The sequence below is a fragment of the Leuciscus leuciscus genome, assembly GCF_965113295.1.
Source record: "Leuciscus leuciscus genome assembly, chromosome: 10".
NCBI lineage: Eukaryota > Metazoa > Chordata > Actinopteri > Cypriniformes > Leuciscidae > Leuciscus > Leuciscus leuciscus.
The window spans coordinates 15,623,937-15,768,115 of record NC_138734.1 but is presented as its reverse complement, the minus strand read 5'-3'; the positions used below and the strand labels follow the sequence as shown (position 1 = coordinate 15,768,115).

Genomic DNA, 144,179 nt, shown 5'->3' with positions numbered 1-144,179 from the left:
CTACACAGTAAAATCCTCCTCAAAAAAGTTACCAACTAATCCCATGGAGAACATTGTAGTGGTGTGATGCACAGAATTTTCATTTGTGAACAAAAGTTCCTATTGATATTATCTACAACTGTGCCTCATGTAACCCTGGTACAAAACACAGAAAAACTTTACTTTGATGTTTAAACATTTTCTTTCACAGTATTTCATAAATCATGTTGTGCTTCATGTTGTCTTTTCATTTATAATTTTTTTTTTAGAATAAGAGTATTGCCCTATTCATTAATGAATCATTCTTTTTGAGCTGAGGTGACCTCACCCCAGCTAACAGAGAACGTTCTCAGAACTTTGACTAACATTCTGGCAAGGTTCTGTCAAGGTTATAAACAAACATTCTTCCAGTATTGTTAATAGAATGTTTGTACAAAGTTATCTGGTCTTTAATAATGTTCTCAAAAGGTTAGCTTAAATTTTTTATTTATACATTGTTTGTAGAACTTTTTTTCTGGAATACATTTTTTAGTTGGACGTTCATCTAAAGTTTTTTAAATGTTACTAATTGGTTGTTTGATCATTAACCTTAATCATTTGAAGTTGTCATTCATTCATTATGGGGCTGTTTACACAACACAGTTTTGAACTAAAAACGGAAAACGTCTCCGGTTACTATGGTAACCTCGGTTCCCTGAGAGGCGGGAACGAGACATTACGTCAACTGTGACGTATATGGGAACTCCTCCCTTCTCCATTTTGCTGAAATCTTATGGGCTAACGCCAGCTGGGGACAGCTGGCCAATTGACGCGAAGCATGCAAATACTGACAGGCTGCGGGCAGTATAAATGCATGGGTTCGTGGCAATAACGTCAGAATCACGACTGAACGCTGGCACAGCTGATCAAACAGCGACACGGCGGTTAACGTAATGTCTCGTTCCCGCCTCTCAGGGAACCGAGGTTACCATAGTAACCGGAGACGTTCCCTTTCAAGGCGGTAACTTCGACATTACGTCAACTGTGACGTATATGGGAACTGTATAAAATCACGCCGTGAGAGCAGAGAAGATAAGCCCAGACGGGGAACCCCTTGTCACATAAGCGTATACAACAGTTCCTAGCCAATAGCCGCACCGCTTAGGAATACACACATCTGATAGGCCGAGGTAGGCCAATGAGACGGCAGCTTCAACCCTATCAAAATTTGCATATCCCAAGAATTTTAACGTGAGGTCTGCACTGACAGTGACAGGGCAGGCACAACACATTAAGCACTCAAAGCATGAGAGAAAACACAGTGTCGACGGCTTCGCAGTGACAACTTGTATGAACCTAATAACCATAACAGGTTAGCTAAAGGTAGCTACTGCACTGGATCACAGTTTCACGGTACATGAGTAAACTCAACTTACCGAAAGCACTTGAGACGCTACGGACCGTACATCCAGCTTGTAAAACCTGGCGAATGTGTTCTGAGAAGACCAGCCAGCAGCAAGACATAAATCCTGGATAGACATCCCTTTAGACCAGGCCCACGAGGAGGCAACCGCCCTCGTAGAATGAGCTCTGATGTTAAGGGGACAATCCTTCCCCTGGCATTTATAAGCCAAAGCAATTGCGTCCACAATCCAGTGAGAAAGCCTCTGTTTTGAAACAGCATGTCCCTTATTACATCCACCAAAGCACACGAATAGCTGGTCCGACTGACGAAAGGCGGCCGAGCGATCCATATACATCCGCAAAGCCCTGACCGGGCACACAGCGGTCTTAGCGTCAGCGTCATCCGAGGCTGACGGTTCAGCAGATAAGGCGGGCAGGGAAACAACTTGTGCCCTGAACGGTGTATTGAGTGACTTCGGAACGTATCCCGGTCTCGGCCGGAGAGTGACGCTGCAATCGCCCGGTCCGAAACAGATGCAGTCGTCGTTCACCGAGAACGCGTGCAAGTCCCCGATGCGCTTCGCTGAGGCAAGAGCCAGGAGTAATGCCGTCTTTAAAGAGAGCTCCTTGACCGCAATCGAAGCTAGGGGCTCGAACGGTGGTAGAGATAGGGCTCTCAAAACTAGAGCTAGGTCCCACGGCGGCACAGAGGGCGGCTGTGATGGACACAATCTCCTCGCTCCCCTGAGAAACCTGGTCACCATAGCGTGCTTACCAATCGATTGCCCGTCGACCGGGGAACGAAAAGCAGCAATAGCAGCTACATACACCTTCAGTGTTGATGGCAAACTGCCGCTATCCATTCTGTGCTGCAGAAAGCGCAAAACATCCGACACTGAACTAGTCACCGGGTCAATTTCGATGTCCTGGCACCACTTAGTAAAAACTCCCCATTTCAGAGCGTAGAGGCGTCTGGTTGAAGGCGCGCGCGCCTCCGCGAGTGTGCTCAGCACTCGAGAATGCAGAGTGTTTCGCTCCACTAAAGTCCCCGCAGCGGCCACACATGAAGGTTCCACAGCTCGGGGCTGGGGTGCCATATCGTGCCATTCGCCTGAGACAGCAGGTCCTTCCTGAGGGGGATTCGCCATGGGGGAGCCACCATTAACTCTCTCAGGTCCGCAAACCAGGGCTGATTCGGCCAGTTCGGGGCCACGAGGGTCACTGACGCTCTCTCCTCTCTGATTTTGCACAACACCATAGGCAGAATCTTCACTGGAGGAAACGCGTAAAGCCTGGCTTCCGGCCAGCGCGATGTCAGAGCATCTCCCAACAGTGGGGAGTGAGATAGCGAGAAGAACGTCCGACAGTGCGTGTTCTCGCTTGTGGCAAACAGATCCACGTCCGCCCTCCCGAATCGATCCCAAATCATTTGGGCTGACCCAGGGTGAAGCCTCCACTCTCCTTGAGGAATCCCGTTCCTCGACAGCATATCTGCTCCACGGTTCAGGAGACCGGGGATGTGCGCCGCTCTTATGGAGAGGAGGTGACGGTCCGCCCACAACAGGAGACTCTCTGCCTGTTTGAACAGAGCTCTGGAGCGCACGCCGCCCTGACGATTTATGTACGAGACCACGGACGTGTTGTCGGTTCGAATCAGTACATGTTGCTGCTCCAATTTTGACCGAAATGCTTCCAGGGCTAAGGACACCGCCTCCAACTCCAAACGGTTTATGTGCCACTCTCTCTGTGACTCCGACCACAGGCCTGAGGCAGGCACGCCTAAGCACACTGCTCCCCAGCCCGAGGTTGATGCATCCGTCGAGACCACGGTGCGTTGTGTCACTATACCCAAAGGAACTCCTGGGCTGAATATGTCCGGGTTGCTCCACGGTCTCAGAGTGTTGACACAACTGTGAGTGACCGTAATGCGCTTGTGGCCTGAAGACCACGCCCTCGGCGGAACTCGGGTTCTCAGCCAGAACTGCAGCGGCCGCATATGCAGCAGACCCAGGTGGCACACTGAAGAAGCCGCCGCCATCAGTCCCAGGAGCCTCTGAAATTCTCTCAATGAAACAGACCTGCCCGGTCTGAAACGGCGCAGGGTCGAAGAGATTGTCTCTATGCGCTCTTGAGAGAGGTGGGCTCGCATCGCCACCGAGTCCAAACATACTCCCAGATAAGTTATAGTCTGACTCGGAATAAACACGCTTTTCTGCATATTCACACGCAGTCCCAGCGTATCCAGGTGGCGAAGCAGCGTTTCCACGTGACTGATTAGCACATCTCTTGAGTGGGCTAATATCAGCCAATCGTCCAGATAATTCAGGATACGCATCCCGCTCGATCTGAGGGGGGAGAGCGCTGTGTCCACACACTTTGAAAATGTTCGGGGAGCCAGGGCTAGTCCGAACGGTAGCACCGAATACTGATAAGCCGTCCCTTCGAAAGCAAACCTCAGGAAGCGCCTGTGGCGCGTCGCTATTTGAATATGAAAGTAGGCGTCCTTTAAGTCCACTGAAGCGAACCAGTCCCCGGGACGAATTTGTGCCAGGATCTGTTTCAGTGTTGTCATTCTGAACGCGCGCTTGTGAAGTGCTCGGTTGATGGGTCTCAGGTCCAGTATCGGACGGAGTCCTCCATCCTTTTTTGGCACCACGAAATAACGGCTGTAGAACCCGCTCTCTTGCTCGCTCGGAAGGACCCGCTCTATCGCTCCTTTCTCGAGCAGACTGAGAACTTCCTGTCTCAGAACGGGAACGTTTTGGGGCGAGGTCAGTGACGGGACCACGCCGTTGAAGCGGGGTGGCCTGCGTCTGAACTGGAGAGAATATCCGTGCCGAATTATTCCCAGTACCCACGGTGAAACGCCCGGAATAGCCTCCCACGCGTCCGTGAAGTGACACAGCGGACGCGTTAGCTTTATTGCCGCCGTAGCTAGTGACGATGTGTTTTGACTGGAGCCCCGCCCCCGCGAGTCTAAAAACACTGGCGGGAGGGCGGCTCGCGATGGGCTTGGTGTAATGTTGACACTCTCGTGCCCTCGAGAGGCCATTATAGTTATGGACTGTGACTCTGCGCTGCTCTGGGGCAGGGCGAGTGACACAGTGTTTGGTGTAAGAGGAAGAAAAAGCTCTTTTTGTGCAGGGGTACATGTTTTTATTGTGGAACTCACACAAACAGAAACAACATTTGCACACACAATGCACTTGTCGCCCGGGGTAACATGGGGGACATGGTGCTTTAGAACACGGCGTTTGGGGGAGGGCCCCCCCGCACGCTCTCTCTTCCTCTTGACCGCTCTGTCAGGTGGATGGCTTGGTAGCCGAGGATGGCGCGCTGGTTCTCTCACGGCGCGGGCTCCTCCTCTGACTCTGACCCTGGCGTTTTTTCCCAGGTCCCGTCCACTGCTTGTTCCGGCCGCGGGCGAAACGGGCGTCCGGTTCGGGGCGGGGCACCACGGCGGGCTGTCTAGCCTGTCCTTGAGCCTGGCGAGGAGCCGAAGACGAGCGGGATCTCGCCGATGGCTGGAGTGAGCGACGGGGCATCACGTGGCTCATCGCCTTCGCGCGTTTTTGCGTCTCAGAAAAACGCTCCGTGACTGACTCCACGGCGTCACCAAAGAGGCCGGAGGGAGTGATTGGAGCGTTCAGGAGCGTCTTGCGGTCAGTGTCCTTCAGGTCAGCTAGGGTTAGCCATAGGTGCCTGTTGAGGACGACCATGAAACCCATGGAGCGGCCGATGGCTTGAGCAGATCGCTTGGTAGCCATCAGCGCGAGGTCCGTTGCCGCGCGCAGATCCCTGATGACGTCACCGTCCACTGTGCCGTCGTCTAGGGATTGAAGTAGCTTCGCCTGGAACACCTGTAGTATCGCCATGGCGTGTAGAGCTGAAGCTGCTTCCCCCGCAGATGCGTAGGCCTTATCCGCCTGGTGGGCGGTGAACCTGCACGGCTTGGATGGCAGGCTGCGGTCCGACCCCAGTGCAGATGAAGACGGGCACAGGTGCGCGGCAACGGTCTCCTCGACGGGGGGCATGCGCACATATCCGTGGGCTTCCGCCCCGTCCACGTGCGCGAACATGGCCTGCGTGTTCGAGTGGGTGCGCGCCGATTGGGGTGCAGCCCACGCCCTCACCACGTGCTCGTGAACGTCTGGGAAGAACGGGGTACTTCTCCTCGATGCAGTCTGACGACGGCTCGACTGGAGAAACCAAGTGTCCAACTTGCTCTTGGCTGGCTCGTCCGGAGCGCTCCACTTGAGGTCCAGCTCAGAGACGGCCTTGCCGAGGACCCTGACGAGCTCATCCTGGAGGTCTGCAGGGCCCTCTTGGTCGGGGCGTTCGGATTGAGACGCCCAATCCTTTTCCGACGCCGAGAGTGACATGGAGTCGTCTTCCCCACCAGCCCCAAAGGAGACGAAGCTCGCGACGGCGTGGGGGGGGCGAAAGCTCGCGTCCGCGAAGCTGACGGCATCGAAGACCTCGTCGTCGGATGGGGGAGGGCCCACCAGCGGCTCGCTGGCGGCAGTGGGCCTTATCCCCGCTGCTGATCGAGCCACTTCCCTTCTGGCTCTGAGGGCGCGCACTGGCAGCTCGGCGCAGTGGGCGCACGTGTCGTCCGTTAGTGCCGCTTCAGCGTGGGCGAGGCCCAGGCAAGCGACACAGAACAGGTGAGTGTCGGGCGGGTCTAAGGGGCCCGCACATAACTGGCATGTAGTAGCCATCGGATGCGTCGAAGAAAAATGACTATTAGTCCTCTAATGCAACTTCACGATGACGAATGATTTCTTAGCGTGAAAAGAGAGATTCTGACGTTATTGCCACGAACCCATGCATTTATACTGCCCGCAGCCTGTCAGTATTTGCATGCTTCGCGTCAATTGGCCAGCTGTCCCCAGCTGGCGTTAGCCCATAAGATTTCAGCAAAATGGAGAAGGGAGGAGTTCCCATATACGTCACAGTTGACGTAATGTCGAAGTTACCGCCTTGAAAGGGAACTTTTTATGCGTTTTGGCCGTTTGGTGTTTTGGCCGTTTGGCGTTATTTACACAACCAACAGTGTTTTGGGGGCCTGAAAACGCAAACTTTTGAAAACAGATTTCAAAGTCCAAGTTTTTGAAAAATTATACTGTTATTGTCTCTGTGTAATTTGTGAAAAAGTTTAACTCATGCACATGCGTATTACGTGTTTAGTCTATAGGCACATAGTTTATCTTTACAAAGTGACATCGCCAACTACAGGCCTGTACGGTGGCTCAGTAGTTCACAACACAACAAACATAAATTCACAACACAACAAACATAAGTTCACAACACAACGAAATCAAGCCACAACACAAAGAAAATGCTCCCAACCACTAGGGGTCTCTTAGAGCATGGTAAAGTTAGTTTTCCTTGCCACTGTTCTATAGAGTATAACAAAGATATTAATACCACAATTAGTTTTAACAGTATGTAACCATTGTATATCGACATGAAATGTTGTGCATTATAGCTGCATATTTATACTCGAGAATGCTCTGACGCACTACCCCGGTCTGCCAATTCCATTAGGGTGTTAAAACGTATAATTTGTATTAATTAAAATGACTTTTTTACATTTAAAAACAGATATGTTCACATTCCAAAGCTTTATTGTATTGGTAAGACTGACTTACTACAGGTGACATTTTGCCAATACCTCCCTTTGTGTATTTACAGTAAACAATTATTTACAGAAAAAAATTACTGTAATACACCAAAAGGGTTTTTTCATGTTCCAAAGGTTGTAGTACGTTCCTAGGGACCAGACTGACTTAGTACAGATGAAATTGTGCCAATACCTGCCTTAATGTATGTACAGTAAACAATTATTTTAAGGAAAATATTACTGTAATTCACCAAAAGGGTTTTTTCATGTTTCAAATCTTGTGGTAGGTTTCTATTGGTCATTTTGCCAATACCTCCCATCATGTATGTACAGTAAATCATTATTTTTTAGAAAAAAATATTGTAATTCACCTAAAGGTTTTTTTTTCTATTTAATTACAATTCAGAGAGTAACGATTCGATTAAAAAACGATAGTTGATGCACCACGATGCATCTTTTCCTCTAATTCGTTTATTAAAAATAATTACTATATTAATCATCACAATATAGTTATTTTTGTTATTTTATTTTTGTTATTAAGAATAAGAACAAATATGCAAATAACAAATAGTACAACAAATACAATATAAGAAGGAAGCAAATTAAATGAACAGTGCTTTACATTTTTACACTTATTTACCAGAAGCATTCAGGTAAGAAATAATTAGTGATGCTCCGATCAGCATTTTTGGGGCCGATCACCGATTACCGATCACCAAAATCATGATCTGCCGATTGCCGATCACTGCCGATCACAGAATGGAAATATGATAGAGTCAAGAAAATCTTGAAGAACCACCAATATTTATTTAATTGTAGTTAGAAAACAAGATAACATAAGGCTACTGTAGGCCACCTTTTCCAAATAAGGCACAGTATAATTTTTCAAAACAAAGAGGGGTCAGGCAGACTACAATGGATGTAGTTGAGGAACTAACTACATCAGATCCAAAAAATAAAATAATGACAATGACATTTGAGGTTATTAAAACAGTAAGTCCCGCCCCTCGACTGCCAAAAATAAAAGTGTTCGAGCGAGCAAAATCAGCAGGCGAGAGGAGATCAAGCGCGAGAGTGTGGGGAATGATCATGCGAGCGCGCGAGGGCAGAGATGTCATGCGCCCGCGCAGGGTTTGAATGAGCTCGCGAGTTCCCGTTTCCTCGCGCGTAGATCTGTTATCCTCTCGCGAATGTCATTTACCGCGCGCGCCAGCATCAGTTGTGCGCTCGTTTATAATTGCCATTGAATTGCCGTCATAGGAGAACTCATTTTGCCACTGTTAAGCAAGCTCTGCTCTGCTGTTGTGTTGCCGCGCATGCGGAAAAGTTGCGCGAGTTATTTACGTCACGTGATCGGCTTTTTTGATCGGCGCTTTTGGGGGTTGCCGATCAAGCTATTTTTTGCCAATATCGGCCGATCATGATCGGCGGCCGATCAATCGGAGCATCACTAGAAATAATACAGAAACTGAATAATAAAATGTAAAAATAATCACTGCATAGTGTATTAATTACAAATAAATTGATTATTATGAAAGCTACAAAAGTTATTTAGTCAAGAGCAGTGAGTGATTCCCTCTTTTCTGTTTGATTAATATTAATGGAAGAGAGCAGAAGGTTTATTATATTAAGACCTAATGCACAGATCTAATACAGCCGTAATATTACACATCAGATTCCAAGTAAGACATAACCAACAATGTTTATGTGAATATTCGCCAAGACAGATATTTTGAAATAATTATGTGTATCTGACTGCTCAAGCGCTATACGCCGCTAAAGAGAACTGAATTTGGGATAGCACGTCTGCGAGATTAATATTTATTAATATATAATATGTTGCCTACTTTATTCACAATAAAACAGACTTTAATATGCATCTAATAACATTTTTAAAAATAAATATTCTTTAGCTTTTAAGCATTGATGCAGAATTGTTCACATCAGCAAATATAAAAAACAAATATATTCCACAACTCAACTGAAAACTGATAAAAAAACAAAAACATTTTGTGCATAAAGTTAACTATGGCGTAACGATCAGCATATGAAACTCTACAATGGTGGTGTGTTTCATGCTGCAATGCATGCTGGGTGTTAGCATAGTCCAAAACTCATTCATGACTCAAAGCATGCATTGCCGCATGAATACATTTTGCTACTAAATTGTCTTACAATTTTCTACTTTCATTTTGAGTCCGCTTTTTACTTCTATTGTCACCATTGTTGAGGTTTGTATGATGAGTGTTGATGTCTTAAGTGTGTCTCATTTTTTACACAAAAGATAGTAGCAGTTTTGAAAGCTCTTCATCTTTCCACAGTGTTACAGGGATCTTTCTATCACAACAGCTTTTTTATTCATTAATGCCACAACTTCCCTATTGTTTGCTTTAAATCAGACTTCAAGAAAAAAACAGTGGCTTAAACCAATTTATCATAGTCATCTGACTGCCATAAAACCAAACATCTTAACCGTATCTGCTTTTCATCAATCTCTTTCTTTAGCAATACACAACATTTATCTGAAACTTACTTAAATGAACAAAGGTCAAGGAACAATCCCCATAATGGTGACTTCAAATGAAAGTTATTTTCAAGAAATCATCAAAATTACCTAGCAAACACCTCAGTTAATTCGTAATAAGAACTTTTGCAAACATATGAAAGAAACAAAGGCAAACTGGTTTGTAGTAAGTGACTATGGTAATGCTTTTTGTTTTAAAATGTTATTTTATTTGCAGCTGACTTTTTTCTGCTCTTGTTGTTCCTAAGTGATTCTGCTTGTTTACAGCAGGGGTCCAGTAGTGTTCATTTAACACTGAGGATTTTGCTGTGTATCAAGTTCCTACAATGTTCACCATGGGATTAATTAGTAACTTTTTTTTAAAGAGGATTTTACTGAATAGTTCAGCAACACCATACTAAGCTTTAAATGATGTTCTATTAACATTTGTGAAACTGGACATTTTTATGTTTTTGGATTTTTTTTAAAAATGTGTTCAAATTGTAAAGGATGTGGCACTTCTCATCCAGTGTGCTACCCTCTTTACCCTTTGTTTTGCTAATGTTGGAAGCTCCTGGTTGGAGGATTTAATTTATGAACCGCCGAATTAACAAGTGAGTTGATATACGTGTTCCTGCTACAGTTGATTTTCACCTGCATTTATTCAGAAAGTCCCGTTTCGGCTATCTACAGAAGTGCATGTATTGTGTGTGCATTCTCCATGGGTACACCAAAAATCAATAAATTAAACAAAAGAAAATTCAAAAACCAACACAGATTTCTCTTATTAGACATTTCCTTGTTCATTTAACCAGTGGTTTGATTCGTGGTTTAGTTTTCTCGTGCTTAATACAAACTTATACAATAATTTTAACACTTAAGTTCTTCTTTTTCTGTATAATCCTTCACAGAGTATCTCTTTCAAATAACAAAAAAAAAAGTTAAATAACAAACAAAAAATGCTTTGCATTATACTTAAAAGATGTTGCACACACTTTACCTCATATGACTTCCACATACAGAGCTATTTGCTATCCATGACTAGCCCCTTCATTCAACTTCCAGAGAACAGCTTTCCCTATATCAGGAAACACCAGAATATAATATATAATGGGAAGTGCAACAGGAACCAGGAGCAGGGTAAACGAAAGCAAAACATGCTAATCTTTCATGCTAAAAGTAGCAGCCTAGTAGGCCTCCAGAATGTGACTAGATTAGCAACCTTTGTTGTGCCTACATTTTGTTAGCAGTAACTCTGGTACCTTTATAAAAGTTGGTCAACTCTGTATGATTAAGCTATGTGCCATTTCTGTAGCATTGAGAAACATTAAGTTAAACCAAACGCTCAAAAAATTGAAACAAAACTGCACTACCTGTTTGAACCATGCAGTGCAGACTATTTACCAGCTCAGCAGTTTAAACTAACTTAAAACCAGATGAAACAGACTCAACCTTCTCAAACGCAAAGAAAGTAGGTGAAATCATGTACAAGTTACAAGACTTTTCAATCCACAAATCACCATCCTTGATCCATTACTCTAGTGAGCTGTATTAAACGTACAGTATCGAATTTTTCGCCACTAGGGGTCGCTAACCTATTTACAATAACAAAGGCGTAGTTTGATGACGCAACATTTGCTAAAAATTATGGATCTTGTTGTCAACGTCAAGCCGACCGATCTAATCTATGGATCTAATAATGTTTATGGATGACTGAATACATCGATGCTTTTATCATGACTGTGATATGAAGCAGTTCGGGATTGCTAATAGACAGCTATCAGCTATCATATAAGGAATATGGACATTTCATTCTACCGAACTAACGTTACACGCGAGTGCAGAATTAACGTTACTACTCACAGTCACAGGTCAGTTTATTAGACAAATTAAACTTGTGAGGTAACGCAGCGCTGTTTCACTTGTCTAACATTACACTATCACACTAAACTGCATTTGAATGTATGTGTTAGTTTGTCTGTATGAGACTAGCAGTAAGCTAGATCAACATTAGAATAACATACAGATCATATTCTAACATTTCATCATGTCGAGCTATATAACATTGATTAGTTTTATGTAAATGTGCTCACCTGTTTAATAAAGTACATGTAGAAGCGGTCGAAGTCTCGGACGTGGAGCTCTCGTTTATATACTGTCTATGGGAGCTCTAGGCATCTCGAAAACACCGCGCTGATATTGATTCTCGTTTTAGTTCTCCTTTTGTATCCAAAGTCTGCTTGCCATGGTCCATAATGTTTGAACGAAACAACAACAGCGTGCAAATAGACATTGCGAACTACCGTCAGTCGCTTTGGTTACTATCAGAGGGCTCTGGTTCATAGCTCTGGTTGCCATGGCAGTACGAGCGGAAACCAGGGACAACGCGGATATGACGCCATTGACGGCGACAAAACGGAAATAAAGAAACGGGACGTTTCTCGAATTAAATTACAAATTTCTCCTGGTTTGAAAGTTGTTGGAAACAGTCGGGATAATGTAAGTACACAACTAAAAAAAATATATAACATAGATATAGCCTAGTGATTTTTGCTATTTTTAAAGCAAAAAAGTTACATATTGTGGCTTTAACCATGACATTTTGGCAGAAATGTGGTATAATTATTTTGAATATTACTGCTATTAATAGTGTCATATTTGTTGTATTGAATAGATAAGGGAAGTAAATGAACACAATTAAATTTTTATTATTAAAGTATGGCTGTTTATAATTTTTTCATATTATTAATTTTTCATAATAAATAATATAATATATAGAGCTTTTTAGTTATAGCCATAATTTCCATAATTACCATGACCATGGCAGTGAGGAGCCATGCATTTTTTTTTTTTTTTTTTTTTACTGTAGTTACCATGGTCTAACCTTTTAAAAGTATGGACTGTCGAAGAAGAGCAAACCCTAAGTAGAATTAAAATCAGTGTTTCAAATGTGCATTTCAGTGAGACAAAATATGTAATGTTATGGCTGACTTTAATTTGTGTCCTTTATTGGTCCCCCTATCCCACTGGTGCAAGCAAATAAAGTGCTGGTGCCACCATATGTAAAACTTGTTTGCACCACTCTCATATGCTAGTCCTGCAGTAAAGAAAGATTACCATACATTATTCTATTAGAATACAGGTGGCTTCACACACACAATCGATCAATCAATCAATCAATCAATAATAATAAGATACACATTTTTGTTCAAAACATAAAACAAACATCTGCCTTGATATTAAGATCTATAGACAATATGTGAATCTGCCAATTACAGCTTAAAAACCCTCTCACAAAATTGCCACATATAACGTGTCTCATTATATAGGTGGTTTTGTTTGTAACATCCTCAAAAGAGTCTGTTCTGTCTCTCTGAAACACACTTACACACAAGAAATACATGCTCACACCTGGAGACCAACAAAAGCTTGAGTTGGCCTCTGTGAAGAATGTTTTTAAACAGAGCTTACAACTACTAGACTGTCTGCAAAATGTTTATTTCTTTAATGCGGCAGGCTCCATACTTTATCTACCCCCCGCTTGCTGTGGTCGCCCCACTCACTAGAAAGAACAGCAGTCTGCCATAAAACTTTAGTTTCAACACTTGGCTCACTCACTCATCAGTGCATCAGATGAACTTTTGCATGCTGGCCCAGAAACAGCTCCAGCCAAGCTGCCTAATAAACTGTGCTAACTGAAGCCCCAGAAGACTCTGAAAGACCATCTAGTGGTTGCTAGAAAAACAAAGTCATCTGAGGTTCTAATGATTTTTTTTAAACATGTAAAACGGTTTGTAACCAGTTGGACTATGAAAGAGTCTAAAGATTATGATGGAAAGCAATCTGGCCTACAACAGCCTTACCTTGTGTTGAGCAATTCCACCGACCGGCTTCATGTTCTGTCCAGCCAGAACCATGGACTTACAATCCACACAGGAGCCAATTGTTAACTGCTTGCCATTGTCAATTACCAGGGTCTGGCTGACCCTTGGAGCATAGAGGAACACAGGCAAGCGGTCAACGCACACCGCTTTCAGCCCAAGATGTCTCTTCTTCTCTTTCCTACAGAAGAAGCAGATGAATGTGTTGCAGTTATACTGGCGTGCCCAGGGGCTGCTGGATGGGCCTGATCCTGAGCCCTGACTCTCATGTTGGGTCCACTGGCCCAGAAGGTCATGGTAGCACAGTGCACAGGCAGAAACAAGGCCTGTGGCATCAGCAGGGCGGGCACGGGGAGCGGGAGGGTGGACAGTTAGAAAAGGAAAAAAGGGTTCTCGCTCTCCACAACGCCCCGGAGGGTTAACATGAAGCTGATACTCTGTTCCTCCAGAGAGCTCCTCTCCACACAAGTAACAGATGGAGGTGTGGCTTGTGGTTGTTATGACAGTCTGAGAAAGGGTCGACAGAGGTCCTCTGGGGGGGGATACCAAGACTCCTCCCCTTCCCATGGCCAGGTGGTATCTCTCACGGAACATGCTGAGGGAAGTAATGAGCTCCTCACTTAGACAGAGACAGTACTCTGCCCAGACCCCCTCCAAGATGCTGTGACATGCGACACAGCAGTGTACCTGTCCATTACGCACACTCTGAGCATTTGGAGGGCATTGTAGCTGCTTTATGAATGGGAAATACATTGCACTGCGGGATTTACTTGCACCAGCATGGGTAAATGCCGTCCTGATCTCTCGACCGCAGTCCTTCCCACATAGGTAGCAGGCCTCCCTGTGATTCTGTGGCATGGAGGGGAGTGGGTGGATTTTTGGTAATCCATCCACACATTCAGGAGGAGAAAGAGGGGTTGCAGCGCCAGCGTTGAGGGGCACTACATAGAGTCGCTGGAGAACAGGCACATCTGCTAGCTCGAACCCTCGCCACTGTTGCATCAGGGAAGAGTGGCAAGTGGTACAAACCAGAGTATATCCACCCAGGTTGAGTGGCACAGCACCAGGTGGAGGGGTGTGGAGCCACAGAAAAGGAAAGAATGGTTCGCTGGACGCTCTCTCCTGCTTCTGCACAAACACTCTGAAGCGGCCCCCTGCTGAAAGCTTGATTCCACAAATATAACAGACGCATTCATCAGCAGAAAGACTGGAGTGACATTTAGCAGCTTGACTGCGCTCTATATCAAAGTCTCTCTCATCATCACTGGTGATGTTAATCTCGCAGCTGTCAGTCACGTCCAAATCACCGGTGGACGCATGTATCCACTGCTTATTACACGTAATGATGCCGTTATCCTGCAGGGGTGTGCGCACAGACTGACTGTCATACTGCTGGACAGCCATGGACACAGATGAGTGCGATATGTGATTGATCATTTTAGTCGCACGCCGATCTGATTTGGGTACGTCCTGAGCTGTGTAAACTCTGGTCGGATATCGCGCTGACTCAGGGCTGCTTTTAACACTCATTGCGCTCTTTCTGCCGCCTTCTCTTGAGGCTTTATTAGACGCACGGAAACCTGTGGCATTACTGCTATTCATGCACGCTGACAGGTCCAAGTCCTGCTCGGACAAGTCATTATCAGAGAAGGAGGACATGTCCGACTCATTGGCGTCATAATTACTAACGCTCATTCTCCGCTCAAGATCGTAGGAAATGTTCCGTAAATCGCACTGGTATGGTCTCTTAAGCCAGTACATGCGCTTTTCTATGGGCGTCCTGTTGCGCTCGAATGAGTTCCACTGTTCGCGCAGGAAGCAGTGGCACACGGCGCACACCAGAGCGTCCCCATCCGGACCGATCTCCGGCGCGCCTGGAGCCGGGTCCTGGCCTTGCAGGAATGGGAAAAACGCGCTATCCTTTTCTCGTTGGTATTTTACCTGTAAGCTCAGCTCTTTTCCCGGGGTCACTCCGCTCCCACAGATGAAGCAGTGGATGAAGAAAATCCCGTTGCGCTCGGGGATGCACACGCTGCCGGACAGAGCGCTCTCCTCCCCGTGCAAAGACGAAGCCATTCGCTGTAGCGCCTTGGAGGTCGGCGTGAGCTCCGGATCGTTCATAGTTTCATGCGCAAAAGTACTTCAGTATCACAAGCAGCGTGATTTTAAAGCCAGTTAGCATTCTTTGTGCGTTTTCTCACATATGTAGCGCCATTGATCCCGCGGGGGGGAAAACTCGTTCACTCCGCAAACTCACTCGCTCCGCCGATTTCTGATTTGTGTTTCAGTGTAACAATCCAGAAACGCACATTTGGACCGTCGTCTGGAGTCACATCCTTATGAGGCGGCGTAATCCGTGTGCTGTTAGAGAGTAGAAAATCTTAATAAAGTTGCCTGGCGAAGTTTCCTCACACCAGTTTGTGGCTGTGAGACGACTGAACTGAACACAGCGCCATCTCTCTCACTCACTCAGTGTCACACACACACACACACACACACACACACACGTTTGTTTCACTAGCCTATAGTTACGACATCTCATAGACTTCCGTTGTTTTTATATTAGATTCATATTTTCGCCTGAAACGAAAGTGTGCAAAACAATGATTTGGCCCGTTAGACCCAAGTCTTTTTTAACTAGTGAAGTCTGGCACACTAGTTGGTGTTCAACAAGTTTAACTATTAATGGGGGCATTTTTTTAATAGTGATGATGACTGACATCTCATTGACTTCTATAGTTTTTTTATATCATGTGAATGATACTATTCTTCTCTAGCCTAACCACCCTACCCCTAAATATCACAGAAACCTGAGTAACGCACTATATTTAAATATAAACACGATTTGGCCACAGGTTTTACAATCACTTCTTATGCAATCATGCTAGTCAGATGTAAAACATTTCAAAAATGATTTTGGTCAAGCTCTGGTTATAAAATGTTAGCATTTATGAAACAAAATTTAACAAAATAGTGTTAAATAGTGTTAACATGTACATTAAAGTTTTATATATATATATATATAACAGTATAAATGTGTTGTCAAAGTCTGTGGGAAAAGACCCATTGTTGGTGACATAATCATCACATCTGGATTCACTGCTCTCATTCAGAATCCAGTCTCTGCTTGTAAGGATGTAGTAGCCTACTCATTTAATATTATTAATAACAGTTATCGACAAAGCTTACAGCATGAGATTCAGTGTTGTGACATCCATAGTCTTACGGAATTGAAAAACATATTGTGCACAAACTGTTTTGCTCAAAATGTTTAAACAACTGTGTAATTTATACAGCTGATTTGTCGTATTATTTTATTTGATGTGACCTCTTAATAGCTTGTTTTGTGATGTTCAGAGATGATCTGTTAAATCGGAATATTATGCTGATTGTCACCATTGTTGAGATATACTGTAGGCTGATTGTTGATGCCTGTGTGGCAAATCCCAAATGGCACACTTCATATGCGCTTATGGCTTTGAGGATTTACGATGTCCCTGTGTGCAAAGCTGAAGTCCACGTTCATAGAGTGGCCTATTTGTGATTTTAGAAGGGTGCTCAACAAGAATATCTCATTGTCACAACACTACTGTTCTTACACTGTCAAGTCAAAGAATCATGTCATGTCATTTTGCCAACATCGCTTGGCGGCGGTTGGCTGCATGGATGAGAAAGTAATGACCAGGGTCTTCTGTCTTGTATGGCCAGCTCCTGACAAACCGTAAAGTCACAGAGTTGATGTATAATTACACAAAACACTTTTGATCAGGCAACTTTGTAATGATATCATCATCAATAAGTAATCAACCTCACCTGATCTCATTTAATTTGTCTTCTTACAACACATAAAGTGTTCTTTAAACTGTTTTAAACGCCAGATGTAAAATTAACATGAAAAGTCAAGGATCAATTGTCGGATACATTGGCTGATTCAGAAAGACGGAGAGTAGGATCCAAATGCAGTTCTAGAAGTTTATTAACAAAATAACAAAAGTGAATCCAGGCAAAGGCAAAAACAGAGTACATCCAAACACAGCGAAAAAGGGCAGGCAGAAACAGAACTGAAAACAATGCACACTGTACATCCACAAAGGACAACACCAGAGGCCTGTTGCATGAAGCTAGTTAAACATTCTCAGAGTTTTAGAGTAGGTTTAAGTTAATTGAGAAATAAAATCTATTTATGAGATAATTTTTTTAAGCATCTTCACTTTACAGCATTTTTACACAAGTGCCTAAAACTTTTCACAGTAGATTTGCAGGTAGGTTTCCTCAAGCCTTGGAGACGTTGCCGCAGTTTTTCTGGATTTAGTTTGTATCAGTTTTTTCTGTTTCTTCATGGAACCCCATAAGATATAACATCAATTAAATTGGAAGATCAGACCACAAATGCCCAGTATAAGTTGTCTTTTTTTATACTGTTACAGCGAATGTCGAATGTTGAGTTTATGGGCCCCATTGACTACCATAGTATGATTTTTTTTTACTGTGGAAGTCAATGAGGCCCATCAAATGTTTGGTTACCGACATTCTTCAAAATATCTTCTTTTGTGTTCAGCAGAAGAAAGAAATTCACACAGGTTTGGAACAACTTGAGGCCGAGACAATGATGACAGAATTTTCATCAGAATTTTCAGCTTCAGAACCCTGTGAATAGAAAAGAGGGGGATGATAACCAAGGCAACACATAAACAGAAGAAGCCCAGTCAAAGACACACGCAAGGAGTTGTGAGAGTATTCAGCCTACATCAGCTACTGACTCCATGTAGTGCGGTTAAGGGAAGCCAAATATTGGAGCATCTGCTCAAAATCCTGGTTTGCCTGCTCTGCCTGGCTATTGGATTGTGGAACCTCAACGACACACTGGCGGTGGCCCAATCTGCTTGCAGAATTCCTCTAAGAAATGTCTAAAACCACATCATCTGGAAGACCATATAGCTCGCCTCAAGAACAAAGAGCAGACTTCCATTAGGGCTCGCCTGAGGTGAGGTATAATCAGGATGGGGGCAGAAGAAAAGGTAAACTAAACAGATAAAATGCATGCAGATAAAAAAATAAAAAAAATGTCTGGGTGTCTGTTTCTTTCAGCTTTCTGTCTTGTTGCAGGATTTTGTTGCAGCTTCTCGTTCAAGGCTTGTGGTCACGTGTTGCAGACCAGGATCGGTTTCTGATAGTAATGCAATGTCTTCTGCAAATTCAAGGTCTGTACGCTGGTATTTGTTCTTCCACAGGATACTAATGTGTGGGCATGTCATTCTCATCATTATACTGATTGGCTTCATCACTGTCTCCTCTCCACCAGTAAGCTGGTGTGTGGTGGGCGTTCTGGCGCAATATGGCTGCCGTCGCATCATCCAGGTGGATGCTGCACATTGGTGGTGGTTGAGGAGATCCCCCTTCTATGTAAAGCGCTTTGAGTGCTGAGAAAAGCGCTATATAAATGTAATGAATTATTATTATTATTATTATCATGACAATGTCCATGGCTAGCAGGAACAGAAATGGAGATAGGACGCAGCCTTCCTGCACACTGGTGACGATGTTAAAATCTATGAACCCGTTTTCTATCTTGACGCAGCAGCTGGAATTTTAGGTACAGGTTCCGGAAGATACTGATGTTCTGCAGGGAGTCTCCATAGGATCTCGTGATTTCCCTGAGAGAGTCCCTATGGAAACTATTGAAGGCCTTCTAAAAGTCTGTAAAGATGATGACCAGTGGCGCCAAATGAAAATTTGGTCACTGCAAGATTGTCCCATATGGAACCCAACTTGCACTTTGCAGACGTTGCAGTAGGATGATGCTGCAGACCGTCTAAGACTGAGAGCATCATTATGCCTCGCCAATTTTTGCAATCAGCCAATTTATTACTCTCTTTGGTAGTTTAACAATCAAACCTTTTCTTCTGTCCCTGGGGACACATTAAGCTTGTCAGCGCTCATTGAACAGTTTACTTAGCATGGCCACTCGCTGTCGCTGCCTTGCATCAGCAGTTTGGCATCCAGCCCTTGAGCCTTGCTGCTCTTCAAGGCTTGTATCACTTTCCTTACTTCATTGGCCAGGATGTTAATCAAATCTATGAACCTGTATTCTCCATTGCATACACAGCATGTTCATTAGATCAGTCTTTCGCAATTCTGTTCCTAGAAGTATACCAAGAGTACATATTTTGGATGTCACCCTAATTTGATCCATCCATTTCAGTTCTCAGGTATGTTTGAATAAAAAGAGTTTATCAACAGTACAAAAATATGTACTGTCGGTGTGCCTCTAGGAACAGAGTTGGGAAACACTGCATTAGATCACACTGCCCCACATGCATCTACATGCTCTGGAGACACAGTCCTTCTCTTCCCGTGAAGTAGCCCAGATAGGTTGCCATGGCCCCATGAATTCCCAGGGTCAGATGCAACAAGAGGAATGTGAGGACTCAAATGCAAAGTTCAAATAACCTCTTTATTTGAGGCAAAAAAAAGGCACAACCCTGATTAAGGAAAGTATCCACAATGAACATTAAAAAATGAACACACAGGGTGCTTCTCAATACTCAAATTGATTCTTCCTCATTTCCTTGCTCCTCCGTCCACCAGAATGTGACCCAGAAACCGATCAAAGTAAACCATCTTGAAGGACATCTCAATTCTCTAATTGCACCATTAGGAGACGAGGAACGAGGAGTGAGGAAGCTTCCAGAAGAGACTATGGGTGCTTCTCATTTCTTATTTGTGCATCCTTGTGTCCTTTCCTCGCTTCCTTTCCTCGTGTCTCAGCTCCACCCCCTGTAGGGTGCAAGGGAAGGCTGCAAGGGAAAAAAAAGGACAGAGGAGTCGAAAGAAAGCTTATTTGTATATTGGAATATTCTTGATCACTCGAGCGTCACTTTAAAGCGTCATCAGCTGCGCTCAAAGGATCTGCCCTTATGTTGTTAAATGTAGTTTTTTTAAGAAATTAATAAATAATAAAGATAAAGCAAGATTCCCTATTGATATATGTGTGTGATATATTGTTTATTTAAACTGCAAAGGTTTCAAATTATTGTGACAGAGAATTTATATGTGCGTCAGGTTTCTCGACAAGAAAGACTTGTCATACACCTGACCAAACACCACATATAATACACCTGTGCATCCTCACTCATAGTTCCTCTGGAAGCTTCCTCACTCCTCGTTCCTCGCCGGTGCAATTAGAGAATTGAGATGTCCTTCAAGATGGCTGAATTCGATCGGTTTTCATGTCAAAGGCTGGAGGAGAGATGAACGAGGAAAGGAGGAAGCATCAATTTGAGTATTGAGTTCTATGCTGAAGTGTTTTTTGTCAAAAGACCTAACACATATATAGATTATCCTCCCTTTTCACATCTGTCAAAATCATTCTAATTTATGTTTTACCTTTGCAGTTTAAACCATACATCTCAAATATTTCAAGGGGGCATCTTGCTTTATTTTTATTTATACAGACCCACCCGAAGGGCGAAGGGATGGTGAGAAGGGTAGGTGAATGATGGTGAGAAGAGACGGCAAAAAGATGTTAAAAGCAGGCAGATGGGACCCTGGAGGCGTAGATGGTGGAGCTGAATGGAGTTGCCTGGGGGTCGAGACCCAGAGCACAGCATGGATGCCTACAGTGGAGTTGCAGGAGGGAGGAGCCATGATGTTACAGTGGCCGACGACATCCGGGCGATGACTTGTTCGGGCGAGGCTGGGGGTTGCATAACCTAAGGCTTCACATCACAGCAAGGTGTTCCCGGGGAAGATGATGGGCTGCAGACATCCAGCAGAGGCGGGGCTGAAGGACTGGCTGAGATTTGCGGTGAAGGTAACAAAGGTAAGCTTGCTCACACCCCTGGTCAAACTCACTCTGGGGTTCCGGCTCTGGAGCGATGGTCGGTACAGTCCTTTCCTCTTCGGGCTCTGGCTCACTCATCGTGGTGGGCAGTCGTTATCCGTCTGTGCTGGGCTCTAGCGAAATCTCCGCTGTCGAGGGTGGTAGTTGGCTGGGCTCTGGGTCTAGCTGTGTCCTGTATCAGTGAGAGACGTTCTCTAGACACCTGATGATGGCCTCCCTCTAGTCAAGTCCTGAGGTGTCTGGGAAGTCTACAGGTTGAGGTAGTTGGCCCCGATCCAGAACAACGGTTTGAGGGTCTCGTCATCATCATAGGGGAAGGTGACGGCAAGATGGCAGAATTGTTCCGGTCTTCTGTTACACAGTATTCCACAGACAGAAGAAGTTTGATAAAAAATAATACAAATAATACAAGAGCGGTAGCAAACACTTCAGCGTAAGTGTGACCGGACAAATGAGAACACAGCAACTTAAATGTAGACCAAAGAGGCTAAATAATGACACATAGCTGAACTAAGATAACTAATCATATCAGTAACCATGACAAAAAAAGAGAAGCAGGAAAATCAAAGGAACATAGAAACTAGAGAATACAAACTAAAGTCCATTATAACAACACTGACTGAACATAATTGTGACACTGCACTTGCCATTATTTTTAATCGAAGAAGACCAAGTGTTTTATCCAAGCACCAATGGCAAGGAAAGCCCCTTATACTTGGGAGTGGCCACGTATGAGATCTTTCTGGGTGTTGAAAATTTATGGAAATTCTTTGTTGTTTAGAATCCAGTTTTCCTATAATTCTTTTGTCTTTTATGATTGTAATAAAGAACTCTGTCTCGTCTTCTGTCCAAACATACCGCGCTATCATTAAAGAATGATCGACTTTTACGTAGGCCAGGTAACCAGTAGGCCAAATGCGAAAAAACTGTTTCCATTGCAGTTTTGCGAAATATTCCTTTTTCGAATTGCCTGAAAAACCAGCTCTTGTGAGCGTACATTTTTGTGATATATGGGATTTTTGCGAAATTGACGTGTTTCCATTGAGCGTATTTTAAATTCGCAGTTTCACTTTGCGCAATTTGGAGGGTAATGGAAATGCACCTACTGTTCATTCCCACCTTGGAAATTAGTATAAATTCATGATATTTTTAATAACAATCTCTTAATCCTTAACAGAGGGTTATGTTCTGTTTTCTTTCTTTTTTTTTTTTGTTGCATGTTTCCTTTATTCTAGTTTTCCCGCTTGTCTGATTCCCATGTTTGTTGCCTTTTTTTACTGATTTAATTACACCTGATCTGAGTTGCATTAATCATCCCTGTGTATTTATAGCCTTGATTTGGATTCATTCATGGTTTGTTCTCATCTATGTATGCTTGGTTGTTCTGTTCCTGTGGTTTCATGGGTGATATTCCTGAGTGTTTTGGTTCCTTTGAGTTTTGTAATAAAGAAGTACTGCTGCATTTAAATCCAACCTTCTTATTTTAGTTTTTTTTGCAACCAATTGTGACAGAAGTAAAAAAAAATGTTTTTCTTAATTTTCTCATAATACACATTGTTCAATGATTCTCAAACGAGTTGTTGGATGAATCAGTCTCTCTAAATCCCTCTAAAAAAGGCTTTCCCAGAGCCTCCTCTGCTCTGATTGGCCAGATGGCCCAGTCTGTTTTGATAGGTCTTCTGAGTACTGCGCCTGTCGGAAGCTACACACCCATTACTATAACTGAACGTCAGCTCTGTCCTGATGCTATTGATTGAACTGTAAAGACATTAACGAAGACGTTTTACCATGTCTGGTTTACCATGTCCATGTTTACCATTTTACCATATCAATCCGAGTGCGAACTAGTTATTCAACCCAAACCTCCATCGCAAGGACAACTTAAGCAGGACGTATGCATATGTTCGCCCAGCACTAACGTGAATGACTGATGTAACAAACATTTGTAAAACAAATCTTGCTCCATCCTTTATCTTTACTCAAAGTAGTAAGAACGATATTAGATATGCATAAGAATGCATAATAGACACAGTTTTAGTTAATAGTGCACAGCAGCTTAGCAGAAGTATTTCAGTAAGACAGTAATAACGTCCGTTATAGCCGGAAAAACTTTCACAATATAAAAGACAAAACTAAGTATTTTGAACACCTGGTATAAAATATATAGCCTGACTACGTCAGACTTCGTACTTCCGCTCAATTTCAGTTCGCTTCTGTACTCAGTCTGAGATAGCGACCTATCTCCCAGTTTTCCTCCGGCCTCAAAACAGCTGGCCAATCAACGAACAGAGGGCGGGCTGAGAGCCGTGACGTAGACGCTGATTGTACCGTGGATGCGTAGATTTACTTCACATAATCTGCAAAAGTCGTTCACAGCCATGTTCACTCCGATTTTTCTCTCGATGGTTTTGTTTTCACATCATACATGTGTTTACAGTGGAAGTTCGATGCGGCTGAGCCGGCGCATAACACACGTCATAACCAAACGTTATGTGATTGGCTTACGGGTAACCAATGATTTTAAACTTCAGACAATTATGGTTATGGTTTCGAAAAACCATAATAGGGGCAACAAACACAGCATACTGCCAAGACTATACTATTTCCACCACCTTTCTGCATTGTCCTGAGTTCACCATGCACCCCTGGATATGTAAACAGAGCACATAACTGCTGAGTGTAGGTGACAGGTATAACTCTTAGTAATATTTCTTATTTTGAAGTGATGTGATGTATTCAAAATTTAGCAGTAGGCTACCATGTTTTCCGAATAGTCAAGCCAAGTCACCTTTATTTATATAGCGCTTTTTTACAATACAGATTGTTTCAAAGCAGCTTTACAGAGATAACAGGAAAATAATGCTACAAAGAACGAACAAATATGATTATGATTCAGGCAGCATTATAGGTCAGAAGTCAGATTGGATTGGAACAGTCAGAATATTATCCAGTTTCAGTGTCAGATCAGTGCCGATGGCTGTTGTGTCGATGAGTCTAGTTTACACAATCTCTGCTGACACTTCCGGGATGCGTTGTGGTCGTGTCTAGGCGCAGGTCCTCCATCTGATCTGGATACGGCCCTGATCCGGCTGACTACATCACACATTAAAATACACACAATAAATGTGTACACAAAAGAATACACACAATAAAATTAATACATTACCCTTAATTTAATTGTAGAAAGTTTTTACACATTGAGGCTACATTTAGGCTATTTCTTTTCAATTGAATCAGTTTAGTTTAGTTTAGATAATTAAATTAAATTAATTTACTGTAGTATGTTTAACATTTGTTTTTAAATTAATTTACTGAAGTTTAATTAATTCAAAGACTGGTATCAGTCACTGAGTGAAGCAACTAGACTCTGGCGACCAGGCACAATGTACAGTAGGCGGCGGTAATGCTCTAAAGCAGTGAGCGGCCATTAAACATCAAGAAGAAGAACTTGAGCATTAGCAAGAGCAGCAAGAGATGACTTGATTAACCAATACAAAATTAAGTTGCTGGATCGCCGCTTTTAAACACAAAACGTATATATATTTGCCATCTTAATACATGTACGAGTGAACATATTGTCATGTACTGGTTTCGAAATGTGAGGCGATATAATTCCATGTTATTGGGAGGCAGGTAAGATTAGGTAAATAGAGTGTAACTGACATTTCATTAATTCCATTTTTAAATATTCATAGTTGCTGCAAGTCACGGTTTAAATTGTATGCGCTTAGTATCAGATTTCTGCCAACATTATGAGGTGTTTGAAGATGTGCGAATTGTTCCGTTGATGTTGTTGTTATTTTTGTCTTGTCTTTTTTTCTATCGCTTTAGTATGTTGGGATTGTTGATAATGGTTAGCATTGTTTGTTTAGATATTAATTTATGATGTTCATCCACTGACTGAACACAAAAAGCTTCAATTAGATGACATTGATATATAATGCACCTGTATAACGCTCTCTGGGATTATAATACTTATTTTATATAACTTCATAAACGTGATTAATTTATTTATTTGCATATAAACATGTCATTAATATAATATATCTATATATTTATGCATATTAATTATTTTATTTTAATACAGGGCAGTGGAACTCCAGGACTGGATTTGAAGAACCCTCCAGTAGGATGACTAAAATGAGTTTTGTGTAGAATTTGCTTTCATTTATTTCAAACCTGTCCTAGGCCATAGGTTGTGTAAACAATGCTGAAGTGGTTTTCGGCAGATGAGTCCGGCTCTGCTCATGGAGTGAGTATTAAACATGCTTTTGATAAAATATCTTATAATGCAGATTATTTTTCTTGTCTCTTCCTGGGAGTGTTTAATGTTGGAATGTCTAGGAGTGAACTGCATCTTTTATTCAGAAATAATTATAAATGTGTCATGTCAACGTATTTATTTACTTGGTGAGATGCCGCATAATAATCTAGTCATCCGATTATTATCACAAAATAAACCCCTTCAGGGTAACGCAAGACCCCCAAAACACACCTTCCACAGTGGGATCCTGATCACCCTGGGTGATTTATGATAATAACCTTCTGAGTGTATATTATCCGTTATGTTCATGGTCATTAATATATCCTTTGCTTGTCTCAGGCTCCTGGCTCCCCGTCGGTGGACACAGGCACCGATATTAGATTTTCTGAGATCACTGAGCAGCTGACGCAAATGCAGGAACTTGTGGCTCATCTAAAAGAGTTGATCAGGGAGAAGGATGCAGCACTCGGCAATAAAGATGAACAAGTCAAGGTAACTTTTCAATTCTGAAAAATATGTTCAGTGGCCTGATGCCCACTGTTTTTATTTAGTTTAATTCAAAAATGCATTAAGATGCTGTTCAAACATACAAATACTTGAAACATGTTTTTAAGAAGAGCTCTGTCCTGCTCATATTGCCCATCCCCCTCGAAGTGCAGAGCAGGATATATGACAAAACATCTTTGGGAGGAAATAAAGTTAAACTTGGCTTAGTTCCAAAATGTTGTGTAATTTCTAATGCTTTCCGTGTTCTTGGACTTTTAATGTTTAACTTGTATAACACTTTTACAATTTATAAATGGTAAAATCCTAAATTGCACAAGAATTATAGCCCCAAGGAGCAAAAAAAAAAAGACTAAAACTAAAAAGCCTTCTGTCAGCATCTCCATTATTTTCAATGGCTTCTGCTCGGCTAGCGCGATTACCCTGAAAGTCTGTCATCTGGATGCTGACAATATTGCTCATTGCACTTTGTTCAGGGAGCAGGTGTCACATGACACATGATGTGGCACATAAAAATGTCTTCTCAGTCTCAGCGTACACACAGAACCACATCAATTAAATATAAAACAACATACCAATGCAGTTTTACTCTAGATCCTTGTGTGCATGGCGTGCGGTTAAAAGCGGCATACAACTAATAATAATGATAATAATAATATGTTTATTTTTTATAGCGCCTTTCAAGAACCCAAGGTCGCTTCACAAAATAATACAAACAGTTGACAGACAAAGAGACAAGCAATCTGCTTATTATAACAATCAGACAAGCAGAAAAGCAGATGGAGACAACCAATAACTACAAATAATTAACATGTGAAGTTGTATAATCAAAGAAAACATAAATGTCGATAAAGTAAGCATGTAACATAAAAAATGAAAAAGTGGAAGACATAGAAATAGAGAGGAAAATAACAGGCATGACAGGCTTTATAAACTAAACTAATGTTAAAAGTTTAAACTGGATGTGATTGACCAAAGGAAGCCAGTGAAGTTGGTAAAGGATTGGAGTGATGCGTGCAGATTTTTTATTATATGTAAGTCAAGTCAAGTCACCTTCATTTATATAGCGCTTTTAACAATATAGATTGTTCCAAAGCGGCTTTACAGTGATAATTGGAAATTAAAGTAACAGAGATTGTTTTGGCTTTATAGCAGCTCTAGAATAAAGTTATTGTCCAGCTAAAGTTAGTTTTGATTGAATCACTTCCGTCGCAACGATCATTAGTTATTAACTTAGAGGCCGCTAACACGACACCGTTCTAACAGAAAACTCTTAAGTTCTCTCTGCGCAAACTTTAAAAAACGCGAACCTGTGAGAACGCTGATGTCGTGCACATGCGTATTACGAGTTCAGTCTATAGGTATGCATGTTTGAATATACAGTATGTGCGCAGGCGTGTAGTCCTTCCCTACAAACCAACCCTCAACAAACTACTTGTCTGGCCTTAAAATTTATAATACAGAATTTTATCGCTTCCGCATAGCCACGCAAACCGGAATTATCATACATCACATACACATACACATTATCACATACATCTCACATACATCTCACTGGATTATTACAATTAATGGCAAAAGGAATGTTTGGAAATGTAAACAGATTTTTCCTATTGACACACTATAGCAAAATATATAATAAAACAATGGCTTAAAGCAATTATTTTTTTTTTTTGGGTGAAAATACTAACTTGCTTAAGACTTTTGCATAGTACTGTGTGTGTGTGTGTGTGTGTGTGTGTGTGTGTATACTGTACATATGCTGTACTTATTCAAGCAACCAGTTCTTTATTTGCTGTTGTGTTGCAAATGAGCAGAGACAGTCCAAAACAGGTGTGACACTTCATTCAAGTAAAAATTAATAAATGACAAGATATGGACATTAGGTTTCCAACCGACAGCAATGTTTTGTAAATACAATAAGGATTAGTTTATATTTAAGTTATACAGTGAAGAGTGCAGCATTACTTAACATTTAATTATTTTATTCAGTTTCTGTACCTGAATACTATTGTTATACCTGCCTGTTTTTATTTATTTATTTGTATCTTTGTTCTATTGTATTTATTTGTGGCTATTGCTTGTAATTTGATTATTTGTCTTATTTTATTACTGACTTTAATTTTCTTCAACCTCCTATATGTGTAAACATCAATGACATTTTCCATTACATGACCCCTACAAAAAAAAAAAAAAAAAAAAAAAATTCATTCCAGATTGAATTATCACATATTACAAATTGATTCACAATATGTTTTTATCACTCTATAATTGCTGCTATATTTAATATATTAATGTTTAAATAAGAAGTTCTCTAGCTCTGCTTGATCTATTCCAGAGGCTTGTGCATGAGTTGTGATGTCTTTAACTCAAGAGTAAATTTCACGCTTTTAGGAGCTTCTAAAAATCAGTCTCTGGAATAAGATGAACTAGAATGAATTGAAATTTAATGCGATTTTCAATTTTTTTATTAAAATTCATGTCTGTATTTAAAGGGGATAGTTCACCTAAATTCTGTCATAATTTACTCACCTATGAATTTTATGTATGAATTTTTCTTCAGTTGAAGTTAAAGGAGGAAATTTAGAATATGGGTAACCAAACAGTTAATGGACCATTGAGACTTCCATAGTATGAAAAAAAAAAAAATATATACTCATTGGTGCCCCACAACTGTTTGGTTACCAACATTCTTCAAAATATCTTCTGTTATGTTCAGCAGAAGAAAGAAATTCATACAGGTTTGGAACAACTCAAGGGTGAGTAAATGATGAAAGAATTTTCTTTCTATCCCGATAAAGGGTTAGTTGACCCATAAATGAAAATTCTGTCATTAAGTACTCACCCTCATGTCGTTCCAAACCCATAAGACCTGGTCAGTATTGGCTGGCGCCTGCGTCAGCAACACACGCATAGTGCTCACGTGAACAGTGTCAGAGACTCACACAGAAGAGAAGAAATTGTTTAATAAAGTTTTTTTTCTTTTTTTTTTTCGAACAATAAGTATTCTCGTTGCTTCGTAAAATTAAGGTTGAACCACTGTAGTCACATGGACTATTTGAACTATGTCTTTACTACCTTCCTGGGCCTTGAAAGTGGGGATTACTTTGCAGTCTGTGTCGGGTCAGAAAGCTCTCGGATTTCATCAAATATATCTTAATTTGTGTTCTGAGGATGAACACAAGACGAAGCGGGTTTGGAATTTGTTGTGTGAACTATCCCTTTAATGGGTGTCTGGTCTGTTAGGACTGCAGCAGTATGTGTGGTAGCAGGAGTATGATGTGAATATAATGTTATTATAATGTGTAACTTCCTCAATGATCAGTGTCTGTTTGTATGTTTTGTGCACACATAAGGACATTAAATAGTCAGTCCTCTACACTTTTAAGTCTGTGGTGCTCACGTATATCTTATTCGATTTGTTATGTGACTTGTATGTGTTTTTTTTTTTATTTGGTAGGAGCTGATAGAACAAATGCAACTCTTGCGGAGCGAGAGAGAAAACTTTCAGTCAAAGCTGGAGGCAGAGCGTCACATTACTCGGGCTCGGGTCAGAGATCTAATGGAGAAACATGAGGCTGAGCTCCTCAGGGCTGCTAATAAACACGAGGCTGAGATGTCAGAGAAGGAGCAGGCCTTACGCAGACAGCTTGAGACTCTTCAGCGCTCTATATCACTACCTGCAGACGCCTCAGCAAACCAATCCACCTGCATCACAGCTCAGAGAGTCACAGATCTGCAAGGTAGTCAACTATGCCACATACTTACTGAATGTCATCTGCAGTTTGACCTTTGTTTCTCAAATGACCTTAAACCCCTGTCCCATCCCAATGACTTTTCTGGTTTAGACACCAATAAACATGTTCTTAGTAGTTCCACCGATATTTTCTGTGATTTTGTCAATAATAACACTAATTTGACAATATTTTGTGTGTTTTTATTCTGGTATCTTGGCTGTTTTCGGCCTTTTGAAGACAGCTGACTCCCAAAACCTTTTATATTCTGTGCTGTAGTCCGTTAGCTGCAGTGACAGAAATTAACTTTTCCACTATGAGGCATTATTTGCCCCCATAACTGATTTCCAGGGGATTTTTTTGCCTTTAGTAGGGCAGTTCTTTTTTCAAACCTTATTAGATGAATCAGAATCAGATAAATGCCCATTTATTTTGTGGGCCAATTTTAGGATTTCTTTGTCCTGTCACTGCATTGTTGAATCTCTCAGTGGCTTGGTTTTTATATTTCTTTCTGTTCTCTTCTGTCCAATTTAGCTAAAGTGAAACTGAAAGATTCCGAAGTCAGTAAAGCAGAGGCAAAGTTCTTAAAGATGAAAGCATGGTCCAAGTCTCGGATTAGGCAGCTCGAGCAGGAACTCAAAAAAGTTCAGGTGAGAAAGTATTTTGCATTTTTTGTCAGATTTGCATGTAAACACTCAGCTAAATTTAATTATCTTCTTTCTGTTTTTGACTTCAGTCTGGAGTATATCTTGATATGTCCCCTGACATCACGTCCCTACATGGTCGCATTACTGAATTGCAAGAGGAGAGAGAGGAAATGCTCAGCAAACTGGAGCTTTACGAAGATATGAAGGCAACAAATGGTATAAATAAGTGGAACCAGTGTTTCAGTGTTTGAGCGAGGGCTAGTATTATAGACCAACAATTAAAATATCAGGTATATTATAATTATATGCACTGTTTTTAATTATTGGGATATATGCATGAAAGTGATGCTCCTTTTTGACACATATATTTGTAGAATTTTTAATTTCATAAAAAAGTCACTTAATGCATCAACCAATTTATATACTATGAACAAACTTCATGAAAGCAGCCCCAGTGCTGGAAGAAGTTTCTATAAAATCTCAAACCGATGGGACCAGATTGTTTATACCCATTGCAGAATAGGCCATTCCAGGATGACGCACAAGTTTTTAATACTAGGAGAAGATCCACCAAAATGTTCTTTCTGTCAAAACTCTTTATCATTGAAGCATGTTTTATTAAATTATTCTGGTTTTAACCCTGTGAGAAACCTTTTTTATTCAGTTAACTCTTTTGAAGAAGTTTTTAACAAAGTTAACCCAAATATAGTTTGTTTTTTTACAAAAATAAATGGTAACCTGATATAGTTTTACCATAATTTTTTCTTGCCATGAAAATAGCCACAAACAAACAAAATGCATCAACCATTCGATTGGACTAATCACTTCCAAGTTCTCGAGAATGTGGGTACTTGTGTCTATCCCTAATTTGCATGTTGTCTTATGGTAAGATTTTGTTGTATTGACAGATGAACTGCAGAAACAGCTTATGGAATATAAGGAACAGCAGAGGAAGATGCAGGTTGACCTTGAGCAGGTGACCAAGAGAGCAGCATCACAGGCAATGATTTATTTATTTGACTTTTTTACTTGTATGACTTTATTATAAAAGCAATGATTAAACCACTGTAAGGGACAGCCATTTCCAGTTTTATTTAGCATTTGTCACTAGAGTGTTCAATTGGCACTTTTAAAAGTTAACAATAGTATTTAACTAGCCTCACTAGTCATGTGAAGTGGGTTGAATTGTGTATACAGTATATGTATATTTCTGATAACAGGGGAGTGAGACCTGCAGCATGGATGATGTGCAGGTGATGGAGTGGCAAGAAATGGTTACCATGGTGACGGAGGCAGAGAGGGTTCAAGATCAGGGTCACGAGAAGAACGTCATGTCCTTCAGAATAAGCCACATCGAGGAGGAGAGAGAGGGTGAGGATGCATATGCTATACATTCATAGATTCTACCTAAAAAGTAATGACAGCTGTTAGGTAGATAAAGCAGAAAGCATGATCAATTGTGACATAATCTACATGTGCATGTCTACACGGTCAAGTGCTGCAGTGTATACCAGTGACATTTTATTAGCTATATTAAAATCACAGTGCTTTTTAGGTAGTAAGACTGAAATAGTATTTTCTTGTAAAACAGCCCTTAGTTGCTTTGACAGCCCTTTATTGTGTGTTTTAAGCGAGCCATACTTCGAGCACCTCAGTGGCTATGATACCTCTCTTGTCTGTTGTTCAGTTCAGTGAACCACTTTGAGACATCTGAAACAAGAATGAAAACCCACCAAGGGTCCAACTTCTTGACAATTTTTGTAAGAAACACAAGCACATTAACATGCTGTACTTACAGTCCTGTACTGTACTGTACTGTACTTGTGCGTCTAGTGTCCTTGCTTCTATGGTGAGCAGCATGAGACCACACGTTTAAAAGATGCGTTTCTATATTGTGTTGTTTATTATTTTGCTATTGCCAACATAACTTAGATTTAAATGAACGTTTTGGTGGAGCAGTCTTCATAAACTTGAAACTGTAATTCATAAGTTTTCATCATTGATTTCATATCAATTTGACACCTGATTGCTTTTGCTCTGGTTTGTCTGTTTTGTTGGCACATCCCACCTCTCCCGGAAGGTCCGGGAGTCTCCCGCATATTAATAGCGGCTTCCTGAAGGCCACATATTATATGCAATATCCCAGAAATCGAGAAAGCCTGTTTCCACCTGGTATTAAGATGCTAAGTGGTCAGCCAAGATGCATTACCATTACTCCTGGTAGTATCTTGTGTTTCTAATGCATTTTCTCTGACCTCTTGAGTTCAGATTTTGCGGGGGTTTGTGCCATCTCCTGGAAATTAGTTTTTACAGGGTGGGATGTCTGCACAAGTGCTTGAAATTTGCTTACCATTTGTTTATTTATCCATTTGTTAACAGGTTCTGTTGTCCTTACTTACTATGAATTGTGAAACAAAAATGTCTGAGATATTTGGGTTTCTTACACCTGTTTTCACACTGGAAGCGTGAGCAGAATGCAAAGCCGAAGCAGCTTGTGCCCATTGTGCTTTCAGACTGGCATCATTTCTAGCGTGCAACCGAACTTTAGCTGATGCTTTAGTCCTCCAATCATTGTCAGCCTATCACATTCTTTTGTTTACGATAGCAGCATTCGCTGCTGTGATGTGACAATGTTCCCTCCCCCTACGTACTTATGCCCTAAAATCATATAACATGTTAAACTAAATTATTTTATACAAATGTATTGTATAAACTGTGTGTAGTTTAAAATGATACATTTGTTTTAGCATGTTTTTTAATCTATAATTTAAATTGGTTGAACATGCTGAAAGTCATATTGGGACTACGTGAAACACATTAGACTTCACTTATATACTTTTATGTAAAAAGTATTATTTTTTCATGTCAATCATGAATAATACAGTGTTGCTTTAACTGAGCGTGAGCTGAGCAGCAAAAATCGATTCTGCACGGCACTGCCGCTTCTACTCTGCTCCTCCTACACGCATCTAGTGTGAAATGAGCCTTACTGACATGGTGGCATGCTTAATGAGTTTCAAAATGTTTTTTTTATTACATTTGTTTTGTAACACTTCTCTCCCACCTATTGGCCCTGAGACCCTCCTCCTCCCCATCTCTGCCTCTGTTCCTGCTCTGCATGATGGGTGCAGCCACTGAGAACAGTTTCCCATCAGTTTTGTGCATGCAGGTTTCATTGCCTCCATTGTTTGCCCCTGTCTGTACTACCAGTAGTTTTCTGCAACTTTTCCTCCTCTAAGGAAACTCTGGCAGTACAGACGAGGCTGGCTCATGAGGTCCTGTCTTTCATCTGTCATTTTGTGTTCCTTTTTTTTTCTCTTTTTCCAATTACCTGACTTTAATCTCTGCACAAGTCTGTGCTATAAAATGAACCGTTAGGAACTGTTTATGTGATGTTGTAAAGTTCAGGCTTTCAGCCTTTTAAATTCTGTAATCATTTACTCACCCTCATGTCATTCGGAACCCGTATGACTTTCTTTGTGGATCACATGAAAAAATAAGATTTTTAGAAAAATGTCTTAAGCCCAATTTATACTTCTGCATCGAAACTCACGCCGGTAGCTATGTCGTGTGTAGCACGCGCACCCGCCGGCGTACCCTGACGTGCGCCTCTCCAAAAATCTAACTACGCGTCAATTCTACTCGGACGCAAGTGCTGTGATTGGTCTGCTAGAACCCCTCCCTCGGGTTTCACATGCTCTTTCACATGCTCCCTCCCTGTGTGTAATTGCACATCAACATGGACAACGAAGCAGAAGTGTAAATGAAAACCAACGCATAGACTACAGCGTAGAGGGTCCGGCGTAGGTCCGATGCATAAGTATAAATCAGCCTTTAGGCCTCACTGGATTTTGTCTCACTGTATGCATGTGTGTGTGTATGTGTGTGTGTATGTGTGTATGTATGTATGTATGTATGTGTTTATTTATTTTGTTCATACAGTTACACTTGGTAGGGTCTTTTTTTATGGAAAAAATATCATACAAGTTTGGAACAACATGGAGGTGAGGAAAATGATGATAGTTTCTTTTTTCCTCCAGACAATTCAGTGGGGTCCAGTTTTGTTGTTTATATTTATTTGTTGTGCCCTCTTATTGTCTGTTGGTTTAAAACCTGGTGCTCACTGAGACGTATTTTCCACTAACTGAAACAGACTCCTCAAATTCTTTATAATTCATAATTTTGGAAATATTTTGGGGAAAATTGCAACTTGAGGTTTCCGTAGAAAAATCATATGATGTCATCAAACAACACACTGCATTTTGCCAGATGTTACTGTTGCATTCAGTGTGAACCAACCTGTAGTCAGACTAGACCAAAATACAGCATTTTCGACAAAAGAACCAGAAATGGGTTAGGCGTATACAGTAAAGTCATGCAGAAAAGTATAGTGTTTTCTCTCAGAATTGCTCATAGGCTTCTAAAGATGGATGTTTTAAGTAGCTAAAGACTTCAAGTGTTGGGCTGCCATCCTCAGGGAATGAGAACAGCAGCACAGCCAGCTCCTCTAGAAAGTTTCCCAGCTGACATGGAGGGAGATAAATGTGGATACAATATGGAGTTTTACAGGAATTGTGACAGTAACAGTATGAAACTCAAAATAATGATTGTTGTATAGAGAAGAGAAAGTTGAGTATTTCTATCTGTTGGAAATAAAAAGACCCAGTACCCCCAACCTGACGGGGAGTGTGAGAGAAAGAGAAGTATCACTTCAGGTGATGTTATCCACATATTGCTGTGACTGAGACGAATTGTCATAACTTCTTAAAAATATCTTCAAAAACATGTTTATCATGTTTAATTAATATGATGGCTTTGTGTGAACTTCTGTTCCATAGTCATGCCTTGAAAACCGAATTTGCAATGCGTGCTCCTTCCTGCTGCTTTCCGTCCCTTTACCACTCTCTGATCTGCACTAGAATTACCTGGCTGTCTCTCCTCAACCCTGATTTTGTACTCTGCCCTTAAATATATTTGATCCATTACCTTTGTCTTGTGGCACAAAACTGATTGAGGATGACTGGTTGTTTCCTGGCTGCTCCGATCCAGCATTAGCCAATCGGCAACAGGAAGTGGAGGAGGAGTTGGCCCAGGCCCATGGACTGAAAAGCAGGAAGCCTAAATATTTCACCCCACGCAGCCTGCAGGTATGAACTAAAGTTACTACATAAATTACATACAGATGAGTGACAAATTAAAGGAATATGTGTCTTAGTCAGGTTTTAGGCCACCACGTGCCGCCAGATTGACTCCGTCACTTTGGTATTGATTCCAAAAGTACCTGGATCCCTCCTACTGGAGGGATTGAACACCATTCTTCCAAAAGATTTGAACGAGTGATTGGTGATAGTGCTTTCTGCCAGTCCAAAATCTCCCATAGGTGTTTAGTTGGGTTGAGATCCTGGTGACTGCAAAGGCATAGCATATGTTTTGCATCATTTTTATACTCAAGTCATTCAGTGAATGCTTGTGTCCTGTGGAGGGGGGCATTGTCATCATGGATGAGACCACTCCCATCAGGATAGAAATGTTTCATCATTGGATAAAGCTGAGCACTCCCTTGCCATTTTTATATATTTTTCTAGTTACGCCAAGCTCTAAAGCATTTTATTCGGTTGAAATTTGAGTAAATTTTTTTTTTAAATAAATAATAATATATATATAAATCCTTCTCCACTATAAAGGTCATGTACATTCAATGGGGGTAGGCTTTCTAATTTTGTTTTGGACAATGAGGAGCCTTTGAGTCAAAAAGGTGGAGAACCACTCGGGGACAAGTGGACCCAAAACATGCCCCACCCCCCACACACACAAACTCAGATTTAACTTTAATTTGTCACCCATCTGTATTTAGTCCCTTTACATTTTTGCTGTGTTGTAAAGTTGTAGTTTAGCAAAAAATTTAATTTAAACCATTCACTTGCCCTTGTCATTTCAAACTTGTATGACTTTTTCCCAATGAACAGAAAGTAGATGATTTGAAGAATATTAATGCTGCTTTCTTCCATATACAGTAATATAATCATACAGTTACCAGGCCAAAAAAAAAAAAAAAAAAGGACTATACAAGTAGTCCATATTGACGTGTGTGAAATAAGTATCTTCTGACACCATATGATTTAAGACTTTGTTCACTGAAACCCTTTCCCTTTCTCAAGTGTCATTCATGTGTTACATTCAAACAAAGATGTGCTGTCAGGGTTGTCAGTGTAGCCAAACGTTATTACTAGGGGTGTGCATTGGAGACAACATCTGTATTTATAACAAATGCAAAATCCTTTTTATCTGTGTTTGTATTCGGTTAAAACCAGAAGTGGGCAGGGCTTTAACCAGAAGAATTACACTAGAATCCTCTTTTAAATATAATTATATTCCCTTCATTGTTGTCATTTAACAAATATACCTTGTATAACTCATAAAATAAATATTTTTTTTATTCTAATTTGACTTCTAATCGTTGGAGCTGATTGCCTCGTAGACAGTGCTCTGACATTTAACACCGTTGCACTTCGGGTGACCCGAGTCCAAGTCCCAGCTCAGTAGCCTTTCCCGATAAATATTTAAATATCTTATAATTAAAACAGTAATACTAAATGTTAAAATATATTACAGTTATTCAATGGCCATGTCTCTTTTCAAATATGAGTATTTTAAGTGTCTTTGAATTGATGTTTTATTCTATGTACAATAGACAATAATATTGTCTCTTCATTTTAAATGAATGGCAATACTTTCAGTCTTGTCTGGCAACTTGATAAATAAGTTTTGTGCGAATTGAACAGCTTCGAGGATTAAGATGAAACAACACTGTTGCAGAGTTATTAGCTACAGTTTTCAACTTCATAGATCATACAGTTCCAGAGGTAAAATGTTGTAGCGCCCCCTATTGGCACAATTTTACAAAATTGGTGTGCATCCTCAGAAAGGCCTCGTGTATAAAACTTTCCATAGTTTTCATCCTAAAAGTGTGCGTAAGAACAAAAGCTGGAATTTGCTTAATACGCCAGAACCTGCATGAAATTCCCTTTATAAAACCCAGTCAGCGGAAGATTGTGCGTACATGTGTCTCCACCCCGTCTCCTCCCCGTAATAACCATATATGGAGCTTTCAACAACTCGTTTTACTATGCATAAGGTCATCTGCGTATCATTTCCATGCATATTCCATCCACGTGATACCATATTCAATGGTGTAAGGCATTAAGAAAATATGAGATACAGACTATGTGCCGGCACATTACATTACTAAAATCGTTCCGTATTCTTGCCTTGTTTTAGAATAAATAAATCAAAAGTGTATAACATTTCAGAGAACGTTTTCAGAGAAGTGTTATTCTCAATCTTTTCCACTGGCCAAATAATATTTAATTAGTATTTCATTACTAATTAATTCAAATCAAATTTATGCAATTTTGCCCACAAGCTAAACATATATTTTAGGATGTTTATATATTTTTTATGTAAACAGATAGGCCTTATTTTGCAGTGTAAATAATTGTAAGACCCAGCACGTCACTGATAAAACATTTTCCTTACTGTTTCCTACTGTCTGTCTGTGCACGACAGGACACCAACAGCATAGCTGCGTTCAGCAAAGTTTGTACAGTACTGTGTTATCGGACTTATTCAAACGAGCCAATGGACTATTTGAACACCGGGCAAGTCCTTCGGTGTCTGTTGTCATTATAGTGTCTATGTTGCTAAGCCATCTGCTTAGATGGAGTCAAGTGCGTTTCATTGATTATTTCTTGCGCGAAAATATTTTCTCTATTTAAATGAATAAATAAAAAATTGTAACTTGGATAATAATTTTTACTTAACTCCATTAATGAGAATGGCATATTTAATCTAAATGTGTCAGATGTAAAACAGAGTTTAAAATTGTTCTGTTTACTTCATTACTTCCCTCACTCCAGTAAAAGAGTGCAAACACGGCAGTGTCCGTACATATTTACGCCTAGTTTGTTTTTTATAAATCCTGATATGTGCATGGAAAATTGCATATGCACATTTCAGTGCCTTTTTTTATATATATATATATATACGCAATGTTTATACATCAGGCCCCTGGGATCTATGCGTTTCAATTTTCGTCAAGATTTTGGGCTTATAGGTCAACTCATAAAAATTGCCGTGGCCTGACCAATTAATTACCTTGTATCTTTACAATACTTTGATGAATCAAAATTCTTGTGACAAATTTTTGGTCAAGAGAGTATGGGGATCATGCTTAACCCATGAATTATCATTTCTTAAAATAATCTTTAAAAACCTGTTTATCAAGGTAATTTGCACTCTAGTTATCATGATGGCTTTGTGTGAACTTCTGGTCCATGTCATGCCTTGAAAACCAAATTTGCAATGCATGCTCCTTCCTGCTGCTTTCAGCCCCTTTACCATTTTATGATCTACACTACAATAACTTGGATGTTTCAACCCTGATCACTGGGAGAGAGAGAGCCAGAGAAACATGTCATGTATCAAATTGTACAAGGTATAAAGGACATATCAAGTAGTATAAAATGTGTATGATTCAGTACCCTTAGATGATATTACTCTTGACAAAGCTCTGATTTCTACAGGGACGGCAACACGGCTATTTGGTGTGTGACCGTGCTGGTTAACACTCATTCACACACTCATTGTGTAGTGATTTTAGGTTTATGTATAATTTCGTGCTATCCCCTAGCTCACCTGTTATCCAGTAAATTTGTCTGCCGAATATTTTTCCTATTAGTCAGTACAATTCGTTTTAAAGCCATTATCCGTGCCTTTACGAATAAGGTATTTGGCATCGGGCACATCCTTAGTTATTTTTTTAAATGTCTTTTAACCGATCTTGAATCTCAAAGTTTGAAGATGTGGAAGAATGAAAGAAAGCCATACAGGTTTGGAAGGACTTGAGGGTGAGTATAAATGATGACACAAATAACTCTCCTGTTAAATTTGTAGCTTTTTCCCCCACTCACGTAGAATTATTTGTTCATTTTAAAGAAGTGGCCGTTTTTTATTTTTCTTTCTTTCTACAGGAAGACTTGGAATTTCATAATAGGCAAGACCCGATAGGTCCCAGTGATTGCGATGTGAATGGAGAGAATATGGGTGGATGGTGGCCACAGCACAGTTCTACAGATACAGGTGTGAAACTCACTAGACACTGTCCGTGTTCTAAATGTTTGATCTGTGCAGTTTTTGGTCTTGTTTTGGTCACAGACCAGTATGATGACCTTCCTCTTTTTACCTCAGGGCACCAGCTAATGCATTTCACATTGACATTATAAGAATGATTGTCCAAGTAGATCATATTAAATTTACATATTAGATTATATGTACATTTGTAGGGATTTACCTTCTTTCATTAACCATTTTTTTCATTCCAAACAAAAGGTAACACTTTACAATAAGGTTCACTTGTTAACATTAGTTAATGTATTAACTTAACCATGAGCAATATATTTATTGCTGTATTTGTTCATCTTTAACGTTAGTTACTAAAAATACAGTAGTTCATGTTGGTTCACAGTGCATTGACTAATGTTAACTAATGCAACTCTTGATTTTAATTATGTATTAGTACATGTTGAAATTAACATTAACAAAGATTAATAAATGCTGTAGAAGTGCAGTTCATTAATAGTTCAAGTTAACTAATGAACCTTATTGTAAAGTGTTACCCAAACAAATAACTTATTTATTAACTCACATTAGCTATACAATGTCTAATGCAAATTAGAAAATACACATTTAGCAGATTCTTTTATCTGTGTGTTTTTTACACCAATTCAAATCAGTGGTTCTGAACCTTTTTTACTCAAAGGCTCCCAATATTTAATCTGGTATTTCTGCTGTAATTATATCAACATCATTAATGTTTTTATTAACAGGAACTAACAACTATTAATTGATAGAACTAGTGACGACAAAAGCCTACTGTGTTGTCGTCTCACATCTCTTGCGTCTGGACCACAAAGTTGCGCTTTAACACATTGCAAAGTCTACAGCCAGCGGCCAACTAACACATACTTTCTGTGCCTACATGAGAGGAAATAACTGTTTATACCAGCAGCTGGCAGTAGTCTTTCAAAAACTGAAGCTGCAAATGTACAAACCGTAAACAAAGCAGCGCTTGCTTACCATTTTGAATATGAATCAGGTTGAACAGTTAGTCCTTACTTTCTTCATTCCAGATGGCCATGTCATTATGATAATATTTGCGGAATTGGACTGCTAAATTAAGATTATCCAAAATAAGAAGAGCCTTTTGTGTGTTCTGTCTTGACTGTCATTTACTTTTTCATCAGTTTTGTTTTCTTTTCAGAGTGATATCTCTCTATCTTTTCATTCTGCTTTATTTTTTGGTTGAGCATCCACTTTGCTGGTGATGTGCGTCTTTGTTTTTGTGTTTGTTAAATATTTTGCTCAACACAAAATAAAGTATGATTGGTGAAAGAGAACTAATGTAAAACATATAAATCAATACATTCACTTTATTTGTCATTATTCATGTGGATGAACTATTAGTTTTTTGTTTGTTTTTTCACTTGTTTAGATGGTTTGAGGTCTGTTGTTGAAGAGCTTGAACTGGAGAGAAACCAACTACAGGAGCAGATTTTGGTCCTCGAGAAACAATGTGGAGATCTAGAGGACCGTCTGCAACTTCAGGCTCGCATTGAATTACTACAGGTACACAGAAACTGTTTGGTCTGTACGTATTAAGGTGTCAGCAATTACACTGCTTGCCAACTGACCTTTTGCTAAGCCCGCTTTCTCGGTTACTGCTGCTGTAAATCATGCAGAGAGAAATTACTGGATTGAAATGCCTTAAAAATAATTAAATAAAGTGGAAATGAATCATGCCTAGTCACTTTAGTTAACTTTCTATAATCCGCGCAGAAACGATACGTCCCATCCGATTTAATGAAAGACAAGTGTAATCATGATAATTGATTCCAAAAATCAGTACCAAAGTTGTCCAAACGAAGATGTGTGCTCTCTGTTGATATACAATAGTTTTGTTTGAGGTATAATTTAGAACAGTGGTTCCCTAACTTTTTATTGGCGTATCCCCTGAGGCATTTAACATTCTTCTGCGTACCCCCTCTCTTCCACTTAGACTGCAGTCACAGCTTTTCCATTAAGGCAGTGGTTCTCAAACTGGGGTACGTGAGGTGACGGGGTACGTGAACAAAATGCTGAGTTTTGGCCTAACCCACCTTAATGACATTAAAACTGTGCAAGTATTTCTAGTAGGTAAAATGCAGTAAATACATGACATCCAATCAAATTACCTTAGCAAATCGCAGTACATTACTGCCGTTCTCGACAGTGTACCTTTGTAAAAGTGGGGATTTAGCACTTACTAGCATGAAGACCAAAAATAGACACTGACTGTGCATAGAGATCGATTTAAGATTCAAACACTCTTCGATACAAAAACACCCTGTGTGAGTTCTTGTTTTTAATATTGATCATATATTATACGAGCAAGAATGCAACGTTTCTGGATATCCACACGATTGCAAATGTAACATTGATTTTTTACAACAGTTCAGGAAACGAAAAGGTAATATTAAGCGATGTTCAGTTTAAAGAGTATTGTCAGTATTTTTTGCTCATTTTGCAACAAAATAATAGTTCCAACGAAAGCCACAGCAGAACTGCAACACACACCGGTGTTTTCATGAACAAATCTTCGGCTTTGAACGAATCGTGAAAGTCAATGATTCAATTACCTATTCATACATACAGCCACTTGCTTCGTTACTAAATGAATAAATGACTCAATGACTCACTCATAAAGACAGTGACTTAACCTACTAGTGGTTTTAGTTTAATATTTAAAAGTATCACTTTGTTTTTACCATCATTGCATATTTCTCGATTGAAGATTTGTTTAATTTTATAATTATTATTAGCATTATGTATTTTATAAAGGTAAAAAAATGCACTGGAAAAATCGATTTAATGGAGCAAATATGCATAAAATACATAATGTTTGAAATAAAAAATGTTTAATAGAGAAATATGTAATGATGGTACACTCTTGTACAATCAGAAAAAAAATATTTGATTTAGAAGGAAAAAAAACTGTCTAGCTTCTCAGGACAATATTGTACAGTAATTGATACAACATTTACCATATTTTTTTTATCATCTCTGTAAAATTTAACTTAAAGGTATAGCGGAGGATCTTTCCAAATTTTAGATAAGACCCGCCCTCTTTGATTGAATTTGATTGATTCACCAGAATGATTGACAATTAGGAGGACCAATAGTTTAGACTACCCACCAGGAAGTAAAACATCCTCCGCTATACCTTTAAAAATATCACAGACCTACAAAATCATACAACATAATAGGTTGACTCATGTGTGTTTTGTCACTAATATTTTTAAGATGCAGAGGCTTATTGAAAGGTCAGTTTCAGAATTTTTTTTTTTTTTTACACCTTGTTGAATCTTTGTATGATGTATAATTTGGTTGCCAGTTAATTACCTGTATATTGAGTGAACTATATGCAACACTCCTCTAACGCAGGCAACGTTTGGTTTAGATGAAGGTGATCAAGCATTGTCCACATCTCAGGTTTGTTTATGTTTGTGTAAGCTTCCAAAAACACGTCTGATCGTGTAACCTTCTCTTTGTACTCATCACCGTCCTCTTCACACAGTAATAAGTGTGCAGTTCACAAATAGGGTGTGTAGTGATTTTTAACAGTTTGAGTTAAGCTAGGGCTGCACAAATAATCAAAAATATAATTGTGAGTTATGTTTTTGGCTGCTTCGATTAGCTAATTGTAAACCGTTATCTTAAAGATTATAGCATACTATTTAGAACTAATCCAGTTTTTGTGAGAGTGCGTGCCAGGGCCAGTCGCGTTTCCACTATCACTTCCCGGGGCTTGATCGGGGCTTACTCTGGGCCAACGGCTAGGATTTTCTGGCCTGTCGAATACCTTGGGCCAAAGCGGGCCAGCTCGTGGTTACGAACAGAGGCGGAGTTTACCTGAGTCTGGAGACGGCAGCCCCGGATTCTGTCAGCATTAAAGACTTTTAAAATAATTAATTTTATGAATATACATGTTTGAATGCCTTCTGTTTGTGATCCGATGTGGATTCTGATCACCGTATAAGGTAGAAATATTTATATGCATTGCAAAAGTCTATGCACGCTAACCATTACCATAGTAAACATAGTAAATACGCTTGAAGATGCGCATCGTAAAAAAACATAGTGAACGCTTGAAGAAATCAGACAAATCATAATGGCTATCAAAATCATGTTTTTATTTTATCTGTCAGTAGCCTACGTCTCGTCTCTTTATGCCGGACTATCATAAAAATAAAAACTTCCTGTGTTTCTCTGACTGAAAATATAACTGTACCCTACTGGGAGAGAGTGCTAAAGCTCATCAGGTCGTATTTTTGGTGGCATATATTTGTAGAAATGATCATTCTTTCTAAATGCGATGTAAATTTGTCCTGTAACTACCAAATAAACATAAACAGACGCGACTGAATAAGTAAGTCTGTCCTCTTTCTTTTGTGAAATAGACCTAACGGTAATTTATTTCTGTATGACTAATGTGCAATTTTGACATAAATTAATTCATTATGATCAATGCATCACTTTTTATTGTAAACCTGTGGTAAAACATAGATGCTTTGCCAAAAATGCCAGCAAACGTTCGCTTTTATCATGTTTGTTTTGCAATCACGCTGTTTCCAGTGTTTTCTTTCTGATTCGTTTTCTGATAAAACTTCCATTTGTTGGTGAAATGATGGGTTAGTGTGACGTTGTTCTAGAGAGGCGTGTTACGGGCGTGTTTTAGTGAAGCGCTGTGGAGCTTCTGGCCCGACAGTGGAAACGCAGCAGATTTTGGGACCGCTACTGGCCCGAGGCTATTAGCCCAGCACGGCCCGTTTAACGCACTGGCTCGCACTGGCCCGACAGTGGAAACGCAGCTAATGTGACGTTTAGTCATTGTCTTAGAGTGTTTTCACACTTGGTGCTTTTTAGGGGTCTGAGCATGGTTCGCGAACAGTTTGCTAAAACATGCACTGTGAACACAAATCGTTCTGGGAGTTTGTTCATTGTATGCCTCCGTACAAATCGGCTATACTGTTTCTGCTGGCAGATCTCCCCAAATTATTAATTCACGACATGCACTTGTCTGTTGTCATTTCAACCTCTTTCAAACTTTTAGATAGATGTGGCTGCGTGAACACCTTGTTTGTAGATAGTACAACAAAGTAAAAGTAAATTTTTTTCATTAGAAATGTTCATGATTTTAAGTACCCACCTTTAAATCTACTCTTAAAAATAAACATTTTCCCCCAAAAATAATCAAGTAAATGTAACACATTAAATGTACTTCGTTATTACCCACCTCTGCTCTCCACCCCATGTCGCTCAAATCGCTCCAAACCTGTGCCATTTGTTTTTGCTTGATTTGTGCTGGTTTGTGCCATTAAAACAAACACTGTAACTATTTTACTTCCGCAGATATAACATATAATTCGGGATCTGTGACGTCACTCTCCACCCCATTTCGTCTAAATCACACAAAATCGGTATCATTTGTTTGTGCTCGATTTGTGCCATTAAAATGGGCATTGTATTTATTTGCCCTTGTTAGAAATAACAAATATAATTCAGGGGCTGTGACGTCAAATCATTCTAAACGACACAAACCGAGCACAAGCGAATGGCACTGAGAGTGATGTCACACAACCATAAAATAATATTCAATATCTCAAACACCAAAGCAGCACAAACATTTGTTTTTGCCAACTTCACGGAGATGAGTGAATGTGGTCGCATTTTGGAGGGTATAGCCATCAGACACCAAGCATTGTATTAGACATGGTCCAAAAAGTATGAACACAAAGAGGGTCTAAGACTAATAAGGATCTGAGTTACCAATAAGAGATTTGGGTCCTTTTTCACTTGGTTCACCTCTTGGTCCACTACAAGGATCAGGTTTTTGTTTTGCACTAATGATCAACAATGAGCAATTAATATTTTTTTCATTACTGTGCAGCCCTAGGTTAAGCCACATTTGTCTACTATGCCGACATGACACGCAGTTGTGCCGTGGGGTGCGTTTTTGCTGTTTTGCTTGTATCTTTATGATCTGTCATCTTGTCTGTCAGAATGAGTCTGAGCGGCTGCAGGCACAGGTCGCCAGCCTTCGCAGTCAGCAGATTAAAGACGCAGAAAAGCATCAGCTGCTCATCACCGGTCTGAACAAACAACTCCAAGGGTAAGCTCTAAAATGAGCTTCTGAGGCCTAATTACATAAACATTCCAATATTCGTATCTGTTTTGTAACATTGTAATTCACAAATATTGTGTTCAAAAGCCATAAAAACAATTTCTTAACACATCTGTTGACAGACTGAGCAGCACACAGGAGTGTCTGGAGTCCTCGCTCATTGAAAAGGAGCACACGCTTGCCAGAACCTCAGAGAAACTGGAATGTATTGAGAGTCTGAGGGAGGCTTTAGAGACAAAAGAAAAACAACAGCAAGACACCGCTGACAAACTTCTTCAAACTGAACACAATGTGGGTAAATGTGAACTGTATTGAAATAATGTGTGTATGTTTAACAAGATGACATTATCTATTTTGGGGACTCATCATTGGATATTTATTGAGCTCCATTTCAGCAGTTGGTCACATATTTCAAGTTGACAATAAATGTATACATGTTCAATAATTGCACCAAAAAAAAAAAAACACCTCTTCTTCACCACTCAGGCAGAATATAAATGATTTTCTTTTGAATTAACTGTTTCAACATAGGAATGTGATTTTACAAGCATTGCAGAGCTTTTTAAAGACTTTCTTGCATTCAGCATCCATTTTAGTTTTTTAAAAACACAATTTAGTACCGACCCAAGCATCAAGATCAGTGTCCCACATTGAAGATAAGACATGTGATTTTTAAACCACATATGAGTAATTGAGACTACCTTGCTATGCAGCTGGCTGAAGTTAAAAAGACATGCAGCACCTTTGAGAAGGAAAACTCAGAGATGAAAGCAACTGTTGCAGAGCTGACACTCAAACTTAGTGTACTGAAAGACAAGGTAACATCTCACCGACATGATTGTTCTTTTCTTGAATGTTTGTTTGTTTTTATGTGCAAGTTTGACAATTATATTTTGACTATATGTACAATTATTTCTTCTTTTAAAGTTCATTAACGTCATTACATACATTTTTTGTATTGTTTCAGATGCAGAAACAAGAGGCAACTATAGAATCATTACAGAGTGATCTGGCTCAAACAAACGATGATCTTGACAGACTGAACACAGCTCATATGGAAGAAAGAGCACAGCTGGTTCATGACTTGCAGAGCTGTGAGCGGGAAATTGATAGACTTCAAGATGTCATCACTGACAAGGACAAAGAAATCCTGGCTTTATCATCCATCACAGCAGAATATTCAGAGCAAATCCATGAATTAAAACAAGAAATTAAGCTCAATGAGGATGTGCTAAATAAAGTCGAACGGGATGTTCAAATCTTTAGAGACCCACAGCTTTCTGACCAACAGTTTTTTAATGTGTTAATACCTCAGATGATTGAACAATTGAAGAGAACTGAAAGTGATCTAAAGGTAGCGAAAAAAGAAGTTGAGTCAAAGAGTGATGAAATTAAAGACTTCACAAAGCAAACAGAGGACGATAAGAAAACAATTCAGGATCTCCGCATGGAAATACAGAAGTTGAGTATGAATGTCAAAGATCACCTACTGGAAAGAGAACAAGTGCATGAAAAAGAATTTGACAAAGAGGAATGTAATAAATTGCTTGGTGAAGTCAGCAAACATGAAAGTGAGCTTTTGATGTTCTCTAGAAAGCTTGAGGAGCAGGTTGAATGTCAAGAGCAGCTTAAGCAAGATGTCCAAGACAAGTCAAAGATAATATTCCTATTGGAGCAGAAACTGAAGGCTGTTCAAGAGGAGTCAGTAGCAGAGAGGGATAGATTTAACAAAGAACTCAAGATTCGAGATTTAGCGAAAGAAACCCTTGAGAAAGATTTGTCTGGTAAATTTGAGAGTTTTGAATCTGTAAACGATAACAACAAGAAACTTCAAGAATCACTTGAGCATAATTTGGGGGAGCTTACAAGACAAAAGCAGCTTCTGGATAATGCTAAGGAGGAAATACAAGCTGTGCAAGATCAGAATTCCAACTTGCTTTTACAAGTCAAAAGCCTCACTAATGACAATTGTCAATTAAAGAGGGAAATTGAGACTAGTGGCCAGTCTCTTTCTGATGTTTCAGATGAAAACAAAAGGTTGGTAAGCAAAATATCTGAAGTTGAACTGCAGCTCTTAGAAAGTGTTAAAACAACAGAAGACTTGCAGATGGATAAGGAAGAGCTAGCTCTCAGGGGAACTGAATTGAGCAAAGAACTTAAACAAAACAAGCAATCAATGGCTGATATTTTGTTAGAAAAAGATTCCGTTGTCAGACTCAATGAGACATTGAGTAGACAAACTCAACAATTACAAGAAATGTTTGAAGAGAAACAAAAGGAAATGCTTGAGATGTACAGCAAGGTCACATTAACTCTCAAAGAAAATGAAGAACTTTCTTCTAAAATCATCAGTCTTGATGAACAGAACAAGTACCTTCAGAAACAAATGAATGAACAGATGAAGTCACTCACAGAAACAAAAAAGGAGAGAGAGACATTACAAAACAAAATCTTGATTTTTGAATCGCAAGATGTGGAAAACCGCAAAATCATAGAAGGTTTACTTAAGCAAAAGGAAGGTTTGCTTTTGCAAGCAGAGGAATACAAAGTTATTCAACAGAAACAGCAGTCTGGAGCTGAGACCTTACAGGAAAAGTCTTCACAATGTGCAGCCCTCTCACAATGTCTCAGGGAGACCAAAGAGGAAGTAGATCATCTTAGGAGAGAACTTGAATCCTCTACTTCTCAAGTCATTCAATACAACCAAATTGTCCTTGAAAAAGAAAAGGTCTTAACCGACCAAAGTACTCAAATGGAAGCTTATCGGCACCAACTCAAGGATTTACAAGATAGTATATCCATACTTCAACAACAAGCTAATGAACATAAATCAGGCCTGACAGAGAAAGACATGCTGCTGCAGACAGAATCAAATACAAGTATTTTGCTACAAAAAGAACTTAGTCATGAAAGAGAACTTGTTTTTACCCTTCAACAAGAGATAAGCACTCTGAAAAAGGACTTGGAAGTGAAAGAAAGCACTTTAAGAGAAACAAATCTTGAATGTCACAATCACTCAGAAGAATTGTACAAAAGAAATGAGTCACTGCTTTCGCTAACTAGTCAGCTTGGCATTATGAATACAAATATTGTGAAGCTTGAATCTGATCATGCAAATTTAAAAGATACTTTAGAGATGCATTTGACAGAAAATGTAAGGCTAAAAGAGGAGTTGAGACAGAAACAAATAGAGGTTGTGGAATATCAGGATAGTTTTCAGGCAATGAATGACCAAAATATTGCAATTAAATCTGAACTGAAGAATTCAATGGAAGAAATATTTAGACAACAAGCGATGATCACTTCTCTACAAAATGAATTGGCTAGCAAAAGAGTGGAACTGACATCTTTGGCAGAACAGTTAAAATCAGAGCAATCTCATCTTGAAACTTTACAACTCACTCTGCAGGAAAAAGAAAACGTTTTCAGAATGCAGGAGATGTATGTAAATAAGATGCAAGTCAAACTGTTGGAAAGTGAGGACCAAATCACTCAGAAAATAGCAGTGATCTCTGAGCTACATGAAGAGACTCAGAATTTGCAGACAGCTTTGCAAAACAAAGATGTTTTGCTGTTAAATAAAGATAAAGAGTTTTCTCAGGTCAAGACTACGTTGTTGACACAATCAGAGGCATCTGAAGCCAGACTGAAATTAGAAATGGGTGTAATTGCTAAACTTCAGGGAGAATTACATAACTTACAAGAGAAGAATAACCATATCATCAGCATCATTAATGAAAAGGATTCTTTATTGATGCAGGAAAAAGAGAAGTATCTGTGCTTGCAAGGTAGTTCATCAGAACTGGAAAACACCATTTCCCAACTGAACTTTAAAATAGAGCAATTAACCTCAGAGATCACACAACTCCGAGAAAAACAAGCTGAGAAGGAACTAATCACTTTTGCTGCTCAGTCACAAATGCAGAAACTGGATGAACTATACAAGAAACTTCAAGAGGAATATCATTTCACCAAACAGGAGTTGAGTAAAGTTATCAATGAAAAATCATTAAAGGAAGAAGAGGTCTGTAAATTGGTCCTGGAAAAGGAAGAGATCTGCAGAAATTCCAGTTATCAGATTCAGAGAATTCAGGACCAGGTACAACACAAGTGGCAATCCAGCACCATGAATGAAGTGGAGGAAGATAAGACAATGGAGAGAGAGAAGCTCCACATCCTGGTTAGTGCTTAATGTAGTATCCTTACTGAGTTGAAATTCAGGAATAAGAAGATAGTTCAAATTTGAGTCTGAAAAGTTTCACTAACTGGTCTTGACAAACACAAGCATAGAATACTCTTTTTCTCGGCAACATCTAGATATTTTAAAACACGTTAATGTCTAAGGACAGAGAAGTTTAGACATTGATGCAGGAAATCCTTTATTTTTGTCTAGCTCTGAAAAGGTTACAGAACAATGGACTAGATGCTTCTAGAAAGGGTATTGGCAAGTGTTCAGTTCCGAGAAAGGAAATTTCTAATGATTTAAGTAGAGAGGTTTAGATAAAGGGGTTTGAGTGATTAATAATCAATATCTAACCTGATGGAAATTGTATATAAGGACGTTAACCTTGACAGAATGATTCACAGGCAAGTTTACAGTGACATGATACACATAACTAGGCAACAAAGCACTCTGTTAAAATGCAAGTATGATGTGGTAGTATGTCCCAAAACTTGCCTATTCTTCTGCAACACACTTAAAAGAATGTACTTTTCCTCCACAAAAAGAGTACATCATTTTAGGGCATAGTTTAGGTTTTTGGGATGCAGCAACATTTTTTCAGGGAGGGTCTGGCTAATTTGGTCATAGCACTCAAAAAACATTGATACACATTTCAGGTAGTATCTTGGAAAACTTGTTTTAGTATTTCATGACACTTGTTTTTCAGAATACTCAGAAACATAAGTTTAAATTGATCTGTGTATCTGCAGGAGTCCATGACTTTGCAGGGTAAAGATGTGTCTCCAGAACAGTTGCATAGCAATCTGCATCACTATCAGCTAGAGATCCAGCAAAGAGAATCTGGACTCCAACAACTCAACATCAAGGTATGCATCCAAATGTTACCTCTGAAAAACAAAATAATGTCATATTTATTGCCATGAATTGTTTTCCTAATATCTGTGCATGTATTATTATCCATGTATGTGTACTAGTTGCAACAGGCAATTGAGGAAAAGGATGAGGTGTCGAACCAATTGAGCACCGTTTCCAAGATGCTCAGAGACACACAGCAGACTGTTAGTGAGCTCCAGAATCGCTGCTATTGGCTGGAGAGACAATTTCAAAACCAGTATTCACCCACACAGGTGACTAAACGTGTCTGTCTGTAAATGTGGATCTAAAATACTGTAAAATATCGGCTACAAAGAACAATGTTTTGTGTTAAATATATTATAAAATATATTCTTCTTCAATCACAGACAGGCTTAAAATGACCATGAAATCAAAATGAACAATTATTTGGATTTATCATAAATTATTTATCTGTCCACATATTTTTTATTTATTAATCCGCCTTCATAATCTTTAATCAAAATAACGTTCCCTCCCTCTTGCAACGACATCTCTTCTCTTTTCTGATAACGTGTTCACATCAATTCAAAATCAGGTCCCGCCCTACATTTTTCTTTGTTGTCGAAAAGCCGTTGCTTGAAGGTAAGATCTTACGGATTTATTAATGAACTGTGCGCTTTGAAATCTTCCCAGTCTACTGACATATGTTATGACATCCGCTTCAAACATTACAATGCTCATGATAACTTTTATTAAACTTTCCGCAAAAGCTAAAGTTCAAACACAAAATTCTAAAGATGACTGCGCGCTTGTTTCTTGTTATATCACAAGAGGGAAGAAAAGACTATCGCAACATTTGTTACTGTCTCAGAGTACCTGCTCTGCCTGAGATAATGTGTAACTTCCAGTATATCTAGTGAAGTTTTGGTGCCTTGACAAGTAAACTTGCATATTTTTTGTCATTAGGTTGTTGGTTAAAAGTGAATGAACACATCCTTACAGTGTCACTGTACTGTACCATACACAATTTTATCTGTGATGTGAGGTCATTGGAAATTGTAGCACTAGCGTAGCAACTATTGTAGCACTAGATAGTTGATAAGTATGATATTTAATTTTTAAAATATTTTTTTGTTTGTTTTATGGCAAGTTAGAAGGGTCCGTGTATAAGTACTTCCTGCACAGTTATGCCTTCTGGCAACACAATGTGTACAATGTTAATGTTAGTTAGCTGATATTTGGACAGATGGTTCAAACGTGAGTGGTTCTGGAGTAAACATATAGGCTATAATCTGTGTGTTTACATAGCTTTTTTAAAAATGACGGGTGCTGGTGTTTTGCGTGCGTTCGGCCAATCAGTGAACACTAACGTCACTAATAGTTCCTATTGTGCTGGTTTAGACCCTACTCGGAAGTAGGAGCTAAATGAGTTCCTCCAAAAGAGTTCCTAGAACTGAAATCGTTCCTAGTTCCTGCGTTGCGAACGCGCCGACATCCGGGTACTTTTGCCAATAGTTCTAGAAACTATGAAATGGTTCCTCCAGTGCAAAAGCCCCTAATGTTAATGTATTTGGTCTTGGAGGAATAGATCTGCAACGCTGCTGCTACTGCAGAGCAAGTACAGAGACTTACTACTGCCAATACATTCACAGACATTGCTGTGAGCATGTAAGACATGCTGGGGCTGCACATAAAACAAACATGGAATAACCCCCGTAGCAGATCTATACAGGTGGAGCTGGGGAAGGTGGAGGGTTTCTGAAAGCGAGTTTCATGCCAGAACTTTGTATTTACTATAAAATTCAAAACTGTTCATGTCTACTCCAGTAAGTGTAATATATACTATAGTGCCTTGAAATAAAATGAGAATGTCTTTAAAGTCTTTAAAAGGTGTAATTTCTATTAATTTCTCAACAGGGTGCAGTCTATGCAGAAGTTCCACCAGGAGCCCCTCAGGAACCAATCCGTGCAAATTTCAACCCAGATGGATCAGACAGTGGAGACCTCAGGATGAGGTTTGTTTTGTTTGAGACAGACAATGTTTGTAGATGATTCATGTTGTTAGATTTTTTTGTAATACACTTTTAAATGTTTTTTCCAGGCTAGCTGAGGCAGAGTTTCATCTGTCTCAGTTAAACTCTAGATTGGAAGAGGAGAGATCAAGGAGAGAGGCTGCAGAGGAAGCCATGCGGTTGACCGAACAGAGAGTTGTGAGGTACAAGAAAAAAGTTTTTTTTTTGTTTTTTGTGTTTGACACAGAGTGCATGGAATCTGTTATTCTCAAAACTGTTTCAGATTACTTTGTGGAAGTAAGAGTGTAATGCCTACGTAACACTCTTACCACTTTTAAGAAAACAAGTACGAATTGTACTGATTAATTTTAGTTTTACGTGCATATGATACGCATGGGTAGGTTTAGTAGTGGTGTGGGGTACATATGTATTATATGTTTGGGTAGGATTAGTGTTGTGGGATGCGTGTGTATTACACGCAATAAAGTGCGTATCATATGCTCGCAAAAACTGCGTATATCATATGCATGTGAAAAACTCATTTTTGCATATAAAGAACGGGGTACAACACAATAGCTACCTTAACTATTTATCTAATTTATTATCGTAGGCCTATAGCTCACCTTTTGCTGCACTATGTTTGCGTAGCACATCCTTGTGCTCTCTGCCAATGTGCCGCTTTAGATTCCAAAATGAATCTTTGCTAACTCGACACACTCTCCACACTCCAATTTCTTCTCCCTGCTCGTTCTTAACTTTGATTTTTACTGTGCATTTATGTATAAGGCTTGAAACTTCACTAAAACAATATTTGAACTCCATGACCTATTGCTCCACTCGTGCTTGGCTATTTTACAGACTGTGTCGAACTAGCAAATCACCAAAGTGCATTCTGGGTTGAGCGGCGCTGAGCGGAATGAGCAAGCAGCATTCAGTCTTAAAGTGACAGCAGCCTAATATTCTTCTGTCATTAATGTTAATAAAATAAAATAAAAACAACAAAAGAATATAGTGAGGAGAGCCGTCAGGAGGAAAGTGATGATGACAGCTTGTAGGATAAGTGTGCCGCGTAAAGTTTGAGTACCAAGCAGCATCTCCAGGTCCTCCCTTGAGAGACGGGATCGGGAAAGGTCCACGAGCCAGGACTCGAACTCGGGTCGCCCGAAGCGCAACGGCACTTGTACCCACGAGACTATCGGCGCCCAGAAAGTTCCTTTTTAACCATCTGAACAGGGCTACAATGACTCTCTTGCCTTTAAGACAGAAAAATGGAAATACTCACTTGCCTTTTATTTCTTTAAATTTACAGACAAAAGCATCTGCAAATATTAGCACAATATGATTGTGATCATCTTCTTATAGGAAATATGATCTTTGCCCCCGAGATACTTTTACTGTTAGGTTAAAAATGTGGCCTATGCAGTGGTGTGCACCTGGCCAAGGAGGTCACAGGTGAATGTGCTTTGGGACTGAAGCTCAGTACAGCTGTGCAAAAGTGGCATCCGCTGATGTTTGGGAGAATGAGCTCACCTTCCTCTGATGGGAATGCGCTTTATATGTCTGTTTTCTTTAGACTCAGTGTTTCAGATGATTCTCGTTTCAAGGGGTGTGTGACTTGAGCCATGTCTTTCCCATTTGTCTCACTGTGTCATATTATTCGACTAATCAATATTTAAATTTGAAGACATTTTTGATTATCAGTTTTAATCAGTTTTACTTAACAGACAGTTATTGCAGTCCTGATATATACAGTAATAAGCGAAATTACTGCAACGACTGTTAAGGCTAAAATGCTTGTGGGAAGAAGAATTTATTGAAAGTGGTAGGTGTAGCTCTAGCTATTCAGTGCTATAACTCCTCATCTGGGCTGAGCCTCTTGACTGCTCCTAAGTTAATTAATTGCCTCATTGCAAAAATTGGCACTTTGCTGGTCCTTTGCCTTTTGCTTCTCTGTACTGAAGCTTGGTTAGATGGCTTTCTTAGATGGCTAGAACAGGGACATCTCTTGTTTCCTTCGTTTTCAACGGATAACATAACGGGGAATGCTTACTATCTCCTCTCATCTTGCACAGGACAAAGGGAGGCAAGGCCTTGTAGTATCCTACCCAGTCTTGCATGAATCAGCATAAGAAGCTTAGCATGCTTGAGCAGCTCGATAGGGAGGCTTACCAGATTGAAACATTGATCAGCGAATATAACACCTACATTTGTTAAAAGGACCCACAAAAACCAGTGAGGTTCATTCTCGTGTCACACCTGCACATTTAATGTTCCGCAAGAATCATTGAGGTTTTTTCTTGTGCATCAAGCAAGTAAGATTGAGCTTCTGTTTATGTTCTCTGATCAATGTTTATATGTGAATAAAAGCCTGTTCATCATTTAAAGGTATCATGTCTCTTCAGAAGACTTGGATTAAACCACTCGATTCATATGGATTTTTTTTTTACATTCTCTTTAAGAATGTTTTGAACTATTTTGGGTGAAAACTCTTTCAATGGAAGGACAAAAATCTCTCCGATTTTATGAAAAATATCTTCATTTGGGGTCACGTGATACAAGAAGGAAAGATGGCTGCTTAATACATTGCCGCATTGAGACAGTTATCCTACTAAGACGGTCAGTTCTAAAAGCAGATTGTATCCTGATTAAAACTGAATGAGCAAAATGTCTAAACAGTCGAAAAACTCGAATGCTGGAGACACTTGAGATCACAGGTGCCTGAACTGCCTCAGGATAGCGAGAGTTCCTCCCCGCAGCCGGGTTCAGAGAATGAAGGGTCACAAGACAGCGAATATTTACACTATGTTGAAGAAAATCTGGGATGAAATGGAGGGCATTAAAGAGATTTGCCAAACTACAGCTTATGTGGAAAACAAGCTATCTGCGCTGATCACGCGGATCGATGATGTTGAAAAATGTGTGAAATTCTTTGAGGAAAAGGAGAAAGATTGGCGAGCGAACCCGCCTGCAACTAAATGTGAACTTGTTCAGTTAAGAGAGAAAGTGGAGGACATGGTTAATCAGAGTCGACGGAATAATCTCCGTTTTATCATAAGGAAAGCGGAAACATGATTAAGTTCATGGAGGAGCTGATCTCTACAATTATCGACACATCAGAGCAACGGATTGTGATAGAACGGACTCACCAGTGTTCGGCCCACGATCTAATCCTGAGGACAGACCTTGAACTATACTGATGAGATTTCTAGGATCATCAGATTGTGATTCAGTGCTGCGCGGGAGAAAGGGTGGATACACTTCGAGGAAAAGTGGATACAGGTTTTCCCTGAATTTGCAAGTGACACAACTCAAACGAGAGAAGATCAGAGAATGCAGAAAAAATCCTTCATGCTCTTGGGGTGAATTTTGCACTGTTGGATTGAGACCAACGAGGGATATAAACACTTTGTTTGCCCAAAAGAAGCATTGAAGTATGTTACGGCAATGGAGCAGTGACTGTACTGATCCTTCATGTTTGATCTATGTATTTTTTTGTGTTTTATTTCATTATTACGACTTGAGCTGTTGTAGATGGTAAGAAAAGTTATGTGAATTTTTTTTTTTTTTTGGCTTCAAGTAGTTGATTAATATTGGTTATGCATTCTGACTGACTGAAGATTAGCATTTCGATGGTGTGTTTGTTTGCAGCCTTGGACCTGTATGGTTTGGATTGCTATTTCTTTTGTTGCTTTTTTTAAAGTTGGTATAGCATTTATCTAGAGTACTGTGTCTTACCACATGGAATGTCAAGGGGTTAGGTCATCGAATTAAAAGAAGAAACTTAGGGCAGGAAAAAAATGTGATGTGTTTCTTCAAGAAACTCACGTGTTACAGAAGGAAGCAGAGAAGCTAACGGGTGGATGGGTTGGTGAAGTATTCTATAGTGGGGGAGGGTACAAGCAATGGTAGGTGGGGTGATAATATTGCTAAATAAATAGTTACAATTTAAATGTATTAAGCAAATGAGGATTGAGAGGGGAGAATCCTTGTTTCACAGGGGGAAGTGCTGGTGCAGAATATATCAACATACTAGCAAATGTTTATGCACCAAATAGGGATGATCCAGCTTTCTTTGTAAATTTGGAGGGTATTTTATATGCAACTGGGCAGTACGATATTGTTTTAGGTAGGGATATGAATTTTGTGTTCGCTTGATCGGAGTAGTTCGTTTAGATGTAATATGTCCAAAGCTAGTGTAAAATTAACAAATATGTGCAAAGCTTTTGGATTAGTAGACATTTGGAGGCTTTTGAATCCGGATGGGAGAGATTATACATTTTATTCTGCTTCTCATCAGATGTACTCTAGAATTGATTATTTTTTAATATCAAAATCTCTTGTCTCTTTCTCTACCTGCTCTATTGGTTCCATCATTATTTCAGATCTTGCTTGAAATTCCTGAAATTAAAATATATTAGGAGACAAATATGGCAACTGCGCCCTCTGCAGGAACTCTTTGGGAAGCATTGAAGGCAGTGTTAAATTATTAGTTCACTTCAGAATAAAAAAATGTCTGATAATTTACTCATCCAAGATGTTCATGTATTCCTTTCAGTCGAAAATAAATTATGTTTTTTAAGGAAAACATTCCAGGATTTATCTCCATATAGTGGACTTCAATGGGGTACAACAGTTTGAAGGTCAACATGATTACGTAATGCATGGCGAATAGCAGAGCTAGTGCAAGACGAGCATTTGTGGTTAAAAAGTATATATATTTTTATTTTATTTTTAGAAAATGACCGATCATTTCGCTTGATAAAACCCTTATTCCTCGGCTGGGATCCTGTAAACGGAGTGCAAGGTGCAAGTACAAGGTGCTTAAAGTACTTGAGTTTGAGTTTTTGAAATTTAAGTCCTTGAAAACAGCCATATTTACGAATTATAAACCTTGTGTTTAATATATATATATATATATAATCAGAGATCGCACTTATCAAACAATATCTTTAGATTTTTAAAGGATTTATTAAACTCAAATTTATTTATATACTTAATTTACTTAAGTATATAAATAATAATTATATACTTTACTTAATTTATTTATATATATATAAATAATTAAATACATTGCAAGTTGTATTTTGAATACTCTATATCTGTAATTTGAGTTTAATAAATCCTTTAAAAATCCTAAAGATATTGTTTGATAAGTGTGATCTCTGATTGTGGTCCTTAAACTAAAAAATTAGTGCTTGAAAAGTCCTTGAATTTATTTTACAGTGTCTGTACGAACCCTGTGTAAACCGCTTTGAAGCTGCATTGAAACCTTCAAACCGTTGTATTGAAGTCCACTATATGGAGAAAAATCCTGGAATGTTTTCCTCAAAAACCCATATTTATTTTCAACTTAAGAAAGACATGAACATTTTGGATGACGTGGGGATGTGTAAATTATCAGGACATTTTAGTTCTTTAAGGGGTTATATTATTCAGTATGCATCATATATATATATATATATATATATATATATATATATATATATATATATATATATATATATATATATATATATATTAAATATCTGGCAAATTTGAAAAGAGAAATCAAAAAGAGGAAATTCGAGATGATGAAAAAGACTACACATGATGGTTTGAGTTTATAACGCAATTGAAATATAGTTATAATGATATACTATCTAAGAAGGTGGACAGAATTTTGGACAGTTCAGGGTGAGGCAAAAATATTTTGAATTTGGCAATAAAGCGGGCAAGCTTCTGGCAAACTATATTAAACGGAGAAATGTCTGCGCTAATTCCTGCTATTCAGTCTACTGAAGGAATAATTATTATTCCTTCCCTGTCACAGGCGTTTATTACACTTATCTTTAAAAAGGATAAAGATCCAACTGAGTGTAAGAGCTATTGTCCGATCTGTTTGATACCTGTGGATATACAATCTAAAATCCTGGCAAACAGGCTGGACAGTGTAATTACTTCCTTAGTTCATGGGGATCAGGTGGGTTTTATACATGGGAGAACTGGGGCGGATAATATTAGGAGACTTGATAATATTATGTGGGCAATGGCTGATTTGAACTCACCAGTGGCAGCAATTTCACTGGACGCGGAAAAAGCTTTTGACTGGAATGGGGTTATTTATTTGAGACATTAAAAACCTTTGGGTTTTGGGAGTGTTTTTTATTTATTAAATTTTTTTAATGGATAAAGTTAGTGTACATGCGACCCCAAGCTGCGGAGCAAACCAATGGGCAGATCTCTTAAATTACGTTGGCAAGAGGGACCTGGCAAGGTTCTCAATTATCCATTCTGTTGTTTTGCTTGGCTTTAGAACCACTTGCAGCAGCTATAACAGCAAGTACAGACTTTCCTGGGGTTTCTGTAGGGGGAACAGTTCACAAATTCATGTTGTATGCAGATGACATACTGTTGTTTAGTTAATTGATAGATATTCAGATTATTGAGATTATTGATTGACTGTATTGTCTATCTTTTCTGTTGCAACTTTTTCTGTTGTAACACCTTAATTTCCCCTTGGGGATCAACAAAGGAAGTCTAATTTTAAGTTGTTTGTTTCAAAGCCCTAGAGGATTGTGCCGTGCTTGTCTTTGGGGTAAGGTGAATGTTCGCAAAATGAACTGTCTTCCAAGAATGAACTATTTACTAGAGGTAGAGGACATGAGGCATCAGTATAGAATGCTAATGGATAAAGTAGGTTACAGTTTCCATTCTGCTCTTAAAAGAGTCTGGAGCAAGGATTCAGATGTCTCAATTAGTGATGAAGACTGGACCAGAATATGCAGAAATTATAAAGTAATGTCAATTTGGGATTACGATTTATCCAGTTTAAAATATTGAATAGTTTTTATTGGACCCCGAGCAGGTTTTTTAGGCTCAGGCTGAAGGCTGGTGATGTGAGAGGGAGGACGGAGACCTGATGCATACGAATACAAGAATTTTGGTGTAAGGTTAATAACTATATTCAAGAGGTGTCAGAATGTTGCTGTCCAGGTTTTTATGTCCTTGGAGACCCATCATTTCTAAGCCCTGATGTAGAGACAACTGAATGGATTCAAATAAGTATTAAAATAGCGTCACTGTCCAGCTTAAGTAAGCTCAGTGAAGTCTCATTTTTGTTGTAAAAAAGTTATTAATTTAGTTAATTTATATATAGCCGCTCTGGAGAAAACCGTGATGTTATCGTCCAGCTCAGTTCAGTTCTCATATAATGGTGTCAATGCTGGCAGATCAATAATATTGTTGAATATAAAATTAGTGGCGACAGTGGCAAGAAAAAAAGGCGACAGTGGCATGGAACCAAAAGTCCATCAGAAAAAACGTTCAGTCGGGGGGCCAGTTCTCCTCTGGCCAACGAGCGAACAGTGTATGATTATGATCCAGGCAGCATTATATATAATGCATTATATTTATTTGATATATATATATATATATATACAGCAGTTGTATCTAAACATTTTATAGGTTTGTTGTGGTAGTGTTTTATACACCATTTGAAATTCATTGTGTTTTGTGTTTGTTTCAGCATGGAGTCAAAACAGTCATGGAATGCTCAAAGGGACTTTAGTATTCAGCTGGAAACAGAGGAGCAACAGTATAAAGATCTTATTCTTCGGCCAAGCCAGCACACGGTCTTGCACAAGGTACTGAATACAAACAATGAAAACTACAAATGCATTAAAAATCCACTTTTTTTCAGCCTGCCCTGCCAACGTTCACTCTTTGGTTTTCCTTGGTTGTGTATCATTTGAGTAGTCAGAAAGTGTTTGTCTTTAATTGTGATTTAGATGAAGATCAGAGTACATATTATGAGTAATCATTGCAGAAATCCAGGTAATTCCAGAGGGTTTACTAACTTTTTGCAACTGTACTTCCTGAATCTAAATCTACACATTTGCTTACAAGTGAACTCCCATGCTGTAGTAATGTTCAGTGTCAGTTTCTAGTGTGCCTAAATTTTAAGCTGTGCTTTGCAATCTGGTGTTTTTAGATGAAGAGTGGGGTTCACCTGTGCCAGCGGTGGCTCAAAGGAAGGAGCATATTCTGCTGTTCCAAACTACTGACATCCAGGGGAAAGTCACGCTACATATTCATTGGCTACCTTCTTATGCTTCATGTGCTGGTTTTTGTGTGCCTTAGTTGGTCTCTTTAGAGAACAATTGTCATCAGAATCACATCTGCACAAATTGTTGTAAGCAGAGTAAAAGAAGTCCCACAATCCAAACAATTCCACTTTCTGTTATGCATAAAATAAACAGTGCAAGAATGTCTATTTAGTTGCTCACTCAAATGGTGTAAAGCAGAATGGTGAACTGTGTTTTTCTTCAACCTTGAACTGAAACTTACTGGTCATACTGGTTACAAAATAGACTTTAACACCAGCATTTATAATGGAGAGACCTCAAGTACATTGGCAGGTACTCAGAATGACAGAAGACTGTTTATCTGATGTTATGGCTATGCACTGAAATCTTAAATTTACTTTAGCTATTATGTTTTACCATTCTAAGTTATTTCATGTTGTATGTGTGCAGAGAGAATATTGAGTTAATGTTTTATTGGTATGCTAAATGTGCGTAACTTTTAGCAGCCATTATAAGTAAGGAGACAAGCATTGTGAGAAGCTTTACATATATGTTACTATGAATCTGATTATTGCAATGCAGAAACACTGGAATTGAAGCATGGTTTCTTTTGAGGGTTGACTGGTTATGTGGAATTTACTTGTATACAACTGATTTCCTTTATTATAATTTTTTTTTTTTTTGTAGAGCCAAATATTGAGTTAATGTTTTATTGGTATGCTAAATGTGCATAACTTTTAGCAGCCATTATAAGTAAGGAGACAAGCATTGTGAGAAGCTTTACGTATATTTTACTATGAATCTGATTATTGCAATGCAGAAACACTGGAATTTAAGCATGGTTTCTTTTGAGGGTTGATTGTTTATGTGGAATTTACTTGTATAAAACTGTAGAGCCAATATGTAATATTATTTTGCAGTCACACTACCCTGTTGTGCAATACTATATATAAATGTGATATGAGGAAAAAGAGTGAATGTTTGTTGAATTAAACTACTGAGACCTTCCATGTTGTCTGGTTTACTCTTAAATGCACACATGTTGTTGTTTCCTTTACATAAGCAGTACGATTTTTGCTATTAAATGGTAATAAAGATTTAAGACACATTAAGTGGCCTTCAATTAAACTGTGAAATATTTATTTGTATTAATATCATTAATATAATGATAGAGTCCTATTATTAATATCAGTACAGCTGCAAATATTGGTGCAACTCTATACATTGTACTTACTGACAATGCTCTTCATCATTCCAGTATCCTAGTGCCTATCTGGTGTAGAAATAAAATCATGGATATGCTTATTGAGGACTGTTGGAACAATTCAAGATCAAGATGGTTCTAGGGAGGCAGTCACTTATACTCTATACACATCTGTACCATTTGTTTCACATGACATGTGCTTCCCACTGTTGTTTATTAACACTTGTAGGGTTCTAATACATTTGATGAGTGCAATGACTGCAGCCCTTTTTTTAGTAGCAATTACAACCTCAAGTCTTTGTATATGATGCGACAAGCTTATCTGCAGGTCCTGCCACTGCAAAGAAAGAGTCCATATCATTGTGACTGGCAAAACTGCAAGGACTTGTAGCTGTAACTGGTAAGGTTAAGTAGATTTTACTGGGTGTACATGCTGAGCAAATTGGATTTTTTAAAAATATTTTTTTTTTTTAGATCCAAGCAAATAGATGTACAATATTAAATTCTGCTTTATCTGATCTTATGTTCCTAAAGGCATTATCGTTGGTAAGGTGGTGCCCCTCCTCTCAGTGATTGGGCAAGAACAAAGACTACTCTAAAGACTACTTTACACTACTAGAATTTCAGATTAGGGTTCTTTGACTTGTAACAGTAGCAAAAACTATTTTATAAGGTTCCATAAAGAACCATACTTGAAAGTGCTGTGTAAAACCTTTTTAATAATGGTTTGTTTTTATTAATATTTTTATATTTATTAATAGTTGTTTATCTACCTGGCTGGTCACATAACCTCTATTAGTGTTTTACAATATATATATATTAAAATCATGTCAATTACTTAGGTACTTTAATTTTTTTTTATTGACATATAACATCGCACAATGAGAGGTGGATACATAAATAATTCGATTTTTAATGTCACAGATACACGCTAACCCATTGACACGTTTTTACAATAAAATAGGAACCTTTAAAAACTAAGATACAGAACCAATATATATGGCCAAACATTTTATTAAAAGGTAAACAAGGAAACATGAGTTCCCTTTCGAATAGGAACTCTTACTGTGTCCTATAGGACGCTAATGGGGAACGCCTCAGCGTGACCTGTGTTTGAAGCATGCCGCACCACAGACCTGGCTCTCCGGGCCACCAAACAGACTGCTGCCGCGATCGGTAGATAGATGGCAGCGATGGTGGCCACGGAGAGGGAGATATGACCTGTGGGTGAACCTGGCCAGCATCGGGGAGAAAGAGGGCCAGAAGGCCAGCGTTGCTGCTTGGGCCCCTCCTCCACCAAGGAGCAGGTCACGAAGGTCACGCAGGAGGCGTGAGTTGAGGAAAAAGAAAGATGGAAGTGATCAAGTCTAGAAGTGATCACTGTCCTGGAACCGGCAGAGGCAGATAACATCTTCCCTCTCTTTTTATTTAGGTTGCTTTATAGGTTTTAAATTAGCGTTGTAGGCCTCCTCTCATTTTGAGAGTCATTCTTTATGAGGCTTCCACTCTTCATGTAAACAGGTGTGAGCGTTGTTAGGTCTCCTCTCAGGGATGAGAGTAATTTTGCTGAGATCTCTTTTCCCCATGGCTTCGTTAGTAGCTATGTGGAATAGGATTAACAGCTATTTTTAAGAGGGGAAGTAGCTTTGAGTTGTAGGTTCTCTTTTGAGCCTCCTCTATCTAGCTAGCCTTCAGCTCAGGTTAGGCTGGTTCACTTTTTAGAGAATTTTTTATTGTTGCTGGAGCTCCCCGGAGCTCCTTAGAGCCTATATTTCCTGACAACTTCCTAGTTGTGTGACTACTTTGTCTTGTGATAATTTTAATTATGAGCCTCCTCCCTTTTGGAGAGTCTCCTCAATCTAGATTGCCCAAGAGTAGTTTTTAGTTACTGTGCTGTGCTTAGGCAATACTTGGAGTTGTAGGCTCTAATAGCCTCCTCAGTTAACTGCCTCTAGGGTCCCTAGAGTCCCTTGCTCCCCAGAGCTCTAATTATGTATTTTTACCTGTGAGTCTCTTAAGTGGCATTATCTGTATGGATAGATCAGATCTCCTCTCTCTTAAGAGAGTCATTCTGCTGAGGTCATTGCTCTTAGAGCTTCACACAGAGAGTAGAAATGGTGTGGTAAATTCTTCTGTTAACTCGTTTTGGGTTTGAGTGTTGTTAGGCTTCCTCTCACTATAAAGAGTCATTCTGTTGAGGCCTCCACTCTCCAGAGCTTTGGGCAACAGTGTTGTCTATACTTTGGAATACTGTTTTTAAAGATAAACACTGATTAGAGAGTTGTTCTGTTGAGGCTTCTGCTCGCAAAGCTTTGTGCTGACTGTTGCATAAAGTGTAGTCTCTCTTTAGGAGCCTTCTTAGTTATCTGTCTTTTAAGCCAAAGTGTTGTTAGGCCTCCTCTCATTTTAGAGAGTCATCCTGCTGAGGCCTCCGCTCTCCAGAGCTCCGCACAGACAGTCATTGAAAAGCCGGCTCTTATTTCAAGTGAGCCTCTTTAATAGACTGTCTTTGAAGCAAAGAGTATGGTTAGGCCTCCTCTCTGAGTTGTTTTGTCCCGTTTTGTGTGTATGGTCAAGCATAGTTGTACTCCCCTCGTTTTGAGGGTCATCATAGAGAGTGCTTTGCTTTCCTAGAGCGCTGTGTAACAGGTGTCCTTTGAGCGCCTGATGTGCTCAGGTTGAGTCTGGACAAATACTCCCCTCATTTAGAGGATCATTTTGTAGATTATTATTCAGCTCCCTAGAGCTTTGCGTGCAAGCCCCGAGTACATGCCTATGACAGTTCTTGTGTGTGTCGTGGAAATTCTTAATACGTATACAACGTATACAACCTACTTAATCTTACTTCTTCACCACGGACAATTTAAACAACTTGCAGTTGTTAAAAATAATAACTACAATATCTCGAGGTAATTCCCTGAATTACCTAAATACTTACAATACAATACTTCCCTGAAGTAAGGTGACGGCGTCCTGTCAAGAAGCTACTATCACTACTTCAATCACACATGAGCACACAGGTCTTAAGCATCTATACACTCTCACCGTCCTTCTCAGGTGTACGCTAGTCCAACACAGGATCATTGGATGAGGGCGGCTCTATAGTCTTCCAACACTATCACTGTCTCTGCGGTGGTCTTTTGAACATAGAATCTTTAGTACTTCTATTACTACCTCAATCACAGATAGATGTTCTTTTGTTGTCTTTTGAGCGTAGAATCTGTTTCTCAGCTGTGCAGCATATACGTGACACGACTCCCAAGTTGATCTTTGTAGAACTTACGTTTTATTCACGGCCGGGAGATCACTGGCCACAACAACCAAGTGAGTCTCCTGAATAGAAATATACATGTACATTTATATCATACAGTTGAGTAAAAATCAATGTCACTCAAGCCTTCTTCACTGTGATGTGCTCTGGTGATTGGTTTGTAATGATCTAAGCTAATCATATGACTGTTAGGTCTACTGTGTTAAGCACTTTTTCGTTAAGTATATATGGCCTTTGACCTGAGCATCCTTAGTCTGCATTTCTCTGTACATTTCATGTTGAAAATACCCATTACATGAAATTTCACATGTGGTAAGCTTTCTTTATAGCCTCCTCGATAGTCTCATTGCTTTATAACATATTTAAGTACTCCCCTTGTTTAGAGGGTTGTTATGCTGAGTATTTTGCTCCTTGGGGCTATGTACAGGAGTTATGCCAAGCAGGGACGCCTTGTGTCAGCCTCCTCTAAGGACGTTTGCTGCTAGAGTTTAGATATGCTATTGAGTTGTTGGCCCTCTTTGGGGGCTTGATCAGCGGACCTCAGGTTGAGCTGTTTTAAGTACCCTTAATTGGTTATGTGTTAGTACTAACGGCTCCTTAGAACTCTGCAGATCAGTATCAGGTTGTTGTGCTCTTCAGGAGCCTCCTTGATAACTGGTTCCAAAACTTGGCCAGTACTCCCCTCGGTCGAGAGGGTATCTATATAGAGTTCTCCACTCCTCTAGCTATGTCAGAGCTGTCCTTGTGGTCGAGCTTCTTTAGTACTCGGCTCGTTTGAGAGGGTCGGTTTACAGAGCTCTTCGCTCCCCAGGGCAACAATAGGCCTTCCTGTGGCCTCTTTATTAGCAAGGTAGTATCAGGTTGAAAGATTCTTGTGAGCCTCCCTGATAGACTTGCTTTGGTAGAGCTTGGTAGGTACTACCCTCATTGAGTGTTGGCAGAGTTCTCTATGGCAGAGTTCTTAGCTTCCCCAGAGCTATTTTTACGGGATGAGCATCCCTTTTGGGATGAGCAGTGTCACTCCCCTCACTTGGAGGGTCGTTATGTGAAGTCTTGCTCCCCAAGACGCCTGTCTCTGGAATACGATGTGTTGTGGTTATTTCCATTATGCAATAATGATAGAGACGAAGTGTAGAGATCCTGTTAAACAGACAGGTTGTAGCCTGACAGGGTTAAGATAGAACAAAGTTAGCCTCCCTGGTGGTTCTAGGGGTCGACGTTAGGTCCTCCTGAAAGTGACAGACCAGGATCCCTTTTTTGCCCCTGGTCGTATTTTCTTAAAGGAATATTTCCTAGGATAATGATTGCAAGTCTGCCCTGGGTCAAGTCCTTCCATTTGACCTTGCGAGGTGAATAGTAAGATTGAACTTCCTCATTGAGGCATGTAGCTTGGGCAGTGGCTGTAGTAAGTAATGTCGTCAACAGTGGAATACTGGTATGAACCTTTATGGAATTTAACTCTGGCTTTTCAGGCCATTTGAGTTCATTTTCTTGCGCTTAGTCAGCCAATCTGGCATGTATTCTCCTCAGCGGCGTGGGCATTTGTTCCCCATTAGCGTCCTAGGACGCAGTGCATGTTCCTGTTCGAAAGGGAATGTGTCGGGTTACAAATGTAACCTTGGTTCCCTGAGAAGGGGAATGAGAATGAGACACTGGGCTGCTTGCATGGTCCCTTCAGATGAAGAAGTGGATGACATGTTCTCTAGGCTCCCTTTTTATACCTCACTGTTGCACGTTGGATTCAGTGTCTCGTTACCTTTCTCAGGGAACCAAGGTTACATTTGTAATCCAAGACGTTTTCCATGAAAACATTTTCTTAGCACTTTGTAGCCTACCAAGTGATGCAAGTGAAGCTTTGGACAACAAAACATATCTTAAAAAACAAAACAAACGGTTGTGCTTTAAAATGTAAAATCAGTTAAATTAATTAGAATTTTTGTAATAGCAACAAAAATTAAAGTGAGATCCACAAAAAATTATACATAGGGCAAGAACAATAAATAATCTTATAAATGTTTTAGCCTTTCATATAAAATATCATAATATGTTTTGTCTGTTAGTTGATCATTATAGCATCTATAAAACATAAAGCAGCTTATGTGCACTCACAGGACACATTTAATAGCACGCATATTGATCAAGGTCTGACAACCCTTGGTCAAACCCCCATGGTTTTACTATAGTAAAAGTAGTAGCCAAGGTTTTTTTTTTTAGGTTTTTTTTTTAACTTGCCTCATTTTAAAACACCACCGCATGCCACGTTCATTTTAAAGGGAAATTTCCAAATATCTTTTATTTATTTGTTATAATGCTGTTGTTTTATGTATTCTGTCTTAATCGCTTTGTTAATAAAAGTTGAATACTATGCAGGAGTTTTGTATTTGACTATTTTATTGTTGTTGTGTTTTCATTAAAAATAACAATGAACCAAAAAATAAGCATTCGAAGGTGAAAATCCATAGGTCTTTCATTTACTTGTTACAATGCGGGTATATAATCTCATCCGTCTTATTCGCAAAAATAAATAAAATAAATGTTCAAAGAGTGGAGGAAGATTTTGTCAGACATCAGAAAAATCTAAATAAGCGCTACAGATACTGAATGTCATTAACAAATATCTTTTCTTGATAAATGTGCAGGTGTAAAGAATAACATTGGTGTTATTTCCCCACCGGCACATCCCTACTCGTAATGTTGGCTACAAGTTACAGGTTGATTCTATTTCATAATAACACTAAAGGCTTCTTAAGATAGCACTATTACACTCGGGTTGGAGAGTCAAGAAGGATGTGTTAATTTACTGTAGATTAGGCTACAATATGTCCTTAGTTGGTGACCCAGTGTAATTATAATACAGCATAAAATACAAACACATAAACACACGTAATATGTATGCCTATAGCCAAAACATGACACAAGTTTATTTAAACTTTATTTTTATTACCACCCATATTTTTTCCCTGGACTCCACGCCAGGAGTAACCGCACCCCTACTTCCCGTGGTACTAACTAATTGACAGTATGCTGTTTTGCATACAGAGTTTATATTTAAATCTTTGGAATTTTACTCTAGATCACTTTACAGTGTGATGAAAATAAACTTTTTTTAAAGAGTGTTGTATATCACTCTGTTAGCACCCTTATATCTATGTTGTATAGGCTACTGTAATAGACATCGTCCAGTAAAATTAGGTTTTTGTAAGAAACATGTTGTGAGCAAATGTAGAATTGTTTTTTGAAAACCTATATGTCATCACTTTCTTAATATTCAATCAACACAAATTGCAGTAAGATAGGCTGTCTGATGAAATATGTATCTGACATGGAATTTAGATGTTATGTCATTAAGTGCATTTACATAGCAATTTCAATTGCATACTAAGAGACTATTAAAGGGATACTCCACTTTTTTTGGAAATAGGCTCATTTTACAACTCCCCCAGAGTTAAACAGTTGAGTTTTACCGTTTTCGAATCCATTCAGCCGATCTCCGGGTCTGGCGGTACCACTTTTAGCATAGCTTAGCATAGATAATTGAATCGGACATGACCATTAGCATCTCTCTCAAAAAAATGACCAAAGAGTTTCGATATTTTTCCTATTTAAAACTTGACTCTTCTGTAGTTACATCGTGTACTAAGACCGACGGAAAATGTAAAGTTGCGATTTTCTAGGCTGAACTATACTCTCATTCCTGCGTAATAATCAAGAAACTTTGCTGCCGTACCATGAGTCCAGCAGGCGTAATGATATGACGCAGCGCCTGAAAATAGTCCCCAGCTCAGTAACTTCCAACGTGACCGGGACTAAGTTTGTCTAACCTATTAGACCTATTTTCAGGCGCTGCGTCATATCATTACGCCTGCTGTACTCATAGTACGGCAGCAAAGTTTCTTGATTATTACGCAGGAATGAGAGTATAGTTCCTAGCCATATCAACTTTTCATTTTCCGTCGGTCTTAATACACGATGTAACTACAGAAGAGTCAAGTTTTAAATAGGAAAAATATCGAAACTCTTTGGTCATTTTTTTGAGAGAGATGCTAATGGTCATGTCCGATTCAATGATCTATGCTAAGCTATGCTAAAAGTGGTACCCGGAGATCGGCTGAATGGATTCGAAAACGGTAAAACTCAACTGTTTAACTCTGGGGGAGTTGTAAAATGAGCCTATTTCCAAAAAAAGTGGAGTATCCCTTTAAATGCAACAGTGAAAAATATGAAGTTACATGTAACAATACTTTCAATATGAAAGACCGCCAGTAGGTGGCGGCAAGTCAGCCATAAGCCGATTACATAATTATATAATGAAAATACGATACATTAACTGAGTTACATTGGTCTCAGTTTCTTTAAATTTGGTGGAATTACTGTCGGCCCATCATTATTTCTGACTCACAGTGTTATTTGATTGTTTTGTTGTTGTTGTTGTTTTCAAAGACAAACTCACTTATATTAAACAAAGAAATATTTTTTTTACTAACAAAAGTTAGGCTATCTTGCTCCTTTTCCTCCGCTATCGTCCAGTCAATCATCTCGCTGTCTCACTCTCACGGCTATGATTACAGTTACAGTAAAAAAATTTTTTACCATCATCGGTACCCACCACCATCAGCAGTTTGGCTTTACAATATTCGCAATGACCACACCTTGTCCAAAACTGAGCGTATTGTCTAAAAGAAGTAGCTTTTATCACAGGCTCAGATTTGCTTGACCAATCAGCTGAAAGGGGCGTCTCATGACCGTCTTAAATTTGAAGTCATTTATCCGTTTTTGTCATAGACAGTATATAAACTGGACACAGCGACCCCATTGGATTCAACGGAGACAAGTGAAGTCAATTAGAAGCTCTTACTTCCTGGGGGTCGAGCGTACTGCGCAGACTCAAACTGAGCTTGACGACGTAGATGTGACGTGAGCAACCCGTTTGTCTTCTAGTAGCTGTGCCAAGAGAAATCTAAATCATTCCCTTCCGAAACTTGCAGAGACGGAGAGTGTGAGTAGGAGCGGTCCATGAGCTAGGAGCAGGAGAAACTTTTGCTAAGTATTCTGATTAATTATTTTGTCACTTTGCCTCCACGTCCGCCCGATTGCCCGCGAGCTTCTCCTCCTGTCCATACGGTAATTCTCTACTGTGCGACAGAGAGTCGGGTGGTTATGACGCAATCGTTAGCCTATTTTTAAAAAAATTGCTTCTACGGGGCCATAACGTAAGATACAAGGTAATGGAGCCTTTTATACATTTTCGTGTTTCTTTAGAAATAAATAATGGACAAATGGAGTCTTTAAACGCCTCAGATGTGAAGTTATTCGCTGTCAAAGTGACGCCAAAATGAATGGGAGTCAATGGGATGCTAACAGCAGGTGGGGGTCCGCTAGCCAATGGCGGCGCCCGGGGAAACTTCAAAATAATATGAAACCCTGCCCCCCTGGTTTTTGTACCCTGGAAATCAAGAGTTCTCACGAGAGCACAAGTTGTATTTGGTCAGCGAGTTTACTCTGGTGCAGCTCGGATACAAGGGCATATTTAATGAGCATCATTACTCGATGCTAATCACATCAGGTTATCTGATATAGGCGGGCCAGAGGCGAGCTAAACAGATGACGACAGCGCTGTGACGTCGAAGTCATTAGTAAACATTGCAAGATGGCTATGGATGAACACCAGTTGTTTGAAACGGCTTTGGCCGCTACAATGAATGAGTTAGACATGGGTTTTTATCTAAAACCTATGGTTATCACAATCTAAATGTATGCTATGTATGACCAATGGTAATTTTAATAAAAGCCGAGTCTTAACTCAAACTGTCATAATATTAAAATTTTACCCTATAAAAATGAGGATATTAAATTTTTTTACAGATAGGCCTACTGTTTTTGTTCAATTCAGTCTATACCTCTGCATCCCAACTCAAGCTACTGCTATTGTCAGCCCAAACTACTGTCGAATGTGCATTTCTATCTTAAGAGACAAAACATGTAATATTAATATTGCTGAGTGCACTGCAAACTGTGCCAAAGATAAGTGTCATCTAAGTGAGGCAATACAAACCTCTTTCATGATTTGAAACAATATCACCCGTTAGAACATACAGAAACTAAGAAATGGATTTTTCTATTAAGATATTTATTTTGTTAAGGAAAAAAGACTGAAAAAGTATAAAGAATTCAAAAATGTTTTAAATGTACTACCTTAGATTTGTGAAATGTTCACCTGTTTGGCCATAATGGCCCAGCCCTAAAGCATGAAAACCTTTTATTCTACTGAGGGAAACCAAGAGAAAAGATTGCCAGAACACTACAAATTTAAATTGTAATTTATTATTTTATCTTAAGAAAAAAAAAAAAAAATAGAAGACAGAACCCTGGCTGTCCAAGTGAATGATGCTATGAACATTTTGACAGTGATGTTAACTAAGTTCTGAGTAGGGGTTTACATGACTTCAAATGACCACACTTTACCAAAACAGCATTTTATTAGCAAACACAGAATTGAGGTGTGTGAGTTTCCCCCATCAACCTGAAACAATGAGGTATTACAGTGATTTTTTATATCTTGCAATTTTTGTACATGCAAGCAGAAGACACAGTATTACTATTCAAAAGTGAAACAGTGATTAACAACATGACACAGTGATACACTATCAAAACCAAAACATTAAAGACAGGTATTGCATAGGTTAAAACAAACAGAATGTAATTTGTGAAAAGTTCATTTCAGGTTTTTCTTCCACAAGGATCAAGTTACCTGTAAACAATACAACAGTACAACACGAACTTAAAACAGAAAGCTTATTCCTTCAATTTGCCTCCAAACTGTCACAAATTCCTACTTTGAAAGAGTGACTAGAGAAGAATGACCGAAGAAGAATAAATCCAGGCCAGTAATAAAGAAAACATTACAAAGAATGGATGTTTGGATGTTAAACAAAACAGGATGTTCATTTGTGCAAGTCTTTCACTCAATATACATATACACATGCATTCAGAAAGTATTCAGATCAAGATAAGATCAAGATCAAGCTGAAATATCACATTGACATACTGTATGTATTCAAAACCTTTGCTATGACACTTGCAATTTAGTTCAGGTGCATCCCATTTCTCTGGATCATCTTTGAGATGATTTATTTTAGTATAAGTCAGCAACATGACAAAATGTGAAAAAATAAGGGTTCTGAATCCTTTCTGAATACACTGTATAACCTTTCGGGCAGATGCTCTATTCATACTTTGCAAAAGGTTCAGTGATACAATCATTTGTCATTCAGTAATAAACTTCTCAGAAGTGAGGCTGAAGACCCAAACAAATCTTAAAGAAAAGTGCTTCAATTTTGACTCATGGCTCAAAATATTTAAATAGGGCACTAATGAAATATGGTGTTTCGGTGACATCATTTTCTATGTTCAGCCCACTGTAACAGAGTACAAGAGGATCAGGAAGTCATTGAATCTGCCCTGTCTTATATCTCAGCTTCAATGGCAGTAGTTCACAAGCCTAAACCTACAGGTAATGGAAACATTCTTTGATATAACTCTTTTAATGTGCTTTCACCATTGAAATCTATTGAAATTGAAATCTAAACCAAATTACAGGCATGGCTTGAAATACATAACTGATCCTATACCCATGTTAAGTAATTAAAAAAATAACGCTTGGCTCAGCCAAGACATACTAGCTTACACAATGTGAGGTATATTAAACATTTTCTACTGTTTCAGCATGAATGCTGATACTGGGCATTATAAATGTTAATTATCCCTGAAAATACCTATACTCATTTGGTTTTGTTCCAAAAAAATATTTCTTTAATATGTTCAAGAAATTTTATGATCTGATTAAAAAGAGAATAAATCACATCACAGGAAGACCCAGCTATGATTAGATCAAAGATAACAATGTCAAAGACAACAACAACAACAACAACAACAACAAATAATAATAATGCAAGGATGAATATTTCACAATAAGACCAATAATGTGCTTTAAAAGGGATAGTCCATGCCAAAAATAAATAAATAAATAAAAATACGTTTTTTTGTTAATGTTCGTATGGCTGGAAGTGATGGTTTATATTTTTTATATTTATATTTATATATTTTTCTTACACCTATCGTTTTGCTTCATAAGATTCATCCACTGGAGTCATATGGATTACCATCCCGATATATGTGTGTTCTTTTTGAAGCGTCAACATAATGAAGCTTCTCCGGGCGCCGCCATTGGCTAGCCTGCTGTTAGTATTCCATTGACTCCCTTTTTGAGCGTCAAGATAATTTTTATTTTTGGGTGGACTATCCCTTTAAGATATAGGGTAGTTTCATGCTGACTTTAATAGTAAGATACAAAATTAATAGCCTGTTTGTTTCCTAAGGATGAAAAATTGTCAGAATTTTCCTCAGATGTAGCCTAACCTTTACCCTTAGCAGCAATGTAATGTGAAACAAGCACAGTGATGCTGAAGCAACATGATTTCACTTGAACTGAAGAATAACAGAGGCACTGGGGATTATGTAATTATTACACAATATCCTATTACATGCATTGAAGCTAAATGCAAACTGGGTTCATTTAAATGGTCCTGCTCTTTTTAAGGAATGCAGACCGGGGTTTTGTCTCTATGACCATCCATGTACAAACAAACATGCTAAACAGTCTCAGTTTTACATCGATGGAAATATGCCTAATGTTACATTCGTCGCTTGGTAGTTAGCTATCTGACCAGCCGCGGCTCGTCTGTAAGGGAAGGGGTAAAAATATAGACCTCTATATAAACTGAATCGTAAAATTGTTCAGATTTTTTAATATATTTTTCTAATTTTCAAGACTATTTTATGTCGTAATGTGAGCAGGATATATTAAACTATATTAATTTGAATAATTTTGCCTAATTGATTCATTATTTATAAAAAAGTTGATACTAAGCGAGCCAGCTCTGTAACAGCGCCCCACAATTTACCCAATGTAAATCTGTGTTGAAAAATGGAACTACAGCGCGCTCTAATTGAGAGCCATTGAGGCATTTCCTACCGCGCTTATTTTCACGTTAGCTTACGTAAACCTCGCTCCAGACCGAGACAATATCAGTCAGCTATGTGTATATTAGTCTAGTCTGCATCAGGTCAGTAACTAGTTGGCATGCCTGTTCTTCTCATGTAGAGTAGCGTATTACATTAAAGAAAGGACGTGTGAATAGCCTAGCTGTGTTTGTTTTATGTTTGAGAATAGACATGGCTTTATTGTCCTCACTGGAATTCCTCTACAACTTGTAATATGTTACAACATTCAGAGGCAATACATACTAAAATAGCGTTCTATGTGTGTGTCGTGTGCACTTAAAGCCTGTCAATCAACATTAGAGCGCCCCCCTCAGGCAGAAGAACGCAACTAATGTACTGCGTCTGTTCAGCGATTACAATATAGGCTATACATAGCTTACAACAATTATTATTATTATTTATCATACACTGGCGCTAAAACCCAGAATCTGCCCTACCTAAATTTACGGTTGCGGCTACTGATAGAAATTGAATTTCCCTGTCTCTACCTGACATCAATTAAACCACGACAAAAAGCACAGACCAACAACAAACAATGGTGCTCAGTTTACGACAAAAAAGCACAGACAAATAAAAAACAACGGTGTTCAGTTTACGAATATGTGGTATGCTACATACTTTTTTTCATGGAAGGTCAACCTCAATGTAACGTTATAGCCTACTGCTGGAGAGATTACTATGGTGAAGGCTTGGCTCATGATTATTACTTTGCCAATTCACCAATGGAAGGCTCGTCACATAATTAATATTCTCGAGCCAAGCATCGTCATGGCGGCACGGCTGAATCGCGTACTAAATAAAATGGATCCAACCGTTTTCCCATTCCCTCGGAGGCGAAATTTTAAACCTGTGGCGTCTTACTCTGTAATTATTTCCATTGTTGTTGTCCCAAAATTCACCTCCTCCGACACAGTACCTGATGGCAAACTGCAGTGTTCCCCCAAGCTCCAGAAAGGACGGGGTGATGATTTTGAAGCTAAACTTGTCCGTGTGTCCGTCACAAGAACGGGGGACGTAATACGCCATAATATCCACAAATGTCGTCCAATTATTTAAGGTGTACCTCACATAAACATTTTTCTCGAAAGCCAAATTAAGAACTCGCACGATCCCCGAGATACTGAACTCATCAGCCTGAACACACTCCAGTAAAACATTCACTGCAAGAACTCTGTCCAGGAAGTCCGGCAGGGATCCTGGATTGGTGAAGAGCAGCTCCATAAACACGGACTGGCTTGATGTGTTGGACTTGTCGAAGTTATTCAAGTGGAGAGCTCTGGCTTTTTTGAATTTGTCAATAATGCGGTCTGGAACCTCAGGCATATCCCTGTCATCGAAGTGTTTGATAGAAATCAGGTCCAGTCCCAGAGCGTCAGCGAATCGTACCTTTTTTTGACAGCTTGGGCTCCGTTTTCGTGCGATCTCTAATTTGGCTCTTTCAGCCGGTGTGGGGAGAGACTTGCACCTGCGGCGCAGCGTCGGGCTTAGTGGGGGCTTCAGGAATGACTCTCTTCCTCTCGGCTTTTTATTCACAACGCTGATTTCTAATGGTTCACAGTCTCCATTCATATCCTCCTCTCCCTCCATGTCTTCTTCTCCGTCCTCCAGCGTTTGCTCTGATGGTGCCGAGCTTCCGAACAGCCCAGCCATACAACTGTAGTTTCTGGGCATGCAGTTCTTGGGAGGCAGCATTACCACAGCATCGGTTTCCATAAAATAGTCTGCAAAATCCTTTGAAAATGTTTCAGTTGAGGTCTGATGTTAAGTGTCCTTCTGCATTATAGGCTAAAGAAAGAGTGGAAGCTACGACCGTTGATGGTACTGCGGATACCTGAACCAATCTTAGTGGATGCTGCTGCCGGCTGAAGCCTACTATGGCAAAGCTTAGGTTATGAATATTAATTAGGTCAAATTACGTTTCTTGTTAACCTTCGTCAATCGTGAGGTCAAGAAACGCACCTAATATTCATAAGCCAAATAGGCTTTGTTAATTCGCCAGCTGACTAGCACTCATTATTACCAACGCTGACCTTTCAGCCTATTGTACTAAGCGAAGAAGGGCTCGTTTCTAATTAATATTCATGAGCCCCATCGTCACCACAGTTGAATTCTCTGCCTGTCTGACACACCCCCTCAGCAAAACACAGTCCGTGCGTTCGATCACGTCTCACAGTAGATACAACGCCGCAATAGCACTTCTGAGTAAAATAGACTTTGGTTTTTAAAAACGCTTGGGAAACCTATTCATTTATGAGCCTGTATATCTGCTCTGCGGTATTCATTCTGTAAAGCTAAAAGAGGCATGCGATTATTTATTTTTTTACAACAGTAAAATAATCTAAACATTCTAAATTCCTCAAATGGAAAGCTCATATTACAAAATAATTTACCAAAACTTTAACACAATTGTATAAGCAATAATTTATTTAATTTTAACATAATTTGTTTTTTTAACAAGGCTCCTTCAAGTGCCGACATGCGCACTTGCAAACCGTAGTCTTTTTTTCCACTACGTCATCTTCTCCAACGGTTGTCATGATAACAGGACTCCAAACATCCGTTCACATAGTTACTTAACACAAAATACCATTTTATGCATTTAAACTTTTTTTCTTTTTTTAGGGTCCACTAACAGTAGCTGCTACTAAATTTAAGATTTTAGAGTTGTAAAAACAACGTAAGTTGCCAGTTTAAGTTATTTAGACTACTTGTTGCATGTTTTATTTGAATGACGCATGTTACGTTACGCATGTATTTGCTGTTTCAGTCTTTCCGTAGTTCATTATGGTGGCCTAAATTATTAGGAGAGGTAAGTTAACTCAAGGCTCAAATTATCTTTACAGAAAATGTTGTCGTTGTTGTGTCTTAGACTGTGATTGAAGCTGTCCGGAATGAACATCACCGAAGCCTGTGCATCAGACGAACCTGATGCTGAGAAACAACATGCGACTATTGACCGCGCAAAAGGGAACACAGAGTCTTCGTGCAGACAGTATGTCAATGAGTTGTTGGATCTCAGTGAAGAGGATTATTGCAGGGAGCACAACATGCATTTGTTTCAGAGCCGCACTGGCTGGGAAGACGCTGTGAGTCAAACAAACGCGACAGAAGAATTACACTTATTCTGAGTGCATGCTTTCCCCATGTCTGTCTTTTTACATTGCTGTATTATTTAGGTAACATTAGGCCTACTCGCTGTCCCTTTTTGTATCTGCTATATTTTGTCAGTAATTGTTTACCACATGGGAATTAATTATATAATTCAACTTATTATAAATCTCATATACGATGACAATAATGAAATAAATATTTATTTAGAAAATATGACCAAATTGCATGTGTACTAACATTTAGAACATCACACTGACTAGGAGAGTGTGTTGTTCTAAATGTTACTATGTCATTTGGTAACATTTTCTGTATAAATATTTATTTTATTATTGCCAATCATCAATTGTGTGTTGTGTATCATCTTTACACAACCAAGTTAAGCTGGGTTGCTACAAATTGCTGTGTAAAGACACAATGAGACGAAAAAATAAATTAAAAAATTGGCAAATGTTTTGCGTTCCCACGAGAAACTTTCCGTTCATTCGCAAAATGTTTACGTTCCCCTGAGAAACTTTGCGTTTAATCGCAAAGAACACTAAAGTTTTGCGAGCAACTGCAAACGTTTTTGCGAGCGAATACAAAGGTTTTGCTAGCGAATGCAAAGTTTATCAGGAGAAGCAAACATTTTGCGAGCGAACGCAAAGTTTCTCGGGGAACATTAAATATTCACGAGAGAACGCAAAAGCACTAACTTACTATTTTTCCTCCCATCTCATTTTTTTTTTTTCACCACCATGTCTCCTTTGGGGCTCCGCAGTTGCGAGATTATATCTCACAATTCTGAGAAAAGAAGCCAGAATCGTGGAAAAAAACTGCAAGATAAACTCGCAATTCTGAGAAAAAAGTCAGAATTTCGAGTTTTTATCTCACAATTCTGACTTTATAACATAATTGCAAATTTATAGCTTACTATTCTGACATAATTAGAAAAAGTCATAATTGCAAGATGTAAATTCACAATTGTGAGGAAAAAGTCATAATTGTGAGATAAAAAGTCGCAATTATCTTTTAATTTTTGTTATTCCAAGGCGGAAACAAGCTTCCATTGTACATTTACATTTAGTCATTTAGACTAAATGTACTGGTATGCATTGTATAGGCTACTCATAGTTTCATGTTTACACATTAACTACATAACATTATTTCTGAAATTATACTGTGTGTAAATGCAACTAAGTTCTCTCCGTGCAGCATTGAACAGTCACTGAAAATGCATATTTTGTGTAAAGTATTTGTAAACTTTTTGTGGTATGCATTTCAGATGCAGCTTCATTAGTGTTCCCACATTTTATATATTGCATCTGTTAATAATTTCAGAGTTACAAACTGCATATTTTTTTTAACAGGTTGAAGGTTGGGGGAGATTGCCCCCTTTTGCTGTATTACTTCAACTGCAAAGGAAGGGGAAAAACAAGCAAGACATCATAGCCTCTCACTGTCTCCTCTGTGCAGACCTTAAACTTTCTGATCTGCCCCTTTATTACCCTTCTGGAAATGCTCTGAAAACTGCGCCAACCCTTCAGGATCTTGCAAAGGAAACTCAAAATACCGTTCGTCCCCCTACCTCCTCAGATGAACTATACTCTTTCAGCCTATCTCTGCAAAATATGTCAGGGCCATTAATCAACAAATTGCTTTCTGGAGATGAACAGTGTAAACAAAACAAATTACCATCAGTCTGCCATTACCATACCGAACCATGTCAAATGCTGAAGGAAAAGAGAGTTGCTTATAGCATCAGAAGCGTTAGTGTGTTGCCACCTGTCCGAGAGTTCAGAAACCTAAGGAGCAACAGTGTTTTTAAAAGAGAACAATCAACAGACTGGCACCAAGCAGAAGTCACCAAGGCCATGATGCCCAAGGCCACCGATGCCGTCACCGCTGGTGCCACAGGAAATGTCGTTGAGGTCCTCACAAACTTTATCCCAGGAGAGAACAGCTACAGGTTTAAGGGATCTCCCAACACAAGACATTGTCTATCCCAGGACAGCACTCAAATGCTACCAACTTTTAACATCACTTTTCAAAATAAGTATGAATTACCTTCCAGCACAGTGGGCCGAAACCTCAGGCAGGAAGAGCTGACAAGGCCTTCCACCAGAAACAACACCAGTTATAGATTGTATTCTGGCCACAAAACAAGAGATCTGAAAAGACCTGAAGCTCATCGACTAATGCTGATTGGAACTAGAGTTCGCATGCCTGTGTGAATATTACTAATGGAGTACAGGTAAATAGGTGTTGTAATTCCTTTTTTATAAACAGCATAAGACTGTACTATATGTGTGCTAAATGAAGATGTTATGCAACATAAAGAGATTTTCAAGTATGCCTGTTCTTTTTTTTTTTTTTTTGAGACTGCAGGACACTTTTACTCAGAACCATGCCAAAAAATGTATCTAATTAACAGCTTAATACAGGTGTGCAAACTAGTGAAGTCTCTTCTGTCCTTATACAGCTTGAATAGTACTTTATATCCTGTGCCATTTGTATGTAGCTTTGAATAATAAGATTCCATGACAACTGGGAAATTTGTCCTATAAATCTGTGACCAGCTGTATGTGCCAAAATTACTTGATTTACAACAGAATCATTTGTTGACACTAATATTTGCTCTTGACAATAATAGAGAATAAAAGAAAATAATAAATCACATTATGGTATTAGTGTAATATAAACAACAGCATTATGCTTGATTTGATTAATGGCCAAAAACATATTCTCTGCAGTTTATTTAGCGGTTTCATGTGCATCAGCATAGCCTAAACAACAGAACATAGCCATAAAGTACAAATGACCAGCCTTCAAAGAACAAAAATAATCATTATATCATTATTAATATACATAATTATAAATAATGTCTTATACCAAGTTAAGTTAGAAACATGTTGATAATGACAAAACACAAAAAGCAACAAAAAAGCTATTCTTGGCACAAAAGAAATGCATGCACTCTACAGAGAAACACGAGCTTAGCTGATTCTTTCAAGTTTTCTATAGGAAGTTTTTACTATGACATCATTGCCTAAACAAAATTAACACATATTCATTTGCAGTATTTATTCCAAGATCTAAATAACATTTTAATGAATGTAGTGGTTGAATATGAGAGTCTCTAATGTTTGGCATGAAAATACTAAAGCTCTTTTGCAGTTACAATGTTTAGAAGCAGCCAATGTAACGTCATAAGGGAAACAGACACTGCGTCACATTCTACTTGTGGAATTTCCAAATATATACATTAAGTGTGTGTGTGCGCGCATACACATACACACACATAGAAAATAAAGCTATGGTTGGCTTTCAGTGTAGTAAGGCCAAGGAGTAGAGAATGAGCTAGTGATTTTACACCACACTTAGAGATGAAACATTCAAAATAACCAAAACCAAATAAATATACACATATAAATCTCTTACGAAATGAAGAAAATAAAAACTCAAACAAAGGACAGCAATTTTGACAACAAAAGTTAAGCAGCACTGTGAATTCAGTATCTCCATCAAAAGCATATTAACACTTAAATTAAGGCATCAACAAAAAGGTTTATACAGCAAGTTTAAACTGGTATTTGAAATCATTAGAACATATCCCATCAAAATTGATGCATGCTTTTAACGAAATATTAAAGGTTTTGTTTTACTGTAAACTTTCGCGGTTTGCTTATTTGAATCTACTCACAGTACAGAATGCCAATCACAGTAAACAAGAGCAATGTCCCAGCTCCTCTTTTTAAGGAAACGTGACATCTGAAACATGCATAATATGCAAATTCATCTGATTTAGGATGTAAAGATTAAAATTAATATGCCATAACAGTCAGAAAGAAATATGTACATTAATTCTGTCATGAATCAAAACCCAAATTTACTCACAGTGACTAGTAGATGGGTCTAGAGCATTGCACTAATAAATGTAACATAAGTTGTTATACATCAGAAAGCAAACAAACAGCCCAAGGTTTAGAAGAAAAAAAGAAAAAAACTTATAAAGACAATAATACTCTTAAGTCATCTAAACATCAGACTGGAAAGTATACCTACGAGACTAGACATTTTACATGTGAAGGAATGTTTATAATTTCTGATTTCTTGACTTGTTTCACACACACACACCCACGAACATCAGTACCAACTTACTACACATCCCCACGAGAGGCTCGGACCTGATCTACTGCAACAAACAAAATACTTTTAAGACTACCGTACCGATATATTTTGAACACTGATAATGAGGTAATAAAGTGCTGTAAAGGTATACTCATACATCCTTAGATTTGGGCAGATATGCAATACCTTATTGTTGAATTATGTCTAAGATTCTACAAGTATTCATACAAATATTATCTGACAGACTGATTTTAAGGGACTGTTTTTAAGTTCTGCCACCCTTGCTGAGGGAGATACTAGGAATGACTCCATTATGTAAACTAAACCAATCAAATCACATTTTGGCTTTCTCATTGTGTCGAAACAATGAGATGAGCTCCTCGCACGTTTGGGTTTCCACCGAGCTAAAGTGAGACTCCATGTTCCAGGCCAAGTCTGCTGAAAGAAAGTCATCGACTGCTGTCTGGGTCTCATTGCTAGTGTGGAAGAGGTGGCCAAGGCTGTGAAAGGAACTGGAGATGGTCTGAGTTTCAGCACTGCTGAGCCTCACCTGCCCATCATGGGAGCAAGGCAGAGAAAGCGGGGCAGGCCTGATATCAGTCTGTGTTTCTGTGTCCGAGGACTCTGTGCTCATGCTGAAACTAGACTGTCTGAGGATACTCCCAAGGGGCATGTGCCCACTCGTTTCTAGCAGGAAGTTGAGGTCTGTCTGGGTCTGGGTGTCAAACATCTCCAGCTCCAGGTCATTTGGTTGCACCCTTGTTCCAGCGTCACTGTTGTGCCCATTACCAAGGTTGTCAAAGAGCAGGAAGTCAGTCTGTGTCTCAATGTCCAGGAGTTCCAAAGTTGTCTCTGTGTTCAGACTGTTCAAGCCACTTTCTTCTGTCTGAGTCTGAATGTGTGTTGCATTAAGGAACTCCTCAAAGTCAAAGTCAATACTAGTGTGATGCGGTTCATGCGCAGCTAAACCTGAACCACAGCCCGAAGCTGCCCCAGTTATGGTGTCAGATAGTATATTCTCAAGGTCACGAAAGAGTATCATGGTCTGAGTCTGGTTGTCTGCAACTGTGTTTTGGTGCAAAATGTCAGTCTGGGCCCCAAAACACATGGATGCAGCAGCCTTGTCCTCAAAAAGCCCTGCTCCAGTGCTGGTTAGATGATCTTCTAAACCACTGGTTCTAAAAGTCGCATCAGCCGTTGCAGTTTGAGTGGATACACTGAGTGTATCAGTATCAAAAAGATTTGTGCACATCGCTTGGTCCATCTGGCTTTCATGCATTGGAGCTACAGAACAGCTTGTTTGTGTTTCTCGGGTCACATTAAAGGACGAGAAACCGAAAACATCTGTCTGTGCCCCAATGGAAAAAGTGGCTTTGAGTCGTGAGGGTAGTGTCTGGGTTTGCACACTAATAGGCAGCTGAATCTGAGCGCTTACACTGATGTCTGTCTGAGAGCAAGAGGATACTGAGGCCTCACAGCAGGGGGAAACAGTCGCTGGTCCAGCATCCATCCCTTTGTTGAGGTATGAGATGTCAGTTTGAATGTTTGTTGAAGTGCTTTTGTTGTTTGGATATCCCAAAGAGACTTGACTCTCAAGATTGACCTGTACTCCTGTGCTAAAAGTTTCTGGGCCTGATGTAGGTACAGGAAAGGTCTCTTTGAAAGTCTTGTTGTTCAGATCAGGCACGACTGTGCCGGCCGACGGTGACAAAATATGCACAGTGTTTACGGACCCTTGTGCATCCACAGACAAGACCAACAACCTCAAGGCACTACTCTCTGCAGAGGGGAGGAGAACAGGCAGGTGGGTGAACTGCATAACAGGAACGTTGACTATGGCCAATTTGGGCTTCGGGAGAAGGAGCTTCTGAATGTTTCCAGGTTGGTTAGAGTTGTGTTGTGCTCTGTCTGGGGCTTCAGAGACTAGTATGGTTGAAAATGCTCCTTCACTGAGCTTTTTCTTAGAGTCTTGAATTTCATTTATTTGTTCATCAGGCATACCATTTGCTGTACTGTTTGACAATCTTTCCATCTTCCTCTTTTTTACTGGTGGATACCTAGAAGACAAACACTCCGAGCATTTTAATAAGACACAGTATGATTAACAATCTTAAACTAGGACATAAGATATTAATAAAAGATAATGTCCTAGATGAGGTCAGACATGATATCTACTAGAAAGAAGATTATTATCATGATTTAAGCAAGCCACGGGGGAAATCATACCATCTTTTTCATGTTTTCCCCATTACAAAATACACCAGCACTAAAACACAGTTTTAATTCTTAGCCAGATAAACGGAGTACCTGTGCTCCTTGGGAACCTCGTGGCCTGTTCTGTAGACATGGGACAGCAGTGCTGCTCTACTGGCATAAGGACAACCACAAGTACAGCTGTATGTCCTCCCACAATCCTCAGCATGTCTCCGCAGGTCCCACTCAGTGCTGTAGCCATTACTGCACTTCAAACACTTGTGCTTCTTTTCTGCATGCATCTTCATGAAGTGCTATGCCATTAGTAGGATTAGAAAAATTTTTAGTTAGCAGTTGTTTTCCTAGCAGGACATAAAATATAGATCAAGTTACAGCAGTGGTTCCCAAACTTTTTGGCATACCCCCTGAGGCACTTCACATCCCTCTGTGTACCCCCTCTCTTCCACTTAAACTGCAGTCACACCTTTACCATTAAGGGACAATATTTCCCCCCTTAAATTAATTCTAAGGTGCATTTCATGGAAGTGGTTTGGGTTTCTTAAAACCAATGAAGTGCAGATTAAGGGCCAGTTCACACAGAATAAGTTATTATTAGGGAAGCAAAGAAAAGAAAATTCTGGGCCAAAACCCCAAATTGCGGATGGATTTGGCTGGAAACCGAAAAAAATAAAAAAATTAATTAATCATAAAAATGAAAAATAATCACAATTATTTAATAATCAGCGCTCAAATAGTTCAAATTGAGTTGTACAAACATTTTAATTGCACATAAAGCGTTTTTATATCATTTTTTTTATTGGTTGTACCTCTTCAAATATTGGAGATTTTTTCTGCAAACATTGATTGGCAGAAAAAGCATGTTTCAGTTAAAAGTTTACGTTATGTTATTTTATTTTTGTTAACATATATTCTAAAATTGAATAAATGAGTTATTGTCGAGATATTTAAGCTGGCAGCATTATCACATTATATATTGAATTTGTGATAAATATCAATATCGATCAATATAGGAGAAAAAACATTGTGATCTTATTTTTGACATATCTCCCAGCCCTAACTTAAGGAACAGTGAGGAAAACATAATAGAATGAAACATGCATATAACAATGGCAAGTACCTGTTTAACAAGCGAAAACTGAGAAAAGGGCCTGTGTGGTCCTCTTGGGCAGCCTTCAATTGGGCAACAGTAGAGCTTTTGTGAATCCTTAATGTCCTTTCTTACTGTAGGGTTGACCAGACCCTCCTGAAATCAAAAGAAACAGTGAGAAATTACTTTAAAAGATGACAAAGAAACAACAAGGATATTGCTTCTTGTGTCAGTGGCAAAAAAAGTCTCGGTTACATATGTAACCTTGGTTCTCTACTGTCATAGGTGTCAACGTCATACTGTCTGTCAATGCTGCACTAGTTGCTGACGCTATGGAAATATGAGATACACACGTCGAAAAGCCATTGCATTCACCCTGAAGAGAATAATCTACACAATGTAGGCCACCAAACACAATGAAATCCAAAGCATGGAGAAAAAAAAAGGCACAAACAGATAAACAGTCTACCTGAAGAAGAAAAATCCAAGTTGTGTTGCCGCAAGCATGTTATTTTTTACCATTTAATTTATTTAGCCTATTGTTTAATTGCAGTTACAATGGTTTTATAGTGTAATATGACTTATTTATCATGCATAATGCACACAGTCCTGGCTCCGCACATCGGATGACTGCGTTTCATTTACATGTTGAATTAGGCTACCCTGCGATTATGAATTGTATTTTTAATTGTGATAGTTCTGTTACATATGGAGGACGAAAGCTGTAAAATCCATAAATAAATAAATACGCAAATTAATTAATACATAAATAAGACAAGTCCACAAAAATATTAATAAATACATTTTTTTTTACAAATAAATACATAATTACCTAAATCCACATACTCCTCCTAACTAAATACATATATAAATAATTAAATGTGTGAGGAGATAAATAATAAAATAAATAAAACGAATTTTGGGGTAAACAAAATATGTTAAAGGAAATGCTATACTGAAAGTTGACTTCATAATGTGATTATGCAAAGGAGTTCTGGAAAGAAGTAGCCTGGCTTATTTTCTCTGCTTTCAACAAACTTTTTATTTTTGAAATAAAGAATGTACTGTTTTTTTATTTGTGACTCCGGGTCAAAAGAGATAGACGACAGATTAAAACTTCTAACTCTATATGGCCAGTTTCATCTCCATAAATGTAAAGTCACTGATTCTAAGTCTCTTTGTTAATCAGCTAACAAGAAAGCCACTAAAACTGCTCCGTTGTTACATTTTTTTTTTTTTAAATGGTTTCATTATGTTACCTCCTGATTTTCTGAAGATGACAAAAAAATTTTTTTGTTGTTTCATGTTATCTATTTATATTTATTTTGAATCATGTATTGTATGTTTAATTTCTATTGCTTTAAATGTTTTATGAATAATTTTTTTTGTAGACTATCTCTTACTGTATCTTGTTTGAAAATGTACTTTATTGCCTTGCTCTACCTCGAGTTCCTTATCCTATTTTTTTGGTGTGTGATACATGTGTCCCCTGTGATCTTTGTTCAATTAAAAAAAATAAAATAATAATAATAACAATATTAAATGAACTAATAATGTACTGCACAATACAGAATTCATTAATCTTTGTTCATTTTAATTCCAACATTTACTAATAGCCTACTACATTATTAAAATCTTGTTAACATTAGCTAATGCACTGTGAACTAACATGAACAAACAATGAATTACTGTATTTTTATTAACTAACGTTAACAAAGATGAACAAATACAGTGAAAAATGTATTGCTTATGGTTTGTTCATGTTAGTTAATACATCAATGTTAACTAATGAACCTTATTGTAAAGTGTTCCCATTGACATTGAGTGTAGAATACAAAACTAGTGAATGTTATATTAGCTAGCTTTGTGTTTAAAGTAAAATAAAACATTTGATTGTCATTGAATTCGGGAAAAATCAGAAAGAGATACTATAAAGACAGAGCATATTATATATCTAAATGTGTCTATCTTCAGAGCACACTTTCACATTCACTATCCAACAGAGTTTAGCTCCAATCCTGATCAAAATCTCCTGCTGTCTGTATCTTTCGAGTTATCCTGAAGACTCGGATGTATTTGATTAGGATTAGACTAAACTCTACAGGAAAAAGTAGATGTCGAGGGCCAGAGTTGCCCAGCCCTGATCTAAACATTGCACAGGCAGACCTAACAGCATGATGACAGATAAAATGTAAATACATCAAATTATGTAAGAGAATACTAAAGTTGTATTAATCCTGTATTCTGCTCTCCTAAACTAAAACATTTAAGTTAACTTACTGGTGGTGCACAACACTTATCCTAATAGTAACAATACAGTAGGCCTAATTCAAATACTATTAATTTGAGTTCACGCACGAAAGACAATTAACGTTACAATAAACAGGCTAAGGTGAAAAGACATAAAAACTTCAAATAGCAAATGTATCATGGTGTTGTACCTTGACTCTGTGGGACTTGACCAGATGCATGTTGAGTGCTGGAGTGTTAGGCAGAATCTTCCCGCATCCTTCCACCGTACAGAGGATGTTGGTCCGCACTTCTTTGGTGAGCTCTGTTATGGAGGGTTTGATAATCTCTCCGTCTTGTAAAGGCAGCTTCTCGCTGCATTTTTGTCTTTTGTGACGGCTATCATTATTGACTGTTGAAGCAGCCATGATTAAACAATCTACAACAAGACACATTCACTTCCAGGACATGTCGCATAGCAACCAACTCACCACAGATAGTCCCCGCACATTCACTTCCGGATGACGCACACGCCCACATGCAGCTCAATGTTAACCGCTGGGTGTACATTAACTGTACTTTCTCTATAAATTAAGCAACTGTTTACAAACAAACGCTCTGCGACTGCATTTCCGGGTCCTTTTTGCACCCAGCAAATAACTGCGACGTCGTTTGTCGGGTAAAACATCAGGAGACCAGCTGCTCTATTAAAACGAGAAGGGTCTGGCTGCAGACTTGTCATGTAACCTCTGGGCTGGGATCCGTGTTTTAAAAAAAAAGTCTATTCTGCTCACCAAAGCTGTATTTATTTGATAAAAAATAAATAAAAAAATAAACATTAATATTGTGAAATATTATTACAATTTAAAACAGCTGTTTTCTACACACACACACATATATATATATATATATATATATAACATTTTACTATATATAGGCTATATATAGTAAAATGTTATTTATTTCTGTGATCAAAGCTGAATTTTCAGCATCATTACTCCAGTCTTCAGTGTCACGATTCTTCTGAAATCATTCTAGTATGATGATTTAGTGCTCTAGAAACATTTCTCATTATTATCAATGTTGAAAACAGTTATTTAAATTTTTTATTTCAGGATTCTTTGATGAATAGAAAGTTCAAAAGAACAGCATTTATCTGAAATAGAAAGCTTTTGTAACATTAAAACAAAAGTTTGGGGTCAGTAAGAATTAAAATTTTATTTTTGGGGGTATGAAATCGTCAAATCAAGTCAAGTCACCTTTATTTATATAGCGCTTTTTACAATCCAGATTGTTTCAAAGCAGCTTTACAGAGATAACAGGAAAATAATGCAACAAAGTTTGTTTCCAGAAGAAAATAGCGTCACAGTCCAGCTTATGTAAGTTCAGTGATGTTTCATTTTTGTTGATACATAGCTGTTCTGGGGAAAACCGTGATGTCATCGTCCAGCTCAGTTCAGTTATCATATAATGGTATCAATGCAGGTAGATCAATAATATTGTTGAATATTAAATTAAATGTCCCCAACTAAGCAAGCCAAAAGCCAATGGTGACAAAGGCAAAAAAAGGTGACAGTGGCATGGAACCAAAACTCCATCAGGTGACAGAATGGAGAAAAAAAACTTGGGAGAAACCAGGCTCAGTTGGAGGGCCAGTTCTCCTCTGGCCAACGAACGAACAGTGTATGATTATGATTCAGGCAGCATTATAGGTCAGAAGTCAGATTGGATTGGATTGGAACGTTCAGAATATTTTTCCAGTTTCACCTGGTTGAAGATTGACACGCTGGAATGGAGATGGGTTTGTTGAGGATCAGTGCCGATGGCTGTAGTGTCGATGAGGCCTTCACAGGGGAGAGTCTAGTTGACACAATCTCTGCTGACACTTCAGGGATGCGTTGTGGTCGTGTCCAGTAGGCGCAGGTCCTCCATCTGATCTGGATCCGCCCGACTATGGTAACCTCTGGATAAACAGAGAGTCTAATATTAGCTTAGATGCCATTCTTCTGTAACATCGGGTACATTGGGTGTTATAGGAAGTGTTCTCAGTTCCAGCTGACCTAATGAATAAGCTATTCATTTAACGCGTTCACACTTACAAATAATCGGATAGAGTAAAGAGTATGCATATTTGGCGTGCTGTCTGAAGGGCTCCGAGCTCTGTATTTTGGCCCGAACCCAGAGTACCCTGTACCCCCGTATCCCTGGCTGTGATAGGAAGTAGTGAGTTGTCGGGGTGGCGGAGGGATGCAGAAAGCTGAGGAACATAGGTGACGATATATATATATATACAGTAGGCCTCCTCTCGTGCTGATTGGATAGATCATTTGAACATGTTCCTCCCAAACTTTGTTAATAAAACATAATTTAATTTTATACATAATGTCATCATTTAATTTGATACATTTGCATCTCCTGCACTGCATCAAGCCGCATGTATAGCTGTCACCAATTGTATGTGTGTAAGGCTCCGATAAAATGTTAAAGCAGTGGTATAATGCCCCCTTTCACAAGATGTAAAATAAGTCTCTGATGTCCCCAGAGTGTGTATGTGAAGTTTTAACTCAAATTTTTTTTTACAGCAGGTTAACGAGGTCACACTTACATACAATTAGAGGGAGTCAATTTTAATGCGTATTTGGCGTGCTGTCCGGGGGGAGGGCTCCGAGCTCGGAGTTCGGTCCGAACCCAGAGTACTCCCCCCGTATATAAATGGTTAGGACTAGAAGTGTGGAGAAGGGGTGGTGGAGGGATGCTGCTAAACTGTCAACAAATTGAGGTGAGACTGCTGAATAATATATACAACTCTTATCGTTGATTGCTGAGTGCTCTCCACTCGTGTTAATTATCTGAATGTGCTCCTCCCGAACTTTTTTAAAATAAAAACATCATTTAAAATTGTCCCTTTTTGAGAGTGAGCAAAAACGTGTCATTTTGTGTGTGTGTCCCTTTAAATGCAAATGAGCTGCTGCTTCCAGCACAGAGGACGGAGCTTCAAGAGCTGGTGTGTGTGTGTGTGTGTGTGTGTGTCAGTGATGCGCGGGTCAATGTATAAACAACCCGCACCCGACCGACGTTTTCAACTAACCCGCCCCCAACTCGGACCGCAAAAAAAAAAAGAAGAAAATATTGTACCCGACCCGCTTCCTGACCCGCATTTTTTAAAAGTAGTAAATGCATAGCAAGAAGTACACATGACAAAACCAGCACTTTGGTCATCATCTTTCATTATTTCGGCAAATGTCTCCCACATTTTGCTCTTTCTGTTTTTTGTATTTGCGGAGCTTCCACTCCCCAGTCTTCACCTTTTCTCTTGCCGCCTCCATCTCTACCTGCAGACTGAGCTCGTGCCTTCGCGCCAGTTATTCAGCCAATAAAGTGTAGCAGGCCTATGTATTTCATAGAAAATTGCATGTGAGCGGAGTGGAGCGGGAGCGAGAGGGCGGATCTTGGACAGAGCGCAGAGCGGCATTTTTAAAAGGATGGAGCGTCGCCCTATTTCCCGCTCCAATTTCGCTCCGCGCACACCACGATTCTGAAGCATGCTCAGCCTGACTCAGTTGATGACTGCAAGATGGATTCTATTTTCAGTCAAAACTCGGCTCAATAATGGAGTTCAAAAAGTAGGCTACTTCAAAAAGGAAAATAAGAAGTCATACAGGTAGGCTACACTATAATATAAAACTAACTATAATGTGGTAGAAGAAAACGAATGTGGAGACATCGTTTCAGTCAGTAAAGATTCATTTTGGAATCTAAAAAGACACATCTCTCGAAAACATGCAGTGTGCTATCTGAACACGCTGGAAAGAAAGCAAAAGGTTAGCAAATTGAACAGGCCTACGGTAACTTGTAACAAAGTGTAAATTAAATATAGCGTAATATTCAAACAATTGATACAAGCCCATTTCAATTTTAATCCTGCGCGCTGCGCAAAAGTTCAGTTATAAGAATGTTGGCCTAATAGTTAATTTAGCCAACTTTTAAAACGTTTATGTATATTTTTTTATATTTTTGTTTATATAAATTTTATTTATATTATTAGGCCCATTTATTCGTTTTAACTTACAGCAGTTTATGTGTACAATGGATATAAGCCCATTTAAATTGTAATCGTGCGCGTTGCGCAAAAGTTAACTTATCAAAATTCTGGCCTAATAGTAAATTTACTTAAAAAAAATGTATGTAGGCTATATTTTTGTTTATATAATTGTTATTTATATTATTAGGCCCATTTATTCGTTAAATTTTACAGGACTTTGTGTAGGCTATATTCCTTATAGCCTAGGCCTAATTTGAAATAAAACATTTCTATTTGAAAAATGTTGTTGTTGCTCATTAGTTCTTTAGGAGGTAAGGCTGTGGTCTAAGCTAACAGTGATATACATGTAGATTTTTTTTCCTTTTTTGGAGCGAGCGGGGGGCGATTTTGGTGGAGCGCGGAGCAAACTGCGTTGAGCGCTGAGCGATAATGAGCGGAGCGGCCTGATGTTTGAGCGGGGGAACGGAGGGGTGGACAGTTCCGTGAGCGATGAGCGGAGATTCTCACCGCTCCACTCCGCTCATATGCTCTCTAGTACTATATCAATTACAAAGGTTTAATTGGCATCTTTATTTCAAACGACCCGACCGACCGCGACCCGAATATCATTAAAAATATTTTTGGATGACTCGTAACCGCGGGTAACCGCGGGTGACCGCAGGCACCCGCTCATTTCGGATCAACCCGCGCATCACTGGTGTGTGTGTGTGTGTTAGCAGCTCCGATTACCTCACGGAGACAGGCACCAAAATGTCAGAAACTGTTCTGCCTTTTATGTTTAGACTGGAGTCGGACAATGATGGAGAGACTTAAGAAGAAGTGACAACATGTAGAATGCAGTAATGTTTTTGAATGGTTAGTTGATGAATTTATGTTGCTGATTTGGAGTTAACTATCTTCAAGTCTTTGATTAGCATATTCTGTCATGATAATCGATAAAATCGCTCGTGTGGGAACTGTTGTAAGATGCTATTGCATTTGTGTTGCGTACTGTATTGCATGTGAAAAGATGAACGCGACAGCTTGAGCAAATGTGCTTTACTACAACTCTTCCTCTTCTCAACAGGGGCGGGGTTTATGTAAATTTAGGGTTACTGATGATGTCTCTAACCCGGGAGGAATGTCGTGTAGTCCCTACCAGCCGTTTGTTGTACAGTCCTTAAAAAAACGATTTCTTTAAAAGCAAATATCTTCCTTTGCTTTGAACATTGTTACTTTGGAGATGTTGTTAATGCTCAAACAGCAACATTACACACTAACTAAAGTTAGAAAAGTGAAATCATAATCAACCACCCCTTTAAGATAATTAGTACCTCACGAATAAATCAGCTGTCTATTATACACTTGTTTTATTTTTTATTAATAATTCATATTATTATATAAAAACACTTCCATTTATATTTTTTTATTATTAATTTCCCTGGTTCAGTAAAGTGCTCTTGTAAGAATAGCAATAGCTGGGACTGACCTTCACAACGATCAAAGTCAAAGTTTATGTGAAACATACCAGCAACTGAGCAGTTCTGAGCTTTACAGACTTGAACTAAAGTGATAGTTGTAACATCAAGGTCAAATCAAAGTTTATTAAACAAGAACTTACAAAATGAGCCAACAATACAAATCAGTGTTCAAAGCACAAACAATACTGGACACTGAACAGAAGACAAGCAGGAACTAAATACACAGAAGATAACGAGACAAAGACAGACAGCTGTGAAGATATTAGTGTCCATGGTGATTGATGATGTGCAGGTGATAGGTGTTCAGGTGATGGCCGATAGTGTGCAGGTGGGGAACATGAAGGATGCCGGGAAGTGTAGTGCCGTTGAGGTGTTTCTGAGTAGCAAATCAGCATATTAAAATTATTTCTAAAAGCACTGAAGACTGGAGTAATGATGCTGAAAATTCAGCTTTACCATCACAGGAATAAATTACATTTTAAAATATATTACAATAGAAAACATTATTATAATTTAAAAAAATGGTTTTACAATATTACAGTTTTTACTGTATTTTTTTTATTAAATAAAATAATTGACTTCTTTCAAAAACATTAAAACATCTTGCTAAACCTTTGAACTTTTGTAGTGTATGTTATGCACTCAACATTATAAATATGCAAATCATGTTTGGATGTAAATATTTGCTAGTGTTGGAATAAAGCATTTATTCTCATATTGTTTTTCTTTTTCCTTAACTCAACAGGCTATTTTCACATTCAGGTAAACATATTATTTTAAGTCTTTTCTTGTAAACAATTTTATGATTCTATTAAAATTAACACAATTACATCAAATTACAACATAAATGTATTATCTTTAAGAATAGAAAACGCTAGACAAGTTTGCAGAAAAGAATATACTAAACGCTAGAGAGCAGCCACAAATATTCTTTGTAATCATCACCAAAATCTGACCGAAAACTAATATAGAGATATTTGCAATAGTCATATATTTCAAGAAACCTTACAACAGTTCATCATCTGCCAGATCAATTTCAGTGTAGTACAGGCTTGTTCCTTAAAAAAGAGTGAAAATATATCCTTAAATCAAGAGGATCTCCAGATCATGACACATACTGTATTTGTCACTCTCTGAAGAGAATGGAGAAACAAATTCTTTGAGAGAAGATCTCATTACATGGACCAACAAACACCAAATCTGACACGGTGCTCGCACACTTTTGAAGACTACACGAGCAGATGCTATTTTAGAATAAATCAAGAATGTAGTACAACCATTGCCTGAAAGCGTTGAAAAGATATCCTTGCAATATTGATGGACTTTTACTCTTCAAAATGTCATCGTCAATGTGGTCTGTTGTGGCAACATCTCCAAGACGCTTGAAGAAACCTACCTCTAAAGCTTCAGTACTGTTAAAAGTTTTAGGCACTTGTGTAAAAATGCTGAGGATGCTTTCAAAAATAATGTCATAAATAGATTTTATTTATCAATTCACTTCTATTTACTAAATCAAATCAATATTTGGTGTGAGCACCCTTTGAGTTTGAAACAGCTTTAGTCCTAGGTACATTTGCACATAGTTTTTCAGGTAGGTATTTCTTCAAGCGTCTTGGAGACATTGCCACAGTTCTTCTGGATTTAGTCTGTCTCAGTTTCTTCATGTAATCCCAGACAGACTTGATGATGGTGAGATCAGATCTCTGTGTGAGCATACCAGCTGTTATCAGACTCATTGTGGATACAACAATCTCACTGCATTACTACAATTAATGGCAAAAGGAATGTTTGGAAATGTAAACTGATATTGCCCACTGAGACACTACAGCAAAAGGCAAGAGAATACAGGCTTAAAACCATTTTTTGGGATGAAAATACTAACATGCCTAAGACTTTTGCACAGTACTGTATCTCTAATGATCATGTTTGATCATGTTTTTTTTCGCTCAGCTGATTGCTCACCTGTTTCATCTTTACTTCGATTTGTTTGCTATTTAGGGCCGTTTACACAACACCTTTTTCAACTAAAAACTGAAGACTTGCGTTTTGGCCATTCATTTACACGACAATGGCGTTTTGAGTGCCTGAAAACGCAAACTTTTAAAAATGGGTTTCAAAGTGCAAGTTTTTGAAAACGGTCTCTGTGTAAACAACAAAAACACAAATCTGTGAAAACGTTTGTTTTCGTAATCAATGTATAATGTGTTTCATCACCATCTTACGGCCTGGCAGCAGAACCTTACAGTCTATGAGCAGAACAGCGTTTTTAGTCATTTTCACGGATCCGTGTGAATGGAGATCGTTTTGAGAAAGGTGTCATCTGTACATGGAAAACTGCAGTAGGCCTATGTAAGGCTAAAAGGGCCAAAACGTGTGAACTCGTGTAAACACGTAATTACGTCTGACACGTATTGATGCGTAAATGACGTGTTAACACGTTAATTGCGTGTTAAGACATAATTACGTTCTGGCACATTGGAAACCATGGAACTTTACGGAACTTTACTGAACTTTACTTGCTGGTACTTTTGTATAGTACTGCAATCACTGAACTTAATTGATCACGCCTCTAATTTACATCTGCTCAGAGAATTGCATCAACATCACAAAATATTTTCTTATCATGCATTATGGCTGGAAAAATCATTATGAATGTTGAATCCATGGTTCTTCTCAACATCTCCACAGTCCTCTTCCATTGTTAATGGTATTGTTTAACAATGGCATGCTCTTATTCCATTGAAAACAAATCCACCACAACGTTCTTGAACTTCAATTCTAAAAGATGTTTGGAAATTTACAGAACTTACTTTAACACTATACCGTAATTCTCCAAGAATGGCCATAGTGGTCATTCTGACTATATATATGTATATGTATATGTATAAAATGAAAAAAAATGAAGCTTTGATAGCTGTCTTCATATTTTAGGCCCACACAATACAATATTTTTGTAAATGTGTAAGAGCAGTCGATTATGGGTGCTCCTTCCCCACAAAGCCCCTCTCAGAACCTCAAAGAACCTCCATGAAAACAGCATTGTTCTCTCCACCTTGTCACAGCGGACTTTTTATGGCACACCTGGTCAACAGCCTCAACAAACTTCTTCATCACAGAGCTGCTTCAGTTGTTGAGATAGATTGAATGATCTGTGAAGGCCAACAAACATTTAAAAATAATTCTGAGTGTAACATTGATTTATTTTAAGAACAGAATTTCATGTGGTTTCAGTTTGTAAAGAGTGAAGTCAGGCTAGCAATTATCATTGTGCAATTAAACAAAATTATGACAATGCCCTTGGGTACATAAGGAAGATCTATATTTACTCAAGACGTCGTTTCACATACTTGAAGTGCCCAGTATGTCTGCAATCTGAGGTATTGTGAACTGTAGAGACAATAAAAACTGCAGTTGTTCAGGGGGGATGTGGCACTGTGGATTGCCAGTATGTCCCCTAACGTGTGGAGCTTGATAACTAAGGGAAGCTGCAATAGAAAAATATTAATTGAACACGAAGGATCCATCTGTTCATTGCCTGCGAAGCGAAGGATGCATTTCGAGGCCACAGAGCTAATAAAATACTTTGACTCATGCAGATCAATATTTCATGTCTAATTATTTACTTATGTGGCAGTGTGTTAAGGGGAATAATGTACATCCAGCTGGTTGTTATCGCAGAATAAACCCCATCAGAGCGATGCAAGACCCCTCTGCTTCACGTTGGGCAGGATGTACATTATTCCTTACCTAATCATTTTACATCTTTGTCTTTCTATCTATTAAAGTTTTGACTATATAAACAGATTTAGGAATACAAGGAATACAACTTTGTGTCATTTGATATCATGTTCTCTCCATTCTTCAATGTTTGGAGAGCGAACAGCAACTAGTGGTTTTATCACAATGAGGTACAAAGTCACAAGGCACTTCCTGTAAATCAATTCTATTAAAACACTTTTACTGTTTCTCGCTTTTTACCTACCTACATTTTCACTTGTAGCTTCTGTACTACTCTAACTTTCAAAAGTTTGACATGGTGTGTTACTTTGGAGTATTGTAAGGAGATACATTGCTTGTGATGTTCCCCATTTGTACAGTGAGTTGCTTTGGGTTAAAGCATCTGATAAATGGTTTAATGCAAATATTACTTCCAGACTTTTTTTATATATATATTTTAGATTTGCTCTTAATGGCTGGATGGACACCCAGAATAAAACAAATGGAACGATTGAACGATGGACGATCGAGACAAGGAGCTCTGATCCCCAGACAGCCTTGGCAGGAAGCTCTGGGATCAAGCTGGCATTACTGGAAGCCTGAAAACCAGGGCTTCTTAGGCACCGGTGGTTGAGTTCTGGTATTTGAACCACTGAGGCATTCATGACAAGAACTTCTAGGACCATACAGCCATGACGGGAACCCCTGGTCCTGGACAGACAGGGTATGGAGCTTGAAATAGAAACAGAAACAGAGACACATAAACCTCTGGGCCGGCAGTGGCAAGAATTATTAACTGACGGTGAGGCAGTAATGATGGGAACTTGTGGGACAGGGTGGACCAGACAGAAATTTCTGAGACTGGATGGTGATAACTAGGAGCTTGGATTACCATTGTGGCTGAGATGGTCTTGAGTGCTGACTTTGTGGCAATAACAGGAATCTTTGGTATGCCTGTGGCAGGAATCACAGGGGCAGCCATGACTGGGAGCACTGGCATTGAGGAGGCAGAGACAGACGGAACTGGGCAGTCATATCAGGACCCTTGTTAGCGGCTGTGGCCGTGAAAGGGAGCTCTGTCATCGGAGAGGCACAGGTGGAGGCAGAAAGTGCTGGCATTCAGAAGACTGTGGCAGGAACCTCAGAAATTAATGGCCATGATGGAATCCTCTTGGACTCAGGATGGTGCAAACCAAATCAAAAAGGGGCAATCAAAAGAAGTATGTACACATATACAATATGTACAGATCCCTCCGGAAGCAGTACCGCCAGACACAAATACTGCTCACTCAAGCCAAGGCACAAGATGCTACACAAGGCTTGCTCACCCGGCAAGACGCAAAGGCGAGAGGAGGGATGGATGCGTCTCCCTTTGCAGCCCGCAAGACGCCAAGCTGCACGAGAGACACCAACTGGAGTGGCCTTATGTGATGACCTGAAACATAACAGAAAAAAGACAGATTTGATTTAGCAAATTCTTCCTATGAGAAAATAAAAATATTTTTTAGCTGATCTTAGGTTCACTACCTTAAAGCAGTTGTGGGACAGGATTAGCCCCAGACAAAGTGGCCGACTTGGCTTGTCCTTTGGGAGAGCCCTGAGCAGGTGACAGCCTTCTGTGCAGGAAGACGGGAGGGACGTCTGATTATTACCTTAAACTTTACATCAGCTCTATTGGATCATGTTTTAGTATGATTACGAATTATTAATTTTATACTTTCATTTTTATTGGAGTTTTATGTCAACAAAAAAAAAAAAAAAGTAACATACATTGAACAAAATCAAAGGAGGCCAAGTAGGAGGTACCTAGTAGTACAATTGAAACAAAAATAAGTCTAGTTGTGATCCTCGGAATCACTGATCAATAGTCCTTACATTTACAATAGTTCTACCATCTTTTGCACCAGTTTATCAGAAACCCATTCAATAGAATCTCACAAAATTAACACACAGTATACTGTTGTATTGGGAAGTACAATTATGTAGTTTCTAAGGCCAGAAAATGGGTCCATTTTCTCCATTTTTCCTTAAATGATGATTCTCTTAACCTTATAGTATAGGTTCATTTTTCCATTATAAAAATGCTTTGAATTAAACTTGTCCATTGCTGTAGATCTGGGATGTTCGATTTGAGCCAAAGACGAGTAATAGCCTTGCGGGCCGCAGATAATAAAATCTTGGATAAATAAAGGTCCTCCTTCTGCACGCTTTCTGTGATGTTTCCGAGAAACATAACTTTACATTCCTTTGGGATATTGTATCCCAGCACCTTCTGTAACGTATTGTTAACGATAGTCCAAAATGGTTGAATTTTAGGACATGTCCAAGAAGATGTGGGCGTGGTTTGCGTCCCTAATACCACAGTCCCTCCAACAATCCTGAGGTATCCCAAGTTGTTTACTCTTCAAATAAGGAGTGATGAAAAACCTCATAAAACACTTCCAATTAAATTCTCTCCACTGATGGGAGTTGGTGGAGGTCTGGAGTAGACAACATGTTTGACACCATTCCTCCTCCGTGAGGACAACCTTTAATTCACATTCCCATTTTGCTTTTACATAAAGTGTAGTGTTTTTCAAGTTCTCCATCAGACTCCGATAGAGTTTAGACACAATCTTATTAGTCTTTTGTTGATAAGCACCACACATTATTTCAATAAGAGGGTTTACCACGTCAGAAGAAAACCCCTTAATTTCTTTGCAGTAGTAATCTCTCAGCTGTAAGTATCTGAATAGATCCTGGTTATTTAGATAAAAACTATCCTTTAGCTCCTGAAAACTCTTCATCTTGTTGTTTTTGATAGCTATGCGGAAAGCTGTCAGGCCCTTACTCATCCAATCTTTAAAAGTACTGTCATAAATAGCCGGCTTAAATCTATTATCCAGTACGATCCATCTCAGTATGTTTTGCTCATTTTTAAGTTTCAATTGCTTAATCAGAGAGAACCATATCCCAAGGGAAAATGTAACTATTGAATTCAGACCCTTCCTTAGAGTGTCATCTAGACCTTCCTCTCCCAACAGGGTTTGAACATTGTAATCTGGTACATAAGTCTCAATATCTTTCCATCGTGCAATATAAGAGTTATCACACCAAAGACACAAAGGTCGTAGTTGTGCAGCTTGAAAGTACAGTTTTAAGTTTGGCAAAGCCATTCCTCCTTTCTCTTTTGGCAGATGTAAAGTAGAGAGACGTATTCTGGGGCGTTTTCCTCCCCATATGAACCTTGACACCATTTTGTCCCATTGTGCAAATTGTTGAAGTGGTATATCCACTGGAAGCGACTGGAACAGATACAGGAGCCTTGGCAGAATATTCATTTTTATTACATTTATTCTGCTACTAAAGTCTAGCGGGTAGGTCGACCACCTCTCCAAATCTTTTTTTATGTTATCATTTATTGGATTATAGTTTGCTTTATATAGCAGCTCAGGTTTTTTTGTTATGATTACACCTAAATATTTCAGTGTTTTTGTTTTCCAATTTACATTTAATTTATTTTTAATTTCTTCTCCTGGAGAGTAATTAAAGTGAATAATTTGAGTTTTTGTGATATTTAGTTTATAACCAGAGCAAACATGAAACTGTCCAATTACCTCCAAAAGTTTAGGGAGAGAGGTGTCCAAGTCCTGCAAGTATAGCATAACGTCGTCAGCAAATAGTCCTATTTTGTGTTCCATTTGTCCCATAGTGATACCCTTTAATCCCTCCTCTTGTCTAATGGCCTATGCCAGTGGTTCAATATACAAAGCAAAGAGGGTGGGGCTTAAACAACAGCCTTGCCTCGTTCCTCTGCTCAAATAGAAACGATCTGTTAGAGACCCATTTACTTTGATTCTGGCGGTAGGCTGTTGGTAAATTGCCCTAATAATTTTTATTGAATCTTGATTAAATCCAAATCTTTCCAGTGTCTGGTACAGGAATTCCCACCCCACCCTATCGAATGCCTTTTCCGCATCCAGGCTTATAAGAGCTGCACTTGATTTATCTCTGTTGATTTTTCAGAGTATGTGTAAAGTTCTTCTAATATTATCCTGTGTTTGTCTACCTGAAATGAACCCGCTCTGGTCCTCATCAATCAAATCTGTAACAAATGATTCCAGTCTTTTAGCAATAATTGAAGTATACAATTTATAGTCCAAAATGGAAATGGGTCTGTAATTAACACAGTCATCTCGATCTTTCCCCTCCTTGGGAATCAAAGACACAATGGCCTCTTTCCAAGATGGTGGAATGCGACCTTCCTTTATCGTCCAGTTGAAAGATCTTAATATAATTGGGTTCAGTTTATCACGAAATTTTCTGTACCACTCCACAGGAAACCCATCACCACCCGGAGTTTTATTAGTCTTCATTTTTCCTAGCATCTTATTTAATTCTTCTAGTGAAATCTCTTTGGTGATTGTTTTGTTCTGTATCTCCCCAATGCTAGGTAAATCTAATGAATACAGGAAATCCCTTATGTACCGCTTGTTCACGGTCTCTTCTTGTGAATAGAGTTTTTTGATAGTATTCTCTAAAAATCTTTTCAATCTCCTCAGGCTTAGTTTCAATTTTCTGTGATATTGGGTTTTTATTTTTGTCAATTGCAGTATCCGTTTGTTGTTTCCGCAATCTACGAGCAAGTAACTTTGCTGACTTGGGACCAAGTTCATAGTAACTTTGCTTGACATATCTTGCCTTTTTCTCTACTTCTTGATTAAGTAATTCTTCTATTTGTGTTTTTACTTCAGTTAACTGTTTTTGTGTATTTAATTCTCTTTTACGCTTAAATTTATTTTCTAACTCTTTCAAAGTATTCATCAATTTTTCATACTTCTCTTTTCTAACTCTCTTAAGTTGTGCAGTTATAGCTATAAGCTTACCCCGTAACACAGCCTTCAATGCATCCCAGAGAATTAAAGGATCAACTTCCCCATTATCATTTTCCCTAAGAAATGTATCAATTTCTTTCTTAATATCATTCACAATTTTCTCATTGTTGAGAATACCCACATTGAGCCGCCACACTGAGTTTTTGGGTGTGAAGTCTATTTGGATAGTTAAGAAAATTGCATTATGATCTGAGATATCAGCGACTCCAATTTTACAGTCCAACACTCTGTAACATGTTTCCTTTTGCATTAGAAAATAATCAATTCGCGTATGTACAGTGCGGGACAGAGTAATGGGTATAGTCTCTTTGTGTGGGGTGTAATAGCCTCCATACATCTACAAGTCCAGTTTCTTTAAGAGTAGTATTTACAAATTTTCCAATTGCTTTTTTATTTCTGATTTGACTAGTTGTGTCCAGATTATAATTCAGTATTACATTAAGATCCCCACCACAAATACAAATTCCCTCAGATTCTAGAGAGATCACATCAAATAAGTCTTTAAAAAAGGATTTATCACTATTTGGAGGTGCATATATACAAACTAAAGTCAATTTGCTGTTTTCAGCTTTGCCCTTCACTATAACATAGCGTCCCTCTTTGTCTTTTATTTCTTTATATATGTCAAATTTCAAAGACTTCGAGATGAGGATGGCTACACCTCTTTTGTGACTATGAACATAAGAGCTGTGGCAGATTTCCTTGTATCCAAATTTTTTTAGTTTCTCGTGCTCCTGTGGTGACAAATGGGTTTCCTGCAGAAAGATAACGTGCTTATTTTCTTTCTTTATTTTTGTCATTACCCTTGCTCTTTTGATTGCATTCCCAAGACCATTTACAATCAGTGACATTATTTCAAGTTTTTGTATCATCAGATAATAATAAAATAAAATGTAGCTCTTCCTCCTCCCAATGCCTCCAAAACCAAAAGCAACAAAAATGAACTAATGAACACACAAAAGTATTTAACCTGAACACATTGACTTCCAAAATGAGGTACTGGAAATACACTCTGGGTTATAATCCCAACATCAAATGAGGGGGAAAAGCCTCGCACAAAGCAAGGGCCCCCTCCCAGAACTAGTGATAACGCAAAATGAGTTTCACTCATTCCAGCTCAAAACTTGTCATCCTCAAAGTAGGGTAAATATATTCATCAAGCCTACAATAGAATCAACTTTGTCAACTACAACCGTAGGTCTAATCAGCACATGTTTCATGTGTGGGTTGTTGGCCCCGAAATAAACAAACGAAAAGTACCTGTAGGGCATGCTGAAATTAAGTTAGGACGGGGTACGTTGAAACTCCTGTAGTCGATCGCGTACGCGTTTGATAGCTCCCTTATCTCTGTGGCGAGGGACGAGTTGCCATGGTGATGCGCTCTCCAGCTGATCCAGCAGGCCAGCCGTGTCGAGTCCTCCGTGATCCTGGGGTTCTTCCACCTCGATTCACTGATTTCTCATCTCACGTGCAGCCTCCGCCGGGGTGTGGTACAACCGAGGGCCCGTGTCCCAATGGATTCGAAGGTTGGTGAAAGGTGATTGAAATCGGATGCCTTTGGCCTTTAGCGCGCTCTTTATATGTTTATAAGCTCGGCACTGTTGCACCACAGCCGCGGTATAGTCATGGTCAAAAGCTACGGGCTTGTCTCGTATAAGCATCTTCTTCTGCCACGCGTTTTTCAGTACAGTCTCCTTGGTCTTAAATTCAAGAAAGTTCACGATAATGGATCGTGGGGGAGCATCCGCGGTGGGTTTGGGGCCAAGGGAGCGATGAGCTCGTTGTATTTGCGGGTCTGTACCCTCGCTGATCAACTTTTCATTTCGAAGTAGGTTTTCAACGAAGGTTATTGTGGAGCTGCCCTCTTCTCCTTCGCGGACCCTGTAAATTCTCAGATTATTCCTTCTCCCCCTTGATTCCAGATCGTTAATCTTGCCCATCATCTTCTTTTGCTCCTTTAGTGATTGTCTGAGCGCGTCATTAGCTGCCGCTGACCAAGTCTCAAGCCCTCCTATGCGACTCTGGGCTTCTTCGAGCTTTTCACTCTGTTCCTGCACCGCTAGCTTTGTCACCGTCAGTTGTTGGTTGATGTCTTGTTTAAGAGTATTCATCTCTTGTTTCATGTCCGCTTTGAATCCATCCAGATCCGATTTCAGCTCCGCCCGTAGGCCACTTATCTGCTTGCTAATACTTAGCATAGTTTCGTGTAGGGTCTGCGTTGTTGTCTCGCCGTCGCCATCTTCTTCATCGGTTTTCGCATGTGCTTCATCTTGTTCGGGATTTTGCTGTTCTTTATCTCCTTGTATTTTCCTAGGCCCTTTCCTGCCTCCCCCTGGCATATTTTCAGACAAAATTGTCTATTTCAGAAGCAGTCAACTTGAATTTCAGGGGAAAACACAACCCAACTTTGAGGAGCTCAAAGACTAATCCGCCATATTGGTCTGCCGTTCGCCGGAAGTCCCCCGAATTATTAATTTTAGATCTCACCTGTTGACAGGTTGGGTTTGGACCAGAGCTTCCGTTTCAGCAGCAGCAGGTCATAGTCACTAGAGAAATGTCCACACAACATCATGAACATCAGAACCCCTAGTGACCATGCCGTCGCCTGCCTACCGTAGTATTTCCCCTTGACATGGTACTCTGGAGGACAGTACACTGCTGTGCCTGGAGGAAATAGATGTTTGCTTTACTGCGTAACTCATCACAGGAGTTAAAATGCCAAACTGCAGCTTTGAGTGTCAATACATACCAGAGTATGACCTGTACGGCGAAGTCCTCAGAATGTCCCCAGACCCAAAGTCAATCAGCTTGACTTCAGATATCTCGCTGTTAATAAGTAGATTGTCCAGTTTTATGTCACGGTGGAGAACACATGTTGGTAGCGTGAGCCGCCTGCCTCATGATACGCCGTGCCTTCTCTTCATCTTCCACCGTGACGCCTCATGAACTGGACAGGGAGAGGGACATTCGAGGACCATAACAAAGTGGTCAGGGTGGTCCTGCCAGTCCAGCAGCCGGATGATCTCTGGCACGCTGCCTGGGACCTAAACTCGCCAGGATGGTGAGGGCGATCTCTTTTGGAAGGGGATTTGGATGATCAGGCAAGGAGATGGAGGTGGTTTCCCAAACAAGGATTTAGATCAGTCTTGGACCAGTTTTTTTTTATAAAAAAAAAAAAAAAATGTCTGTTATAAATGTTAATATGAGATGTTTTATATTGTATAGCCTACTTACAATGAATAAACATTCAGTGTCTTTCGTCTTTGTGACGTATTTCACCTGATGAACAAAACAAACAATTAATTTGTGTATGTAGACGGCATAAAATACACTAAGAGGGCTTAGAGTGATATATCAGAAGGATGAGATTGAGTCAGGGTGAAAATTCACTAGCTAATCATGTTTCATACATTTTTACTTACTTTCTCCAGATGTCTTCCTTCATACACCACAACAAAACCACCTTTCCCCAGCTGATCACCAATGGTATAGTGACTGAAGATGTAGTCTATTAAAAGACAAAATAATATGATGTTTCAAACTGTGTCTGTGAGAGCAGTGTTTTGGGATGAGACATGCTGTATTTAATCTAAAACTTATTTAAACTATCTTTCATATAATTATGAGTTTTAATGACTGTGTTTTAATTAATTAATAGAGACTATAGAATATGAATAAGGAAAGGGCATTAAAGACTTCATTCTATAGGAGAGTAAAGCTCCCTTAATTAATTATTTTCCAATTAATGGATATTTATATATAGGTGATGACTTTTAAATGTACATAAACAAGATAAACATATTCTCATAAGATGTGGTGTAATTTACTTCTTCCTGCCCATGCTACCTTCCTCTTCTCTCCCTCATCCTGCTGCTGCTTCACCTCTCCCTGACCTGAGCTGCTATCTGGAGCCTGTTTTTTGGCAGCTCTGAAGAAAGAGGGCAGCCTCCTCTACCACTTCTTCCTCTTTCTTCTCTCGTGCACTCTCCCTGACTCCTTCCTCTCCTCCACCACTTTCTTCTCCTTCTCTATCAACCTCCTCACTTTCTTCCTCTCCATCACCCTCTTCTCCTCTACCTCACCTCCTCCTCTCTCTATCACCCTCTTCTCCTCTACCTCACCTCCTTCTCTCTCTATCACCCTCCTCTCTTGGCTGTTTCCCTCACCAGAAGCATCAACAGGGGTCTCATTGCGAGGATGAGGATATGTTGAACCGCCGTGTTGATGCTGGGTTTTGGGGGTGTACTTGGATGTTGATCGTACACCTCTCCAATCTTCTAACTCACTTTACAAACTCGCTGTCCCATCGCTGTGAAAAATCACTGTCACACTCAACCACAACAACAAACCCACAAAGTATGTAAGAATGTGACACGCTTATAAACCTTGAGCATTCAATTCAAACTTATGACATCATAATAGACACAAACACACATGTAATCTGCTTTATCTCAATGTTTTAAATGTTTGAATATTTTTTAAATAAGCAAATTTGTAAATTTTCTAAATATCTTCCTAATATATTACATTATTTGCTGTATGTGACATTTTCATTATTGATAGCTGTTGTTTTATGTCTGTTTAAACTAATAAGATAATTCAATAAATATGTTTGCAGTGATATTCACAAATATTATATTGCAGTGATTTTAGCAAAATCTCTGGTCAACAAGTAGATGACGTCTAATTAACGTGTAAAATGTTCAGATTTCATGGCAGTTTCTTGGAAGTTGAGGACCTCGGGATAAACAGAGAGACTAATATTAGCGTAGACGCCATTCTTCTTATGATGTAACGAGTACATCAGGTGTCATGGGAAGTGTTCCCAGTTCCGGCTGACCTAGTTTAAGCAGCCTAACATTGAATTATTGATGTTGATAATGAATTATGTGTATAATAGGTCAAAGAGATGTGTTTTTAGTCTAGATTTAAACTGACAGAGTGTGTCAATGTTAGGAAGACTGTTCCAAAGTTTGGTGCTACGAATGACTCTTTTCCCTTTTCTCTTAATGTCATATCTATTTGTTCAGTAGAGTAGACAATCGGGTACAGATTTTCTGAAACAAAATAGGCTAACTGTAAAAAAGGTTTAATTCAAACAGACTGTATATTATACATATACCTTAACCTTTGGAAAATCAGTGGGATAATGATATTTGGTTCTGTAGTCCCAAAAGCTAATTTCAGGCAATGCAATTGTGATACAGGGTTTTAATGACTATTTCTAGCGGTAGTCTGCCAAGATTTTCAGCAAAATCCTGGACATTTTAGAAATTCCGACAATACGTTTTGTAAGGCCATGTCAGCATAAAGAGTATGCTCATAGCCTAGACTTACAATGACATTAAATTACTTAAACCCATAAGCTTTTGCCATATCTCTACTAGATGTGCAAAAGAAATACTAAATAAATTTGTTTGTTATTAAACAAAGACATTCAATACCAGACACAGACTAGGGAGAAACTGAGGGCCTAAATAGAGCAACCAAACTAGATGAACTGAACAAGAAACACCTGAACTGAATCAATCAATCAATGAGTAACCAAGGAAACAAACAGGCAAGAAACAATGATAACAGAACTGGATGAACAAATTAGAAACGAACAATGGCATGAAGAGAACAGAAACACAAGCAAAAACAAACTCTAAACATGACAATATCACCCACCTCTATTGGTCATTCAACCCCGATGTCTCTTCCATTTCATTTCATTTCATTTGGTCAAACCAAGATATCACAGTGAGCTCAAAGCTACCCACACTGATATGCAGAAATAAGAAATAAGTAGATGAATAAATAAATGTGGAAATAATTAACCATGAGAAAAATAATACACTATAATGCATTTTAGGGATTTGTATGGGCGGTTTGGACGACAATTATATAATTATTATATAATTATATAATTGCATTGCATATAATGTGTGCTGGTCAACTAGTCTAAAATTAAGAAACCCCTAGAACACAGTAAAAAAAAAAAAAGATAAAAAAAATAAAACATAGGAACATTGTGTACAATTAAGATAGGCTAATTAATTTATTTTCCAATATCCAAATATGATACTAAATACCACAGGGAAAAGGGCTTCTATTTGTGACGTGCTGTCTTTGCATTTAAACATTGCACATTTTAAACAGGACACGCATTAGCTTAATAAATGTTAGCCAATACAAACATATTTAATCACTTATTCTAAAAAATAATATAAAGTATAAGTTCCGAATCCGACATATAATGAGGTTGAGGGCTGTGTTAACAGTAAACGTCCGTCATTTAACGAATTTTAAAAGCAGTGATGGATAATACAAAATGCTTTTTGACAGAAAAAAAAACAAGCAAGAACAAAATTTAAATTTAGCCCGTCAATTTTAATTTTACAATGACCTTCTCTCTCTGTGTGCGCGCGCGTCCGTGTTTGTGAGAGAGCTCGCGCAGCACTGATACAACGGTACTTTTTAATCCATAAGTAACTAACGCGCTAGTTTTCATACAAAATAAATATGTAACATAATTAGGTAGGCTACTTTAGATATAATTAACACAATAACGTAACACAATACGTTTCTCAACACTGAGAATGAATGAATAAATAAACGCCTGTTTCTCCAGACTCGCGCTTATCAGTAGTCCACAAATCACAGCACTTTCATAATCACTAACGTTAAGCCATAGCGATTTCAAGATTTATAGTTCAGCATTACTTGAGCATTTTATTATTTGCATGACTGAATGATGTCTTCCTCTTTTCTGAGTGACCATGAATAACTTATTAGATTAGAATATTTTAAGATAATCCATGCGATCTGTGTGATCATCGAATCCATAAGATTAAGTTAACTCAACAATCAACTTTCCACATCGACCCCAGGCTGTTTACCTTCAGGAGTCAGAAGTACCGTACTGTACTGTCCTCGCATATGACATCAGTCAGACGGCGGCCGCGGGACTGGAAGGGGGATCGAGCGGGAATCTTTATTGGTGTCGATTTTCAGTCTCTTTTTAATGATAGGCCTTACGCATCTGTCAATCATCCCCGCTTGCTATTTGGGGAATGAACCCAGCGCTATGATTGGTCGAACTTTTCTTATTTTGCTGTAGCTTGATTTGAGGACAGCGCGTGCACAGAGGCGTTACCAGGTTTTTGCGTAGTTTAGAGTGACAAATCGTACCAGCGTACTTTGAAGTCAAAATGCGTATCCGCTACGCAAAATGCGTACAGGTTGGCAGGTCTGCAAAGATTAAATCAGTAGAAGTCTGCTGTGTGAAAGCTGACCGTTTATTCTGCTGTCATTGTTGCTCAATGTTAGAGATTTGCAGCTGGGTATAAACTTAAAGAGTTATGAACATTCCAAACTGCACAGTATAGAGGTACAATATCACTAAAATGTCAAATGATTCAAAATTGTTTCACCTCTAAGTAATTGCATTCTAATTTGACAAGTAGAGTATTTACTCTAATGAACAATCAAAAACAAATAATTAAGAAATACTATATTAAAAATACAGGCTCCAATGTAGAAACACAATGCAACAAAAGTGAATTATACCATTATCTGATTACCTGATACTCAAGTTATAAAACATTTGTGCCATTATTGAAAAAAATAAAAAATTAATTGTAATCACACTTGTGACATCCAATAGATGAACATGGTTATGAACCTGTGAACACCATTTCTCAGTTTCCTTTCGATTGGTTCACTCAGCACTGCATCAGTAGCTGACACTAGGGAAACACCTTTCTCAATCCTCAATCTCCTTCAGTTTATTTCCAAACTTCTTCAACACAACTGCATTGAGGTGTGTTTATTTAGGATTGGAGCTAAACTCTGCAGGACAGTGGGGTCAGAAGCAGGGTTGAAAACCTCTACATTAGATGTTTTATAGCTGATGCTAGTTAATAACAAATAATAGGGGCTTTCGCACCAGATAGTTCTTGGAATTTAGTTCTAGGAACTAGCCCAAAGGGAAAGATCTGTCGCCTAATATTGAAAAGAAAGTTGAGGCCAGAGAAATGGAGCACGACTACGCAATGGAGGTTTCTGTAAACAGTAAAAGAGAACGCGGAGAAGGCTCTCTTCCTGCAACGGCAAGTAAAAATCCTGCGGAGAAAAGGGTTAAGCCAACAGCTGACAGAGAGAAGGCTGAAATCTCCAACGAAACCATTTTGGAGGCAATTTTAAAACTGAAAAGGAGGGTGGATGAGAAGCTGGCGGACTTAAGCAAGCTATCAAAGCAAAGCAGCGCCATGATTGCAAGCTTAACAAAGGCGATTCATTTCAGCACAGAAGAGGTGAATGAGTGCAAGAAAAGAGTCAAGGACTTGGAGATACAAAATGAGCATCTTCGCAAGGATAACCGTGATCTTAAGGAGAGGGTGAGAGAACAGGAAAGATATATGATGAGATGATGTCTCCGTATAAAAGGCATAGAAGAAAAAAAGATGAAGATGTCAGATCACGTCATTCAGATTCTCAGTAAGTTTGCACCTGAGATGGAATAACATAGATGAATGTAAGTCCAGACTAAATAGATGGCTGCAGAGGGATCTTACAATTTTTGGAGGGGTTCTTTTATCTAAAATGGATAGTTTGTCCTGACTCATCTATCCAGCCTTCTCCCTGCCGATATCTACACGAATGATTAAATTAATAAATAAGGTGAATTTTTAACTTATTTGGAGGAATAAATGTCACTACATAAGAAAGGATGACATGATTAAAAAATATGAAGACGGTGGCGTGAATGTGATCGATTTTGACATTATGAATGGTGTTTTGAAATTGAAATGGTTAAAATCCTTAATTCAAAATAGCCACTCCTTTTGGTTTATTGTCCCCAATGCTATCTTTAAAAAACTGGGGGGAATAAACGTTTTGCTATGTTGTGACTTTGAGTGTACCTCGTTACCAGTTAAACTTTCAGCCTTCCATCAGCAAGTGCTGCTCTATTGGAAACTATATTGTTCAAACATAACTTCACGCCTCACAACACTCCAGTTTGGAATAGCAGATATATAAAGTTTGGCAGAAAATCTGTATATTTTGAGGAATGGAAATCTAAAGGGATTTGGGCTATTGCCCATTTCTTGGATGATAATGGAAATGTGCTACTGTATAGGGAGTTTTGTGAGAAATTCCAATTACAGTGTACTGTTAATATTTTTAATAGAGTGATCAGAGCCATACCAATTCCTTTAAGATTAATGGTTAAAGAAGACATTTTGTACTCCAAAGTCTCCCCAGAACTGAGGCAGCTCTCCTTAGAAGGTTGTGATTTTTGTGATAAAAAATGTACAAGTAGAGTCATTCGAAATTTTATTTTACAGGCTTATTACCCAAACCCAATTAGACGGGAAAATGTGCTTAAAGATTTTGATATTGTTGAAATAAAAAAAATTACGAAAAATTATTTGTCTTTTCCCCTCCCTTAGTGGAGCGGCTAAGCGCTTATGTTTGGCAGAATCGTTCAGTTTATGATACAAGCGTGAAAATTGGCATGAGCAGTCTCCATGGGTCACTTGACAAGAAAATTGTCAGAGCCACTTGAAATTTCAAGATGGCCGACACCTTAGTGGAGCAGTTAAGTGATATAGTGGATAGTAGATATGTCAGAGGTCGCACGCCTCTGGAGCAACTAGGGGTTAAGTGTCTTGCTCAGGGACACATTGGTGTCTCACAGTGGATTCGAACCCGGGTCTCTCACACCAAAGGCATGTGACCACCCGTTTGTATCACCGTTTATTTGGTGATACAAGCATGAAAATTGGCATGAGCAGTCTCTGTGGGTCACTTGACAATAAGCCACCTACAGCTACTTGAAGTTTCAAGATGGCGGCCATTTTTCAAGATGGCCACCACCTTAGTGGAGCAATTAGGCTTAAGAAATCATTTAGTTGGTGATACAAGCATGAACATTGCCATGAGCTGTCTCAAAGGGTCATTTGACAAGAAACCGCCCACAGCCACTTGAAATTTCAAGATGGCGGCCTTTTTTTTCAAGATTACCATCACCTAAATGGAGCAGTTAAGCGATATAATTGTTTAGTTAGTGACATAAGCATGCAAATTTGTATGAGCAGTCTCTAAAGGCCAATTTATACTTCTGCGTCGAGTGTACTCCGTAGTGTACGTCGTAGGCTACGCACGTAGGCGACGCCGTAGTGAGCATTTATACTTCTGCGAATGTCTGTGTTGCTCTGCAGTTACACCGCCGAAACGCTAGTTGGCGCGGGTGGGTTTTAATGTTCCAGTTCCACTGTGTTTACATTCCTCGCGGCTATTTTGAGTTTAGGTTTCTACGAGCAATGGCGACTGAAGGAGTCATACAGATGGCTGTATTTCCGCACTTCTTCAAGCAATCTCTCGGTCACTTGGTCTATTTCCATGGCTCTTCACTGATCTTCGGAATTTAAAAATGGCGGGCGGGCGGTGCAGAGTGCAGAAGATCATTCCGGAAATGCGTAGGAGGAAACGCGATGCTATCCAGCCGACCAATCACAGATCTTGCGGTCCGCGTCGCCGCGACGCGTAGTTACATTTTTGAGGAGGTGCGCGTCAGGGTACGGCGAAGGGTACGACGTATGGTACACGTCAATGCGTATGCTACGCCGTACCTTCTACGCGCACCCGACGCAGAAGTATAAATTGGCCTTTAGGGTTGCTTGACAAGAAAACACTCTCAGCCACTTGAAATTTTTATTTTCAAGATGGCCGACCCCTGGATCCTCAAAAGATAAATTTTCCGATAGAAATGTTTGTTTGTTTTTCATTAAGGACGATTTGGTGTCATTTTATTTTATATGTTTTAGATTATTCTAAAGAACAACTTTTAACGCATCAAAATACAGTTGTGTTGATTTGTTGATTATAGATAGATTAGACAACAGTGAATATCTGCACTACCAGGGCACACTGGTGATATATCACTGCTGTTAAACTCCGAGTGGGGTTCAATGTCAGCTAATTGTAAAGTTAGTATCCCAAATGTCTAATCTACCCCAAAACATTTGTTAAGCCTAATTGCTCCTCTAAGGTGGTGGCCATCTTGAAAAATGGCCGCCATCTTGAAATTTCAAGTAGCTGTGGGTGGCTTATTGTCTAGTGACCATCAGAGACTGCTCATGCTAATTTTCATGCTTGTATGACCAAATAAACCACTATTGTAGCGGCAGATACAAGCTCACACATCACTGATCTAATGACATAATTCACATATCACCAAGGCGCACGCATGTTGGACATGTCCCCTTTAAGAAGATGTTCATGAGAGTTTGGGGGTTGGGTTAATGCACGTTTTTCTGACGCATGGAGTGAATAAAAAACACAACTGTTGTTGTTCTGACACTGCAATCCTGCCTCTGTGTATTTTTGATAGCACAAAAGCTACATTGGTGACCCCGATGCAGAACAATTAATGCATGATGTCGACGAATGCTGTATCTCTGAAGCTGCCGGAGTTTTGGGAGCAACAAGCGACCGTGTGGTTCGCTCAAGCCGAAGCTCAGTTTGCATTGCGGGAAATAACCGCGGACGACACGAGATATTATTATGTTGTTGCCGCCCTTGGCAACTCCACGGCCGCGCGAGCGATCAGCATTCTGGAAAATCCCCCAGCTCGGGATAAATATGATACACTAAAGGCGTATCTATTAAAGACTTTCAATTTATCAGAGACTGAAAGAGCACGTCGTTTGCTCTCACTGCCGGGCCTCGGAGATTCTCGGCCGTCTGAGTTAATGGATCACATGCTAGCGCTGCTGGGTGAGCATAAACCATGTTTTCTGTTTAAAGAGTTGTTCTTACAACAATTGCCAAAGAGTGTACGTACCCCTCTTGCAAATAGTACAGTGACTGACTACAGAGAACTAGCACAACTGGCAGATGTTTATCAGGCAGCATCACACCAGTGTACAACTACTGACTCAGTGGCTGCATCTGTGTATCCGGTTATGAAAGCTGCTGCACAAGGTTCAGACGAACGGCCAACTTTTGCTGCACGACAGTCGGCAGAACAAGGGCTATGTTTCTTTCATTCCCGTTTCGGGGCAAAAGCCAAAAGGTGCCGTCCACCATGTACATTCAAGGGGAGCCGCAACACGCCAACAGTTAGTAGCATAGTGGCTAATGACAACGCTTATCTACTGTTTGTCACGGACTCATTATCTGGTCGACATTTCCTCTGTGATACAGGGGCACAGGTTAGTGTCCTCCCCGCTTCCCCAGTGGACAGACGCCTGGGCGAAGCCGGCTTACCGCTCGAGGCGGCCAACCAGGGCAAGATACGCACCTATGGGAAACGGCTAGTACCGCTTTGCTTTAATGGACAGTGTTTTACATGGGAGTTTGTCTTAGCAGATGTGAGTAGACCCCTCCTGGGTGCAGACTTCCTGTGCACTAATGGACTGTTGGTTGATGTCAAAAATAGCTGTTTAGTCACTGCAGAAGATTTTAATGTCTTACCCTGTTCGAGGAGCACTTTTCCCACAACCACACTGTCTAGCGCATTGACAGGCGAGTGCGGGTTTTCCCAGCTGCTCTGTGAATTTCCCAGCCTCACCAAGCCCACTTTCTCCTCAGCACTGGCCAGCCATGGGGTCGTGCATCATATCTCTACATCTGGACCTCCAGTACATGCCCGGCCCCGTCGACTGGATCCATTTAAACTGGCAGTTGCCAAAGAAGAGTTCACTAACATGGAAAAACTGGGTATAGTGCAACGCTCCAACAGTCCTTGGGCCTCACCCCTCCACATGGTTCCCAAAGCAGACGGCGGTTGCCGCCCTTGTGGGGATTATCGTAGACTCAACGATATCACAACCCCTGATCGATACCCGGTTCCACACATTCAGGATTTTTCGGCCCGCCTGGCTGGGAAAACTATTTTCTCGAAGGTGGATCTTGTTCGAGGATACCATCAGGTGCCAGTATTCCACGAAGACATCCCGAAAACAGCTGTGATAACACCATTTGGCCTTTTTGAATTTTTGCGGATGCCTTTTGGACTCAAAAATGCGGCACAAACATTTCAGCGCATGATGGACTCAATCCTACGGGATCTGGACTTTTTATTTGTGTACTTAGATGACATTTTAGTTGCCAGTACCTCTAGATCAGAACACCTGGCGCATCTGAGATTGCTGTTTGCTCGCCTCAGCCAGCATGGCTTGATAATTAACCCTGCCAAGTGTCAGTTTGGCTTGGCCGTTATCGACTTTCTTGGTCATAGAATCACAGGCGAAGGAGCAGTTCCCCTACCGGACAAAGTCGACAGCATTACACGATTCCCTGTTCCACAGACAACCAAAGGGCTACAAGAGTTTGTGGGGATGGTGAATTTCTATCACCGTTTCATTCCTCGAGCAGCTGAGCTCATGCATCCTTTGTACAAGGCCCTCAAAGGACAGGGCAAAAACAAAACGATTTCCTGGTCCGAGGAGATGTCTAGGTCATTTGAAGGCGCTAAACTCGCTTTGGCACAAGCCACATTGCTGTCTCATCCAGTTCCAGGTGCCCCTATTGCTCTCACTTCCGATGCTTCAGACTGTGCTGTTGGTGCTGTACACGAACAGCTGGTTGGCGGGGTTTGGCAGCCACTTGCATTTTTTAGTCGCCAGCTACGCCCGAATGAACAGAAGTACAGCGCATTCGACAGAGAGTTACTCGCACTGTACCTGGCAGTGAGACACTTCCGTTTCTTTTTGGAGGGACGTGTGTTCACAGCATTTGTAGATCACAAACCCTTGGTTCATGCCATGTCTAAAGTTTCTGAACCCTGGTCAACACGACAACAGCGACACCTGGCTTACATATCTGAGTTCACGACAGATATCAGACACATCGAAGGGAAAAGCAACGTGGTGGCAGATTGTCTTTCCAGGGCCACAGTGCAAGCGGTGCACTTAGGTATAGATTTTGTTCGTTTAGCAGCTGACCAGCACTCTGATCCTGGGGTACAGGCATACAGAACAGCCGTTTCAAGTCTGAAAATAGCCGATGTCCGCTTTACGGAAGCAGGAGTTACGCTGATGTGTGACGTTTCCATGGGCTACCCGCGACCAGTGGTGCCTGGACAGTGGAGGCGAGCTGTTTTCGACCAGGTCCACAGTTTGTCACACCCCGGACGGAAAGCTTCACAAAAACTGGTCTCGTCAAAGTTTGTGTGGCATGGATTGAAGAAGGATGTCCGAAACTGGGTTTCAGCTTGTGTAGCATGTCAGCGGGCTAAAGTTCAAAGACACGTCAAGGCACCACTGGAAACTTTCGAGGTACCAGAGCGACGTTTTGACCATGTCAATATCGACCTAGTTGGACCACTGCCGCCATCCCGGGGGTTTACCCATCTTCTAACTATGGTGGATCGAACCAGCAGGTGGCCAGAGGCAGTACCTTTGACCTCAACGACAACGGCAGATGTAGCACGGGCTTTTGTTGATACTTGGGTTGCACGTTTCGGCACACCGTCGGATATATCTTCAGACCGTGGCACCCAATTTACATCTGAACTGTGGTCAGAGGTGGCTCGGATACTAGGGGTGCAGCTTCATCATACTACAGCATTTCATCCACAGGCAAATGGCCTCTGCGAGCGTTTCCATCGCTCTCTTAAAGCTGCACTCAGGGCCAGTTTGACAGATGACAGATGGACCGAACGGCTACCTTGGGTTCTGCTGGGCCTGCGGACAGCTCCCAAGGAGGATCTGCAAACTTCTTCGGCAGAATTAGTATACGGTCAGAGTCTGCGCGTCCCTGGAGATTTCATTCTAGACAGCACAAAGCCCTGGAGTCCATCTTCTGACCGTTCTGCGCTCTTAGACAAAGTCAAGGCTTTCAAACCGTTTCCTACCTCTCAACATAGGCTGGCCGGGGCTTGGGTACCCAAAGACCTATCTGAGGCTAAGTTTGTATTCATTCGTCATGATGCTCATCGGCATTCTCTGAGACCCCCATATGATGGACCGTTTCGGGTTCTGGAAGCTGGAGCCAAAACCTTTCTGGTCGATATAGGTGGACGCCCAGAACGAGTCACTGTCGATCGACTCAAAGCTGCTCATGGGGAGCTTGGTCAGCCGATGGTTCCGGCACAGGCTCCAAGGAGAGGTCGTCCACCGACCAACAAGGAATCAGCCTCCAAAAACGAATCTCTGACTGCTCAGGAGGTTCAAGATTCTGCCAATTCGCATCACTTTACACGTTCAGGGAGACAAGTTCGAGCTCCGACCAAACTGCTTTTGCCGGTGCTTGTGAATTCTGGGGGGAGCTGTGTAGCGGCAGATACAAGCTCACACATCACTGATCTAATGACATAATTCACATATCACCAAGGCGCACGCATGTTGGACATGTCCCCTTAAGAAGATGTTCATGAGAGTTTGGGGGTTGGGTTAATGCACGTTTTTCTGACGCATGGAGTGAATAAAAAACACAACTGTTGTTGTTCTGACACTGCAATCCTGCCTCTGTGTATTTTTGATAGCACAAAAGCTACACTATATCACTTAACTGCTCCACTAAGGTGTCGGCCATCTTGAAAAATGGCCGCCATCTTGAAATTTCAAGTGGCTCGGACAATTTTCTTGTCAAGTGACCCATGGAGACTGCTCATGCCAATTTTCACGCTTGTATCATAAACTGAACGATTATATCACTTAGCCGCTCCACTACCTCCTAAAGCTAAGGAGGTGAACTTCAAAATTTTAAAAGAGATTTATCCTACTAATGAATTTTTAAGATTGAAATTTATTTTTTGATGTGAATAATTGTGTTTTTTGTGAAACAAACATTCAAACACCGCGCCGCACTAAACGCCTCATTCGCGCCGCAAGACCTCCAGACGCGTGTAAACGCGTCTTTTAACATTGAAATCACTCGCGCCAGACGCTCTATTCGCGTTTGGTGTGAACGCAGCTTTTAGGCGTCGAAGATATCGTCATCTCCGTTTTTTTCTGCAAACTTCAGAAGAAAAATACTAAAAATAGCTGTAACTCACGCAAGACTACAGCTGACGACGGCATCTTGGAAGTTTGTGATAAACATTGGCGCATCTCCTGTGACGTAGGCGCTAGCGACGATGTATAATGACATGTAACGGTGTAGTAGTGGTGTCCCATTTCTTAGGGGAATATTTTCACCCCTACGCCTTGCCACTCTGTTTCAAGGGGCAAGGGGTAAGGGTTAGGGGTAGGCGAAGGGGTATAAAATAGAATTGGGATTGGGCCTAAGCCTATCGCCGCTCAATCGCGAGTTACTATCAGACAGCCTACAGTTTGCTAGCTACTATGCCCACGGCGTATTTCCTGGATGCAATCACTTAGAAAACAGATCGGTGTCCTTATTTAAATTTCCGAAAAATGATCATATCAAGAAGAGGTGGATTAATCTTGTGAAGAGCTAACGTTACCTTGATGGAGAGCTGATGATCACCACCACACCCGCCTCTGTAGAGATCAGGATAGTTTACTTTCGTCGGAGACAACTGGAATTCACTGATAATCCGCTGTTACTGGTGAATGGGGCCGAACCGACTATCTCCCGCTGTCCGCCTCGCTCGGCCTTCATCCTCCCGTCGCGCCGACATGCACGAGCTGTGCGCGAGTCATATTTCCCGCGAGTGGGCGTGGTTTCAGCGCAGCCAGCGGACACGCCCCCAGCGTTTGAGAGCTGAGACTACTGCTCATTTTTCGAGATTTTGATAGCTTATTTTATTTACTTGGCGGCTTTTTTAATCATTCAAATTGGGCTGGGTGGCTAATAACACATTTTTCGGTGGCATGACAAACTCAGAACACATACTTAATTTTGACTTTACAGGGACTTTAAATGTTCCTTCCTAACATTGCCTCAAAATCCACTGTTTTGATACCTCCCCTATTAAACTCTTTAACCAACTGAGATTTTTTAACATAGTAGATCTTATTTCTCCAGATACATTTATATATAATGGAGTTAATTTGCCCCACGTTTTTTGGAGCAATGTAAAGAGATTGACATGGATAAATCAGTTTGGATATACCCTCAACCTTGGATAATCTTTGGTCGCCGCAAAGTTGCGTTGGATTTTCTCCTCAGCGTAAAGGTTAAGAGGCCCATCTATCACTGGTTTCCATGGTCGTAGATTTAGTTTGTGGAGTAAATATATAAGCTATAATCTGTATGTTTACACAGCTTTTTTTTAAATGGCGGGTGCTGGTGTTTTGCGTGCGTTTGGCCAATTAGCGTACACTAACGTCACTGATAGTTCCTATTGTGCTTTAGATCCTATCATCCTACTCTGAAGTAGGAGCTAAATTAGTTCCTTCAAAAGAGTTCCTAGATCTAAAATAGTTCCTAGTTCCTGCGGTGCGAACACGCCAAAATCCGGGTACTTTCGCCAATAGTTCTAGGAACTATGAAAAGGTTCCTCCAGTGCGAAAGCCCTTAATATTTCACTTATTTCTTTGATGTATAATACGTTTCTTTACTTTATTAGATTCATACAGTTATCATTCCATTAGATACAATCATTATGCCATAGCTACACCCAATATAATCCTTACAAGTAAAAAGGCTTCTAAATCAGCCAACATGTTTTTATTTAAATCTAGTGTTTTGCACATGTTTCTGGTATGGGTAGGGGTTGGGATAGGCCAGGGATGGGCAAATTCGGTCCTAGAGGGCCACTGTCCAGCAAAGTCGATGGAATGTAGCCAATGTCTATCCATTCCGTGGGAGTCCTGAGTGCACATCATTTAAACTTGAAAGAAGCAGCAATTCTATTTGATTCTGGTGTCATCTTTAAGCAGTGAGTTCAAATTCTAAAATAAATAAAAAATTTAACCGGCATTGTTTCTCTGTGGAACTCGCTTTCAAACCAGACTTTATGCTTTCTCATCTGTACTGTGATTTATTAATTTATCATTGTATTTAATTACATTTTATGAATCAGAAAGTTTAAATTACCATTATTTAAACAGCTATCGTACAGTTGTTTTGTTTGAATTAAGTTGATAATTTATTCCTTGATTTAATAGCATTTCTAGCATCCGCATCCCTCCATTGAGTAGTTCCCTTTCGAGAACAGTCACTTTTTTATTGCGTAGCTAACACGCAGTGGCGAAACTCCTTTCCTCTGGAAATATTGAAGCCTATATTTAAAACGCAGTGCAGCTGCACAGCGAACACAGCAGAGTGTCTAGCTCGCCCACTGGCTGTGCTGCAGCAACTGCACACCCTATCGCGAAGAATGGGCGGGGCTTATGGCTAAAAAAGCCAATTTATTTCACCATAAAATCATATTTAATCTCATTCAGCGACCTTTTCAACGTCACTGACCTCTCCGAGCCTTCGCCATCGAATCAAGCCTTCTCAGGAACAAGCGACTCTCCAGCAGCGGACGGCGCCTTCTGATCATCTCGACCACAAAGCCACCTCTCCTGCTCGCCGTTCTCCTGTGGCCATCCGGCGAAAGGAAGCCTTTTATCCTTTATATCCTTTCGTGTTCGCCGCCGCAATTTATGAAAGGCCAAATTTAAATAAATTAATTAAATGATTAAAATGAAAATTAAAACCAGATTAACAATTTCATTACAGAAAACTGTATGCAAAAAATTTGAAAAAATTGAGAATGAAATTAAATGATTTCATTTTCACAGCATTATCCCTGTCAAATTGAAAAATAAAATGCAATTGGTGATTTCACATTTCACTACAGTCTCGAGGCAAGACTGCCAATATTAAAATGAAAAGCCAAACGTGAAAAAGAAACTACAAATACAGTTTTTACAATGCTCTTTAGTAACGCTCACGCAATAATAGTGACACAATTCAAATACAAATGTAAATTTTCGTTTTCATTTTAATTCCTCTTTTATTTCACAGTTTTCATTTTCGTTTTCATTTTCGTTTTCATTTTCAAAGACAACCTGCATGCAAATTCTATGTTAATGAATGGGTGTGGCTTATTCTAGTAACGGCGCTGAGACACGCCCTCTGTAAAGCGAAGTCGTCGACGTCCCGTGTGCATGAGTTGAATGTGTGAAACGAAATTATTTAAATGTGATTATATTGTAATCAAGACGACGAGATATGGCGAAATTTGTTAGTGAGCTTTTGCGGGAAGCTGCCGCAGCGTTAGAACATGGAAACAACCAGCCTGACCATGTTAGTTATGATGTTAGACTCAGACTAGACCATAATCGACGATGAGGTTCATTCATGTATTAGGCTGTTTTGGAAATTCAACTATTTGGGTGTACAAAGGTCTTAGTAACACAATTTCTACAACAATTATAGCCAGACATTAAAGGGGAAATGAAGCAGTCAATCAAGTTTACATGATTTACAAAATGGATTTCCACTATAATCAACAATTATATAAGAAACATGATAAATGTAAACATATAAAAGAAAAAAGAAAAAAACGTTATATCTTTCGCGGCCAGGGCGCCGCCATTGTGCAGTATTCTAACATGTGACGTCACGGGGTTGGTTGGCTTTAAAGGCTCTGGGCTGAGTTCAGTAAAACGCAGTGAAAGACATAAAACGTAACATTAAACTACGCATAAAAAGCGTTCATCTGCTATCATATTATCATGTCAAACCTCTCATACATGTTTGCATCACACTGGCTCGTTAACAAGATGCATGTGCTGGTCGAACCAGCGAACAACTAACGTTAGGTACAGTCATTGTTAGCTAACAGCTGTAAGCATGAACTAGCTAAATAACGCTAACTTAGTACCAGACAAAAAGACGACGTCTAACGTTATGTTAACAAACTGCACATGCACACTGTAGATTTTTGTGAAATAATTTTTTATTCAATATAATGTTTTACATTTTACAGACGTTACAAACTATTTACAGGCTATTTGCTAACGTTATAGCTTGTGTGTGTGTGTGTGTGTGTGTGTGTGTGTGTGTGGACTACTCTTCAATCCTACTCTTCAATAAAAAAGCCGTCTTCCTGCTTCATTCTGTAACATACAGATCTGTATTATGCTATTGTTTTTGATTCTGTAACATACAGATCTGTATTATGCTATTGTTTTTGATAGTGTTATACATTTCTTACAGATAATCACGATGATCATTGCGTTTGTCTTACCGAATGTGGTATCTTCCTGTCAGCAATTACAGTTTTTCTATAAGCTTTTTTTTATTAATGCCGACAGTAAAATGTTGCCAGATATTGCTACGAAAAACAAGCAACAATTATTATTTTTTTTATAATAATACGAAATAAGTTCAAAGCTTGTGTTTTGGAAATAAGATTAATATATCACGAACCCTAACATGCAACTTTCCACTTTAATAACTTCCTAAAGTGTGACATTAAATCAGAAAAATAAGTCCAGAAGACTACTGTCACCTTTCCATTAGATGGATCTGGCAACACTGGATCGCACCCGCGCCCTCACAACGCGCTCTCAAGCCCCGTTCACTGCGCTAGATTCTCGCAGCAAAATTAATTGCAAACACTCATATGAGGTGGTTTAAACGGCTAATTAATCATTCAGAGAGCTTGAAATTTTATTTTTGAATGTAAAAAAATGACAGAGGTCCGGACCTCGGTGACCTCATAGCTGGCTACAGCCATGTATCACCGGCTGTTCGACATAGCGACGTACCACTGCTCGGTTCCCACGCCGTATCGACTCAAATGCATAAGTAATGGGACACACAGGCTCAACAGGTCTCTCAAGTTCGTCTTCCTCCATTTCAAATCAATTGCGTAATCAGTCCGGTCCAGTAACGCTTCACTCTCTTCACTCACCAGCGGAACCAACCAACCCCGTTACGTAGGCTGTGATGTCACTCCAAAATGGCGACTCGCTAGCTAGAAATTACGAAAATAATTTTGTCATATCTGTGGTTTTTAACAACTTTTTCAAATAAAATTTTTAGCAAGGTGATTTTTCTAATATATGTAGCTACTACCAGTGCCAAAACATGGACGTTTCATTTCCCCTTTAATACCCACTGGCTTTAACCGAGGACCTCGGCCAATGTTTCATATCCGTGTTGTGCCTAACAACGCCCTTCAGCCGTGACTTATTCAGATACAGCACTAGCCTAGAGTACCTTATTGATTTTATAAAACGGTTACCACGCAATACAAATATTAATCCCGAAACATATGTATCTATGCAACTATCATGAAGTAAAATGAATCACTAAAAGCCAATTCCTTCCGCTGGAGAAAAAAAATAGTCCCTGACCATAAAGCAACAGAAGAAGTTACATTATTTCTCCATTAGATGGAGACAAAGACTGTCTTAATGAGTGAGTCAGTCAGTCAGTAGAAGACTTTTGAAATGACTCAAACTTGTGATCACGGAGAAGAAAGACGCAACTGACATGACTATAGGCACGGACAACCCATATTAACTGTTAAAAGTACAAGATATCACATCGAACATTCAAACGGATTTTTTATTATGAATATAGCACTGACCTGAAGGAAAATGCTATATAGCCTACTGTAAATGCAGGTACACTCGCTTTCTCGATCTCATCCAGAAGTTGTTACTGGAAATGAAAATCAGCATTGTGATTCTTTTTGTACACAAACTTAAAATAACCAAAAGACACGTAACAGTTAAACAGCGGACAGATACAGGCTATTGCTGTATCTGAATAAAGCCTGGAACACACCAAGCCGACGCAGACGAACTAGCGCTGATGAAAGCCGACTGTGTTGTCGCCTCGCGTCGGGGTAAAAAGCTGCACTTGAACACACCGAGAGAACTACAGCCGACTGTCAGCTAGAATGCGCGTTCTGCGCCTGCGTGTAAATGAGACAGCTGTCTATTTCTGCAGATATATTCGTCATTCAAAAAGGGAAACCGGCGCTGCCGGCTGCAGTTACACAAACCGTAAACAAAGCAGTGCGTGCTTACCGTTTTGAATATCAATCCTGCTAAACACTGTCTTTATTCCACTCCTCTCGATTTAATATTGAAATATTCGCCAAGGAACACTCAGATAAGATGACATATCATTAGAACAGCCTTCTATCTGTACCGTTTTGACTTTGCTCGCTATTTTGCTATTATTCTCGTGCACTGACTCAGTCACTAAGCTGAACAGCCAATCAGAGTTCCCTCTTTCACCGACGGCCCGACGCCGATTCAACATGTCGAATCGGCCGTCACAAAGCCGACGAGGACCAATTTCAGCCGACGGTGCGGAACACACTGAGAAGATTTAGTCGGCCGACGCACGGAAACTGCCCGACGTCCGACCGTCGGCTTGGTGTGTTCCAGGCTTAAGTCACGGCTGAAGGGCGTTGTTAGGCACGACGCGAATATGAAACATTGGCCGAGGTTTTCGGTTAAAGCCAGTGGATATTAATGTCTGGCTATAATTGTTGTAGAAATTGTGTTACTAAGACTTCTGTACACCCAAATAGTTGAATTTCCAAAACAGCCTAATACATGAATGAACCTCATCGTCGATTATGGTCTAGTCTGAGTCTAACATCATAACAAACATGGTCAGGCTGATTGTTTCCATGTTCTAACGCTGCGGCAGCTTCCCGCAAAAGCTCACTAACAGATTTCGCCATATCTCATCGTCTCGATTACAATATAATCACATTTAAATAATTTCGTTTCACACATTCAACTCATGCACACGGGATGTCAGCGCCGTTACTAGAATAAGCCACACCCATTCATTAACATAGAATTTGCATGCAGGTTGTCTCTGAAAATGAAAACAAAAATGAAAACTGTGAAATAAAAGAGGAATTAAAATGAAAACGAAAATTTACATTTGTATTTGAATTGTGTCACTATTATTGCGTGAGCGTTACTAAAGAGCATTGTAAAAACTGTATTTGTAGTTTCTTTTTCACGTTTGGCTTTTCATTTTAATATTGGCAGTCTTGCCTCGAGACTGTAGTGAAAATGAAATGTGAAATCACCAATTGCATTTTATTTTTCAATTTGACAGGGATAATGCTGTGAAAATGAAATCATTTAATTTAATTCTCAATTTTGTCACATTTTTTGCGTACTGTTTTCTGTAATGAAATCGTTAATCTGGTTTTCATTTTCATTTTAATCATTTAAAGGACAAATCCAGTGAAAAATGAACCTAGGGGTAATTAACACATGGTTACCGAGTCGATCGTTCCCTGAGATGCGTTTTCATGATAATCGAATATAAAGTGTTTTATCTTTAAAAACAGATTAGCTCATAACAATAGTATATGGGGCACAGAGTAAGTGAAAGTAAATCGCTATTTAATACCACTAACAAGGCTCAAAATAGCCTCACACTAACACGGTAGCATAATGAGGGTCCATACATGCAAACCGAAGCATTGAGAACTTTGTAAGTGTACAGACAGTTTAATAAGAAGATACTTTATAAAGACAGTACATTACGCGTTTACATGCAGGATCCATCTTGGAAAACAGTCTCGACTAGTCGAGCAACGAACGCCGCGCTAAGTGAGCTGGTCGATAGGAATTACGCATAGTGAAATCTAACGTAGCGCGGTGTTCGTGACTCGATTAGTCGAGACTGTTTTCCAAGATGGATCCTGCATGTAAACGCGTAATGTACTGTCTTTATAAAGTATCTTCTTATTAAACTGTCTGTACACTTACAAAGTTCTCAATGCTTCGGTTTGCATGTATGGACCCTCATTATGCTACCGTGTTAGTGTGAGGCTATTTTGAGCCTTGTTAGTGGTATTAAATAGCGATTTACTTTCACTTACTCTGTGCCCCATATACTATTGTTATGAGCTAATCTGTTTTTAAAGATAAAACACTTTATATTCGATTATCATGAAAACGCATCTCAGGGAACGATCGACTCGGTAACCATGTGTTAATTACCCCTAGGTTCATTTTTCACTGGATTTGTCCTTTAATTTATTTATTTAAATTTGGCAGAAAATGCCTTCCATAGCAATTCGCTGCTTTCTGAAAGAGCATATTTACACAGGCGTTGTTTTAAATGCCTCATCCACTGTGCCTTGTGCGGAGCCTCTCTGCACGAGGCGGATGGACACAATGAGTGCGCCACGTGCCTGGGCTTTCACCATGCAGAGGCTGCACTTCACAAGGGCGGCTGTCCTATCTGCGACAGCCTGCTTATTTACATCCTGCGCTCGCAGCTAGCTCTACTTTCGGACGTCAAACCGGACGGAAGCAGCGAGCGGTTTAGATGTCTGCGCGGCTAGCGCTCTTTACATACAAAAGAGCTACCCCGCCCTCGCGCCCTCCTGTTCTCCACGTCACGCAGAGCCCTCTCTGTGACTCAGACAAAGTACGTTTTCATGCCTGGAATCCAACCACGCTGAAACTGCTCTCTCGTGTTCCCCTGCTTCCTTCCCTCATTGAGCCTCGACGGAAGAAGCATGTGGTTAGATGTGCTCACGGCCATCTCTCTTTATGTACAAGAGCGCTACCCCACCCTCGCGCCCTCCTGTTCTCCACGTCACGCAGAGCCCTCTCCTTGACTCAGACACAATAAGTGCGTTTTCATGCCTGGGATCAAACCACGCTGAAACTGCTCTCTCTCACGACGGCTGTTCTCACTGCAAGAACAAGCCGCCGTTTTTCGGCGCTCGCGGCTAGCTTTCTGTACGTCAGAGAGCTACCCCGCCCTCACGCCCGGTTTGCGCGCACCCTCCGTCTCGTGCGTCCTCTGCACGAATCAGACGAACACAACAAGTGCGTTTCATGCCTGGGATCCAACCACGCTGAAACTGCGCTCACCACGACTGCCTTTCTCACAGAGAGAACATGCCGCTCTCCTCCTATGCGTGAGCGTCAGAAATGAGTGAGCCGACGCTGACGCCCGCATGACTCACTTTCTCCAGAGAAAGTCATTTCTCCGATGTTATTCAACACCTTCAAAGAGAGCTCGCTCATCCCTCCCAGTTCCCTCTTAGCTCATGTAACTGTAGATGCTTTAACTGCAGCAAGGGCCCGGTACAAACACGCACCCCCTGCAAACTAACGCTGCCTAATCAGCGAACAAATAAGCACAATAAGAGCACTTCTCTGTCAATCCAAACAAACAGAGCAAACTATAGCTGCAGTCAATGGGCCCGCTGTAAAGCGCGCACTGCTGCAGACAAACTCTGTTCTCACAGCAGCTCAAACAGAGCGAGAAATAAATGTTTCCCCAACAGCCCCCCGCTCACAGGTGGCTGGAAATGTTCTCAAATCAGTCACCAGGCCCGTTACAAAGCACGCGCCACTGATACCACACACTGTCACTGCAGTTAGCGCACCTGGTGCGAAGCGTGTGCCACCACAGATAGTCACTGCTTCGACAGCAGCTCTGATAGAGCGAGACATGAGTGTTCACAGATCAGTCACCGAGCCCGTTATAAGACACACTCCACTGAAAATAATAAAGCACAAAAAGAGTATGTTTCAAACACACAACACACAGGTAACCGGTCCCCCTTCACTAGGCGACCCATCCCCAGTTGTCACTGTATCTATATCCAATCGGGTCGAGGCCTGGCAAGCCATCCCCAAAGTGTCGAATTGGGTAATGAACACCATAAAAAGTGAGGCTACTCGCTCCACTTCGCTCGCAGACCCCTGCGCTTTCAGGCAGTCGTCGATACTTCTGTGAGAAGCGACGTGGCTCACGTGTTTCGCACCGAACTGTTAAACATGCTAGCAAAAGGGGCTATAGAGAAAGTTCTCCCGCGCTAAGCAGATCAGGGTTTTACAGTCGCAACTTCCTTGTACCAAATAGGATGGCGGCATCAGGCCCATTTTAGACCTCTAGACAGCTAAACAGAGCCCTCACAGACGGTTTGTCTGATATGGAGTGTATTCGGCAAGGCAGAGGTCGACCTCTTTGCCTCGGAAAGCAACACTTATTGCACAATGTTCTTTTTCAAAGAACAGGGATGCGCTGACCCATTCCTGGCCCAGACGCCCTCTATATGCGTTCCCTCCCGTCTCTATGATCCCTCAGGTCATCAAATGGATCAGGGAGAGCGGATGCTCAGTCCTCCTAGTAGCCCCCCTCTGGAAAACCCAGGTTTGGTTTCCAGAGCTGGTGCAGATGATGGACAAAGTCCCCTGGCCTGTGCCAGTGAGGAAGGATCTCCTCACGCAGGCAAAACGGGACGTTTTGGCACCCTCGCCCCGACTAATGGGCCCTCCATGTGTGGCCCCTCAACGGGTATCCTGGGACCTCCCAGAAAATGTCTTGAATACTATCATTGAGGCTAGAGCACCATCTACTAGGCTCCTCTATGCTCTGAAGTGGTCAGTGTTCACCAGCTGGTGCACAGCTAGAGACCTTGAACCCCAGTCATGCAAAGTATCAGTGGTACTCTCCTTCCTGCATGAGCTCTTGGATGTGGGACGTTCCCCATCCACGCTCAAAGTGTATGTGGTGGCCATAGCAGCCTACCATGCTCCTGTGGCTGGCCAACCACTGGGGAAAAACTACCTTGTTGTTCGTTTCCTCAAAGCACCACATACCTTCTATACTGGCTTGGGACCTCTTCACGGTCCTTGGGGCCCTGAAGGGTCCCCATTTGAGCCGCTTCAGTCAGCTGATCTTAAGCCACTTTCATTGAAAACTGCTCTCCTGCTGGCCCTGACATCAGTTAAACAAATGGGAGATTTGCAGGCGCTCTCCGTGAGCCCTTCCTGCTTGGAATTTGGGGTTGGTGACTCCAGAGTTACACTCAAACCAAGGCATGGATACGTACCCAAAGTGCTCTCAACTCCGTTTAGAGTGTAGGTTATCACATTATCAGCACTTCCACCCTCGGAGAACGATAGGGAGGCTAATTTGCTCTGTCCTGTCAGAGCTCTCAAATTTTACCTGGAGTGTTCTGCACCGTTTAGGCAGTCAGAACAGCTCTTTGTATGCTTCGGTGGCTGCACCAAAGGCCGCACCTATCTAGATGGATAGTGGACTCCATCTCTCTGGCATACACCTCGGTGGGCCAGGTTTGTCCCATAGGTGCTAGAGCCCACTCTACAAGAGGCATGGCCTCTTTTTGGGCCTGGTCTAGTGGTGTACCAATTCAATACATATGTGACCCGACGGTGTCCGGTCTAATCAGTCTAACATGATTTACTGTCCATAAGCACAAGTTGTCCTAGGACTATATGTTATAAGAGCGAGCCTGGTTCAGGTGCTCCAGCCCCTCTTAGATAATGTGACCCGACTCAGGTCCGGTCCGGTCCCTGTCTCTTTTCTGTTGAGGGTTTTTATTAATGGCTTGTCTTCTGTGAGCCTCGGGTTGCTTCCCTAGGCTCCAGTTGAGTCAGTTGCTAATAGTGCGGCGTGTTACATTGCGTCCCCACTGCGTATTAGCTACGCAATACGAAGTGACCGTTCTCGAAAGGGAACGTACTCAGTTACTAAGGTCTAACATAACATTGGTTCCCTGAGAGTAGGGAACGAGTATTGCGTAGCCTGCCGCACTATTGCAATCTGTCAGAGTTTGTCGCTTCAGTCGATTTAACGGCAAAATAATGGGCTTTTATAGCCATAAGCCCTGCCCATTCTGGCGGAGTCGCCTGATTGGTTTGCGCGTCAGAGGCGCTTCACTATAGGGTGTGCAGTTGCTGCAACACAGGCAATGGGTGAGCTAGATGCTCTGCTGTATTCGCTGTGCAGCTGCACTGCGTTTTATATATAGGCTTCAACATTTCTCGAGGAAAGGAGTTTCCCCACTGCATATTAGCTACGCAATACTCGTTCCCTACTCTCAGGGAACCAAGGTTACGTTAGTAACAGACATAGTAACTACGTTAGTTACGTTCATTCTGGGATACTCCTCCCAAAAATGTTATTTCTCTCATTTACTCACCCATCATGCCATCCCAGATGTACATGACTTTCTTCAGATGAACAAAGATTTTTGGAAAAATAACCCACCCCTGTGAGTCATATAATTTAAGTGGATAGTAACTCAAAAGTTGACGCTTTATCAACCACACAAAGCGGAGTGGATGAATCAGTGTCTTCTGAAATGAAACAATAGGTATGTAGAAGAAAAATACTGTAAAAAAGTTCAAAAAAATGCTTCCAGCAAGTCATTTGCACATTCTTAAGAGCGTTGCAAAGCATTACATTACCATGTTGCAAAGATCATATGAGAAGTAAGGGAAGCACAGAGGACCGCCATGTCATGTGCAAGCTTGACAACTTGTTGACGTTTATGTCAAGCGTGAACTCATGAACGCGTTCTCGAAAGGGAACGTACTCAGTTACTAACGTAACCTCGGTTCCCTGAGAGTAGGGAACGAGTATTGCGTAGCCTTTATGAAAGTTGGCCAGAAATAAATGGTTTATAGTTACAGAAGTTTAAAATATTATTTTCATCACACACCGATTGTGTCACTTCAGAAGACATTGATTCATCCACTAGTTGTATGGCTTACCATCAAGATTGCTTTTAGTGGTTTCTGAAGCGTCAACCTTTGAGTTACAATATCCACTTGCATTATATGGACTGACAGAGATGGGCTAATTTTCACAAAAAAATTAATCATTTCTGAATAAAGTCATATATGATCAATTTTCAAAGTCAATTTTTATTTTGAAATGGAGCATCACTTTAATTTTTCTCTTTAAGCCCAAAATTGTGTTCACAGGTTTATAGCGTATTTTCAACACATTTTCTCTACTCTTACATGGAAATGGAAGACAGTGACACATGATTTCAAAACCAAGTTACAAGTTACCGGTTATTTTAGTAATGATGACTGTATGGTATTGTAAGGTTAACGTTTTTTTTTTGTAAGGATCTAAGACACAAAGGGTAACTTCATTTTACAGTGTCCTTGTTACATATGTTACATGTACTTGCTGTAGTAATAATAAATTGTGCATAATTACATGCCACTAACCCTAAACCAACCCCCTTTTCTAATGAATTGATATTACTCAGAACTTAAATGTATAATTACACTGTAACAAGGATACTTTAATATAAAGCGTGAATGAAATTTGAATTTCCATTTTCAACATTTATCATTGAATCCTTTCATACAATATTGACTGCCTGATTGTATGTGCATGAAAGTAGGTTAAAGTCTGATTTTGTACCAATTTCTATAACTTTTTTTGTGCAATTGCACATTGCACAGCTTGAAAAGGACTAAACTCAGATATGTATATTAAAAAGAACTGTTATTACAATTTTCTTTTTTTAAAAGCTTTATTTAAAACAATGCTAAAATGACACTAAAAATAATACATGCTATATATGGGTTTTATATATATATAGGTTAGTTGTAAAAAATCGATCTGCTGGATCAGACTCGGGGACAACACTGATGACGCGAAGACTTCACAAATGTCTTCTCTAACGTTCTCATCTTTGCAGGATGCACGTGGCACAATATATTCTCACGTATGCACATCCAAGTTGAACTGATTTTCCTCAGCAACGTCAGTTGTCATCAGGCTCTCTGTGCTGATGCTTGGCTGGAAACACCAAGGCCTTTGTCTGTGATAACAAAATAATTCCTTCCCCTCTGAGTGATGGCAGACAACAGCGGAGTGACAGGACCTTCAGCCATGCCTGCCAAAAGAAATATGAAATAAATACTTTATTGACTTACAGTGAAGGAGAAAACAAGGAACTAGGTTCTAAAGTTTGTGAATGACTGAGAAGCATGGGCAATGCCAGACAATGCTTGTAACTACATATTGGTGATAGACAATTTTCAAGTAACAGCTCGAAACCACTATCAAATGAGTTTTATGTTCATATTCTGCCTGTCCTGTTTTATACAAGAGAAGAGACTTGATTTTGACTTCAGTCAAAGGAAAGGATTTTGATTCCTCACCTGAAGCAACACAGTGGCGTAAGGACTCTAACAGACTGCTGCTTGAGAACCTGACCACCCCTCTGAATAACTCCTCTTTATTACTGAGGGTGTAGTTGCCATTTCCTTTGTACCTTGTCTCAAGCTGAGAGAAAACAGAAGATTCATGTACTAAAGCACATTTATAAATGTCAAAAAGCTTGTTTAGGTGTACATGTGGTTAAGGTGCAGTACGGCGATTTCTGAAAAATGCTGTTGAAAGTGGATCGGACCGAGCACCCCAAACACAATTGTAGCCATTCATCAGTTAGGGGGGTATGCACTCATTAGAGGGGAGGAGCCTGTATTGCATAGCGTGTTTGTGAATTTGAGGGGCGGAGCTATAAAGATAGGGGTGTGTGTTTTGGTGATTTCAAATATCAACACCCTTTCTCAAAAAAATCGCTTCCTGCACCTTAAATTCAAATTAAATATATGTAATTATATGATATAAACAACTGATATTCAATCTAAAGGTGGTTATGTGAGATCAGAGGTTTCCACACTCACTCTATACACAGCGGTTTCTAGCTTTGGTATAGCGCCGTGTCCAAACGCCTCACAGGCCATCTGATGTCTTATCTCTTCATGTTCCCTGTGTTCCTTTCCAATACAGGGGTCTGTAAAAAGACCAGCAAAAATTATAACAAAATGGCATATAGATTATTTATAATTAAGTTGAAGGATATATCATGCTTATTCACTAGGGATGTGACGGTGCCAATTTTCAGTTTTTAACTGAACTAAATTATTTTTATTACTATTAAAAAATCAAAACGATGGTGAGGGGCTGTGCCGCGGTGGGCAAGTAAGCCTACTATTCACCCACTGTACATATTTTACAACAGCATAGCATAGAACTGTTATGAATTCAAATGAAAATGTTTGCTACTCAACATTAAGAACACTACTGAAGTCGTAGGTGTTGGAAAAAATTTGTGATGGGAGAATAAAAAAAACAACTTTCGCGTTCCCTCACAAAACCTTTGCCTTTCCACGGAAAAACTGTTGTGAGGTCGGACAGACACTTCCTGTTTAATGCCACTGGCAGTGTTTCAGACAGCTCTCTATGTTAACAATGGAGCGTTTCATAGTGTTTGAACTTGGACTCAAATATAAAGAAATGCAGTCAGAGTGCTTCAAGGAGTTCAGTAAAGTTGGCAATATATTCACAAATTCGAATTTCCCGGATCAATAACTTGTGAGTTGTTAAAACACAAATTACACCTTTTTACAATCATAGTAACGTAGACAACGAGCTACGACCCAATTTTCCTCAAAACGAGCTTTACAATCTAAATGTCTCTAAGCAGGCGGTTGAAAGACAAGTCTGAATAAAGTCTTATTTCTTTATATTATATTTGAGTCCAAGTTCAAACTCTATGAAACGCTCCATTGTTAACATACGGAACTGTCTGAAACACTGACAGCCCCATGAAACAAAAAGTGTCTGTCCGAGCTCACAACAGTTTTTGCGTGGGAACGCAAAGTTTCTCAGGGGAACACAAACGTTTTGAAAACGAAAAAAAAAAAAAAAAAATTCTCCCACCCCAAATAGTTTCCACCACCACATCCCTTTAGGGGCTCCATTCAAAACAGAGACTGAATTAATTCGTATTTAGCTACGGATTGATTGTATAGTCTCGCTGTTGTAATTTACATCCGTTCTTAACTTCTGAAGCTCCATGAAGTTTAACATGGATCATCAATAAAAAATAAAAAAAGGAAGATTTAGATCTTTGCCTGCATTATTCCTTTATGGTTATAAACTAGTGTGCTTTTGGTGTATGCCTTGGTTCAATATCCTGGTAAGGATATTAATACAAATTGCTGAATTTTTTTCCTAGCATTTTTGTTGATATCTTAATTCGTTGTGGCCTTGTCTCCAAAAAGCTCCACTGGCCTGTAGGGAAGATGCCCATTTCTGGTCAGATAAAGCAAGGATGTCCCTATAAATTCATTACTTTTGAATTCACAATTAAATGTTTTTAAAAGGCATTGTAATTTATTTAACCTTGGCAAAACATAACATAAGCGGCAAAACTGTATAAATTGCCAGAGATTGTACATATTTATTGTTCTGATTTTTGTGCATGTAAACGACATAAACATAAAAACATGTACATACGTGATGGGAGAGTGTTTCTTTCTTGAAGGATCCTTGAGTGAACATTTGGAAAAACCTATAAGTGTAAAACAAAAACATAAAAACAACAACAAAAATCAAAACTTATCAAATAAGTTTTGTCTTTATGTAAGAAATATCAATCTTCAATCTGTAAGAAATGTCAATCTTACTTTGACAATACAAAAACAATACGATTCAAAATGTTTCATTTCAATTTGAGAACAAAACCTAATAGTGACATAGATGTTGTGTCCACCAGACAATGATACTGAGTGGGAGGGTCTCTTGATCCGAAAGTACATAGCATAGGAGACACATGGTTATGCCAGGTGTGAATGCTGTCATAGCTACCCACTTATGATCGGAAACTATCACCCTCCATATGCATGCATGTGGTTAGAGCAGCACGAAATTTGAGAATCAACTTTTTTTTTTTTTTAAATAGAGATCACGATTCTGAACCGACTACTTTAACAAAATAACATAATTTACTAGAGGTTCTGACAAAATGTTAATTGCTGCAGTCTATTTAAAAATGTTTAATTAATTTGAATTCTTTTTTTTATCAGTGAATGAATGAATGAATGACTCATTAAGACTTCACTTGTTTCATTGCTGGATGAACATTTTTGAACTAATCTCTTGAATGATTCAATGACAAATAAATTTTTTTAAAAGTCACTTGCTACCACTTAGTGATGTAACGATGTAATTCATACAAATCTTTTTTGAAGCGCCAAGTTACTTTCAAATGGGGATTGCTAATTTTTTATCACTACCAAAGACATCAGTTATTATATCCGAACAATAAACTTTTATACCAGTATTTATTTAATAATCACATGAGTTTTGAGCATAAAATGCTCAGATTATATCACATAATTCCTGATAAATCTAAATCAATCTTTCAGAAAGACATAAAAATTACTGATATGCTGGATTTGCCCACAAGCTGCCAGTCGATAGGTTACCTGCTGATAACGTCTCAGAAGCAAGTCCCTCATTGCAGTGAGACTCTTGGTGGTCAGGAGGCCATCCTTTATAGAGCCATGTTTTGTGGCTATTACTAATGCCTAGGAAAATGAATAAACATTTAACACCATTGAGATTTTACTTTTTTGGGGTGGGAAATTTATAATTATCAAATCTTTCAAGTATCAAGTTGCATCAGCATCTGGTTATACACTTAAACAGTATCTCACACCAAATAAGACAGCAAAGGAAGCAAAATGGAGATAGGCCTAGATCAAAAGTCACCTGACATAGAAAGATCTTGTGTTTGGCCATGAGGTTGGATATAAACACATAGGAAGTGTGTAGGTGGTGCACAACATAAGTTGGCTTAAGGTGGTTGGGTTTGCTGAAGTTGTCTCCCCAGGCAATCCGAATCCATAAAGCCTCATCCTCATGTTTCTTCATCTTAATGGAAATCTTGAAAAGCAAAATCAAAAGATTTTAGTCAATATGACTACTGAGTGTTATGCCATTTTGAATAGTTAAACTGAAAAAGTTGAGTTGGGTTTGAAACTTGAATGGCAAATTAAGTTGTGTAATTACATGCCGAATGACACCATGCAAATGTGCTTTAAACAGCTCTTTAAACTGTGTCAGCTCTACACAAACAGCATCATCTGTAGAGAAAAGGAAGAGGAACTATTTCAGACAATGATTTATCTAAAGTAGTCAAAACAACCATATACTTAACATCTACCAAACTGGGCTCATTGTGCATTCCTTCAAAATCAAATCAATTTAACAATGAAATGCATACATAAAACCCCCTTACCTTGTGCCTCAGTAAGCTGACTTGCGTGCCAGATGCCTTGATCAGGGTTTTCTAAACGATCTAATGGGGAAATTCAAATTCAGATATGGGGCCTGGGATTATTTACATGTAAATTTTAATACAGGTTTAAAGAAAAAGAAAAAAGGCCATTTCACTCACAGAGCATTTCCAAATTGGTGACGTGCTTCAGGCTAAGTCTGCTCTCCTAGAGAGAGAGAGAGAGAAAGAGAGAGAGAGAGAGAGAGAGAGAGAGACAGAGAGAGACAGAGAGAGAGAGAGAGAGAGAGAGAGAGAGAGAGAGAGAGAGAGAGAGAGAGCTGATGTAAATATACCTGTACGTTCTGATGGAGGTCCCAAGCCACATTTAATTAGAAACATACTCCAAAGTGTTGTTGCATAACGACCCTTTTTTTTTTCTAATTTCTTTTTTTTTTTATTCATGACAGGTTTCAAAATACCGTTATGCAAATTCAAAAGTCTGCTGGATTACGTTACAATTTATCACTTACTAAATCCTTACGCTAGATATTGAAAACACACACCGATCTTACCTTTATGTTAAAACATTTGACCTAACCCAAACGCAGTAACGTTAGACAGATTTTATGAAAGCTTTCAGCCCAAAGTTAAGTTACGTTTGGGTTAGGTAAAATGGGTTACTTTGAAATTTGAATCTTGAATCGTTGTTTTCTTCAAGTATGGGGAAATAAAGACGGTAACTGTAGTATCCCATTTAATGATTTTGAAATAAAATGGTTTAAATAATACATTATTATTTAATGGATGTAACGTTATCTCACCTCACAGAAGCTGATGACATGTTCCACTATCACCCATTTGGGTCTCGTGTAATCCAGAGCGCGCAGCTGATCTGTTGATAAACAATTCCATCTCTTCAGAAGGTTTTCTATATTTCTGTTTGGTATTCTCCGGATTATCCGATATAAAACAGATCTGGCTTCTGCGTCCATTGTGTGAACAAAAGTTTTTTTTTTGCCGTTAAAAGATAATATAACTTATCATATATTTTGCGTTTTTAGACGTTCAAAACAAACCGCCAGAAATCAAACACATATCTGAACCGGAAGTTCCGGTCAACAGCGGGCGGGGCGGGTAGTGACATAAAAGCTTCTTATACTGTCTATGCATAAAAGTCTGTCATGCGCAACACAACTACGTAGTGCGTTCAAGTCATGTCTTAATGATCGTATTTACAAGTTATTGCGAATGTTGAGACACAGTTTAGTTTTTGCGCATTAAGTGTTATGTTCAGAAAGAACAACGCTGAAGCTTGTCAGAAAACACTATTTGTTTAACCAGCATGTGCTACTAAACTACATGTCCCGTCATTCTCTGCGGTACTACTAAAATATTAATACAATTTGAATATTCAGATGAAGCATAAGTTACATTCTTTGGCTCATCGTTATGTTGCATTAACTCTGTTTTTGTTGGTAGGTTTAAATAAATATAAAATTGTCCACAGCTAGTTCTTATCGTTCTGATTAAACTTACTAACAATTCATAGATTTGTTATTGAAGCAGTCTAAACGTTCAGATTTGTATTATTGACATTCGAAATAATTTAAATATGTTAGTAATATTATTTGATTGCATCATTATGTGTATCATTATTGTTTTATTATATTGTAGTTATATTATGCAATAATTATATTTCTGAAAAACTATTTATTTATTTGTATTTTTAAGACAAACAGAGGTCTGTTTGCATTAATCTCATGACAATTTGGCAGCAGAGGTCGTGAGGTTTTGGATTTTGCGCGTCCACAAGGAAATAAAAGTCTTTTAGTTACTATTCATTTGATTGGTCGGCAAGGATAAGAACGAAGTGCTTGATTGGTTTCCATGGCTGTAAGTCAAAATACTTTTTCCGGAGTAGGGAACGCAATGCTTAAATCGAGCTCTTAGGAAAACCAAAAATTCAGCTCCAGGTATAGATCAGATTTGTTATTTAATGCTAAGACATCTTAGTGAAGTATCTAAGGATATTTTATTAAATATGTACAATAAATCATGGGAAGAAGGAAAATTACCACAAAGGTGGAAGGAGGCGGTGATAGTACCAATACGTAAACCGGGGAAGGATAGTACAAATCCAGGAAATTATAGACCTATTGCGTTGACATCTAATATTGGCAAAATAATGGAAAAAATGGTGAATGAAAGGTTAATGTATCATGTAGAAATTAATAAATTCTTATCCAAATATCAGAGTGGTTTTAGGAGAGGGAGAAATACAATGGATCCGGCTGTGTGTTTAGAACATGAGATAAGAAAAGCACAAATAAATAGAGAAAGTGTAGTGGCTGTCTTTTTTGACATCGAGAAAGCATACGACATGATGTGGAGAGAAGGGTTGTTAATTAAACTATATAAGTTAGGTATCAAAGGTCAAATGTATAGATGGATCAAGGATTTTTTATCAGACAGAACATTAAAAGTGAGAATAGGAAACAGTTATTCAGAAAAGTTTACAATTGAAAATGGTACTCCACAAGGAAGTATAATAAGTCCTTTATTATTTTCCATTATGATAAATGATGTGTTTGAAGATTTGGATAATGGGCTGGGCCTCTCACTCTTCGCTGATGATGGGGCAATCTGGAAAAGGGGAAGGAATATTGATTTTATTATGAAAAAATTACAGGAGGCTATTACAATAGTTGAAGAATGGTCAAGTGGGGTTTTAAATTTTCAGTTGATAAAACAAAAATAATGTTGTTTACAAGGAAGAAAATTGGAAGTGAGGTGAAACTAAAGTTATATAATCAAGAACTGGAAAGAGTAAAATATTTTAAGTTTTTGGGGATATGGTTTGATGAAAGAGTTACGTGGGCGGTGCATATTCAGAATATAATAAATAAATGTAAGAAAATAATAAATACAATGAGATGTTTAGTTGGTAGTGAGTGGGGGGCAGATAGGATGGCATTAAAGGCAATGTATAATGGATTGATTAGATCTGTGTTAGATTATGGGTGTGTGGTGTATGGATCAGCTGCAGAAACGTCTCTTAAAAAGTTAGATAATATACAGAATCAGATATTTAGACTATGTACAGGAGCTATAAAAAGTACTCCAATTACAGCACTACAGGTGGAAATGGGGGAAATGTCTTTGGAAATGAGAAGGGTACAGCTATCATTGAATTACTGGGTTAATTTACAAGGCCATAGTCAAGAACATCCAACACTAGACACGTTAAAACCATGTTGGGAAAAAGAGAGGAGGAAAACTAAAAGTTTTGGATGGACTGTGATACAGAAAGCAACAGAACTTAAAATTAATCAATTAAATGTTAGTCCTACTGTTCCATTACCAGTAATAAAACCTTGGGTACTTCCAGATGCTATAGTTGATTTTACATTGTTAGAACAGAGAAACAAGGGTAAGGAATGTAATTCATATAATGTACAGACGTATATTAATGAGTACTACAGTTATGTTCAGATATACACAGATGCATCAAAGAGTTCAGACAACAAGATAGGAGTAGCATTTACTGTCCCAGAGTTTCATCTATCAATAAGGAAAAGGATCAGTGATGAGCTATCTGTTTATTCAGGGGAAATGGTTGCGTTATTATTAGCAATACAGTGGATAGAAGAAATAAGACCTGTGAAATCAGTCATGTCACTCATGTTCATCATTGGCTAGTTTACAATACAGTCATTCAGAAAGTAGACCAGATATTTTATTGGAGATAATGCAAACAATGTACAGAATTCAAATGATGGGGATTACAGTAGTATTTTTGTGGTTGCCTGCACATGTTGGTATCCAAGGAAATGAAATTGCAGATAAAGAAGCAAAAGAAGCAGTTAAAAACAATGACATTAATTTAATTGTAAATTTAAGTAAGAATGAAGTTAAGAGTATTATCAAGAAGAGACTAAAGGAAAGGTGGCAAAAACAGTGGGATAAGGAGAAAAAAGGTCGGTGGTTCTATAGAATTCAAAGGAAAGTGGGAGAGATGAGAATTGCAGGGAACAACAGGAGAGAAGAAATAGTAATATCAAGGGTGAGATTTGGACACACAAGATTAAATAGTACACTTTATAAAATGGGTAAACATGATACGGGAAGATGTGATTATTGTGGGCAAGAGGAAACAGTGGAACATGTTTTAATGCATTGTCAGAAATATGAGAATGAAAGAAGGTTGTTCATTCATAATTAAAAAAAAATAAAAATGCAGTTTATACCAAAGTATATTCTGCAAAATAACTCGAGAAATGAGTGTTATATTTTTATTCTTCAGTTTCTTGAGGAATCTAATTTGTGGGAAAAAAAAAAAAAAAAAAGAAGTCGTCTTGATCCACACTCCATACCAGTTGGTGGCGGAAATACACCATTTTGTTGTTTGTCAACCGCCAATAAAATTCAAGAAGAAGAAGAAGAAGAAGGGAACGCAATGCAATGCATAACATAGGGCACCACATGACATAATGATTAACGCGTTAGTTGAAAAGTGAGGGTTTTAAGGGTGTTTATTGCATTATCAAGTAAATATCTGATATCTCCGTGAGACCGCTGAGCAAAATACATTTCAGATTTTTTTGTTATTTGAGTGTCAATCAATGTCACTGTAAACACGTGAACTGTGCTGCCCTTCACGATCTACAAACAACTGGATCGAAGTCATCATTGATATGCAGAGCTATCAATTCAGCTTCTGTTGTCAGATGAACCGTCTGTAAGGCTATCGGTGAGTTTATATATTTTTTTATAATATTGTGTACACTGTTAGACAGTCAAATACTAGGCTACAACGTGTAGGCTAATTGACTGTCTGCTTCTAACTTACCCATGTAACGTAACGTTAACTAGTAGGCTCTTTTTTTTAAATATCGGGGAACAATACAGAAAAACACATATGTAAAGAATAAAGCACCAGGTATAAAAGTATAAAGTGAAACAACATTAAACAAAATAATTTAAAATTATAATGACAGTGGGCCTAAACTTTAATTAGCCCACACTTCCCTTGCGTTGTTAGTTATCCCGATAAGAAAATGTATAAGACACAAATGTATACGTGTATTATTATATGTACTGTATATTATAATATTATATTCTTATATGTATAAGACAATGTCCACCCTTTTTCCAGTCAAAACGTTATCCCAATACAATACAATACAATACTGTACGACATATGTTATTGTAACAAGCACTAAATGAAAAAGAGACCTACAGAGGATTCAGGTGCTCAGATCCTTTTTCAGGTTTTTTTTATTTATTTTTTTATGTTGCAGCCTGCTAAAGTGCTTTAAATTATTTATTTTCACATCAATCTACACACCATGCACCATCATCCAGATTTGTGAGTTTAAAACTATTTTTAAAAGCATTTTAGCTTAAGGCTGTAACATAGCAACACAATGTGAAAAAAGGAAGGGGTCTGAATACTTTCTGAATCAACTGTAATACCAAAGTTAGGTTATGAAGGAAGAGAGAAAAATTGACCGGGATTTCAGACAGATCTAAAAAAAAAAGTATTACAAGCTCCCCTAAGAATAACATCTATAACAGTGGATAATTCTTTGGGAGTTACAAGGAAACTGAATTTAGAAGATACCCTAACTCTGGATTAGTTACAAATAAGCCATTCAGAATGAAGTAGTAAAAAACAAACAAAAAAAACTGTTAATAATAATTAATTATTTTTATATAACATTTTTATATTTTTGTTGTTTCAATGTACAGATGAGGAGAAAGTTGTGTTTAAAAATGTAACTATGAAAATGTTATATTTTATAAAGTATTTTAGCAGTTACAAATCAATAGAAAGGGCATCTGTGGCCATCTTGTGGTCAAAATAAATAGCACGCCACAAACTGTTGTGTCCCATTACAGCCTCTTGCAGGGTTTTCCTGCATTGAAAATATTATGAACATTAAAATAAATGAATTTTTGTCCTGCCAAAGCTTTATTTGATCATTTAATGTGATTTCTGAGATGACTGCTGTGCTTATGATGGAGACCACCTTAAGGAAATTAAAACTGAATAAAAATCCCTTATTTCTATGATCAAACTTCTAACTTCACAATATTTGCTTTTGTATCAAATGCCCTTCCAATGAAGAAACATTCCAGGGATCTTAGGGGGATTTACTCTTCAAAATTAGTAATACAACATAATCGATTATGGCAACAGGTGCTTAACCCTATATGTAGACTCTATTAAGTGGATTAATACTAATACATTGTTTTCCTTCTGTTGCAGGTAAGTGTCCCTGATTTCAGAGGAATTTAGAATGAGTGATGGGATGGGATGGGGAGGCTTTAGTATCCTTAATGTCATGTCAAATTGCTTTTTTGTTGTTATTTTATTTTTATAATCAACCTATATAGGCTATTTGATTATTTTTAGTGTATCAGCATTGGCAGATAACTAAGCCAGTTTGACTGATTTACAGAAGTTTGTCAGTTTTAGCATTGTTAATGGTTAATGCACAATACACATTTTCTGTTTTCAAATATGTTTGAGTGAATTTGGATTAATGGGGTAACTCGCCCAAAAAGACAAATTCTGTCAACTACTTGCATTCATGTTCTAAAACCCACATGATTTTCATTCAACTACAGAACACAAATGAGGATATATTTAATTTTCTCTGATCATTTTTGTCCATCCATTGAAAGTCAATGCAACCAAAACGTTTACACATCAAAATGTACAAAGACATTGTAAAAGTAATCTGTATGAATTTAACTGATTAATCCAAGTCTTCTGAATTCTTTTTGGGGGGAACTATTCTTTACATTTTGTATATATAGTACTGTGAAAAAGTCTTAAAGGGATAGTTCATCCAAAAATTAAAATTAGCCCATGATTTACTCACGAAGTGGAGCGATGCGCTCGTGTAAGAAAAATATCCATATTTAAAACTTTGTAGACTAAAATAACTAACTTCCAGCAGATGGCCTACGCAAGTTGACTTAGCCAAAAGAGTAACACTTGACGATGTATGACATAGGTGTAGCGTAAGCTTTGACGCCTCTCGTCGTTCAAACAAACTCAAGCATTTCTCTTAGAAAATTGTCGTTTTAGACTTCTAATTCGTGACTGGTGTTTTGTTTTGCTCTATCCTCTGCGCTTCCGAGTTCGTCATTACGTTGTGCGTCAGGTCAAGGGTTACTTTTTTTCTGTAAATCGATGCAGTCGATTCAGTCGAAAAGAAATTAAGGTTTTGAGGAAAACATTCCAGGATTTTTCTTCATATAATGGACTTCAATGGCAACCAACAGTTTGAAGGTCCAAATGGCAGTCTCAATGCAGCTTCAAAGTCTCTACACGATCCCAGTCGAGAAATAAGGGTCTTATCTAGCAAAACGATTGGTCATTTATATATATATACTTTTTAACCACAAATGCCTGTCTTGTACCATCTCTGAGATGCGCCATGTATTACGTCATCACGTTGGAAAGGTCACGAAAATAAAATAAAAACGAATAATAATAAATTAAAACAAAGATGTCGGCCGTTTTTGAAGTTGGAGGGAAAAATGAGATGGAATTTTTCGCCCTTCCCTATCGTTTTGAACCGTGATGACGCAATGCGTGGCACATCTCAGAGATGGTACACTACGACCCTTATTTCTCGACTGGGATCGTGTAGAGTCTTTGAAGCTGCACTGAGACGGACATTTAAACCTTCAAACCGTTGGTTGCCAATGAAGTCCATTATATGAAGAAAAATCCTGGAATGTTTTCCTCAAAAAACGTAATTTCTTTTCGACTGAAGAAAGAAAGACATGGATATCTTGGATGACATCGGGGTGAGTAAAATATCAGCAAAATTTTTTTTGAAAGTGAACTAATCCTTTAACCCCCCGGAGCCGTGTGGAGCACTTTTATCATGGATGGATGCTCTTTGATGGACTTAAAAAAAATATAAAGCCATTCACTTCCATTATAGAGCTTGGAAGAGCCAGGACATGTTTTAATAGAACTCCGATTGTATTCGTCTGAAAGAAGAATGTCATATACACCTTGGATGACTTGAGGGTGAGTAAATCATGAGCTAATTCAAATTTTTGGGTGAACTATCCCTTGACCATTAGTCCCCACACCATCATAAAATCTGGGATTACATGAACGGACAGCATAAATCCATAGAAGGACTATGAAGAACTATGGCAACTTCTCCAAAATGCTTGAAATACCTTAAATGCAGTAATGTGAAAAGTTTGAGGCATTTACTCTTTATTTTTTCCTGTTCTTCACGGTGGCCTTGCTTTAACAATGATAGTCACCCGCAGGGCAAGTGGTGTCACAGTTTAAGACATACAGCCTTAACTCAGGATGCATCCGGATCTGTCACCCCATCTGCATACTGACGAGTGCAATCAGTTTATAACACTTCTCAAACAGTGCCACAAAGAGGTTTGGAAATCTACTCATGCAAACATGCCTTTTCCTCAAATGTACAATCCACAGATGATTCAGTGATTATTAGTCATTTGAATAATAGTTTTGTGAATGCAGAAAAACAAAAAAAGAAAACTCATAATTTACCTTTAACCTCATGTCATTCCAAACCTGTATGATTTTCTTCTGTGGACTGAAAAAGGAGGACATCTGAAGAATTTCAACACCATATTAACTCCTTTTGTGTTCTTTGGAAGAAAGTCATACAGGTAAGATATGAGGGTAAGTAAACAATAGCATAATATTGTTTTTTGTTGTTGTTGTTGAGTAAACTATTGTTTTAAAGGGATACTCCACTTTAAAATGAAAATTCTGTCATACTCACCCTCATGTTGTTTCAAACCTGTATGAATTTCTTTCTTCTGCTGAACAGAAAGGAAGATATTTAGAAGAATGTCAGTAACGAGACAGTTTCTGGTCTCATTGACTTCCATAGTAGGAAAAAATATATATACTATGGAAGTCAATGAGACCAGAAACTGTCTGGTTACTGATATTCTTCTAAATATCTTCCTTTCTGTTCAGCAGAAGAAAGAAATTCATAAAGGATTGAAACAACATGAAGGTAAGTATATGATGACAGAATTTTCATTTTAAAGTGGAGTATCCCTTTAAACCTGTATTATACTTTAAAAGCACTTTTGTTTGTACACTTTAAAAGTCTTAAATGTCTGTACGCATTTGTGGATTGTACTATTTATTCTGGGTATACATTTTCTCTCTTCAGATAATCTGTTATAAAACCTGTGCACTAATTTAAAAAAGTGTGCAAAACATCTTTCTTTTTATTTGAAAACAGGCATGCAAGTAATTAATGACTTTCTCTGCCTTCAGCATAATGTCCTCAGGTTCTTTGGCACATGTAATGAAATGGACCGTGCAATGCGT

General features: G+C 39.3%; 7 protein-coding genes and 1 long non-coding RNA gene across 15 annotated transcripts in view; 3 read left to right on the top strand and 5 right to left on the bottom strand.

The window, feature by feature from the left end:
- Window positions 1-15,803, bottom strand: part of gse1b (Gse1 coiled-coil protein b) — a 245,807-nt gene extending 230,004 nt beyond the window's left edge. For all 3 annotated transcript variants that reach the window (XM_082182838.1, XM_082182839.1, XM_082182840.1), the window contains exon 1: window positions 13,355-15,803. In XM_082182838.1, the coding sequence (XP_082038964.1) occupies window positions 13,355-15,493 (2,139 nt within the window). In that variant the 5' untranslated portion in view covers window positions 15,494-15,803. The remainder of the gene's footprint in view (window positions 1-13,354) is intronic.
- An 8,836-nt stretch (window positions 15,804-24,639) lies between these two features.
- Window positions 24,640-61,741, top strand: LOC309508297 (uncharacterized protein). 2 transcript variants are annotated; one of them, XM_082182842.1, is made up of 21 exons: window positions 24,640-24,848; window positions 25,303-25,467; window positions 25,819-25,971; window positions 29,444-29,726; window positions 30,252-30,367; window positions 30,454-30,580; window positions 31,273-31,364; window positions 31,585-31,735; window positions 35,414-35,511; window positions 39,394-39,502; window positions 40,914-41,047; window positions 45,520-45,629; window positions 45,764-45,932; window positions 46,355-46,459; window positions 46,609-49,821; window positions 50,574-50,690; window positions 50,799-50,951; window positions 52,576-52,673; window positions 52,760-52,873; window positions 60,175-60,292; window positions 60,640-61,741. In XM_082182842.1, exons 2-21 carry the CDS (start codon window positions 25,423-25,425, stop codon window positions 60,799-60,801), a joined length of 5,667 nt encoding a protein of 1,888 aa, XP_082038968.1. In that variant the 5' UTR covers window positions 24,640-24,848; window positions 25,303-25,422; the 3' UTR covers window positions 60,802-61,741. The 2 variants fall into 2 exon arrangements, with proteins under 2 accessions (XP_082038968.1, XP_082038967.1); XM_082182841.1 differs by having other exon boundaries at window positions 24,640-24,858; window positions 35,369-35,511.
- A 9,768-nt stretch (window positions 61,742-71,509) lies between these two features.
- LOC309507498 (protein phosphatase 1 regulatory subunit 3E) lies at window positions 71,510-76,134 on the bottom strand. The gene has a single exon (XM_082181691.1). The coding sequence runs from the start codon at window positions 75,979-75,981 to the stop codon at window positions 75,061-75,063; it is 921 nt and encodes a 306-aa protein (XP_082037817.1). The 5' UTR covers window positions 75,982-76,134; the 3' UTR covers window positions 71,510-75,060.
- Window positions 76,135-76,789: 655 nt separating this feature from the next.
- Window positions 76,790-79,708, top strand: cUnh16orf46 (chromosome Un C16orf46 homolog). 2 transcript variants are annotated; one of them, XM_082181686.1, is made up of 3 exons: window positions 76,790-76,945; window positions 77,138-77,354; window positions 78,726-79,708. In XM_082181686.1, the coding sequence occupies exons 2-3, from the start codon at window positions 77,160-77,162 to the stop codon at window positions 79,587-79,589; spliced, it is 1,059 nt and encodes a 352-aa protein (XP_082037812.1). In that variant the 5' UTR covers window positions 76,790-76,945; window positions 77,138-77,159; the 3' UTR covers window positions 79,590-79,708. The 2 variants fall into 2 exon arrangements, with proteins under 2 accessions (XP_082037812.1, XP_082037813.1); XM_082181687.1 differs by lacking the exon at window positions 76,790-76,945 and having other exon boundaries at window positions 76,956-77,354.
- A 321-nt stretch (window positions 79,709-80,029) lies between these two features.
- On the bottom strand, window positions 80,030-87,540 carry atmin (ATM interactor). The gene is made up of 4 exons (XM_082181685.1): window positions 87,229-87,540; window positions 84,818-84,943; window positions 83,794-83,993; window positions 80,030-83,543 (listed from the first exon to the last, which is right to left on the bottom strand). Exons 1-4 carry the CDS (start codon window positions 87,469-87,471, stop codon window positions 81,821-81,823), a joined length of 2,292 nt encoding a protein of 763 aa, XP_082037811.1. The 5' UTR covers window positions 87,472-87,540; the 3' UTR covers window positions 80,030-81,820.
- Window positions 87,541-96,798: 9,258 nt separating this feature from the next.
- Window positions 96,799-97,855, bottom strand: LOC309507491. Its single transcript, XR_014209161.1, has 3 exons — window positions 97,763-97,855; window positions 97,574-97,670; window positions 96,799-97,157 (listed from the first exon to the last, which is right to left on the bottom strand). It is a non-coding gene; the product is annotated as an uncharacterized lncRNA (long non-coding RNA).
- A 31,766-nt stretch (window positions 97,856-129,621) lies between these two features.
- cenpn (centromere protein N) lies at window positions 129,622-135,920 on the bottom strand. The gene is made up of 10 exons (XM_082181881.1): window positions 135,634-135,920; window positions 134,993-135,038; window positions 134,834-134,893; window positions 134,605-134,678; window positions 134,305-134,478; window positions 134,019-134,120; window positions 133,048-133,102; window positions 131,430-131,539; window positions 130,902-131,025; window positions 129,622-130,633 (listed from the first exon to the last, which is right to left on the bottom strand). The coding sequence occupies exons 1-10, from the start codon at window positions 135,802-135,804 to the stop codon at window positions 130,512-130,514; spliced, it is 1,038 nt and encodes a 345-aa protein (XP_082038007.1). The 5' UTR covers window positions 135,805-135,920; the 3' UTR covers window positions 129,622-130,511.
- A 3,315-nt stretch (window positions 135,921-139,235) lies between these two features.
- The window catches only part of cmc2 (C-x(9)-C motif containing 2), an 8,500-nt gene continuing 3,556 nt past the window's right edge, over window positions 139,236-144,179 (top strand). The window contains exons 1-5 of one of the 4 annotated variants that reach the window (XM_082181858.1): window positions 139,236-139,562; window positions 140,943-140,963; window positions 141,046-141,083; window positions 143,113-143,246; window positions 144,126-144,179. The exon at window positions 144,126-144,179 is cut by the window's right edge and continues 18 nt beyond it. In XM_082181858.1, the coding sequence (XP_082037984.1) occupies window positions 143,166-143,246; window positions 144,126-144,179 (135 nt within the window). In that variant the 5' untranslated portion in view covers window positions 139,236-139,562; window positions 140,943-140,963; window positions 141,046-141,083; window positions 143,113-143,165. Of the gene's footprint in view, window positions 139,563-140,942; window positions 140,964-141,045; window positions 141,084-141,176; window positions 143,247-144,125 lie in introns of those variants that run through there. The other 3 variants (XM_082181859.1, XM_082181856.1, XM_082181857.1) reach the window with 3 other exon arrangements.

Coding starts and splice junctions, on each gene's coding strand:
- LOC309508297 (XM_082182841.1), top strand. CDS start 25,423: ATGCTGAAGTGGTTTTCGGCAGATGAGTCCGGCTCTGCTCATGGA. Junction 30,368..30,453: donor AGGAACTCAAAAAAGTTCAG/GTGAGAAAGTAT, acceptor TTTTGACTTCAG/TCTGGAGTATATCTTGATAT. Junction 31,736..35,368: donor CATCGAGGAGGAGAGAGAGG/GTGAGGATGCAT, acceptor CTTGTGGCACAA/AACTGATTGAGGATGACTGG.
- LOC309507498 (XM_082181691.1), bottom strand. CDS start 75,981: ATGGAAACCGATGCTGTGGTAATGCTGCCTCCCAAGAACTGCATGCCC.
- cUnh16orf46 (XM_082181686.1), top strand. CDS start 77,160: ATGAACATCACCGAAGCCTGTGCATCAGACGAACCTGATGCTGAGAAA. Junction 77,355..78,725: donor GCACTGGCTGGGAAGACGCT/GTGAGTCAAACA, acceptor TTTTTTTAACAG/GTTGAAGGTTGGGGGAGATT.
- atmin (XM_082181685.1), bottom strand. CDS start 87,471: ATGTGTCTTGTTGTAGATTGTTTAATCATGGCTGCTTCAACAGTCAAT. Junction 84,944..87,228: donor TCAAGTCCCACAGAGTCAAG/GTACAACACCAT, acceptor TTTTGATTTCAG/GAGGGTCTGGTCAACCCTAC. Junction 83,544..83,793: donor GAGGTTCCCAAGGAGCACAG/GTACTCCGTTTA, acceptor TTTGTCTTCTAG/GTATCCACCAGTAAAAAAGA.
- cenpn (XM_082181881.1), bottom strand. CDS start 135,804: ATGGACGCAGAAGCCAGATCTGTTTTATATCGGATAATCCGGAGAATA. Junction 135,039..135,633: donor ATGTCATCAGCTTCTGTGAG/GTGAGATAACGT, acceptor CTCTCTCTCTAG/GAGAGCAGACTTAGCCTGAA. Junction 133,103..134,018: donor TTCTGAGACGTTATCAGCAG/GTAACCTATCGA, acceptor TTACACTTATAG/GTTTTTCCAAATGTTCACTC.